Below are 131,511 nucleotides of genomic sequence, written 5' to 3' on the forward strand. Positions count from 1 at the left end.
GGGATTGGAATTGATTTATCCTGACCATGAGTTGGGTGCCTTGGAGAACTGTGGGATGGGACTGAAGTGGGAAGAGGCATGTACAGGTCCTGGGATGGGAAGGTGGCTCTTTTGTGAGAAGCTTTTTTAAAACTGCCTCCCCTTCACATGGGTGTGTATGTGGCCCCTCTGGGGGAAGGAGCAAGACAAGGACAAAAGGGACAAAACGTTAAGCCAAGCCTTTACTTTCTGTGCTACTAAAGTGAATCCGTTAGTGAAGCATTTTGACTGAAGGTAATGCTAACACATGCTCCAGTTGCAGAACTGCCAGTTTACTTCCAAACCGTCTGTGATCAGAGAACATTGTCACCAGCCTGCTCTGCTGCCAAACAGGGTAGCAGGAGTGTGACAGGGTGGCTGACTAACTTCCAAATGTCGAGGTTTGTCTCTAACTCTCTTTTCCTCCAGTTTTACAAAGGCAGGCTGCCAGTTTGTGATGGCAGTGCCTTGGGTAAGAGGACTGTTATTGCTCTTGGGACGCTGGCTACCAATGCTGCACACTGCTCCTGAAGTCTCATCACATAGCAATCCATGAGGAATGCATCTTCATCTGTTTCCTCAGGGGCTGTTTTTTCTCAGTCTGTATAATATTGTGTGAGAAGCTGCTGCAAAGTCCTGTGCAAATGTCACTTGCACTTTTCTTGTCAACGAAGAGCTGAGCTCTTGTTACAGATCCTGGCTGTGTACCAGCATGTACCTGTTTATTCCTCTTACAGACAGATATGATACATTACAGTACATTGTGTACAAAACTCTCCAGAGAGCACGTGTATAGTTTAACAATAACACATCACCAAATGTATTCTCTCTCAGAGACACAAGAAGAAACAGTATTTCCCAAAATAAACACATACCCCAGCTATCCAATCCTTCCATATTTCTGCAGACAACGACCTGGGGAAAGAGATGGAATTGTAACCCTTCCCTGAAAGCCCCTCACAGTCCTTGCCTGACTATGACACAGCACAGCAAATGTCATCACTGGGAATGTTGCATAGCCATTGCACATTAGACATAAGCACATGGTTTGTAACCCCCCAACAGCTCTTAATGAAAGAACTGACTCCGTGGCAGTCAAAATTCAAATGCTGAGGTATATTCAGAAGCACACAAGTAACCCCTCCAACTGCTGAGAATCAGGGTGTCAGAAATGTCCATCACTTACTACCCATCAGATTGCTCACACTGCAAACCATCAGATGGTTTTGATAGCCGTGTTCTGCTGAGACTGTAACTTGTCTGGAAACTCTCAGGGGTGATGCAAAATTAGGTAACCCCATCCATAAGTCACATATACATGGGTAAACATAGAAAAGCTCCATGTAAAGGTGCAGAGAGATGTGAATGAAAAAATAAAAGCTCTTCACTACATACATTAACAGAAATTTGTGGAGAAATGGGGGAATCAGAATCTCCTCTCCCCTGAATGCATTTCAGGATAGCTGTTCTTGTTTTTCTCTTTCCTCCCTTCTTTTGGCTTCTCCCTTCTGCCTTGTTGATCATTTTAGTAGCTGTTGTAAGGGTGCTATTTTTCTCAGCACTGTTTCCAGCAAACTTTTCCTTCCTTTTGCCACATCTTTCTTTTCATATCTTTCTTTATAGTCTCACTGGTTACACACCTCACCCTACTGCTGGAGCAATATCCCCTAAACACACACTGCAAATTTGCTTATTCCTCCCCATTATCTTTGCTCCAGCCAAAGCCTCAGTGATCTCTGAACTCAGCTCCTTATTCCCTGCAGAGGTCTTAACTTCAAAAGAGGCTTTTCTTCTCTCTTTATTTTCTTATCATTTCATTGAGTCTTTTCAATGTCATTATCTCTCTTTTCCACCACCAGCACAACCATCTCAAAGCTACCCCTATGTTTCTCGTCTTCCAGCCTCTCCTGAGACTCTCCTCATTGAATTTCCCATGAGGATCCCTGCAAAGATCACAAGACCCATAGAAACCCCTGCCAGAGTGATGAAATATGCATCGGCTCTACCTGTGCTGATAGCGATAGCCTTTTTGAGCCTTCCATGTCAATCACAAACTCTGCTGTTCACATGGTATCCTGCAAAGACAATAAACTAAGCAGAGACTCCTGCAGAGAAAATAAAAGCCAGAAGGGCTCCCCTGGTGCTTCACATTACGCTGAAGCTTCAAAAAGGCAGGGATAAATACGTTCAACCTTTGCAAGACAAGGAAATGCAGCAAATTGTTGCAGAATGACTCATTTAAAAGATTTTCAGAAATGTGAAGGAAATACACAGTGCTGGGTTAAGACACAAGGGTGATGCGGAGCAGAGTGATATAGAACTTAAGAAACGGCATAGGGAAAAAGGGAGATTGGCAGGAGTTAGAGTCTGGAAATTCAATGTAAAGTTACCACAACTGCTACATATATAGGCACTCAGGACCAAGTTGACTTAGAAAGGCTTAAACCTCTCTCAGCACCTTGCTGCCTCAGGCTCTCTAATAGTCAGTGTTTGTCCCCAGACTATGAAGTACTTGACACCCTAAACCCTCTGTAGCTTTATCAGTTCTTTGGCCCATATTGCCATCATCCTAAACGAGGTCTAGCACAATTTAAGTTGCAGATGACACACATAAGGGAATATTCTTGCACACAGGGCTGCAGTCTTTTTGCAAATCATAAAAGCTTAAAGTAGTTAGCAATTTCCCAACCACTGACATCAATAAATTATATGAGGAAAGCAGGTTGGAAATTAACTGAATCTTTGGATGAAGTACAAGAAGAAAAGGAGGACAGGCATTGCTGCTGCCTTATCAGAGCAAGGACAGGCATAAAGTCTGGGATCTTCTCATGGTGCTTCAGGCAGGTTCTTAGGTACGGCCATGGCTCACCCTGGGGCAAGGGTGCTAAACAGACTTGAGCTCTTCCTCCTTCTAGCAGGAGGCAGCATGAACAAGCAGCACCTCCAGCCTGTTCATGGATGTGTCCTTCCTTCACTGACTAACTGACCTGGGGCTTTAAAATCCATGACACCAGTACTGACATTCATGTATGCAATTCATTTCACACTAGCAAATTTTGCAGGTGAAGCTTTTGCTCAAGACCAATGGATTCTGCTTCAACAGTCTTACAATGTAGCTTGTTTTCTCTAAAGGTGCAACAAAAAGGTCCATTAAAAAGATGCATTAAAGGTCTATTTAAACTAGATTTGTTGGGGGAGAGGGCCACAGATCCATCCCAATCCTACCAGTTGGATGTATGTAATGAATGCTCGGAGAGATACAGAGCTACTCCAGCTGCTCCAGCCACTGAGTCAGATTTATTTGGAGCTCGGCGCAGATGCCTGTACACAAACACAATTAGTATGGGAAATAAACAAGAGGAATTAGAGATGTGCGCATGTCTATGAGGATATGATATCATTTACATCACAGAAACATGGTGGGATGGCTCCTATGGCTGCAGTGTTGGAACGGAAGGTTATAGACTCTGTAGGAAAGACAGGGAGGGCGAGTTGCTATTTATGTCAGTGATAGGCTGAAGAGTATGGAACTCTGTCTGGGGACAGGTGATCAGTCAACAGAGAGCTTGTGGGTCAGGGTCAAAGGGAGAACTGTGATGGGGAACATTACTCTGGGGGTCTGATACAGGCCACCCTATGAGGAGGACTCTGTGGATGAAATCCTCTATAGGCAGATAGGAGCAGCCTCGCACTTGCAGGCCCTCGTCCTCATGGGGGACTTCAATCACCCTGATATCTGTCGGAGGGATAGTACAGCCCAGCACAAGCAATCCAGGAGGTTCCTTCATTGTGGTAGTTGTGGAATACAAGTACAAATGAAACAATGCATGATGATTGAGAAATATTACTATATGAGCCCTGTTTAAATGTATATAGTTGTACAGTGCTGTAAACTGGTAGGAGAGGAAGAGATGGGAGGAATAATCCTTTAGTCAGGCTAGGCTGCCTCTGTTATCTGAGAGGACAAAATTAAGACAGTAGGGCATTGCCAGGCTGCACTTCCCCTGCCATCTGAAAAGTGCCCAAGGGGAGTTGTGCTGTGCTAGCTCAAGCTCTTTTCCTTCCCATCTGCTCAAGTTGATTTAGGGAAGTGCATTATGCAATCTAACAGCTCTGCTGCAGTGCTGCTATGCTGAGGTTCAAATGGATGTGGAAGTGAACTTAACACACCTAGGAGAAGTTTCGAGGAAAAAGAGTGATTGTATCAAGCCAAGCTTTTCAGTCTGCAATGGTAAAGGTGTTGCTGTATGCCTATTAAAAAACTCCAATGAACCAACAAACCAATAAAAAAGAACAAAGAAAATACGAGAGGAAAGATGAAGATTAATACTAAGAAAGGCTAAGTACGATCAATTGTATCAACAAGAAAGAGCAATAGCATGAAAACCAGTCAGGACAAGACTTGAGGCACATTACCTGTACAGCTTGGGCGTGTGGCAGCAAAATAGTGATGTTATCATACACCAAAAATTCAGGGACCAGTCACTTGCATTCCTTCAGATTGTCTCATATCACTGTCAGCGTGGGAAGTAGCATTTGTAAATCACACATGTTAAGTGCTTGCCCTCAGTTAAAAAAAGGTTAAACATTTTACTGGCTATTTGTGAAACATGATAAAAGGTTTCTATTAATATTGAGTTTAATGAAGTCCTTCTTTAAATTTCCTACATTTTCTGTGATAAAACTATCTGATGGTGTCCTTCACACAGGCTAGTATTACAAATGATACCATCATTCTGGATCCTTGTTTATGTATTATGCACCTCCCAGCTCTTTTTGGTAAATCAGTGTTGCTCTAAGGACCTAGCTTCCCCAGGGAAAAGGGTGACAGCAAGTTTGTTCTTCAACTCTTTTCTAAAACATTCAACATTCAGACACCACAGACCTCAGCTGCTTTTTAAGAACAGGGAGAAGTGTTTGGTCACAGTGATCTGTGTGACAAACCATTTCCAGCTCAATCTACCCTTAGGACTATATGAAGCTATCTCAGGCTGTTATATCACAGGTTTGCACTAGTCCCAAAACCCCCAGTTTTCCCAAAGAACAGTCTGAGTTGTAGTTCAGAAAGGTTAACCCTCACCCTGAAGGCAGTTCAGGATGAAAAGCTAAAGAGGCCATACCTCCCTTGACAATACAGTTGCATCTGGTTCTGACTTCAAAAATCCCCCATATGCATTGATTTGGCTTTATTCTGTGCTGTGGTTGTATACTACAAACAGCTCTAAGTGTCATTGCTGCTGTTGGGATGCATTTGACAACCAGGCTGCCACCTACACTAAAAACTGACATAAGCTCACCTTTGAGGTTGAATATCACTTACTCAATGAGCAGGACATGCACAGGCCTTTGATACAGAGATTATTTCAGTCCTAGAACCTAACCCAATTCCCTCTGCAGCTGAAGTCATTGGACAGACTGTCACTGACTTCCATGAGATCTGGATCAGGCTTAGAAATGCCAGAGGTCTCCAGAACATATTAGGAAGCATCTTCCTATGAAAATGTCGGAAACTATCTTAAATTGCATGTAGTTTTAACTAGCTAGGGCTTTGCTGATATATCATTAAATGAATGAGAATTAGCAGTAATTAATTTTTGGAATCAAATCTAGAGCAGAGACAGCAAAGTGTTTAAGTTCTGAAATGGTTAAAAAATCATGGTATTTATAAGTTATTACTTTTTTATCTTCCAATCTGTGACTGTTCACCAAAGTGATATGAAATTATCATCTTACCTCTCTGTCTCTCTCTGCCTCAAAGCAATATCAGAGCAAAGAATGACTCAACAAGAATAAAGTTGCTAGATATAAATGGCTTCATCAAAAGAGCGAGTGCCACAGGACACAAGTAACCTGTTTTCAGAGCACTGACAGAATTATGTCGATTCTATTCTAAAAATTTTCATAATCATTGAAACATAAAAGAGCTGGTTCTTGTTATTTTTTGCTTACAGTTGAAAATTTACAAGAATTATAAGGTATCTTCAAGTTATTTCAGGTCACTGATACTCAAAAAAGTTTTGAAAACTCATAATTAATTAAAAAGCAATTGCACTCTGGAAACAGACCACTTAAAAATGGTAAGGTGAACTTGAAGCACGTATACCTTGCGCTCCAAATCTTATTTCTTACACTGTAGGGATTTGTGGTCTACATAAATTACATTTGGTTTACTCTGTCACAGTTTCTAAAACAAGAAGCTGAGAGAGTAAGGAGAGTGAGAAGGAACAAGTTCCTTTTGCCTGTCAGACCTGTAAGCTCAAGTGCTGCAAAAGATCTCCACCACTTCTGTCTCACTAGCACTCTTTAGGGATGCAAGTGGAAATCAAGTTATTGATGGGCCTTAAAACTGACTTTTAGGATGTATTTTTTACTTCTGCCTACATTTATACATCAGTGCAAAGTTGCTAGTTACTGATGCATGAAGCATACAGAAATAAACAGGAGCCTATGAAACGATGAGCTTGTACAATGTCACTTTACCAAAGTTCATTTTCATGGCATGTTGGACCAATGGCTCCTATTCGGGCAGTCTCTGTAGGCTTCCATCTCCCTTGGCCAATTCAGCAAAGACAGACAAAGAATCCTTTAGTTTGCTTTTGCCCAGGCAGAAGGACTCATATTTTTCCAGACTTGCTAAAAATACTTCAGAAATCCCTGTTTCCTTCTAATTCGTTTGCATTCCAGTTTGTTCCTGTCAGCAACTGATTATGGCTGCAGTGATCGGCTCGATCTGATCTCATTTCCAGCTGTTTAGTTTCTGCAGCTTCCTCTCTTTGTGGATATTTGTCGTCGCATTTCCCCCTGCAGGGGTTTTAGTCTCTTGTTTTGTTTTACTTTAGTTTTTGTTTCTTTTTGCAATCTTAACAGATACCGCAGGTTGCTTTTTGGTTTAGGCTTGCTCTGTACCATGCTTCAGACAGCACTGAGTTGTTAAATGGCAAAGAAATGACTGGATTATCGTATGGTTTGATCCTGCCACATGTGCAAGTTGTCTCCAACCATAAAACAGGTGCAAGGTATGCACAGGAATCATTGCACTCCAGCATAATTCCCATCTGGCAGCAATGGCTGTTGGAATTTACAGCTTTTACCCAACAGCTCTGCCAAGGGAGAACAACTCTGAAAAGCTGGAGGGACTTCAGGGAGGGAAGATGAACTGAGCCCTTGGATCCCCAGAGCTCTGCATGTGTTTCTCTCAGTCTACACATCTGTTTGGGACAACAATGTCTGGCTGCAAGAAACTGAGAAGCGTGATTGTGCTGTGAAGCACACAAAAGCTTAGCACGTGATGAGGGGAAGCCTCCTCCCTCTTGGCAGGCACAGCTTGGGTAGGACTAAGAGAAGCAACCACACAGTTTGCAGGACCTGAGACAGGCATTTCTAATAGAAAAGGAGAGAAAAGAAAAGAGGTGGATTGGCTTTGAGCTACTTGAAATTTGAACTGCTTTGATAGTCTTTCTCTGACAGGTTCACATCAGGTAAAAATCTGATATTTGAAGTACTTACATCAAGAAGTTATTTTCAAATTAGGTTTGCTGCATGGAATATATTTTATTTTTAAATACTGATGGTATTTTATTCTTTTGCCTATACCATTATAAAAGTTGATTGCCCATACTAAATAAGGCTCAGTCTTGTTGCTGTTTGGGCACCATATACTAAAATGCTGCAAGAAGTGATAATCATAGTTCAGCTAGTAGAACATCTGCCTCTGAACCAGTAATTACCGAGTGCCCATGCATTGAATTTAGGGGTCACTGGGCTGCTGAATGTGCTGTTCTTGTATGAAATATGAAACAAAAATTCTAATCACTTGTTGGCTATTAAATAACTGATGACAGCTTTCATCAGAGACTCACAATAGCTTTGCTCGTCTAACTATGCCAGGTAATTACATTCTCTCTACCTAAATGAACTTTCAATTACAGAGAGTACTTTTCTCCTCTAAACTGTTTAGAAATAATGTTATGCACTGTTAAATTATTGCCCTTGTCCCACCTCAGAGGAGGCTCAATTTCAGCACAAGACAAAGAGATCCAGGTACATACAAGGATGTTCCACACAAGCTTTGTCCCAGCCCTGATTCAGCTTCTGGATGCTGTGCTCCTGGGCATTGCTGCAGCCTCATCCATCCTGTGCAACCCCAGCTGCTGGAAGGAAGAGGCCCTACTGAAACCTTCTCATTGCTCTCCCCTTCTGAGAGCAGGCATAGCAGCACCGGCTCTTTGCACCACCAGGTAGTATGGGATAATGGCATTTGGCCCAGCTGAACTGAAGGATATGAATTGTTTTTTTTTTTATGGCCTCAGTTTTGCATTTTATTATTCAGCAATTCAGTTCAGGCACAAATCTGTCTATTTGCATTGTGGAAGGTCATTTTTCAAGAACACAGGTATGCCTGAATGTAAAATTATGCCCCCTTCCGCAGCAAGCATTATAGCCATTCACAGCTGAAGAGAAGGGTTTATCCGCTGAGCAGTGTAATCCACATCTATCTTATGGAAATATGTTGTCCAACAGATTTACGCATTCAGCCTGGAAAAAGAAAAATCTCATATATACATTTACTAAGAGAGAACTCACAAGAAAGAAGCAAGAAATATGATCTCTTTATTAACATTAGCTGAACATAATAGTATATACAAACTCCCATGTTTGCTTACAGCTGACCATTTCTCAGAGAAATAATTATTTCTTTTAAAACAATGACTGACTACTATTCCTCACTCAATAATGCTTCAAGGCAGATATCAAATAGCTAGAAAATCTGCAATATTCTGTGCTCTGCAAGCACAAATCCTTCTTACTTCTGCACACCCGCAGCCATCCCTGCTCAGCAGCGCTTGCTTTCTGCCATGCAGTTTTGCCTGCAGATTTAGAACGTCTGTCATTGTTACCTCAAACGACCTCAGCCCAGCTTAGACAGCATCCTCCAGATTTGACCCTGATGCAGCTCTCACGAAAGGAAAGGGCCTGCTCAGTGTCACTAGGATAATAAGACAAATACCTTTAAAGCCTGTAGCTCTGATCCCCTGGCTATCTGCTTTCAGTAATCAGATTCTGGAAAGCTGTTACTGTAAGTCAAGTTGGTACTGTTAAGAGTGAGAAGCACAGTGTTGTGAGGCCAACAAACTGAACTAACTGCAGAGCACCAGTAATACATGTCCCCTCAAGCCACCTTTTTGAAGAGGCAAATGCTTATCAGAACTATATTGAACTCATAGGAAACGGGGGAAAATATCAAAAGGCACTTTGAAGTCCTCTTCTTTTGTACTTTTGACACAGTAAAAGGAGACGAAGAGATGATGTTCAGAGTCATTAAGAGCTGTGGGCATGAGGCTAGTTTATTACATAATTATCTCATAAAACTCTGCTGGGTTCTTTCATATCTATGAATTTTCACATAATACTGAAATTATTCATTCCTAGAGCCTACCATTGTTTCTCATTTCATTTGGGGTGACTTGTTTTTACCAGTTGATATGAAACACTAAAATGGCTTGCTTTCTTAATTGCAACAGAAATCCTGAAGACAAGGACACATCGCAGGAATATTAATTTGGTGTGGTCTAAACAACAACTCTTATTTTCTGCTAGAGTTCACATAATGGGGAAGAACCTATGAGTTGGGAAAGGTAGGGAAAAAAGACTGATATGGCTATATCTAATATAATAAAGCGAGAGGACAGAGTGAGGAAATTTTAAAACCAGTGTGGCAGAGCACTGAGTGATGTACTGTGGAGAAGATTCATAGTTTGATGCAAGTTTAAACAGAGATGTGAACAAGCCAGACCTTGGCATCACCAGAGAAATAAATGGTTGGTTACCTTAACTGTAAGTCCTGACAATTTACTATCAGATCAAGCCCTTATTTCTCCTGAGCATGATCCTTCCTATAATCCTGAACCAGAATTTCTGCTATAAAAGTACAGACTTTGATTCTTTTTTCCCCCTTCACAACACAAATCAGCAGCACTTTGTATCTGATTGCAATGTAAAAAAAAACCCAAAACCAAACCCAAAACAAAACAGTGAGAGATTGGAATTAGATCCTTCATCACTGCACAAATGCTTTATGCTAGGCATAAATTAGTTCAAAAATCCATAGCACCCTCATTGTGAAAAGGAGAGAAAGAACAGAGCTCTACTTTGAGTAGCTGCCACATGCAAACAAAAAGGGGGAAAAAATACCCTACATGCACATTATTGATGGCTGGAAGATGCCTTCAGTGGTGAAACAGATTCTCACACACTTACAGATCTCTACAGACCAGTCCCTCCAAGTAACCCCTGATTCCTGCTTCCTTCTGAATCTACTGCCCTTGCTCTGCCCAGTCCTAATCACCTTTCCCTATCTAGATCCCCAGATTCCCCTATTTCTGTGTTTCTAGCAGTTAGTTCTGGACTCCACAGACGAAGGCCAAGGTGTCCTTCTTGGCTACCCATGTGCTAGCAGACCTATAAAAAAGGTAACAACCCACTATTACTCCTGTTCACTCAGGTAGCTTAAATAGGAAGATCTCTGATCTAGATCTAAGGATACTGCTTTTCTAGGTACCTAGCTGGAAGCCACTGTGATATTGTGTTTATTAGAATTTACTTGAGTTTTCAGTTTTTAGGCATAGACATGGCAATATACCTGGAAAAAAAAAGTGTCAAAATTAGGACTCAACCATTTTTACTTAAAACCACTTCTCTGATGAAAAATGATGCCTAAGAATTGAATTACCTTTAGCCAAAAATCTAATTTCTTTTTGGATATGCCACTATGTGGCGTTGTATATCAAGTGCCAGTTACACCCAGCATCTTCTAAATTCTCCTTAGCCAAAGCACCAAGTTTCACATCATTCCCAGAGCACTACAGAACAGTGTAAGAAACACTGTATGTTCAGGCACTGACTACAGGGTTAAATGTAAGAGTGAAGCATGTGTCACTGATTATTAATTTGTCTTGCATACACCCAGTTTGTGACATGTGGATCCTGACCTGTCCTTGACAAGCAATCCTGACTGCAGGTGAACCCAATGAGAAACATCTTGCAAACACAAAACAGACTTAAAAAGGTCGCTGGCACTGATTGATGAGCTCTGGTGTATCTCGTTTAGCAGGTAAGTTTTACAATATCCCTGCTGCCCAGCAGACAAAATGTGACATTAGCCACATCACCATAAAAATCTGGAGTCTTACTTTAAATCTCTAATCAAAGTGGCTTTAAGCAATGATGCTGCTCTGCACAGGGGAGCTTGAAGCAGAGGCACACATCCTTCTGTCAGTTCTGTTGGGTGGAAAATCATCCCTAAGAATCACAAACCAGGCACTTAAAATTATTAGACTTTTTCACCATGACCTACCTTTAGCTCCCTGTGTCCTGGTTCCAGTGTGGATAACAGTACCACCTTCAGGCTTGTCATAAAGAAGAATTCATTAACAGTTGTGGATAAATCAGTTGTTAGAAAAGGCTGTAGGAAACAGCCTTAATATATCAATTCAAGATAAAGTATAATGCATACAGGTCACCACATTTGGAAAGAGGAATGCTAGTAAAAGATGTACAAATGATAAACATGCATTTTATATCCCCCTAATGAATGAGGAAAGGAAAAACCATTACGCATGAAGATGTAAATTAGAAATATATCATAATATATCCCTTGTGTAAGGAAATGGTACGAGACACCTCTCTTCCAGCACTTCCTAATTCTTTATGACACAAACTACATGTATTTCTAATGTGGGTTTTTTAAGTAACACCCTTAACAAAGGACAGTTTAGACAAGTAACATGTTTTTGTAGTTCAATTCTAGGAACCAACAAAGACCGAGAGGCTTATACAGCTAATGAAAGCTTACTCTGTAACTGAGACTCCAGCTTCCATTATCACCATGTTATAACTAGGTCAGACTAAATAAAGCAGTAGATTTAGATTTTAGAGGATAGTTATGAATTTAAGATGAATGAAGGCTAGATGAGGTTGCTAACTGAAAGGAGGGTCACTGACAACCCAGAAAGTAACTTTTTTTATTTTTCAGATGACAAAGTTGGGCAGTAAGCCAGCATAAAGATTTTTGCAACCATAAAGATATGGCAACAAGGGGCCTCAAGGACCCGAGCGTGATGAAAATACACTTAGAATCTAATGAGATCAGGCAAGCTGAAAAAAATAATTACGAGAAGCTGGTCTGGATAAAATAAGAATATTCACAAGCTTTTCCAAATAGCTGTCATCTGGGAAAAAAAGGGGGGTGGGTTGGAAGGAGAACAAATGCTAGTAAGCAGGAAGATAATAGTGCCTAGATCCTTAGCAAACAGGATCAATATTTTTGCTGTCGAGTACCCTTGGCCTGGAAGGGTACTTTTAATCTACAATAGGGATGGTTTTAAATGTCTTTAGCTCTCAGCACTATTTTACTTTCCACAATTGACTGGGGCAGAAGTGGCATCATGACAAACGGGAAAAAATATCTTCTTGATGCCAATGTACAAAGCATTAAAAAGTACGTCAGGTTGCCTGAAAATCAATCCCTAAAATAGCATGTAAACATGAATAAGATTGGCAAAAATCTTCCTCCACTGTTTTAAACTCTGTTGTTTTAAAACAATTGTCACAGAGTCTGATGACATTTAAACCATGGAAAAGCCATGCGAGTCTGGGAACAAAACTGAAACCAGTGTAGAGGCTTAACTCAAAATCACTGCATTTGGTTATTTGTTGAAGAGAAATCCCCACAAACAAAGCAGGGATGTGGCAACATGACTTCACCTTTAAACAATCTGGCTTTGCAATGACAGTGTGTTCCCGGAACTCCAGTTTTATTCCCTGCTTTGATTTGGATTTTGAATGATCCAAACCGTAATTTATTCAAGAGACTCCAGAGATACAAACATGTCAAGGAAAAAGGGGCAAAAACCTAAAGGCGTACATATGTACTCAGAGTTGACAGACCCAGGTTGTGTTCCTGTGATGCCAGAGCTGTGGCCACACTGGCAGCTTCAGGGACTCCCATGGCACAACCCCCTGCCCTAAAGCACCCCATCCTGCAGCATGCACCCTTCCCATCGCCTGCTCACACCAGTGCATGGGTGTACATACAAGGGTATGTAGTGACAAGGACAAGGGGGAATGGCTTTAAACCAAATGAGGGTAAATTTAGACAAGGTATTAAGAAGAAGTTCTTTGCTGTGAGGGTGGTGAGACACTGGCACAGGTTGCCCAGAGAAGCTGTGGCTGCCCCATCCCTGGCAGTGTTCAAGGCCAGGTTGGACGGGGCTTTGAGCAACATGGTCTAGTGAAAGGTGTCTATGCCTTGGCAGGGGGTTGGAACTCGATGAGCTTTAAGGTCCTTTCCAACCCAAACCATTCTGTGGTTCTACAATTTCTGTAAGCCAGAGCATAAACTGCTCTGTGAATAAACCTGGAACAAAAAGAGACCTGTCTCTCATATTGAGATAGCCAATTCACAGAGCAGATACACTGAAGTTTGTTTAGTTGCAAAGCTTGGAAATACAGACTTTTGACACAAAACTTGGCTGTGAAGATGCGAAGGGAAACACCTTGGGAAAGAGCAAGCACTTTGGTGTTACCAGGTGACTGAAATAACACCATCACCACGGAAGAACGGGCCACCCTCTGCATTTAAGCAGCTTTCATGGTTGCTTTCGCTGCATTTCACAGTCCCCTTACATCCCATCCCCGCAGCGGCCTTCCGCCTCCCCAGCCCCAGGGCACACGGCTGCCTCGGGGCGCTTCTCCGGGGCTAAGGCTGGAGGCAGGCCAGCCAGCCCTTTCCCGTAGGGACGCGACCACCGCGCTGCGCCTCGCCTCAGACAAAGCCGCCTTAGTGCGGCGGCCGGGCCCGCCCCCAGCGCGTCCCGCTCCCCGGCACCTGCGGCCCGGCCCCGCCGCCGCGGGCCCCCTCTCTCCGCCAGCCCCGCCGCCGGCTCCTCCGCCCCGCCCGCCGGGCCTCTCCCCCCCGCCCCGGCCCGTAGGCGGGGCGGACTGCGGGCGGCACCTCCCGCAGCGGGGCCGAGGCGGCTCTTTCCGTCGGTCGCCGCCGCAGCATGAGCGGGCCGGGGTTGCTGGGGCCCGGTGGCGGTGCGGGGCTGCCGCCGCTGCCCAAGAGCCTGAGCGGGCTGCTGAACTCCTCCTCCTCCGGCGGCGGCGGCCAGGGCGGGCGCTGGCGGGACCTGGAGCGGCTCTACGCGCAGAAGTCCCGCATCCAGGACGAGCTGAGCGGCGGCGGCCGGGGCTCGCCGCGCCCGCCCAAGCCTCCCAACCTGGACGCGGCGCTGGCCCTGCTCCGCAAGGAGATGGTGAGCGGGGCAGGCCGGGCCGGGCCTCCGCGGCGGCGGCAGACGTGGCGGGCCGCGGCGGGGGGCGCTGCCGCCGCCCAATGGCCTCCCGGGGCCGGAAGGGCGCCCGGTCCGTGCGGGCCCGGTCCGGTGCGGCTCCGCGTAACGCGGCCCGGGTGCTGCGCGTGCGGAGCCCCTGACACGCACCGGTAACGGCGTCGGGGGGCAGCGCTGCTTGGCTCGGTAATGGTGGGGCTCCTCCGCCTGCGGGCTGAGCGGCATCCCTCTGAAACTGACACCCATCTGACAAGGCTGTCGTTAAAACAAATAAGCGCCGGCACTGATTCATTCAGTTCAAGCGAAGTGCAGCTAAACATAGTTTTCTGCAGGACTTTGTTTTGGTTCTGCGGTGCGGCGTTGCTGGTGAAATCCCTCGGGGCGACCCGGCGCACCTTCAGGTTAAATACTAATTTGGGTGTTGGTGCTTTGCTGGTGTCAGCTGCAGTTGTAATGAGTAATAATAAGCTAAGCGTTGTGCACTCGGTATTCTGAAACATAGAATGTGATCTGGCTGAAAGTCTGCCTGGTTTAAGGCTGGTTTTCTCATGGTAAAAAGGTGTTTGAGCACAAGAAACTCTGTTGAAAGACTTTTCTGTGGATTTGGAAGGACAGTGTAGCGTGCTGAAATCTTAGTCTGCGCCGGTGTTTCAACAAGTAGTTCAAATATAGTTTGAGGTAGTATTAAAACTCTGTATTAGAACTGCCAGTTTGCATTGAAGCACATGTGGCTATCAACCGCTGGGGCTTTTTTCAACAGCGCTCAAAGAGGAAACAAGGATATGATCTTAGCTGTCTTAATCCTTTCCAAAAAAGCAAAGATATCTTGTTAGAAAAGTCTAATCTATTTTTCCTAATGGAAAAATCAAGTGAGATGCTTGTTAAGACGTTTGATAACTAGACTTCTCCTTTAATACTTTTTTATCCTTGGTGATAATTTGCTAAAACTCTTCTGAAGACAAAAGTAACCTCTGAACACATCAAAGACTTTCAGGCTGCAGTCTTGTCGGTTCCAGGTGTACTTTTTTGTGGGCTGTACAAATTAGAGAGACTCTTGCGTACTAATAGACTGCCTTTCATCAAGTAGATAATAGCACTTTATTATTGAGCACACTTTATTGCAGGAGTCAGAGACAGCATTTCTATTGAGCTTGCTTTAGATTTCAGTAAGAGAGTAAGGAAGAAATGCATAGCCACATCTTTCCCTGCATGATCAAGCAAGGTACTATGTATGTAAGTTTTTAAAGATGAGAAGATGATGGATTTAGGTGCTTTGGAGGGGGAGGGAAGAAAGGAGAGGTCACTTCAGAACTGTGATCCTGAGCAACAGAGTCGATTGCATGGGGCTGTGCATTACAGGTTGTCTTGTAGGTGCTGTAGTAAAACTCTAGACTCAAATGCAGGCTGGGTGGGATTAAAAACTTCATGATTGTGCTAGCAGGCTTGGATGTATCTTCAGGATTTTGCTGCCTTGGGGATCATACTCAAAAGTCGTGAAGAGCTAGAGGCTGCATTTTTCTCAATAGACTTACTTTTCTTGTTCAGTTGACACTGGTGGCAGCTACAGAAAAACAATACATTAAATGTAACTATTTGATCTTAAGGCCTGCTAAGTAATTCTACTGAGCAATTTCTATCTTGGAGGTTGTGCTTGGCATAGAACTGATCTTCACAGAAAACACTGGTGTACTTTATGGAGCTGAAACATGAGAGCTGCTGGTAAAAATGCTCCCTCTTCCCTCAGGAGACAAAGAACCGGTCATCTGTCTCCAGGTTGAGTTTTCTGGCTCAACTCACTCCTAATTGCTCTTTGAACAGTTCTTCACCACTGTCTTGTCCCTCAGACATTTAGCTCTGATGCAAGTCTGCCTGGTGGGTCTCACGTTCACGTCATAGCATTAAGTTCAGCTTCACAGCATCCTTTCTTACCTGAGGCGAGCAGTTTGTTTAGGTGGGGCAAGCCAAACTTCATCAACTGCCACCTCCAAAGGTTGATGTTAAGACTTAATTCTTGGGCAGATAAACAGTCATTAGCTCAACAAGTCTGAAGAAATTACTTCAGCACAGCTGGATGGAGCGGACTGGATATGGTACCAATACTTCCCTTTTATTTTTCCTCCTGCAGGCTCGGGTGGTTTGTTGGCTTTTGTTTTACAGATTTTTGCAGAAAGAGATTTGCACAAGTGCTTGTTTCCTCTTACAGAATAGAGAGCACGAAAGAGTAGCATATGCTTCCTGCAGAGTTCATGCTTAAGTGACAAGGGGAGAAAAAGTTGTGTGTTTGTTACAGAGGAAAATGGAAATGGGCGAAAAAGGCAGCATAGATCCAAAAGGCTTGTTGGTAACCTCCTGGCAACTAGTGCAGAGTTCCACGTCTTGTTCCATGTCTTGTCCTAAAGTCCTCAGGTTCGGTCTGTATGTGACATTATGTCTCGGCTTTGTGACCTCACCAAGTAATTTGTGTTGGTGCTGAAAGACAACATACCCTATTTTTCTGAGTCGAAGGGCATTGTGGTGTATGGTACTTCTTTTTTTTTCCTCTCCTCCTTGCGTCTTCAGAAAAAGGAGCTGGTAGGATAGTTCAGTAATGCCAGAGGAAGATCTTCATGCTGGCTTCTTGTGGTTTTCTTGTGTGCTGAGTCTGTCTGTCCTTAGAAATCAGACATGTAAGGAGAGATTTTTGGGGTAAGAATTCTCTATAGCCTAATGTTCAGGCTGCAATAAAGGCTACTAACGTTGTAGCAAAAACTTTTATTTGATGAAACTGCAGCTCACAAGTAACAGCCCGTTGGCTTAACACTGATTTGAAAATTGAGGCAGAAATGGCTGTTTCTTGAAAATGTTGAATTGAGCAGTGGTTTTACTGCAAGACAGAACCTAGATTTAATTTGATCTGACTTGGATAGGTAACAATATCAAATGAACAATACCCTCTTTGTTGATAGAGAGGGAATGACTAGCTTTATTTTGCTTTGTGGTGCGACATACCTGACATGAAGATGCAGGCTGCAAGGTAACCTTTTCTGAATGTTGCTCCAAATCTTTAATTAGCTCTGGATGTAATATTTTAGAAGTTTGGAGACCAAATTAACAGCTGCTTCATTATAAATCAAACCTATGCTTGAGTAGCATGTGAAAATATTCTGAAGATTTTCAGGCTACAGTGCAGGCTCTTCATCTTACTTCTGCTTTACTTTTGCTGCCTTCAAGTAGCATGCTGTATTGTGCTAGACATACCTAGCAGTGTCAGATGTCTATGTATGTCAATACAGAAAAGAAAATTCTAGTAGAAGATACTTAGCCAGGAAGTGGAAAACCAGCCAGAGCTCCATTTGCAGCTTTTAATCCAGGCTGTTTTAAACAAAACCAGAGAGCCTATGATACTGTGTGGGAAAGATGTGTGAAAGACACACAGCGTTACTAGAAATTTATGTCCTCTCATAATGAGGAAAATAATTTACGAATTCATCTCTAATGCTTCAGATATGAGTGAACTGCTTATTGGAAGTTAAGCAGGGTATGTAATACAGCAAAATCCTGAAGAACACTTTGATCATGTTTTGCTGTGTCACATCATGTTGTTCCTTGTGCTTTTGTCCAGTTTATCCCATGGGGAGTCTGTCACCTTAGGAAATGAATTATACTTTTATATTTCATAACTGTTCCAGGTGGAAAGAACCTTGATTCTCTTGTTAACAATGAAAGATATGGAGCATTGTACTACCAGTAAACTCATAATTGTAATACCGCTTGTTTGAATTCTTCCCCCCATAGGTTGGCCTTCGGCAGCTAGATATGTCACTGCTGTGTCAGCTGTACTCCCTGTATGAATCCATTCAAGAATACAAAGGTGCTTGCCAAGCTGACTCTAATGCAGACTGCACGTATGCTATGGAAAATGGTTTTTTTGATGAAGAAGAGGAATACTTCTAGAAGCAGGAAGATTCACCTCCAGGCTGACCGAGGTTCTTTGGTCCTTTTCTCCCTGTAACACACCTTGGCAAGAACGACTGGAGTCTGTATGGATCCCTCTTCCTGAAGAGGAGCACCCAGCTACCCCGAGTTGTGTTAAATTCGCTTATTTTAACAGGCTGTCAGTACAAGTTACTCATGCAAATACCTCTTGAGGAAAGTGCTGTACTCTTAACTTTTGAAGAGTCCTCAGACATGCTTGACAAGAGTTTTCAATTTAATTTGCAAGGTGGGTGTTTTCAACTTCAAACCTTGGTAGCTTATAACTGGAATTTTAATAGTAGAAGGCAGCAGCGACTTCCTGAGTTGTAATAACTTTGTAAGGGGGGAGGGAAGCCTCCGCTGTGGTGTAAATAGCTATAGGTGATTTTTGTTTGGTCAGCAGTATTAATAAATGCATTTTGAACAGGCATCTGGATGCACGCACATCCTCAGCTCTACTAAGCTAGTTCTGCTCTTACCAGCTATATCCAGTTTTGTACTGGGTAGATTGTTTACACAGTTTAAATTTTTTTTCTCCTTAAGCTAATTTTTACTTTACCTTATTTCTAGCTTACAAGTTGTACATGTTATCAGCAGGGTTCTTTTCTGTTGATCTAATTCATGTTCTTGGTACTGCCACTTGGCATTAACTTTTATACTGTTGTCTGGATTTCTCGCATCAACATAGCTCTTTGACCTGCTAAACTCTGTTCTGAAATGGTTTGCTTAGCTTTTACTGCACTGCATAGTAAAAGCACAGATTCAAACATAGTCTGTCTGCCACTGTGTGGCTTGGAATAACATTGAACTCTTGTGCAAGTGTTCTCGATCATATGAAGAATAAGGAAAACTCTCATATGACACAATGGGACAAATTGCAATATTTTATACTGGGTGAACTTTGTTTCTGTAAGGTAGACTACAGCTCTTTATAAAAATGCAAAATAAGTATTTTGAGCACATACTTTGCATATGTTAAAACTTTTTATACTAACTTGTTCTTTGAAGTATAACTTATTTTTGTTTTCAGAAGTTGCTAAAGCACTCGGTTAAGTTTTTATTATTTCATAGTGTGTAGATGTAATGCTTAATCAGCTTAGAAAATTAGACTTGCCAGCTACTTGAGTCTTCACCCTTCTCTTTTTTTAAGTAAAATCGGCTCCCAATGCAATTTTCATTCCTTAGCTTTAATTCTAAAGATTGCTGTAAAGCACAGTGCCTGAATCTTGACACAAGCTAATAATTAAGGGCTTAAATCTCAAAGGGTTTTTGCATGGTTCATGTCTGGCATGCGTACAGTTTACAGAAAGAATTGGAGATCACATTCTGGGGTAGCGCCTCTCTTAGTTTTTAGCAAAGGCTAGGATATTGCAGTGATAAAAGCCAAGAGACTTTCAGGGTGGAGTTTTTGTGCATTCCCTCTAAACCTGGCTTATTTTAGTGTAATTTAAGGGCCACAAGAGACTGTGCTGTAATTGTGTATGTGTATAAGTTCTTAATCTAGTCCGTGGCAATGGTTGGAAGTTTTTTTTAATGTTAATTCTGGTCTAATTACTTCACTCACCCAAAACTAGAATAAGGCAAACAGAGATAATCCAAATGGCTACATCTAAATTTAAAAAGTTGTGTGTATATATACACACATGTGTACATACAACTTTGACTTAAGAATGTATCAGCTTTGGCTATAATTTGCTGTGCTTTTTGTGTTTAGATGAGGCTTTCTCTAGCCTGTTGAAGTACTGATATTTTCTTGCTCTTTCCCCCAAAATAAAAAGCATGATGTTTAGCATAACTTTATGTTGTGTGTATTTTAATTTACCATCTCAGTGAATCAAAACCCTCCCCCCTTCTCAGCCTCCCCCTCAAAAACCAAGGACTAGTCTTCACCCCTGCATTGAAGCAAGCGTTTTAAATTACAGTTGAAAAGGTTCTACCTGCCTATATTTGGAATAGTAATTTCCTGTTTCTTTGTCTTAATTGGATTTTAGTTGATTTTTAATTCAACAGAGAAAATCCTGTCTGTAGTAGAATTAAGGATTCTATTTTACAAATCCTTACACAGTGCCATTCATTAATAGTCCCACTGGTGAGAATGGACTTGAGCAAAATTCACAGTACCTCTCTTACATAAATGAAACTTAAGAACATAAATCATTTTGCCTTTTAATTTTAATGCAGCATGCTTGTGAGTTGGGGAATATGGAATGTTTGGCTGGTATTTGCTGTACCAAGAGAAGTTTAAAAGGCATCACTCCACAACATTATCTGCACTGGAAAAAAGGATGGATTATTAGGAATTCCTAAGTTTTTAGCACCTTGTCCCATTTAATAATACCTTCTTGCATGGGAGAGAAGTTATTGTCTATATTCCTAAGGCAAATTCAAACACTGTGAAGGTTGGCTAGCTAGAGAAAGGTTTTAAAACCAGTAAATTTGTTAGTAAGTCACTAAGCTCGTGTTCCAAAGGCAGATTTCTGTGCCTGGTGTTTTAGTTGTGAGCTGTATCTCTTTACCACATTATAACCGCATGAAGTAGGGAAATTGCTTTGAAAGAGAGGTGCTTAGTGAAAAAGTATAACTTAAATACTGAGTAATTGTTACGTGCAGCTTCAAGTCAGAGTTTGGTTGTGTGCATGACGGAACAAGCTGTATTACTACAAAAGCTTGCTACCCTTGGTCCAGACCACATACCAGCATACCTTTCCCATTTTTACTCCATAACCCCAATTTGAATTACACATAACCTTTTAAGGATACCTTTTAAGGGTATAACAAAAGAACCTCTTGCAAACTTTCCTACCCAGTGAATACCGCACAGTTCTTTCAGTCCCACAGCCAGCTTAGTACTGAGCGGATGCAGGAAAAAATGGGCTTACAAGGAGTCAGGCTCCTGCTGCTCAGAGACAGAAAACTGAGTACACAAGTTCAGAAGGCAGTCTTCCACGGGTAACTCTTCACTGGCCTTTCTCCAGAGGGCCTACAAATGTGGTAAAGCGGTTAGAAATAAAGAATTACTGGGTCTGTGCTAGCTATATTTGAAGATTTTTTTTTTTTTTTTAACAACATTCCACCCTCATTTTATTGCTATGACAACTGCAGTCATACAGTCATAATTGCATTACAGTCTAGTCCCTTGGAAATGATCCGTAGTCTACAAAAAGAGCAGATTCTGGAAGAAGTGCTCCACTCTGGAGGAAGTGGGTGTCATAAAAAATGGGTGGCTGATGCTCTGGCAGCTATAAGAGATGAGCATTTAGGTTTAACTTCAGCTCCTGCTGGGTTTGCTGCCAGCCCTATTGATTGCAAAGGGGATGGACTTCGAAGCAGGGATCTTTTTCCTGAAATTGGAACTGCTGCTTGGATTCTTATTTCCAAGATTGTGGAAGAGCTGCATGGTATCTATACAAAGATACAAGAGGTATTCAAATGCACGCTACAAATCTTTTCAAAGTACTACTTCATAATGCAGTGAAACACAGGAGGTAATTGTTTAAAAAGATGTGAAAAAGATCAGTGTTGCTTCAAACAAAGAGTTTTCCACTAAAGGTGGGGCAAAATTACACTTTATGGGTAGCTTGGATTTGGATGCTCACTAGAGTTGAGTTTTACTGATGAGTTTAAAGTTGAGTTGTTTTACTAAAGTAATGCAAACTTTAGTGTAGTCATATGAAATTGGAAGGTTAGGAGAACTACTATGCAAAAATCATTATAATATTTATAATTAATTTAGATCCTAATCATAGGTAACAATAATTTTGTGTGAACTTCTAAACTAAGAATTTTCTAGAAATTATGTTGACATTTTTTTGCAAATAATGTAGTTTGCAAAATTTTAAATGCAATGAAGAAAGTAGTGAAGGCCTGAGCATCTTTATAAAAAAATTGATCCACTTAGTACCTATTTACAAACCTAAGGTTTTGCCTCCTATTTAGTCCAGTTCCTAAGGAGACAAGCTTATGCAGTGACTCTGCATGCATTTTCTGTCAGTCTGTTTGCTATAAACCACACCTGATAGGATAGAAGTTGGAAAGTTGCTCTGTTCTTAAAAACGCTGGAGGAGGAGAGAGGGTTAGTGCTGCTTCTGCAGACAGGATACATCTCACCTTTTCATTGCTGTCTGGCCACCCAGCAGCCAGAAAGCAAAGCCGGGTGGTCACCCAGCTTCTGGCAGCTCTGCAGCAGCTGGGGCATGTGCCGTATCTCCTCTGGTGCTGGGTGAATGGGTGAGAGTCTTCAGCACATCTTTTAGTGAGTGAGAGTGGAAATGGGATACAGCAGAGAGCTCATGGAAAACCCCACGTGTTACCTTCGGGGCTAAATGGGATGATGGAAGAGGTGAGTTGTGGCAGGAGATCTCATTTTTTGGAGCTTGGAGCTTCATGCAGTTTGGAAGGAGATGCTGAGGTCCTTTGATGCAAGTTAAAGATCTTATGTTTCACTCATTCTGCTGCTGATGGCTTAGGGGATTTTTCATGTCCTTTTTCAGCCTGTTTTAGAGTCTCTGTATGTGCTACTTGGTATGTATTTTTAATGTTACAGTCATTTGTTGCAGGTACAGAGTTTTGCTTAACTGAAAAGAACACGTTTTATTTGCCTTGCTGCTTAGCTAATACCATTCATTTTGCTTGAGGGATTAGGTTGCTCTGAGGGCCAGGGGAACTAATTCCCCCACTCTGTCATTCAGCTGACCGCTGGGGAGGAATGTGAAATGGGAGCATTAATCGGGTATGTGTCAAAGGGAACCCTATGAACGGGTCTTTTCTTCTCCAGTGTGCAGCTTTGTGTCCTGCAGCCACTTCGAAAGAATTCACTCCTGTTTGCATGATGCCTGCCTGTAGAGGATACATTACCACAGCAGTTTGAGGTTCATATTCCGTTTCATATACTACATGCATTTTCTCAGAAAACAACTCCTCAGAAATACATTTTTTCCATCCATTGTTATCTTTGGTTTATTTGAAGCTACTAGATTTAACTCTAGACAATGCGCATGACTTGAGGAAATAACTTGTTTGTTTTCTTAGCAAACTAGTTAAAAGCTCTGTCTTATTTGCAAAAGCATCTTATATTGATTTTATTATGTTCTGGAAGTTTCAAAGCTCCCTGAACTACATGCTAAAGCTTCCTAAGTGGCTGTTCTATGATCCTGGCAACTCCCAACTCCACAACTAGCTTCGCAAACACCCAGGATTTGCTGTGAGGATGAGCTTCTGCCCAGGCACCTCAGGGCCTGTGTGGATGCGGTCTGTGCACCGTGACAAACTCTCCTGAGCTCAGGTTATCTGGGGGAGCAAAGGTGGCCCTGCAGAATCCTCATGTGCTCCAGGGCAGATGTGATGGATTAAACTGTAGGTGATGCTCCATGTGTGCTGGACTGGTGCCTGCAGCTTGTGGGGCAGTTGCGCTTTGTAAGGAAGCAGTAGGGTTAGCAAGGGGTTCTCGCTCCAGATGAACAGCAGTGAATTTGGCCATTTGCTTTTAAATGACAGAGGAACTTGGGAGGGGATGAATATTCACTGCAGAAATCTGTTTCCCTTACTTTTCTGGCTCCCTTTCAGCCTTTCTATTCAGGAAAATTCATTACATGAATGTTGGAAACAACCAGGCCTGAGTAATGAAGCCCACATCTGATTTCAGAGGAATGCGCTTTTAGCAGTAGAATTTACATTTTTCAGATAAGGTTGGTATGCAATCTACAGAGACAAATCCATTTGCGATTGAAATACACAGGCTTGGGACTGTTTCAGCTCTTTGCTGAACTGTTGTCATGAGGCTTAAGTGCATTCATGCTAAGACGTTATTAAGAACATATCAAGAGAATGTAATCTTTGAGAATTCCTCAATTTAAAAGGAGAGGAGAAATCCCATGCAAATCATGGATTTGTTGGAATTTAAAAAAATGTGACCGGAGCAGACTGTTCAGAATTGTTAGTGCATAGAGAGTTCAGTCCTGTGTCAAACCACTGCCTAAAATTCATGTTAGCAGTTCAATCTTCCTCACAGTTCTTACTACTCTCTTTCAGAAATCACAAGCATTTCTTCCATGGGTCAGAAACATCCCTGTGATTATCTGGCTAGACATACGAGTAAGAGATTTAGAGCTCATTTTGGCTAAGGATACCAGGCACTGTCACAAACAATAAAATTGCCTGAGTCCTACCAGCCCTTGTTTAGACTCTTCTGACTCATCAAACAGCAGAACCTTCTAAATCATTACAAAAAGGCAACATAATAAGGTCCTTACTTCAGTTATAAAAGCACCTGGGCTACAGGGACAGTGCATTTCATTATTTTTCCTCTCAGCCTTTTACAGTGTCTTCAGTTTAACTGAATCTGGAGTTTAACAAAAACCTGTAGCGCTAATTACTTGTATTGAAAGCCCTCACGGCCTACAATTTCATTAGGGTTGCTTAAGATGATGGGAAGTTCACACAGGTCATGCAGAGGCAAATTAACAAGGAGTGATGCAAAGTTCTGAACAGGTAAGCACAAGTTTAAACAGGACCACATTTCTAACTTGTTCCATTACTACTAAATAACATCACAAGCTGTTCATGTCATGGAATAAAATTATTTTTTACATGCTACATTACACAAAAGGGTAAACTACTGAAATATTAAAATAGTAGTTTGGTATAGGGGAAGGACATTTTCTCAGAATCAGATGACAGAAAAACAATATATCAAATCACAGTGAAAATTAACTTCTCATTGCACTAGAATATCAAAGTCCTCTTGCCATTTGGTTTTTATCCTATATGAACACAGCATGTCTATATTCTCTGTAAGAGTCTCAATATTCCTTTTTCTTCTCTTTACTATTGTAGTAATTGTACACAATCTTGGCTTGTATCTTTGGATTACACTTGCTCTTTCTGAGTAATACTTAGTCACATTGCTCAAATTACAGAAGCATTTCCTTAAATATATTGCATCATACAGTATAACCTGTAGAGAGAAATGGCATACATAGCACCTATTTGCTATATAATTTATACCCCTGTTTGTGTGCATTTTCAGAAGAGGAAAGACATTTGTGAACAAAGCTCTAGTGTATTTAGGGGACCAGCATTGCACAGTCATTGTGGTTGCATAAAGGCCTGAAATTTAATGATAAATGAGAGAGGTGGAAATTTGTGTTAATCTCTGGGGGGAAGAAGGAATTCTGGTTTATGCCTTTCTTTTATCCTGTCTGGTGTCCTTTTCTGTAGGATTTGCTTGAGGTCTGAGTTTTCATACGTAAATAGATTTGGTTTGTCTCCAGTGCTTTATGTGGTTAAACAATAGGACTTTCTTCTACTTATCCCTAGCCAGTCATTCAAAAAGTCCTTTCTGTTTCTGTTGCAAATGTAGGACTGTTCTAGGCTTTCAATGTCACTTCTCACAGAGAATAAACCTCTTTTCTATGCTTTCAAATGCAGGTGTGTATGGACAGAATACATCAATCAGTATTAGAGAAGCCAAGCACATCTCACTATTACCACAGACATTAATTTGTGTCTGCTTTAAAAGTGTGCCGAATATGGAAATTTACACTATAATTTCTTCTGCAAATTAGAAGGGATTTTGTACAGATGTGTTTATTCTCCAGGAACAGAGATCTCAATTCACCGTGCCCATTCTCTCATTCTCTGAATTAAATTATTTCATTTGTAGGCAGTGATCTTATTTTTGTTTCAACTTAATTCTGTGTAACCCAGTGTGTAAATCTTTATAAGAAGCCTGTAGTAGATCTGAAGAGGTACAGGCTGCCTTATTTATTTAAAAGTCTTAAATGCTTTGCAGCCCTACAGTCAAGGAATCTGTCTAATGGATTTTCATGTTGCTGGCTTAGCAAGGCTGTTGCAGGGGGTAGCAGAGAATTGGAAGTGTGCAACCTGGAGAATAAAAGTGAGGACACAAACTTACTAGATCTTAACAATGGATTCCTCAAGTAAAATCTTGTATTTTCACAAAACTGTATTGCTTGAATAAATGGTCATAGCTGAAAAACAACTGGGCATCAAACTTCCACTGCACACAGTAAGAGCTGGCAGGTCTCCTAATTTAGGAAAGGTGTTTAGCTGTGGTCTCTCAGAGCCAGGATCTCTGCCTGCCAGTGAGAACATCTGTCAAGAGTGCCCGTCCAGCCTGACGGCTGGAGGAAGGACCAGATGACCTCTGCGTTCGCTTCTAGCCCCATCCGATCCTGTGAAAACAAAGCTGTTCCCATGGGCGGTGGCAAAGGCAGCTGCCTGCTCGGGACAAAGAGCTGAGCCTTCAGGAGCAGCTGCTGCGAGGAGCTTAGAGGAGCCAGCGCTTTTTGGTGTAATGGCATGAAATTACAGATGGCACCTTCCACCCTGCCATTTATAGTGAGGAAGGATCTGCATGCGAGGGCTTCCTGTTTTGCCACCCTCTAGCAGGACATATTGTAGAGGATTAAAAACACCTCTCTGAACATTCTATCAAAGCACTCCTGCAGCTGAATTAGATTAGCATCACCATGCTGGTGTTTTTTTTAAATGAAAGCAGATGAGTAACAATGAGGGAAGGCAGACATGATCTGTACATGGTTTTGATGCCGTTTGATCAGAGACATGACTTTTTTAAACTGATACAATCTTGTCCTTTTGCACAATAGTCAAACTATTGTGGGGATAAGGCGTCTTTCTCCTAGGTGGCTTTTTCTTTCAGTGTAGGACCTTTATAGGGTCAGAAGGTGCACAATTTCATGCACAGATAAGGCAGAAAATGCACAGGCTGTAAGAATAGGATTGACCTTCTCTTGCTTTCCATATATACACCTCCCACCACCACCCATTTAAATAAATTGCCCAATTGATCAGGAAAGATTTTAGGGGAAATCTGCTTAAAATGAAACAAGAGTAAAATAAAGTTTGAAAATATGTGAGCTTTAATACAAATCAAGTCTTGTCATGTGGTTATGTAAAAAGCCAAATACCTACCATTGTGTTCATCCACAGCAGTTAATTTGCTTTTCCAAAGGAAAGGTTTTGAATAATCTGTCCACCCTTGCTGATTCACTGATCAGCACTGTTCTATTTTCATTTTGCTCTCTCCCAGGATGGAATGAGTAAGAGCTGGATTGTGTTTTCCTTGCTGTGCAACCCACCTGCCATTTCCACGCTACTGAGTAGGAGAAATATCCTCATAGGGAAACAGATTTGTGTTGCTGAAAAAATGGATGAGGAGTATGCTGAAAGCGATACATTCACTTTTGCTCCCTATCCTGTAAAGTCCAAGCCATTTTTTCTGGTGCTGTCATATGGCACTTCGTTATTCAGTGGATGCTGTAGATGAAGAATGTTTTCTTCCTAGTTATCATTACACTTTTGTTGGCTTTTGATTTCTGGTGATCAAAAGAACGCTGTAGTCCTACTGAGAGAAAGAGATGCTATCTCTGCTGTAGCCAAGACATGATACATCAATGGCTTTGAAGGTTAGAACCAAAGCTTCATACTGGAAGTGAAGTGAGACACCAAAAAAGGAATCAAAGTTTAGGAGTGATGCATGTACAACAGCACTGATGGGCTACAGCATGCATGGCAGGGAATCACTGTAAAGGTAACACCCACAGATGATTAGAGAGTGAATTAGCAGTTCTGAGAAGAGAATGCAAGGTGAGTAGGAGTGTGTTGATGAGATTTTGTTTTCTTGTTTAAATTTGTGCAATGTTACTTGATTCATTTACAAAGATACCAATGGTTTGTCATTTATTTTTTTTTTAAGATAATTTTTACACAAGACCTACCTGTGCTTTCTACCTCAAAGCCTCAAATTGCAAAATAAGATACCTTAATTTTCCTTTCAGATAGCTGAAAGATCAGTTAATGTGCCAGCTCCCTCCCCTCTGAGTTTTTAAACTAATTTCAGATTTATTTGAACACACAGCAGCTACAGTGACTTGAAATTCAAGATAAGGGATTCATGATTTGCTGTAAATACCCCTAAAATTTTCAGATATGTATGTTACAGAACTGTATGCCAGCAAGGCTCAGAATTAAAGCTTCTCAACATAACAAAGACTTTAAACATGTCACCTTAAATACTCACATTTTCTGGCTCCTGGCATGTCTGTTTCAATATCATTCATGGTGTTCACTGACTCCCAACAACCTGCAGCTGAGAGGACTTAATGCTTTTCACCTTTTTAAGCAGACATGAGCAAATTTATCCTGTGATGATGGAGGTACAATCATTTTATGGAGCTACATGTATGACTTGCTCAAGGTTGCAGCAGTAGTCGGTCTTATAGCCAGCATTAGGATTCAGGTCTTAATTCAGGTCTCTACTCCTCTGCTCAGGTAGCTATGGCAGGGACTTCCATGCAGCTTGTGGACAACAGTTCTTTTGCCTAAAATGTACTCAGAATTACAGTTAGAGATTAGAAGAAATTATGAGGGTCATCTGGATTTGTTTCTGCAGCAGTCGGCACTTGTACTATATGAGTTCACAGTCTTATAGTATTCTATAAAGGAATGTAAACTACATTTTTACCCAGAAAAAGACCCCAAAACAAACCTGAACAGTATCTATTATCCTAATGAATAGAAATTGAAACAACATTGGCAATTTTTCCTAGCTGCTTTGCAGACCTCCTGTTTATCTATACAGGGCTCAAAAGAGCTTTACAAATTCAGGACAGCAGGTCATGTTTAGGAAAAAGATTTTACAAAGCTCCTCATGTTCAGCTCTTCTTTCTAGCCACCTCAGTAATATAGTAAGCATTACTGGAAAGACTAAGAAGGTCAGAACAGCATTATAAGAGGCAGGAGAGAAAATGAGAATCTTGTTATGCACCTTCCTGCAAGTTTTAACTGCACCAGCCTGGGTTTCAAAGTAATTCAGCAACAAAATTCCTGTTGATTTTTAGCAGCAGAGGAATGCATTCACTCTGTCTTTTGCCATATGAATTTTCTCTGAGCTCAGTGAGGCTACTTAGAATAATCCCAATTTACAGGACTGTTTGCCTTAAACAAAGAGATGCCACGCTAAAATAATTAGCATTTTATAGCTTTCATGGTGCATATATTGAACTGACCCTGATACCAAGTCACCAAAACAAGTATCGTGGCCTGTTTTCATCAGTAACTTCACTCGAGCATTTCTCCAAACTGAAAATGAATGTTAGGTTTAAAAGCTTGAATTTTGCAAAACAAAAATTAATCAAAGAATACGTATTTACAGTGCTTTTATGTTCCTTCGTTTTGGAAACAACAGTGCTTCCCCTTCCATCTCCAGATGGCACTGTGGTGCTTAACACTACGCAGCTGGGGGAGAGCTGATAGAGTCCAAAAGCACGTGAGCTCCTGAAAAACAAGAGCTTTCTTGTTTTATGAGAAATCAGCTGCTAATGGCTTTCCAGTGCAGATGTCCTATTTTACTTTCAGTTCAGAGAAGACTGGGCTAACAAATGGCGGTTTATATGCCTGAGATACAGCTTGTCATGGAAGAAAGGACTCGCTTGTCTGTACGTGCACAAGGTCACAAGGGTGGTAGCCCTTGCCTCCACTAGCAAAACGTAATGCAACACACACTACTGCAGAATGCAGGGAGCAGCTCTGCTGTTGTACAGCTCCACCTAGTCACATGATGAAGTCTTATCTCTGCAGTTGCTTATAAAAGTGTATTTTCAAGGATCGAGTGCAAACCACTGAAGTAATGAGGTTATAAGCAACTTTTCTAGGGAAAACCATAGACTTTACTGTTTGGAAGACATCCTTTGCCATTTCATATTGTCACTTAGACAATCGTAAAAATGTCTACTTATTCTTCCTTCATGTTCATCCTTTGAAAACTTAGGAGTAGGACTTAGGGGTAGAACATTCATGTATTTGCTTAATCATTCATTCATACTCATGACTTAAATATTTTCTCTATTCCCTTAGTTTTTAGTCTTCTCAACTTTTAAATTTTGTGAAAGTGTGCCCGACACCTACATTCTCTTTTAAGCCCCCTCCTAGCTTATACTCTAATTATCCAATTTTGTGTAATTTCTGAATACTTGGGATCTGCCCTATGGACCCAGTTAAAATTCCCAGCTCCCACTGTGTAATCACTAAACTATTGCTCAACCCAATTCTGAATAACATCTTCCGTGCATTTCATCCGACAGAACTCCATAGGCTCACAAATTTCCTATAGGTCATGATACCCCCTTTGATTCCAACCAAATCTTGAAAGAGTTTACATGGGTTCATTTGCAGGCTGTTATATTTTTAACCCAAGTAAATCCTTTCCCATAAGTTAATGAAGCAACTGAACATATATATATCTATATATATATAGATATCTAAAGGGCAAGCTATTTGTCATACATCTTCCATCACAGATGACTATTTCATTACAAAGAGTTTGTGAAAGAGGAGGAGCTGGAAGTATAAAAAGGAATAAAAGCAAGAGAGAGATGACTGTTTTAAACAGGCAGTACCTTAAAATAGTCTCGGTTTTCTCTGAAGCACCATATGGAACACTTTTCCAAAGGCATCAAAAATGCACACGCACCTGCCCCCACACACAGAGGCATTCTTGAGTTCCCCCAAGATTTATCAAATTTTAATGTATTTGTCATGCTAGTTCTGGTAAATAAGTAGCCCTAAAACCACACAAGGCAGAATGTCCGATATCACTAGACAACAATGATGCCTCTGAAGACTGAAAACCTGTACAACACCAGTTTTTGTTTCACGGCTCTGTAGCTATTAATTTTCTCCTCCATCCTCAAAGTTGCATAAAGACAGTGGTAGCTCCTGATAGCATTACAGAGCGCATAACTGATGTGTTACTGGCATATGTGACACAATAGATAAGCACTTCATCTCTCGGAATGTGTTCATGTCTCTTATGGGTCTTCTGAATAAAACTCACAAAATGCCCTGAAATAATTTCTTTTAAATTCAAAATAAACTTTAAGAAAGCTGTCTCCAAACAAAATTTATACACATTGTATTTACAATTTTGCTGCTGACTAGGTAATACTTACATTACATCTAATGCAAAACCTTCCCCTTGCATTAATCATACTTAATGTGCTCCACTCAGCCTTTAGACTGAAACCAGTGCCAGAGCAGACAAGGGAGAAATTTCAGGAAAAAATTAAGTCTTTTGTGTATAACCATGACACACATGATTAATAAGAAAAAATAATCTAACCTAAAAGGAACAAACTAAGGCACTGTTGGTAAATCATTACAAAACCAAAACTGGCAGTAGAAGGAATGTGTATTTTCCAAAGAGGGACATACAGAGTTGCGGTGGGGTTGACCCTGGCTGGATGCCACCTCCCCACCAAAGTCGCTCTATCATTCCCCTCCTCAGCTGGACAGGGGAGAGAAAATAGAACAAAACACTTGTGGGTTGAGATAAGGAGAGGGAGAGATCACTCACCAGTTACTGTCATGGGCAAAACAGAGTTGACTCAGGGAAATTAATTTATTACCAATCAAGTCAGTGTAGAATAATGAGAAATAAAACCAAATCTTAAAAATACTTTCCTCCCACCTCTCCCTTCTACCTGGGCTTGACTTTACTCCTGAGTTGTGTACCTCCTTCCCCACCCCAGCAGCACAGGGGGACAGGGAATGGGGGTTGCGGTCAGTTCATCACACATCTCTGCTGCTGTTTCCTCCTCAGAGGAGGACTCCTCACACCCTTCTCCTGCTCCAGTGTGGAGTTCCTCCCATGGGAAACAGTCCTCCACAAACTTCTTCTACATGAGTCCTTCCCACAGGCTGCAGTTCTTCAGAAACTCCAGTGTGGGTCCCTTTCATGGGCACAGTTCTTCAGGAAGAGACTGCTCCAGCGTGGGTCCACCACGGGGTCACAGGCCTGCCAAGCAAACCTGCTCCAGCATGGGCTCCTCTCTCCATGGGGCCACAGGGCCTGCCAGGAGGACCTGCTCCAGCACGGGCTTCCCTCTAACTCAAGGTGAAGGAGGAAAATAAAAGTAGTCCATACCAGCATCCCTGAAGCTTTTCTTAAAGATCTACTGCTCATTCCCTTCACACCTTCTCCACCTGCAGCCTCTGTCGCAACACTGTGTGCTGGTGGTGTGGGAGGAAAATGTGCACTACTTGCAGCACCTTTGGCAACATGCCGTTTTTAAAAAAAGCTTTTTGGGGAGGAATATCTCCCCAGATCTAATTATGTAAAGCAAAGCATGTTCTAGGTACCATGTTGCCAAAGCTGCTGCTCAGCCAGTGAGCCAACTACACACCTACACTCAAATTACCTGGCCACTGATTCACTAGCAAGGTGGATCCCTCATAAACCTTCAAAACTATGTGCTTGCTGGAGCAATTGTGGTGTTAAACTGTCCCATGGACTTAAAGAGTTTGCAATTTGTTGGGGGTTTTTTTGCCTTCTCTACATGCTCAGAAAGATGTGAAGTGTAACACAAATGGCACAGGACTGGTGTCAGCCTCTGACCTATTAAAACAGAATCAGCAACCATTTGCTTTTCTGACCAAATAACTTACCATGACATGGGCAGTTGCACCAGATAAACATGCCCGATGCCTTCTGTGCTCATATTCCAGACTTACTCTAAACCTGTTTGGAATTAACTTGAAGATGTTGCAAAACAGAGATAGGAGACTGCATCTGAGGAAAATGAAGAATGAAGTACTACCTATAGATAGTGCAGCCTTCCAGAACTGAAGCAGGAAACTTAAATATTGGATGGAACATAATGGAAACTGGTGTGCACAAAAGGTTTGTGCCCTTTCTTTGGCTGCTGGGTAAAAAGGTGCAGAACTTCAGTGTTTCTTCACTAATTCAGGCCTAAACACCTGAATTGGTTGGTTGGTTTGTTTAACAAGTACTACTCTATTCCTGAGCAGCCTCATACTTCATTTTTTGCTTCCACTAAAACTGCTGCCAGATGAGGGCTGGGTGCAGGCAATATGGCTTAATATTAAATGTAATATCCCAAACAACCACATATACTGGGGATCAGAGTCCTTTCACTCTTTTCAGCTTCACGAACAAAGCAGAAGCATTTATGAGATCACATAAAATTTCATGCCAGTTAAAACTATAATTCCTGAAGATTACTCTAGAACTGGTTATTTTGTTATTTTGGATTATGATATAAACATGCGAGAGAATGCAACTTAGTTTTCCCACTGTAGCATTACTCTGCAATACTTGCCTTTTCTCTAATAACCTGTTTGCACGTGTTTACTTTTCTCTTTGAAAAATCTGCTTCTGCGGAAATATAAATTTGGGCTTTTACGTTTTTCCACTGACTCTCTTCCTTCCCCATAAGGGAACAATTCATCCTCCTCCTTCTGCCAAAATGAAGTGATTGGTAGCAGTGCTGATTTTTTTTAGTGTACCTTTTTTGTTACAGCCATAGCTACGTGGCCAGATTCATAAAGCTATTAGGACAGTGACGCATTCATATTTTTTAATGAGAAAATAAACAAGCTAAGGCTTGTTGGCAACATGGACAGTGGGATTAAGTGCACCCTCAGCAAGTTTGCTGATGACAACAAGCTGGGCTGGGGCAATCCCAGGCACAGCTACAGGTTGGGGGGAGAAGAGATTCAGAGCAGCCCTGCGGAGAAGAAGTTGGGGATGTTGATCGACAAGAAGCTGAACATAAGCCATCAGTGTGCACTCACAGCCCAGAAAGCCAACTGTGTGCTGGGCTGCATCAAAAGCAGCATGACCAGCAGGTCGAAGGAGGTGATCTTGCCCCTTTACTCTGCACTCCTGAGACCCCACTTGGAGTATTGTGTACAGTTCCGGTGTCCTCAACATTAAGCTGTTGGAGCAAGTCCAGAGGAGGCCACGAGGATTATGAGGGGGCTGGAGCACCTCCCGTATGAAGACAGGCTGAGAGAGTTGGGGCTGTTCAGCCTGGAGAAGAGAAGGCTGCGTGGAGACCTCATAACAGCCTTCCAGTATCTGAAGGGGGCCTACAAGGATGCTGGGGAGGGACTCTTCACCAGGGACTGCAGCAATAGGACAAGGGGTAATGGGTTTAAACTTCAACAGGGGAAGTTTAGATTAGATATAAGGAAGAAGTTCTTTACAGTGAGGGTGGTGAGGCACTGGAATGGGTTGCCCAAGGAAGCTGTGAATGCTCCATCCCTGGCAGTGTTCAAGGCCAGGTTGGACAGAGCCTTGGGTGACATGGTTTAGTGTGAGGTGTCCCTGCCCATGGCAGGGGGGGTTGGAACTAGATGATCTTAAGGTCCTTTCCAGCCCTAACCATTCTGTGATTCTATGAAGTTTTATGGCTCACCACATTATATAGCCAAACTTCTGAGGTTTCTCAGTTTAACTCATCCTAAAACTGTCTACACTTACCACTAATGCAAGTTTTTGTTATTTATCACCTTCTTTATCATGATGAAAATAGTGTCTTTGAAGCCTGCTGGCAGAGATCATTCTTAGAAAATGATTATAATGTTGTTGGTATTTCTTCAGATCTGGGCTGATGTCTCAAACATCCCATCTCAATTTCTGGACCAAGCAGACTACACCATTTTCCAGAATTAATCCAAAGAAGATGGCCAACCAAGGGAGAATTCGGTTCAAGTTCAATGTAACTGCAAAAGAAACCAGGACAAATTTATCACCATTGAAGAAGATCATGGAAGCCATGTGAGATTTCATATTTATTTGTATGTATAAGAAATTACACAAATATGTTAAAAGTCTGCATTCCAAAGCCATGCATAAAATTAACATGAAATTTTCATTTTCCAGACACACAACAAATTCTATTTTATGTTTCAATGATCCATGATGAGTTGTTTCAAATTTTAACTGATGGATCTGATGCATATACTACAGCATATAAAAAGGGATGATGGTGAGATGAGGTGATTTTTCTTATTTTAATAAAGTATTTTTTTTCATTCCCTTTCTATTAAAGTCTAAAAAACAGTTATAAGGTAGAGCTATTTCAGTCACATTTCTGATACTGATTAAAAATATAACAATAATAATTATTTCGTTAACAGCTGCATATTCTCACACATTCTATACAAATAATGTAGGAATAAAAAAGCAAAAACATACCTCTAATTGCCTGAGAGTTTGATATCAAGACAAACACTTTTATAAATGCAAGGCACAAAGGTGTGTAGTCATGTTCCCAGATAACAGCTGGAATTAGCAAAAGCTTTCCATAGCTAGACAACAGCAGTGCTTTGAGAAGTAAAATTAAGTCAGACTTTGTTTTCAGCATCTCAGGTCTCATCCACCATAAGGTAATAAAAATGCCAACCAAAAATGAAGTTTGTTCTAAGAGGAAATAAGAGGAGTTGGAAAGAGAGAATGAAGTGCCAAAATCAAGTCCTTTTTTGGATGAATTTCAGTGAAATGATGTGTCCCAAATGCAACTTAGCCACTGCTATTTAAAACACATATGCAAATACGAACATCTTCCATCTTCTGTGTTCACTTTAACAGAGGAATATTACTTTTACTTACTTAAACTAATTCTGTATAATGACATTGAGAATAATTCATGACATTCAGAATAGGACTGTCATACTCAATTTCTGACACCATACAGCACAGGAAGTTTACAGTTATTTTCCCTTTTTAACAAAAGGAGAGGGATCTTTTTCCAACTATCTGTTGGCCTATAAAACATAATCGGTACTTGTCGTCTTTGCAAAGGTCACCAGCAATGAACTCTTTCCGTCCAGCATAAGAACACTAAGGTGAAAATATCACTGAGCTATTAGACTTTTTTTTGACGCTGTGTCCCTGTGTAACACTAGAATTAATGCGGATGTCAAAGCAACTCTCATGACAACTGTAATAGATGAATTACTACTGAGAAATGAGTTCCAACATTTTTACTGATGTGTTATGAAAACCTACTTAGAGCAACATCAGATGATAAATGACTTAAGTTAAACTCTGAATGTCTAAGGGGAATACTAATTTTAGTCTATGGCCTTGATTTAAACACTATTAACAGAAAAATTATTAGAATAAAGTATTAACCAAAATAAAAGAAAAACACTCCCCTGCCTTCAACGTAGTCTTAAAGCATGTAAGTATTTATTCCACTCTGCATTTTTGTGTACTCATTTAAAAAACCCCAAACAATAAGATACAGCTTTTCCCAATTATTTACTTCTGTAAGGATCATCCTATTGTTGCATCACCTTAATGAATAAACCTTGAAGTCAACATGAAATATGGAATAAAGCTGAGCTCTACATTGGTCTTCAAACTGTGTAAATGGATTGAGGCAAAGATTTCTGAAGATTGCCACTTTTCAGTGTTTTAATATCTAGTGCTGATCATATCTGTCTGAACTGTAATCAGGATCAAAATATGCACCTGCATTAAATGGAGACAAATTAGAGAGTATGGTGTAACCATACTGGGTTGGACATAACATCTGTTTCGTGTTAATTTTTGCAATACAGACTTGTTGAAAAACTCATGAAGTTATTAAATGCTTAAGGAGTAGATAGTGACATGAACTAATCATTGACCTTACCTAAAGAAGCTATACCAAACATTCTATAAAAATCCCATTCCTTGGCATATCTGATTAAGTCGTCAGGATCTGTATTTTGGCTTGAATCCTGTAGTTGCAACCACCTGAGATAAGCTTCACAGAGCAAACAAAATATGCAGAGCTTCCCATGAATCTGGTAAATGAAAGAATAATAAAAACATTAGTATTAAATCAGTATAAATTAAAGCATTAGTATGGAATTGGTATTTAAAATACATTTCAACATCTCTACACAAACAAGCTCTGTAGCTTTTTTATTTTTGTTTAGAAATAATAGCAAATTACTTCTGTTGAGCCACTAGTTCAGCACATCATCCATTTAACATCAGTTCACATGATAGGCAAATTAGAGGGTATAGAAAACTGCATGAACAGTTCCATACAGAAGAAGGTATGAATGGGGTTTCTAAAGCCTGTTTTATATTTTTTTTTAAATTGTGAAGGCTGTTTCAGTTAGGAATATAAAACTGAAATTGTTCTGTAGAATTATACTCGTAGAATTACAGTATCAAAAATTGTTAGTATTAGTAGAATTATACTATCAAAAATTAAAGGTTAAGGACAACTACTTCATTCAGTGAACTGGTTTAAATAGCCTTGTTTCTCTTTTTCCCTGGAACAATCTCCTGAGGAAAAAACTGTTAGTGTAGTTGTACCAAAAATGTTTTTTAGTTCAGATAAGGGTGAAGGACCAAAAATAAAGGGAGCAATATAACCAAACAGAACTTAAAAATATCCTCTGAAGTGACTGCAAAAATGTTATCATGAGGGCCCATAGTTAGCATGTTTCCATATTAAACAGTCTGTAAGACAGTGTATATGTGCAGTTAAATCTGGTTTTATACAGATTTAAATAAACCAGTGTAATTTCCCTGCATGGATTCTACTTTTTCCATTAGAGACTAGTTATGCCAATTGCACATACATGCATAGTTTAAAATTCAACTCAATTTATTTGAATAGATTAAATTTCCGCAGATGGAATAGTTCTTTCAGAAGCCTCACAGAAAATCATCATGACCAGTCTCCAAAAGCACTGATTAATTAAAAATCTTTAGTCAGATTTATGCTTGAAAAACAAAGTGAGTATATTTATCTGCATTGTTAAACACTGGACTGGCCAAGAGGTATCAACATGAACACAGCATACGCTTATGCTTGGATAGTTTCTTCTAAATGAGCTTCCCTCTCCTGGGAAATTAATCCTTAAAGTAAAAATACATGATTCTGTCAGAAAAGCTACACTTCTACACTCCAGCCTGGCCAGCACAACTAAGTTAACTACATAACTCTGCATCAACAATGCTTCATGTGAAAGCCTCTATATTTTGCTGTAGTTTCAAGGGCATGGTTATCTACACAGGAAGAAAATAATGAGGATTGGTAGAGTAGGTTAAATTAACATAGTAGTATTAATATGGTATGTTATGCTACTATAGCTCATTTCAGAAAGAATTGTTTCCAAGAGAAATTTAGTTTGGAAATTAATTTGAAATTAGATCTTTCCCTTGCAATGTAATTTAGCACATCAGCCTTTTAACATCAATCAACATGATAGACAAATTAGAGCATGTAGGAAACTGCAAGAGCAGTTCCATACAGTTCCTTCTCTTCCCTTTACATTTAAATTGACTGTTGTATTTGCTGGTATTGTGGCATCACAACTGTGGAGACAGTAACTTTCACTGCTGGAGTCTGAGATTTCATGTGTTCTATTCCTGATATAACTGGTTCAGCTTGCTGGAACCAGTGGAAGGGCAGGAGCAGAAGAGACTCTAAAATTTTACAACTATTACAATCAACTTGCCAAATCTAAATACACCTTTAATTAAAAAGTCACAGGGTGGGGGCATAGCAACTTACATTTATCTTCGTATTGAAAAGAATGTGTCTGTATGCTTGTGCTTTACATAAAACAGCATTAATCAAAATGATAACAGGATCATACTCAATGTATTTGTCCACTGGTTTCTGGCAGGATTTCTGAAAGTCACAAAATAACAAAAATTAGGAAAAAAAAAGGCAAGAGTTTATGAAATTGGTTCCTCCAATCTTAGCAGAACTACATAAATCCAAATAGCTATTAAATTCTTATTAGTCTTTCCTTAATGTAATCTTCATTTTCAATCGGTTTTTAATCCATTCAGAAAAATTGCTTCCCCACCATCAACACTACAGTTGACACAGACTTTCCTTATAAAGCAAAGGTACATTATTGATTTTTACAGGCTTCAGATTAACACAGATAACTAAGTACATCCTTGCAGAATTTATTATTATTTTGTGCCCTACAGATGGAAAAAAACCCCAAACTACCTCCCCAAGACTCAAGAAACACACCGGTATCTTGTTAAAGGTTAACTGGTCATAGCTCATCTACTGGGTATTTTGGTGGGGGTTTTGGTATGGCAGGGGGGGGAATGGGGAATTAGTTTCTTCTATCACTTCTTTTCGGAGATGCTTTATCCACCTTTTTCTTCATTACAAGAAGAGAGTAATTGTTTTTTGCTGTTGCACTGTTCTTCCATACTGGAAAATAGCCCAGATATTTCAACTGATTTTTCATTATTGAACAAACACCAATATATTCAGGATATTGATAATGTAGTTTTCACAACACAGATAGAGCCAGAGTCAGAAGTTTCTACTGAACAGTGGTAACATTAGACCATTACTTCTCCAATACATCTGCTGTTTCCCACTGTGCTTACTAAAGGGGTTATTTCACCTAGACCACTGAGAACTGCTTGTCAATCCCCTTCAGATTTATTGATTTATCCGCATGGCTAAATACTTCTTGACTTGAGTTAAATGAGAAGGGCTAACAAAAGACTATTACACTAACTGTGAACAGGACGCTTAAATAACAGTCTTACAAAAGGCTCACCTAGCAGACCTCAGGGAGAAATAACTTCTAGCAGAGAGCTAAGGTGCAGCAGCAGTTGATCATAGCAATCACTTCAGCTCAAACAAGTGCACTCACAGAAAGATGCTCGCCTGCAGGTCCGTTTCTCCTCCAACCTGTCCTCAGCTAATCCTGCTCCCCTGGGCCTTCACATTAGCTGCCATCCTCAGGGTACAACAGTCACAGAAACGATCTCTATTTCCATTTTAATGAGTGCATGGCTGTGCATTGCCAGAAGAGAAATCCATGCACAGAGCTTTCCGAAATGGTGTAGCAGTCAAAAATGCAGCATTAGACAGCACATACCTACAGACAAACTCCCAGAAAAGAACAAAAAGGTTTCGTTCAATTTTATAGAGATTCCTTATATTCAAAATTAAGTTTGCCTTGCTATTTACCAGAATTATTATTGGAGAATTTGAGGCTGCAAAATTTCATTAACAAATTGACTCAAAAGTCCATCATCCACATCAACATCCAAACGTGTAAATTCAATAGTGTTTAAGGAATGTTGCTACCACTAACCAGTATTTCTTGGTCCAGCTCAAGAAAAAACCTAACAAAGTCATTTGGATTAGACAAGAAAATACTGTGTATGACAGTACATAATTTAGAAGTAATGAATTCAAAAACTGACTCAATTAACCAACAGTTTGATAGGTCTAAAATTATACTGAGCGAGATGGAAGAAAGGACATAATTAACAGAAGACCACAGCTACAGGAGTTAATAGAGTCAAAAAGAAATTGCAACTATAATTAAAGACAGTGCCTTGCTTCATTTATTTCTACAGGGAAATCATGAACAGATATCCTTATGGGTGGTAATTTACATATATCAAATCTCTAGGTTGACGTAGCACAGAAAATCTCTTTTTTTTTTTATAGGCTTATTCACACAAACGCTAGAGAAGAACATACAAAAGAAGATTATCCTTGAATACAATAGGTGTCATAAAGGTAAGATGAAGGATATCCTACATACCCCAGGATTTATTATGCTATCAAATTTTCCTACAACGGAACATTTTTTGACCAGGGTCAAAAGTCTTTCTGAGAAGAGGAAAGAATGATCTTTTCAAGTGGAGGGTGCCAACCAAACACCAATCAAAACCCTTGCAGTTAAGAGGTACTGAAAATTTTCACTGATAGCTGACATGAATTGTAGACATTTAAATTTTATCAGACCAACCCTCCAGGCAAAACCAATGATACAGAAATTCTACCGCAGATATATCAGGAGACTGCTACAAATGAATACACAAATAGTGGTGTTACCCATAAAATGGGTCTTCTGCTCCACATCTGAGAGAATGACATTTAATTCAATATTTCAGCATACCACCACCAAACACTTAAGAATCCTATTTCTCTTGTGTTACTTCAACAGGAAAAGGAAACCTGCTGTATCACAAAAAAGCAGCTATCTTCAAGGACTTTTCACCCACAGACACACGCACATTCATGTCTGCCTATCTTCTACAGGTAGATGAGAGCTCTATTCTTAATGTACTTTATTTCTATTTGAGTCTCAACTGTATGAAGGAAAAGTCCCCTGTGCTTATCCAGGCTGAGACCTAGCCAGCGTGAGTTCATTCAGGGACTTGTGAGACCCACAAACCACTTTACTGCAAAGACTCGCGTGTGCTGCCATAGAATAATTGGACAAAATGAAGATGATGCTATACCATGAGAACATCACAGAATTAACAGACCCGTTAGGGTGAATTTTTCTCCATACCTGGCTTTTCTGTTACTTTTTTTCCCAGCTGTACTACTAAAACATTTGACATTAACCTTAAATGCCTCAGAAGGAACCCTGTGACTAGAGCCTGACTTCAGCAAAATCAGTGCAAGGAAGAGTTAATGCACACATAGGTTTAACCAGGTAGCTTTGTCTAGTTAAAGTAATGGAACTGTATGGGCATTGATAATCCTTACACTTTTAGAGGAGATCAGTATAAGCAGCTCAGCCATGGAGAACTGCTTGCATATTTACTTTTAACATTTCAGTCAGGCACTTTAGAGTGAACGACAATACTCGTGCTCACATCTCATTTCCAATTGCAGTTCTGCACAGCTGTATTCAATGGCCAGTTCAGTATGAGAGAAGGCACATCTTTTAATCAAAACAGAGCTTTTTTGGTCTTTGCATTTTGTCAAAGAAATGCCTCAGTTATCATAACCAGGTCTAAAACCATCTAAAGAAATAACTGGATTTCTATGGGGTTTTTTTACCAGTTTTTAATTTCTTCTTTAGCTATGTAACTGACATCAAAACCAGGAAATAACTGGTATATTTCTTTGAAAAAACAGACATTAATTTGATTAAAAGGTTCTTTCAGATTATGCTGCAGAAGAGAAAGGTCAAGCTTGACACCATAAATTCTATTTACATATCTTCTTCTAAATTGGTAAATTTAAGGAAAATTATGAATATTTGATACTGACACAGAAGTCCAGTAGATACTGTGCTCCCCTAAAAAGGGTGTTGAATGTATTCAATATTCTAATGAATTTAAATGGGTATTAGTTTAGGAATTGTTTGACTAATCAAATATTTAGGAATATTTGACTATGCTTGTCTGTTGTTAAAACAAACAAAGCCTAAACCACCTTCCATTTTCATGAGCAAATGCAGCTTTAAAGAAAAAAGAAATCTTCCAGAGCCAGTACAACCACGCTCTTCATAGTGTAGTATCAGATTCTTTCTGATCAAAGCAATCCAAAACACTTACGGAAAGTAACATATGTTTTAACATTTCAGTGGTATTAAATAAGACAAAAGAAGCACTGAAATGTTATTTCTGACTTCACGTTTATCAGCCTTTTATAAAACACTACTCAAAAGATATACCTCTTTGTTCACCACAGATACTCAACTGTAAACACAGTTCACAAACGTATGCCAAATACAATACAGTGTACTAATATTTGAGGAAGTACCTACTGTCACTGAAGGGCAAAGTTCCTAAATATATGAACATGACTTTTAGAGTCCTCTCTCCAACATTAAAACATAGCTGAATTTTTAAGGTATTTTGGGATGAGGGTGGTTGAAGGGAAAAATGTTCTTGAAGAGGAAGCCATAGGACACAACTGAAAATAAAAATATACACTGAATAACCAAGCTTCATCCTCAACTATTAACAGCATGAAAACCACACCAGGAATACATTTGGAAATCTCTGGACATTGGAAACACCAGTGAAACAGTCTCATTTTAGTATTTCTTTCTCCAGGATTTGGCATTTGTGAAAATTAAGCTACACTATTTTGCTGGACTACATATATAGCAAAATTTAACAACATTTACATAGCTTCAACATGAACATAGGTCCATTTACATAAATTCATAGCGGAAACTAACTCTGACCCATCATCTTGTGAGAGTGCCCTTAATCCCAGTTGCACCCGTAAACAATAAAATGTAATTAGCTGTGCTGCTTTCAGGAATGAGTTCTTTATTATGGATGTGGCTAAGTGTCAGAATCGGCTGAAAAACAAGACAGCCCAGTTTCAGATGCATTCAATTTCAGAAAACTGAAATTAAAAACACTGTTTTTCATTTTTCCTATGTTTTCCAGTAGCAAGTTATGTTAATATGAAAAAAATATACATCATTTCCCAGAATGATCTTTGTACCTTTGACAGATTCTTTACCTAACCACACAAATGCTTTGCATTCAAAGCATTTACAGTCTCTGCCTTACTGCAATAAAAGAGGTTTTCAATTATTTTTCAATTGCAGAAAAGCTAAATGAAGTGTGCACTGCTCAGGCAATTCAGCTTTCTTATTACAATGCACAAGGGGAATCCTGACTGAGCTCTACATATTACATTGAGTAATTTCTCTCCCTTTGTTAGGGTCTGGAACTATTAACATTTTTTAAACATAACAACATATATGTAGTTTAAAACCAAATTTAAAAAAAAAAAAAAGCATGTTTTTCGTTCTATTTTTGAATAAGCCAAGTTTGCTAATTTCCTTTTATATGCATTGCACTGAGACTGCAGAATTTATTCCAAGTTAGCCAAATGTGTTTCTCCCCCCACCCCCATAGTATTAATACCAATAATGGTGCAGTATCTGAACAGTATTTTTTGCTATTATTGTTAATGGCTGATTCATAATATATTCAGTGAAGATTTGCTGTACTATTTACAGATTATTTAAGTTTTAAGAATCAAAAAATATCCTTAAAATCTCCTTTATAAAGGACCATCTAGGCTTGCTTTCACCATCACTTCTAGTTCGGAATAGGGAAAACATCAGCGTGTTCACAGCGCAGTACTAGAACAAGATCCATGAGTTGCAAAGTGACCACCAGCAGTCACCTTTGTTGGAAGCAATATTGACATGCCTGTGCACCCCCACCCCACCACCCCAGTTATAACGCTGAAGAAAATGCACATAGAACAGGTCTCCCTGAGGAGGTGAGCTTCCTCAGAATTTTATTATCTGTTTTTAAGTACCTTTAAGTTCTTTTTAAAGAGCAATATTTCACCTGTCTCTTGTAATAGCACTTCCAGAGCGAAATATATGCAGAATCAGAAAAAGGTATGTTCACTAAAAGCAAAGGAATGCACAATACCAGATGTCTGGACTATGCTTCTGCTGAAACTGCCCTTGATTAAAGAAAACAGATTTTAAAAAAAAGTTACAGAACTTGAAGAATTTGTGGCAGCTCTTAACAAAAGATATGACCTTCCCATCGCAGTTTCATGGTGCCCCACAGACTTATATGCTTGATAGATGAAGGTTCCTTTAGTTTCCTCATTATCCATTGCAAATTTATGTCCAGGGTGGATAGTAACTTTTGTGAGGTCTTTAATGCTTGCCTGCATTAAGATTACAATATGGAACTCAAATAAACTTTGAATTATCTTAAGAGCAATAAAAATGCTGCAGGAACTGAACTGAAGCAGCACCATGAATATTAGGCTGAATTTCCAAAACTGTACTCTAATATTGTGGGCTGGAAACAGATGTTCCCTAATGGAAGCTTTTAGTATTTGCCTCTGGAAAAACAATGAATAATTTTCTTCAACAGATTAAGAACAGAATACAAAATCATGGTATTTCACTTAGACATTGAAATCTTCCACCTGAAAATCACACCCAGATCAGGTTAAACACATCCTAAAAATAAATGTAGGTCTAGACAGAAGATGCTGTCAGGAGAACTTGGCTTCTTCACCCTCAAGATGACGTTCCAAAAGGTGTTGAATGACAGGAACATCCTGAGAATCTGCATCTTAGACTTATTAATTTATCAAGGATAATTTTAAACTAGGATTGGGAGAAGTCTGTAGGTCAGTACAAAACAGTGATGATCTTGGCAATGTTCTGCTTGTTCCCAATTTTTTTGGGCCGTTTATGTTACATGTCATATGGAACACATGGGTTGTTAGTTTTGGTTTTTTTTCCCTTAATGTGTCAGTATTTTAATGTACTACTTAAAAATGGGAAACACAAGTATCTCAAAGCCTTTTAACAAAAAAACCCCAACTATCTAGACGATGTCCATTGGCTGAGTATCATTATACAACATTTCCATATTCTTTCCACTTTTTCTCTCTTAAGCTATAATGGAGTAGCAGTACTCAATGCGCTAATTCCACAAAGACAGATGAAAGCTGTTCTCAGAGTGGGTGATCACACCTTCTAATCTCACCTCAGACCTCCAATTTTTCTTAAATACCTCCAGCTTTTTGTAAGATGTTAGAGCCCTACACTCTTAGGTTTTATAAATACCTGATGTAAATAATGTTTCACACTGGTAAGTGGGATCTTCATAGTTTCTGAAGTGGAGAAGACTTCTAAGCTATTCTTACCGTCAGGTTAGGATGGTTCATAACACTGACAAACTCATACTGCTCATGGAAGTTTGAGAAGGGTATCAAATGACATTCTGTACTCAACTATTTTTTGTTATCACTAGTGTGATGCTGACCAACTTTTCATGTCTCTGGCCAGAGCGCAGCATTCCCTGCATGGAGTAGAATGCCTGCAGAGGGTTAGAGCAGTCCTTCCAGATTAAAAGGAAAAAGTAAAACAAGAATTGCCCTATGAGAAACCATAAGGTCTTGGTAGCAGGAGACAACAGCAGTGCTTTCCTGCACTACACAGATAAAGCTGAATTCAGACCAGTTCAATTGAAGGAATCTTTTGATCCTGGCAATCTTCTAACATTCTCACATTCACTTTATAAACCATGAGCTAATGTGTTTCTTACTAACGTCCTTTCAATTGCTTGTTCCTTGTGTGGACCAACCCTACTATCAGCACTTCCTGGGTGTCCAGAAATGGAGAGAAAGGCTTAGAGATGATGACACTGTTGTGGTTTAACCCCAGTGGGCAACTAAGCACCAAACAGCCACTCCCTTGCTCCCTCCCTCCCCACAGCAGGATGGGGAAGAGAATTGTTACACTAAAAGTGAGAAAACTCATGGGTTGAAATAAATACAGTTTAATAGGTAAAGCAAAAGCCATGCACACAAGCAAAGCTAAACAAGGAATTAATTTGCTGCTTCCCATCGGCAGGCATTCAGCCATCCCCAAGACAGCAGAGTTCCATCACGTGTAACGGTTACTTGGGAAGACAAACGCCATCACCCTGAATGTCTCCACTTCCTTCTTATTCCCCCAGCTTTATGTGCTGAGTATGACACCATATGGTCTGCAATATCCGTTGGGTGAGTTGGGGTCAGCTGTCCCAGCTCTGTCCCCTCCCAACTTCTTGTGCACTCTTGGCCTCCGCACTGGTGGGGAGGTGTGAAAAGAAAAGGCCTTGACTCCGTGTAAGCTGCTCAGCAGTAACATCCCTTAATTATCAACAGTGTTTCCAGCACAAATCTAAAGCATAGCCCCATACCAGCTACTATGAAGAAAATTAACTCTATCCTAGCCAAAACCAGCATAGGCATGCACCACGTAACAGCCACTAGGTCTAAGACGGAGATTGAACGGTGACACCCACAACATAGACAGAGGAAACAGACGGGTAGGAGCAAGTGAAAAATGGTACCTGCATGAAGAAGGGTGGACTTGCGATTTGCTAGGAGCACGTGATTATCTGCACTTTCTTTTACTCTTTTTGTAAGAGTTTAGTGCTTGTGATGAACACAGCAACTGGGACCCAAGTCTGATTCTACATGGGAGACCACAGCTCCAGAAAACCAGGCTCTTTGGTCCACCAGTGGTTAAATGATAAGAGGAACGAGTGCCATCTACTTGTTCCCAGTTTGCCTCAGAGATTATCATAGCCAAATTAATAAAAGTAATTGATGACTTGGGTTTACAAGATGTGCTAAGTCTTATGTGATGTGGCTGCAGGCATAAGCTTTAAACTTGTCCTTTTGTATCCAACTTGTCCTTGATTTCAAAGACAAGTTTCAAGTTCCACATGAGCTCCAAAGAAAACCATTCGCATTTTCATCATGTACCAATAACAAATTTTGACTGCATGATCTGACCACCAACGATCTGATGTAATTTATATCCACTACTAAACATGATGCATTATACTAACATAAAAAAGCAACTAAAAATCAATTTCTCCTTGCAGTGTGCGTATCTGAAGCCTGCAGAAATCAATCTCTGTTACTTTGGCTTTTACCTAAGAAAACCGCTGATCTCTCCAGTTTTTGAAACATCTGCAGAGATTTTTGTGTATATTTTTAGTGGGTTTATGCTCTACAGCAACAAGCCATTTCAACTGCCTGCTGGGCTGGGAAAAAGAGAAGGATGTGAATCAGCTCTTTCTACTCTTATCAGTAATTTGTACACATCTTGTTTTCACAGCCTCTTGTTGATAACAGAAGCTGAGACCTAACACGTACATCTTTCAGCTTGAGCTAACCACTATTTCCCCAGATATAAACTGGCCACAGACTTCTGTGATCTGGCTGCCCTTGATCTCTATTTTTGATCTAGGAAATGTTTGAATAACTCAAAGTTATAAAGGAATTCACCACAGGTTTCATACAAAGCTTTCTTGCCATCCGTTATGTTTATAGCTTCATGATTAGTAAATAAACCCATCTCCTATCAGCATTCTCAAAATGCCAAGGGCTACAAAACTGGGGGAAACCACCCAAAACGAAATTGAATGATAAACAACTAATTCCTTACAAGCAAATAATTGAACAACTGATTCAAGCGCAGGATTTCCCCAATTTTATAAGGGGCAGAGAGGATGTTATGAAACACAGTCACAGATAAAATAAAAGGCTTAGTCAAGATGTATTTGCAGATCCTTCCATTCCAAAATTCTTTTTCCCCCACACTGAAATAGAGGGTGTTAAGTCAAAACCAAGCACTGGAGACAAGATTCCGTAAACCCTATAAAAAATTTAAAACAATAATTTAGAAATAGTTGAAAGCACTGCTTAAAATAGCAAATGTTGTTTTGTTGGTCGTTTTTGTTTTCTTTTCCTGTGGCTGCGAGATCGCCAAGAAAACATAGCAGACACTAAAAGAGAAGAGTTATTTTAATATTATGAAAACACTGTGGAAAATAATGAACTCTGTGAGAGGCAGAGTAAGAAAGAAAAGCAGTGAACAGCCTAAAAAGTGCTGGAACCATTTTGGGAAGTACAACCACCGTAGCTGGTCAGCAGTACAGAGCTCCTCACCTGTTGAATAATCATCAGTCATAGAATCAAAGAATGGTTAGGGTTGGAAGGGACCCTAAAGATCATCTATTCCAACCCCCCTTCCAACACTTTCCACTAGACCAGGTTGCTTAAAGCCCCATCCAGCCTGGCCTTGAACACTGCCAGGGATGGAGCAGCCACAGCTTCTCTGGGCAACCTGTGCCAGTGTCTTAGCACCCTATAATGAAGACCTTCTTCCTAATATCTAATCTAAATGTACCTTCTATCAGCTTAAAGCCATTCCTCCTTGTCCTGTCACTACCTGGCCTTGTAAAAAGTCCATCTCCAGCTCTCTTGAAGGCCTCTTTAGGCATCAGTCAAACCCCGAAGCTCAGGTTCAGCTGTTTCCTGCTGCGCTGAAGCTGTCTAACCATTAAGCCGGGCTCAGGTCTGCAGTCGGTGAGTGAGACACAGAGCACGATGACAGCCCCACCGTGGTGCCCTGCACGGGAGTGCCCAGGCCACTGGGGCAATACTATTGCGCAGGTGCCCTGGAAGAACCGGGGGGAAATGGTGTTGGGAAGCTCAACAAACAGAAAACCTGGATCCAGGGAAGGCGGCCATCCGCCGGCCTCTGAGCCGCCAAGAAACGCTCCCCGCGGGCCCAGGCCGAGACAGGGCCCCGCAGCACCACGTGCGACCGCCTGCTGCTGCTGACATCGAAGCCTCCCACTTATCCCCCTCCTCTGTCCTCCAGCCTCCCTCGCCCACTGCCCGGCCACCCCGACTCACGCAGATGGAGATGCGGAGCACCCCACGCTGGTAGTCCCTGTACAGCTCCGCCGCCTCCCTGCTGCACTCGATGCAGCGGTAGGCGCCAAGCGCCGCCATGGTGGGCGAGAGCACGCCCCGGCCTGTCAGCGCTTCAAACCGCCTCGCTTCCGCGTTCGGGGGCGGAGCCGGGCCGGGCGCGCACCGCCGGGCATTCTGGGAATTGTAGTTTTCTTCTACGGCCGCCGGCCGGGCAGTGCCGGCTTGGGACTCCATGTCCCAGGGGGCAGCGCGGCGGCGCCCGCCTCCCTGCCGGTTCTGGGGTGGGGGGCGCCCTCTGTCCCCGGGCTAGGCGGAAGCGGTGCGCATGCGCTCTGGGAAGATGGCACCTGCCGGCGGCTGCGGGGCGGTGAGATGGCTGTGGGTGCCGCTGGCTGTGCTGGCCATGGTCCGCGCTGCACCCGCCTTGTCCCTGCTAAACCAGGAGCTGCACCGGCACCGCCAGGGCCCGGCGGGAGGCTGCGCCTCGGCTGGGGAGTGGGCAGAGCAGTACTCGGCCGAGTGCGGTGAGTGGGGGGCGTTGCCGTGGTGACTGCCGCCGGCCCCGGGGCGGGGTGACGCGGTCGTGAGCCCGGCGGCACCGCGGAGCCCTGCGGCTGGGGGGTGGGTGCCCTCTCCCTTCGCCTCCCCCCGCCTTGCCCCTGGGGAGGGTGGCGGGACCAGAGGAAAGCGTGGCCGGGCCTCGCCCCACCCCACCTTGAGGCGCCGAGGGGACGCCGGCGCGGTGCTGTGCGGCGCGGTACAGTGCGGTGCGGGGTCCCGCGGGCGGGCGGGCGGCCCGGCTGTACGCGTTACTGCTGTTCAGCTGACTCATACTGAGGCATCTTCTGTGTGAGCTGCTGCCCCGAGTAGCGTTGTGCCGTCCGGAGCGGAGGTGAGACCGCTGCCGTGGCGCTGAGCGAGGGGAAAAGCTCTCGCCCCTGGAACGGGAAAGCCGTAGGGCCTGTAGTATCTATCACACAGCCTCGAGAATTCCTGCTGTCCCAGTTGCCAACCTGCCAAGTCTAACTGCTGTGCTCTGCGTGCTCTTTAAACCCGGCACTCGGTAGTATATAGACATGCCAGCTCCTTGTGCTCGTATTATTGCGTTGAATACGGCTTGATTAGTTTTCAACTACAGTTATATATATTTTGCTGTTCAACTGGATGCTTTTCTTTACAAGGGCCCCAAGTTCAGGTAGCAAATCTTCTGGCCTTTTTCAAGTTCATAGAATCATGGAATGGTTAGAGTTGGAAGTTAATTGATAGCTTGTAATACAGGCACAGTTAAAACTATTTTTTATGTGTTTAAATATCTGTTGCATCAGGACCATGTGACTTAAGCAATGTTATGATCATGATCTTTGATCATGAGCATAGTGTGTGCTATAAAAAATAGCAGTCTGAACCACAATGTTTCCATAATACAGATGACGAAAAAGGTTTTATCAATTCGATGCAATATAGGCACTCACTGTTTATAGGAGAATAACTAGCGATGTGTCATAACTGCTTAGCTGTCCTCAGGGGGTTATTTTTTCCCCTTTTTTCGTAAAGTCTGTGCTCATATCAACAATTGCTGTGGTCCCTGAGGACAATATACAGTTAGTGTAATCCACTCAAAATTATAAGCTTTCTAGAAATACCTTGTTAGGAGTTTCCTACATCTGCTTCCCCCCCCCCCCCCCATATGTGTGCTTTTTCATCACAGTATGTAAACACTAAATCAGATTGAGAAAGTTATCTCAGATGACCGTTGCTCCAAGTCATTCAAGCTTAAGCATAAAATCAGAAAGACTTTCACCCAGTGTTGAGAAAACAGCTGTATACCATACAAGTTAATAAATGGCAAAGCATTAGATTACATTTCTTCTGTTACTAGGACATGAATGATTGACTCGGGATACTCCTTCAGAGGTGTATTTGGAAGATTAGGTTTTGATTTAATGGTGGATGTTGTTTCAAAGAGACCAGTGTAACAGATTGATACAAGGAATTCTGCTTAAATCATGAGGTACCTCAGGTACTTTGCATATGCTGATAGTAAGATAGCCCTTAGTAACAGAACAGCATACTTACCCTGAAATAGCTGTATACCAGTTCGCTCCTTTCTGTTGCTAAATAACTTGCCAGTTAAAAGATTACCTTAAGCTCTCGATCTTTGTTTTAGTGCAACTTCCCCAGAAGCTGAGAATCTCTGTATCTCAAATAGTTTCTCTTGTAGCCTACCACAAAGTCCAGGGTGATTTCTTCGGTTGGTGTTTCTACTTTTACAATGAAGCAGTGTGGTATGGGTTTGACCATATCTAACTTGCAGACAAAGGCAGATCCATCTTCCCTATGGGTAAAGCAGTCTGTTGCCCCAAGAATTGCAAGGTTTGAAGGGTCCTTTTTCCCCATATAACTTGTAACAGGCTTTTCTTACTCCCTACCACCTTATTAAAAAGTTCCTTCACTAAATTCTTGCTGTTACACAGAAGATTATTCTGGAGGTTGTCTGTGCCTGCACCTCTTTGTTTTGTTAAGCAGAAGTTGTTCAGTGAGTCCACAGCAATGGCTCTTAACTGTCACTGACTTATGAGCACCAACACAGAACAAGTAATGTGTTAATAATGCTGCTGTAGCACAGGAGGGTTTGGCCAACAGGAAGAACAAAGGGCTGTGTTGAAACCTCTTACTGGCATCGCTTTTGCTGGAAATCTATGGGGGTCAGCCACTGGACTTTCTGACTTTCAACTGCTTTTCACCACTCTGGCTTCTGTTGTAAACTTCTCCCACCAGTTATCGTTTATGGCTCAACTTGGTTCCAAGTTGCTATTTACAGGGCATGATTTTAGATGCTGTTTTGGCTTCTCTTTACAAGATGACCATTTCTTTTTCTCTTTTAGCACTGTACTTGTGAGAAATGGGGAGTTAGCTAATTGCAACCCTTATGTAATCAAAATATAAGTATAGCACTGCCTGTAAAAGTGAATTAGAAACACACACTGCCCCCAGCCTTTCCAATTTAGCATGAGATTATATTTACAAACATTAGGGCAGATGGTAAAATTTGGTATTTGCACAATGGAATCTAAGAGATAATACTGTTTATTTGCCTTTTCTTGCTTATTCTTTAAGTATTTCAAGTAAATAGAGGCTTTAAGATCTGAACATTTAAAAGCTAACAATTCTGTTGGAATAGCAGTTAAAGCACCCTGTAACTGAAGTAGTGACTTCTGTAGTCTGTCAGTCTGGGGGGTTCTGTTGATTATTTTTGTTTCTTGTTTGTTTCATTTGTTAAACTTTTTCTCTGCTATGCCAACAAGCTGCATTTGGCTTTTCATAGATTTGAATCAATCTTATACTTTTTGTAATGGCCTTCTTAGTAATATACCTGCGAGGACCTTTGTAGATGTTCAGTCAATTATGGTTTACTATTCTGTCTGCTTTATATCGTTTTTATACCTGTTTCCTGGACCTCCACTAGCAGCTCCTCTTTCCCTACCTCTGTGTGGTCAATTCTGTTTATTTTCCTCTCTGGGATTGGAATGATAATTTTGTCTTTAATTTCTTGGGCCAGAGAATGGAATCATAATGCGAAATGGGGATGTGTCTACACCAAAATTTTCTTATTTGCTTCCAGCTTTCTCGTTTGTTATCCCCTCCCCCCTTTTTTTTAATTATTATTATTTTTATATTTTTAGCCAAAAGCATAAGCAGAAGTAGTGAGAAAACAAATTATATAAAAGCAGTGATGGCAACTATTACTTCCCTGGCTGTGTGGATGTAGTGCTGTGGGCAGAAAGCAGCACTTCGTGAAAGGTCTGCCCTGCAGGGTGCCCAGTGGGGAAGCTGTTCAGATGAACATGAGGAAATGTGAGATGTGATAACGGAATATAAGTATAACTCTTCCAGTTACTAAATGTATTTTATCTCTTTTCCCTCAGATTCATCCTTTTTGCACTTCCATGAATCGGATTGTGACATAGGAGGGTCTTCATCTTGTGAATCTGTGCTTTCTCTCAACACAGAAAAAATTCTGGTATGCTATCAAGAATATAATGTACAAACCAATTTTTGATAGATTGTTGAAGTCACAGATCACTTTAGCTGCATAACCAGTTAGAATGAAGTTCATGCAAATAACTACAAATAGAATCTATTAGTCAGTAGGCATAGGTCCCTAAAAGGCTTACATATGAATGAACTCAAGCTGCTCATGAAAGTAGTACTGCATCATGAGTCTGTAGGGCTATCAGCAGCTTCAACTAATTGAAGCTGATGTCTCCACTGAAGGCCAATCTTCACCTGGATTAGTCTACTAATGAATATTTTATTTTTAGGGCTGCTGAAAAAGGGAAAGGTGTTAGTTTTTATCCAGATTAAACCTAGGAGGCTTACCACAAAATGCATGTGTAGGAGTGACAACTTGCGATCGCTATAGAAATAATGTGCACAGACAGTAGAGTTAGAGGCTTCAGATCATGTTTCATCATGTAATAACAGCATCATATGTGGAGAATATTCTAACAAAAAGAGAGTTGTCTCTTGGTAGAGACATTTTAAGAGGATTATTTTGGAATTTGTTTTTTCTTGCAACACTACTGTTAATCTATTGATCCTGAACAAATATAATCTTCAGTCTACACGAGAACACACGTTTGATGTTACTTCTTCAGTCCAGTATAGTCACAGACATTGAAAATCTTCAAATAATTCCCATGTGAATATACAAAGAAGCCTTGGTAAATTTGCAGCTTATATTGGCTATGGGAAGCATGGAAACAATGTTCTAATTTGAAACAACTTCTACAGAGGTGGCGTTTGGAAATAAAACTACTCTGCTGCAAATCCACCAAGTCAGTTATTTAACTTGAATATTCTCCTTCATCCAGATACTGGTCAGATTTCTGTAATTCAGTACCAGTAATTCTTCCTAAAGCAGTAAAATGTAAATTAGTTTGTAAGAAATTTCCCTGTTTCAAAAAGGTTTTGAAGAGAGCAACAATTCAACCTATTGGGAATTGGTGCTGTGAAAAAATTCTTCTCATTTCTGGAAGGCAGAATGACTCCCAATGTTTGCATGTAGAACTGCAGGATGTGTAACCTATAACTATTCAAAATTTGTTGAAGAAGTATGAATCCCCTTCCTGTGCCACCCCAAGAACCAAATACTGTTCTGTTATTCTATGATAAAAAAACAGATGAGGGCAGGGGAAACTCTGTGATGCTTCTTGTGCCGAGTGTCTAATGCAGCTCTGCAATTGATAGAATATTCATGTAATGCCAGATTTTTTTGGTTGTAGCTTATTTTTCAATACCCAGTGTGAAATTTTTCTGTATCTTACCTTTTGTCCACATACCAAGAAGTATAGGCTTTTTTTGTTAATCCACCAAGATGGAAGTTGTACTTTAGTAAGAATTAAGTTTTTTCTAACACTAAGACAATTATAGAATAATAATGTTTTGCAGAGTTAGGCATTGAAGATTGTTTTCTGAAGTAAGTTTTCTGGAAATTACCTGAAGGCAGCTGATGAAATAAAAAGGTTGTTTCTGGAGGTGTGTGATTTTTATGGTCTGCAATGTAGATTTAGTTTTCTAACTGGTATAGCTGCTGAACCCTGGTCATTGTTGTGATGGTTTTAGTGACTTTTTTCCTATGAGGAAAAGAACTTTTCCATTCTGATACTGTAGGTGCAACAGCAGGTGAAGTAGCAATTCTCAGGCCATTACAGTGTAATCATACATGATCTCTAATTGCAGTAAAAACAAAGTTCGTAAAATCTGATTTGCGAATCAGTCATACCCTCCAAAATGCTCAAGTTTTTAGATCAGACCAAACTTTCTTCTCATTCCTAAGATTATTAGGTGAACAGGGCAGAAAATGTGCAAAGGCATTTGTCAGTTACTTTTGTGCTTTGTAGATCATTGAAATGTCTGTGTTATAGACATAAGTAAAGAGGCTACTTTTAAACAATCAAAAAAGAGTGGAAGAGAGGAAGACCAAGTGCAGTCCTTTCAGTAGAGGAAATGAGTTAAATATGTTCTCTGAAGTTTAAGGTGTTTAACTGTCTTCTCTGAAGTTAAAGATGAAGTTAAAGTACTGCTTAGCGGAAGCAAAAGAAGAGAACTGAGCAGTGAGAGGAGTTATTTTTTCCGTTTCTTACTTCTTAAAACCGTTTGGAAAGCCTATCACTTAAATGAGCATTTTGTTCTTTTCTAACGTAAATTGCTCTTGTAGGCTTACAGCTGTCTATGGAAAATACTTGTGAAAATGAATAGAGTATTCTCTGTTCTGTATTTCGGAGGGATTGTCTTTGGCAGAATTAGTTTCTGCAGGAACATCATTTGGGGAACAGTCATCTTGGATGAGACTACAATTGGGTGAACAAAGTCTATAACAGATAGAAGGTCATTATTAAAAGGGCAGCCTTTTTTACTCTAGTACGGCACAATTAAGTTGAACTTGTCTAGATTGCTGGAGCGATTTTCTTCCCAGTGTTTCATTTTCAGTATTTTGCTCTTCTGTAGTATCCTTCCCTATGTGGAGATAAAGGAATAATTAATGGGGTAAAGAGTATAAACTTTCATCTGAAACAGCATGTGTCTTAGTCTTCCAAAACTTCATGTTAAGAAGATGTAATAAAGAAACATCAGCCACTGGTAAAATGGTGACAATGGTCTTTCATCGGAAAGGTTTGGTTAGCCTTATGTTAGAGAAGAAAACAGTAGCACCTCACTCAAGGGCAGTTTTTCTTCCTGTGTAAGGCTAGGGATGAATTTGTTTTCATTTACCTTGAGCAATCACATTAGTCTTAACTTTTTGATTTAAGGCATTCTGTGAAGGATTTAAGACACAGGTTTTCTGTTAAATTCTGCACTGCTGTTTGCTGAACACTTAAAAACCATGATGTTTTACAGAGTCAAGCGAAGTTGCTTGCAGAGCAGAAACGATTTCCATTTGCTACTGATAATGACAACACAAACGAAGAATTGGGTAAGATGCCTTATATAAGGTTTGTGCAGGTGAATTACGTGCTAATTATTAGCACTGAATATTTTGAAACTAAACTGATGATTCCTCAGTGGTGCTTTAAATTAAAGTAATCTTAATACGCCTGAAAATACAGTGAGTTTTCTCTGGTCATATAAAGAAAATGTGTATCTCATCCTAAAAATCTTTTCTGCTTCGTTCTCTAGAATTCTTCACCATGTCTGCTTAAGCAAGTGTTCAAAAAGCATTTTGATTTAATCCTGTTAAACAGTCTCAGCTGCTTCCTGCTTCCTTTTCTCTGTAATTATTGATGACTAAAACTATTCAAGCATCCAGAAATTTTTACCAATGGAATATGCTTTCTGTCAAGCATAGATCTAGTATTCGTCTTCCCCCTTCCACACACTCTTCCTGTCAATGCTTATAGGCTTTCTGAATTATGTCCTTATGCAAGCTGATGTTTTTTCAAAGCACATTCAGCACAGAAAATGAAGGCATTTCAAATAGAACAGGAAATACTTTTCTCAAAGGACTTGAGGAAGGACTTACTTGCACTACTTCTCCTAACTGATGTCCTCTATAGGAAGCAAAGGTATTATGAGGCAGCAAAGAGATGGTTGAGGGTGAATGCTAAAGAAGGCAGCAGACTCACATGTAAGAGCAAAGGGAGACTTTACTCATAAGTTGTCTAATGAAATTAAAACAATTTAGTAGTCTTTTGTTGATGTAATTCCTGCCTTCACAGGCAAATTTGGGGGCTTAATCTTTTTTGATATTCCTCGCATACCTAACTATGTTCATAGAACCCTGCAGGGAATACTAAAGTCCAGCCGAAAATATTTTATGCTTTTAGAATGTGCTCTGTAGACTTGGAAGACTATGCCAGAAGATCCCTATTCTCATGTTTGGCATGTAGACTGGCACCTACCTACCCACTTTATTTCAAGTATGTCATCGTGTGAGGAGCCTGGATCTTTCTTGTTTGTGCGTGATGCTTGTAACTGTTCTGAGGGAAAGTAGTGTGAAATGTATGGGGCATCCTGAAGCAAAGTCGGTACCTAAATACTAGGGCTAATGGACCACTGTTAACCCTAGATTTTTTCATAATAGAGTACGTGTATTTTTGTAGTATTTCATTAAAGATGAAAGATTAATCAAAGAAGTAAAATTTAAGAAGCTAATACTGTATCAGCTACTAGCTGCTGATCACTTGCCATAGTTCTACAGACCTAGTCTATGACATCCTGTGTTTAACCAGGAGTCTTGGATAAACAAAATAAACTCATTATCAGCAAGACAATGAGTCTTCATTATGTTGCTTCCTCCACTTTTTTGATTAATACTGGCATGGTTGACTTAATTTTATTTTACATGCCAACTGTTCTGTGTTCTGGGATTGGAACTGTAAAGATGATAACAAGAACTATGTAGTCTTGGAGAAGAATGAAATGAGGAAAATTCAACAACTCTTCAACCTGTCTTTTACTCTGCCAATTTTCTTTCCTTTTTTGACAATGCTATGTCTCTGTACCAAGTGAAGCTTTTTATGTATTGAGGAAAAAGCTTATATTGCACACAATTACTGCCTTCCGCATAATAGAAAGGCTCCAAGAATGAGTCAAGCTTTGGATTAATAAATTTCTTTCTTCTCTTTCATTTAACTTTGTTCTTCCTTCAATGAACAGTGCTTAGTGACACTGCCAAAGTAATGTGGCTTTGCCTGCATGAAAGATAAGTGCCTGTGTCCTATTAAAAATACCCTTGTTCCAACTGGCTTATTTGTCAATTCTCATGTTTGAGTAAATAATTAAGCTGATAGATGACTCTTCTGCCCTGTCTGTATGACAGAGTATGGGAAAGGTGAATTCCAGCTCTTAGTTCCATCGTCAGCTGCTCATGTGAACTGCCTGGGGAGAAGTTGTACTTCAATAGCTCTAGTCCTCAAGATACTTGTTTTTTGTGGGCAGTGTAGACAGATCTTAGTCCAGAGTTAAGAACTCTGAGAGATTAAAACATGCAACATGAAACAGTCTTGAGATATTCAGCTGTCAGAACTGAACTTCAGTCATGCAAGCACAACCACAGCTTTCCAGTCTTGTGACTTGACTGTATTTTTATATCTTGTGGAGATTACAGGAATATGTTTCTAAAACAGTGGTCTGTTTCTTTTTCAAACACTTGGCTTCTATTCCAAAGCTGGGGGGATATGCAAAAACTTTAAAGCTTTTCATAATTTTAATATGGGTAAAGATTCTGTAGTTTATGTATTAAAATGTATTTAAAAAGTATAATCAGATGGTTTTTGCTGTTTTATTTACATTTGTAATGTTTTGTTAGCAATTGCTTACGTTTTGATTGGCAACGGCTTGTATGATGAAGCCATACGACACTTTTCAACAATGCTGCAGGTAAGTTTTCTGTTTCGTCCCCTAAAAATCACTTTATGAAGTTATCCATTACAACATATGGCTTTACTAAAACAATAATTCAGTTACGGATTTTAAAATGAGAGTAATTATTTTATAATCCCCCCCCCCCCCCCCGCCCTCCAGTAAGAATACTGCTTAAAATCAGGTGATTCAGTGTCTTGGTTATTTGCTGAGTATTTTTCTCATCTGTAGGAATAATCATTTTTTGGCACTGACAAAAAAAGAAAGCATCTTCAAAAACCTGGCTTGTGCAAAACTGAAGTGCGTTTAATCACCCTCTTAATGTGTAGGCTGAGATATTTTAATGTGGACTTTTTTGGGTGACAGCATGTTGCCAGTAACATCAGAAAAAACCTGACAGATCACTTATGATAGTGGCAAGTACTACATTGCTGTAATGATGATAAAAGATTTTGTATGCTGGATTTATCCTTCAGTGGTATTTGATGAGTGTAATATATAAGTAAAACATAACAAGTACTTCAACATAATTTGTTTTTCTGACCAAGGTAAAGAATTCAGAATCTTCTGCTGTGAAGTAGAAGGTAACCACTCTTCTCTTAAAAAAAAAAAAAAAAAAAAAAAAAAAAGGCAACCCAAACAGTTTAAAAGCTCCAACTAAGGCTGTTTTCAAAATACTGTGTTTTTGTAGCTGAGAACCTGAGACTACCAGAAGCATGGACCTACTTTTTGATCTAAACTGCTTGTAGTACACAAATACAAGCGGAAAGTAATACTGCAAATACTAGCATGTTTGGAGATTTTGCTTGTTTTTAACTCAAATGTCATATGGCTTGTACTTCAATTGAGTTAAAGCATGGGAATTTAATGGAATTTAATGGACCAGAATGTTTTTGTTGTTTTGTTTATTTTAGTTGTTTTGTGATCTCTGATTTTTGTTTTAATGTGAGGACTTCCCCCCCCCCCCCCCCCCAATGAGAACTCCTGCTTCAAAAACCACTGGACTTATAAAGAGGAGGCATTATATTAAGAAGGAAAGAAACATTACATTAGGAAGGAAGCATAATATAAGTGAAGATAAGCAAGATACAGTGACTAGAAAGATGGGAGAAGTGTGTATGTAATAGAATACCTCTGCAATGCACACATCTGAGTTGAAACGAATATCATGCTTATTCTATGCCTGAAAGGCTGTGAAATGGTTATGATTGTTCACTCTGTCTTCCATAAGGCATATGAAGTGAATATTAAAAGATTTAACAGAATAAAACAGCCTTGCTTAGCCACTGTGTTAAAAGTAAGGAAGTTACCTGAAGTTGACATTGGCAAGTGTACACTCGGAATCAGCTCAAGTCTGGCAAGGTGCTGGCATTGGTGTACCACATATGTGTTGTTTTGTCAATGAAATAATTTGCTTCTTGGCAGTTGTCCCAGTTAGATGAGAGCAGGCCTATGCTACAAACGCTTGTAGCACAGCTGTGTTGGTTGCAGGCGTGAAGATGGCGTGATTCCTGACTTTTTCAGGGAAACTAACTGCATTGGCATTGTTGTTCCAAGAAAAACAGTTTTGCTGTTGTAGTTCTTCAGATTTGAATAGAAAACCATGTGTGGTGTAAATAACATTGCACAAGTATGTTCACTATGTAAGATGCATCCCCTTAAGTACCCCAGTTGGAAAGCCACAGGCTTAAATCTAACCCAAGGAAGGTTTGTTTGAATTTTGCAAAACTATTTTGGCAGGATACCTGCCTGAATACGAATTTCATTAGGATGTCACAATTTCCTGCTTCCTAATTTTAAATCTCAAATTTAAATTACAAACAAAAAGACCTTTGAATGGCTGAATTCTATGTTTATTATCACTTCAGTGATACTAGAAATCAGATAAATATCAATAAGGTTTCAAATAATGAAGTTTGGACAACAGACTATACTAATGTGTGCATAGCTTCTGATAGGTGGTCACTGACACCTGTAACTGCACTCTGTTTAGCTCATTTTCCAGACAAATACTCCAGAACAATTCCAGTAAATTGAATTGGAAGTTGTAAGTATATGAAATTATGGTCCGTAATACAATCAATTTCTTTGCCTGACAACTGTGATTGTTCATTCCTTACTACTTAAGATCAGCAAAAAATAAATAGATATTGAAGAAAGATACCTTAAAAAAAACCCGAACCAAAAAGCCAGCCCAAACCCCAAACAAATGCAAGCCACAACTGATTATTGTGTTCATGTTTAATCTTAACAGGAAGAACCAGAGCTGGTTAGTGCAATTTACGGACGAGGGATAGCATATGGAAAAAAAGGACTACATGTGAGTAGATAATTATTTAAATTAATATCTGCCTGAATTATTTGAATCCAAACTATAGGAAGGCCTGTAACAGGAGGAACCGGTCTTGATAGGTACATCCCAAAGTCTTTGTGCCCTCCCTACTATAATGATGCATCCATCCCTTGGTAGGTGCTCCATAGGGGGAATCTGGTGGATCATACTGCTTAAGCCGTGGGCATATTTGCTTTGTTTTACTATGGAAGTGAAGCAGGGGTGCCAAAGGAGAATATAGGCACGATTGTGTGTGGTGGATAGTAACACTGGGAGCCACAGCCACTTGAAAGAGTTTTCTAATGAGATTGTTATATCACTGGTTTGGAATTTTTATTTTTATTTTTCAAATAAAGTAACTGCTTCCAACCTACAATTTACTGAGGACAATATAAAAATTAGGATAGGCAAGATGCTGGTGGTGTCAACCCATTTGCCAGTACTACTTGGTGTAAGTTACAGACAGCACTATACACTCGCTAGGGGGTGAGGGTGTGCGTGTTGGAGTTCACATGAGAACTTGAGCCAGCTGTGCTGCCAGGAACGGTACCTATGGAGCCGTAAACCTCATGTTTATTCACAGAGTTTTATGAATAAAGCTAGAGGTACAGCACAAAGATGATGTGTACAAGCAAAGTTTATTTTTCTTGTTTATAGCAGATAGGTGGTGGGGGGTTTCCAACTATTTGTAGAATACCACATCTTAATGTTATTAGCAAAGGTGTGGAGGGTTTTTAATGTAAACTGGTAACTTTCAGAAACTTAGGCAATCTATTTGTTGTTGTCCTTCAGTCTTCAGGAGTATATTACTTTAAATATGCACAGTTGTTTACCTTGTTTATTTTTCTCCTTTTCAGGATATGAAAAATGCTGAACTTGCTCTGTTTGAGCTCAGTAGGGTGATTAGTCTAGAACCAGATCATCCCGAAGTATATGAACAGCGAGCAGAAGTGAGTATTTTTTGTGTCTTCAGATTTTTTGAGAAGTTGCAATTATACAGTGTTTTCAATTATTTCTTCACTGACTTAATGACTAAAGCTCTTATCTGTGTTTTTCTGTGAACATTCCTCCTTTAAAAATATACTTTGCTCTCACACAAAAATATATTCGCTCTCGCACAGTGTAATTTGTGGAATGTTTATTTTGAAAATGAATCACCATATGGAGTTACTATAACCAACAGAATAGCCTGTATTGTGTCTAAGTGTTTAGTTTTTGACATACTATACAGGAAGATTGTGTGGGTTTTAGTGTTTGGTTGTTTGGGGTTTTTTTTATATTATGAATCAAAATATCACTTGAACCTTACCTGTTTGCGCTTAGTGTCACCTTAGTAAATTTATTGTTAGGGTGAGTTGCTAAATTCCGAACTTGTAAAGAATGAATTTTTAGTCAAATAGTTTGGGTTCATATTTGTGCATATAAGTTAAATATAACTCAGATACGCAGATATTTTTAATTTTGAAAATCCGGTTTTGTTTTGTCGATTACGGAATATAAATTTTAAGCAGCATCTTTGTAGACAAATCAAAAGCATGAACATTTATTAAATATTATATTATTCTTTATTATTATTATAATTATTGATAATGATATTAAATATTATTATATTACACAGCATACCATGTAATGTTAATTGCCATAATACGAAATTGCAATTCACAAGTTTTGTGGGTTTAATGAATTGTTAATACGTTTGCTAATAATCTTGATCTAAAAATGCGAAAGGCATGCAAATAATTGGAAAATAGACCATTTTCCTTTGGGGGCAGTATTTTTAAAAAAATAAAAAGGTTTGTGAGAGTACTTCCATTCCATTTTCAGTTGAATGTGTTGAAATAACTTGAAATAGAGTATTTTGCTTTGGCTGATTTGTTTTTATTTGGAATATTAGGTTTCTGCAAATGTTATTGGTGATATTCAGGCATACTGAATGCAGTTTTCTCCAAAAAAATATCAGATTTTCCCTTTGACTTAAAAGCAATAAGTACTGAAATTTATAGTAGAACTTTCCAGCAAGTATACTTACTCGGTTTCAGCTGAATCTGGAAAAGAATAATCTTCATATTTCGAAACCAAATCTATTCAGCCTGTTTGCTGTAAACTGGTTTTGTTTTATACTTTCAGATATTGTCCCCACTAGGACGAATCAGTGAAGCATTGTCTGATCTCACCAAAGCTATTCAGCTACAACCATCAGCCCGGCTCTACAGACACAGAGGTACCCTTTACTTCATATCTGAGGTTAGTAGGTTTGGGGGGTTCTGTTTGGTTTGAATTGTATGGATGTTGATGAGTGTTTTGTTGTTGTTGTTTGTACCAGTTGTTACTTTTTTTTGAGAGCTTCTTTCCTATTTAAAACAAAATAATGACAAAACCCCTGAGTTCCCTGTTGACTTTGACAGTTCAGAGGTATTCTTCAAGTGTTTCATCTGCATATCTATTTCATAGAGGGAATCAGAGGACAAATACCTTGTATGCACATCTCGGATTGTTTTGTGTGTTTGAGGAGTAGGATATGGATAAAAAATTTGACTTGATTTATAACCTACAGCTGTATTTAAGAAGTATTGTTAAATACGAGTCTAAAAGGAAAACAGTTAGGGCCAAGGCAGTGACTGCGACATACACTTAAAAAAGCCCAAACAAACCCACATCACGCAACAAACAAACCAACCCTGCAAAAATAACATCCCATTTTGCTATGTAATACGTGTGGTGTTCTTACACTTGAAGGTAAAACAAGTACCTTTATTTTCAAAGATTGTGTAAATACTAAATAGCAGATTTCCTACTTTATTCTTCTGATTTCACTCTACTTCCAGCTATTCTTTCCCTTATTTTACTAAGTTTTATATAGCACTTGCTGTGAAAGCTGAAAGTGTATTGTGCATTCCTTATTCTTTGATATTCTAACTGGCAGTTGACAATCATTGCTGCTTAGCTCTGAGACTAACTTCATACGTTAGACAAAATTGTGTAGTTTACTTTTATGAAAACAAAAGTTTGTATTCCTCTTTATTTGTATGGAGTTTCGTCTGTCATCGAAAATCTTTTTTCCTGCAGGATTATGCAACAGCCCATGAAGATTTTCAGCACTCGCTGGAACTGAACAAGCATCAGCCTATAGCTATGCTTTATAAAGGGTTAACCTTTTTTCACAGAGGACTTTTGAAGGTAAAGCTATGTTAAGTAATAGTTTTTGTAGAACAGTACCATCTATTTGAAATTACTTCTGTAAAATAGTAGAAATATCATAGGTGTTGATATACATATTTTCTCTCACATGAGGAAGAATTTTTAAGGCAAAAGAGTGCAAGCAAAATGAAAACGTGTAATACCTCATGGCATGACATGTAAATACTGCTGGTCTTGCTGGACTTTCGTAAATCAGTGATAACTGACATGTTTATGGAGAACTTTGGAAGGTGTTTGTGTGCGGCACCTCTGCTGATATCTGTATGGTTATATTCAAAATTTCTTTCCATGAAATAGACTCCTTTGGTTTTGTGAAGGGGAAAGAGATGAAGAGGAAGGTAATTTTAAATTCTTCTTCAAGTGAGCTAAAAAGTAATCAAGGAAACTGCTGATAGTGTCCTGCATCTGTGCATGTGTTTTTCAGTTATATGTAGATTCTGAAATGCTCATATCTAAATTGAGGGAACATAGTTGCTCAGTCAGATTTTAAAATCAGCAGGGAAGTTCTTCCCATGCTTTCTTTAATGTTTCACCATTTCCTGACTCAAAACTTCTCTGTGTTTTAGGTGTAGTAATATTGCACCTGTTTCTTGCTTGTGAAGTATTTAGAGATACTGCTGCACTTTTCCCAAGTGGAGGGTAATTAGATAAGTTTTTATAGTGGAAGCTTTTTCCTTTTGGTTCGGTTTTACGGGTTTTTTGTTGTTTAACCTCTGCTAACAGTTTGGGATTCGTTAAGAGTTGTATGAAGAAATCCTGAAAGAACCTGGAGACAATCCAGGACTCCTGAATTTCAGCCCAGTGTCTTTCGTGGGCAATCACTGCACGTTTTGGGATTGTGTGGTTTTTTTGTGATGGTGGTTGTTTTTTGGGTTTTGGGGTTTTTCAGGTTTTGTATTTGTGGTTTTTTTGGTTTTTTGTTTTTTTGGGTTTTTTTGTGTGTGTGTGTGTGTGTGTGTGTGTGGTTTTGGGTTTTTTGTTTTGGTTTTTTGGGTTGTTTTTTTGTGTTTTTGTTTTTTTAGCAAATAGGCTACTTTTCTATTTTCTTAGTACCCAAGCTGGTAATTTTTTTTCCATATTGTCAGTGTATGCTGTGAGAACTTCAGGCTCTCATTGAATTTACTGTTTGTATCTTATTGCAGCCAAATGAGACACTTGCAAATAATAGTCTGATTGAATTTCTGATATTTGGTGTAGGCAGCAGAGAGCCCAGAAAGTGATGGTAGAAATATAACTGACAAGGGTAAATAACATCTCAATTTGCTAAATAAAAGTAATGTTTTCTTCTTTCTGATATGGACATAAACACATTTCTGTACCACCACCTCCTTTCCTCCAATTTCTTTTCTCAAAGGAAGTGTCTTCCCTCTTTATTGTTCAGGTTCTGAGAAACTGTGACTTAGTGGGCTTTCATTCCCAGGTCTGCCTTAGCTTCCAGTCAGGTTCAGACCTTCTTTTAAAGGAAGGCTATACATGTCATCTACTAGGTTTTACTAGGCTTGCTCAAAACCAGGATTTAGGGTGAGGTGGCAGAGTCTTCATTTTGAGTGAAAAGAGATCGTTGCTTTTGGGTCATTGTTTTTGGGAATAATCTTCTTGGTTTTAAAACTTATCTAGAGGACATAAGCCTATCAGTAATGGTAGATGATTAACTTATATTTGTTACATTTTGTTCAGTAGATGATTTTTGTGCATGTTGTAGTGCTCAGAATATATTTGATAGTTTTTCTGAATAAGAATCTCTAAATTGACTGAAGGTACTCATGATTTTTTCCTTACGGCATTTAATTTCTTGCACTGTATACTTCAAATACTTTTCAGTCATTCCTTCATAGTACAAAGTAGTTAATTATTACATCCTTAATTCTAACTCTTTGTACTGCATTTGCTGATTTATACAGCCAGTCCAGCTGAAAAACCTGAGTTCTTAAACAAATCCTTTGAAGAGGAAGATTTGTTTGAACGTATGCATATAATTATTTTTAGCTATTTTATTTTTATTACATTTTATTCGCAGCAGCAGTACATGCTATTGTGTGAAGATGATCACTTACTGATAATCTCTAATCCCTCAAGAGAGTGTTTGCTAACTGTGCAATTAACTCAGAATGCAATAAATGCAATGAAAGGCAGAGTACAGATTTGAAAGGAGTCTTTTGGGCTGAAAAAACTAAGAAGTGTATTATGAATGAAGAAGGAAGACTATAGGGAGAGACTGCTTTGCCTTAGGGAACAGACTGAGCTTTGAAAACAAACCCTGGAGGGGTTTAATCTGTATTCTATTAAAATGCTAAAAAAAAAATCACTCCTATAGCAAATTAGACAAAGGAATTCCAACTAAACCTGTCATTACAGTAAAGAGTGTTGCAATATTTCATTTGTTATATGATGATTATTGCTTTATAGATTTTGTAATAAATCCATGCTTTGTTTGTTCCTTCCAAAGGTTTTGATGCATAACTTTAAATCCATGGCTAGTAACTACTGAGGATGCTAAAACTAAATGAATGCAGTGACAAATTTTTCTGTTGGTGTCTTTCTGTAGGAAGCCATTGAATCATTCAAAGAAGCTCTGAAGCAGAAAGCAGACTTCATAGATGCATATAAAAGTCTGGGACAAGCCTATAGGTAATTGCATTTAGAAATAATTTTAAAGTCAGTTTTCAATCCGATTGTGTTCTTTAAAATGCACTCTTTAAGATTTACATGTTTATTACAAAACTGTGCATAATCATATGTGTATTTGATAGCTCCTGAAGCCAATAGGGCTATGTAAGGGTATGTTCAATATAAATAATTTCTAGGTTTGCTTTATATTTTTAATTCAGTCTCCAGCAGTGTTCCAGACTCAAACGTTAGGTAAAGAGCAGTTTTCAGTAAGATGTGTTTTAGGTATGCTAAATGATTTTTAAATGATGGGAATGTTTAATACAGAGTGTTAGTTCCCATCTGAGATTGTGCTACTTAAATTTATGAAGAACTCATTGCATAGTGTATATTGTTTATAGACTGCTAGATCCTATATCAACTAATTTCTCACCAAAGGCATTTACAGTTCTGAGAATGTAGCTAATTTCCTCTTTGCGTTATTCTTAATACAGACATGTAGTTTCTTAGTTATTAATCAAATAATTAAAAAAAAAAAAGTCAAACCCTATTTAGTAGGTAACTAGTCACTTTTTTCTTCTTTTACATAAAGATAAAATAATTTATAGTTGAATAAAGTGTATCACTTTAAAGGAGGTGTGCAGATAACCCCTAAGGAGAAAAGTACATATAGCTTGTATATAACGACAAGAACATAACATAGTCAGCAACTGGATATCTCCGCCCTTTGTAGGTTTTTTTTTTTCCCAACCTCCTGTGTCTTGTCAGCTTTTTAATTCTTGTTTTACATTTTTAGTTTTGGAAAGCACTGAACTACAGCATAGATACTGCTGCAACATAAATGGCTTTTGTGTAGCAAAGGTTAAGTTGAATAGGGTTAGTGTGCAAGCACTGCATGATCATGTGCTCTCTTTCTTCAGGCTTAATGTTTCCTCAGCATATTCACTGAAGGCAGTATCAATTAATTATTTTTTTAAATTTATTTTTCTTGCTTTGTGGACTTCACAGTATCTAAATTCTGAACTCAATGTAGAATCACTAATTTCTTCATGAGTTTTTCTATGATACTTGTTATTGTGGCATTTAAGTACTTTCAAGGTGCTAAATTATAGTCAGTAATTTAGCCTGGAAGATGGGCAGTTGCCGTACATTTCCAATAAATGCATACATGCTTTAATTTTTTTGTTTTGTGATTGGATGTGGGACTGCCTCTCTAACTGATCAGCTGTTCTACCCTGTGCTCAAGAAGCTTTAAGCTGAATAAGCTTTATTTCGAAGGAGAGAAAAAAGCAAGCCTTAAAATGTCTAATTCTGCATTGCATTGTTGTTTTACGGAGCAAAAGTCACATAGCCAGCGCATTACTAATCAGCTTAAATGTGTTGCTTTTATTCCCTCTCACTGTCCCTTGCCTCCAGAAGTTTGCTGATCCTCAGGAAGTAATAGGGGAAGGAATGCAAAGAAATCCACCTCTTTTTTAGGCACTTAATTTGCAAAGCACAATTACTGTTGACTCTTCTAAATGCTCAGCAGTTAGAGGAGGCTAGAAGCTGAACAGAATATTGCTTAATAACTGAGGACACTGTAACTAGTGACCAACTGTGATAAGTCTGAATTACTTTTCCATGAACACTCAGGTCTTAAAACAAGCAGAAATAATAATCTCATTTCTCCAGGGCACTGTTAACTTCAGCTGTCAAATTCTTCCTTCTTTCTAAAATCGTGTATTTTAAGTTCATGCTTGCTTGCTTGCTTTCTTCTGCATCAAATAAGTTTCAAATACAATGCTTAAAAATACCCTTTAAAGAATTCTTTTTATAGTGGAAGTTGACAATTCTTAGTCTGATTTGTTCTTCTGTACAACATGAGTTATAGCATTTTACTTCTTAATTCCTGCTTCAAATCTAGTGACTTCAGTGTTTGTGCATTTATTTGAAACTAAAGAGCTGTGGCTAATTGCTATTTTGTCTAAAAATTCTTTTTGGCAAATGTATTTATAACTAGTAAATCTTATTTGTTTTTTCTAGCATTGCTCTTGTTTGGATTTATTTAATTTGATGTGGAAAGAATTTCAGGATCTTAAACTTAAAAACCACTGTACTAGATTAAAAAAAAATGAAGAAAATTTTGTGTACTATTTCCATTTTTTTTTCCTTGTAGTTTCTCTGTGACTATTTTTAATGAAATCTGTCCTGCACATGCAGTAATTCCAGTCAATACATTTTTAGTTAATTTCAGCTTTCAAGTACCATATGCTTTCTTCTTATTCAGCATTGAAATAGTTAGTATATTTTTAAAAACATGTTTATATTTGTAGGTTCAAAGGACCTGTCACAAATAATGTTTTCCAAGAACTTCCACTTCTGTGGAAGTTTTGTTTCTTTTAGTTTCTGAATAAATACCATCGGTATGTGTTTTTATGTTTTTTGTCTGCTGAGGTTTGTGGTCTTGTGGGGTTGTATTTCGGAGTACACATTTCTGGGAGTGAAAAACTGTGCAACTGTCTGTTATTACCACTGAAGAACAGTTGCAGAATTAATGCTTTTGTTAAAGAAATTTCCCATTAGTACTGTCTTCCTCTTTAATGATATCCCCTCTGGATGCGTGAAACCAACTTTTAACAAGTAATTTCATTGTCACTGTTGCCTTCTATATTCTTCATTTTCCACTTTATGGAATCGCCTAGAGAACTTGGCAACTTCGATGCTGCTACAGAGAGCTTCCAGAAGGCTTTGCTGCTAAATCAAAATCATGTTCAGACGTTACAGCTCAAAGGAATGATGCTTTATCATCACGGTAGCTTAGATGAAGCACTAAAGAATTTTAAGGTAAGCAGCCCTAAGTAAATACAAAATTAAAATGTTTTAACAAGGACCAGTATTCGACAAGTGCAATAAAAGATATAAATTCAAAGTTTTTCATTCTGAATGCAGGGGGGTTGGAACTAGATGATCTTCAAAGTCTCTTCCAGCCCTTAACCATTCTAGGATTCTATAAGCATTTGAACTAAAATAATTTTTTTGTGAAGTCTGTCTTAAAAGATTTATAAAAACTTTTAGTTTTTAATTAAAAATGGACTTTTCCTGAAACTAAGATACTTCCTCTAACTGTTTTATGAGTTTCTACAACCAAGCTCTGTTTGAAATGTTTTATCTGTGTTTTGTTGTTTGTTTGGGTTTGGTTTTGCTTGTGTTAAACTGGTAATTGTGTTTTTGCTAATATTTTATATTGAGTTGAAATATAAAGCTTTTTTCCATATCTGATGGAAGAAGGAATGTAGTCTTCGTAATTTTAAGCTTAAAGTAAGCATACAAAGTTCCACTATTTATCTAATTTTTCAGAGGTATTTTCTTTGTTTTGAAAAACTCAGAATATGTTGTGGTTCATTGAGCTTGTAAAAATGTTGCCATAGGTATGTTTTAATAGGTAAACAAAATTTGGCCTCTCTCCTTTGGCATTAAATAACCGCCTCGTTTTGTAGATAGATCAATAAAGACCTGTGTTAATCATGTGTCCATCATTAGAGCAAGGAATGAAATAAGATGTGGAAATCATTACATCCCTTTCTGAATGAGCATGTGCTTATCCCAAGGAGAATGCTTTATGTGCATTATTACGTATTCACCTTCTGTAGCACAGTTTATAGGTACTGGTGTAATTGAAAAGATATTTCAACTTTTAAGCTTGAGGTGCAATTCTAAAGACATGTAATTGCTAGAAGAATCAGAGCGTTAATTTTTGAATGATAAATATGAATTTGCTATGTGTTTAACAGGGTAAATAGTTGACTAACATATGCACGAACTCATGAAGATATGGGTGGAAGAAATGGCACAATATATATGTTGAACCATCCAAAAATTACTTGTTACTATTATTGGCAGGAGTATGCTTATTCAACTAATGTGAGAACTTTTGTAGTGCTAATATTGTTAGAGCAAACGTGATCTATTTTCATACAGAATCGTAGAATAGTTAGGGTTGGAAAGGACCTTAAGGTCATCTAGTGATCAAAAGCATAGTTGCACTGGCAGTTCCCTGCCACCTTCCCCTCCTCCCCCGTCCTTTTAATGAAGCTGCAAATATTTTCTTTTTCTTACATTTGCTAGCAATTTAAGTGCTCAGTGTCATTTGAAAGAAAACTGTGATGGAAATAGATCTTAGTAATCAGTAAATATTTTCATGCAGTCTTCTGGCCAAACAGTTTAGTTTATTTGAGGATACTCATTCTCTCTCTTGATTTATGTGTTTTGTTCCTTTAATCTCCTAGAGATGTCTACAGCTAGAACCATACAATGAAGTGTGCCAGTATATGAAAGGTCTCAGCCATGTTGCAATGGGACAGTTTTATGAAGGCATAAAAGCTCAGACTAAAGTTATGTTAAATGATCCACTACCAGGTCAGAAGGCCAGCCCAGAATATCTGAAAGTGAAATACCTCCGAGGTAAGTTGGAATTGTTTTTCTTTTAATTTTTTTTCTTTAATTTTCCGAAATCCATCAAGAACCCTAAAAGTGCAAGCATGCTTGTAGTTATGGCATTTTAAGGAAACCATTGTATGTTTTCATGAGCATTGTTAAGTATGTCTCTTTAAAAAAATGTATATTGATTCTTTTTTGTTCACGCAGTTAAAAACTAGGACCACAAATGGAAAAGAAATAGACTTATTTCTATCTTGGAAATTAGCTAATAGCAAAATTAAATTATCCAAAAGTAATGACTTATTAAAGTCATGTTGGGTAACTGTCAAACATATAATCTGGTTTTTGTTTTTATGAAAGTACGTAAGTAGGCTTATTATGCAGACAGTATTTAATTTTATTTCTTTCCTACAGAGTATTCTAGATACTTGCATGCGCATTTGGATACCCCTCTTTCAGAGTATAATACTGATATAGATCTTCCTGGAAATTTCAAGGACCACTGGGCTAAAAATCTTCCTTTTCTCATAGAAAATTATGAAGAACAGCCAGGCTTACAGCCACATATAAAGTGAGTTTTGTTTTGGGTTTTTTAAAGCCTGCTCCAAATGTTTTTTTCAGTTTGACTTTTAAAAGTGCTATTCTGAGGCATTATAACTGCGTAAATGTTTAATGCTATATGAAAGTGTAATTCCACTCAGTGTGTAAATCCTTCTCAAAATCATAGGGATTTGAGTTGGTTTAGCTCATAAACAAGGAAGAATGAAATTTAGGATGATTTTCTTCATTTCTGTCTTCACATAATCAATAATATCCACATAATGTTTCATATTTTGTGACCTTACTGAGTAAATACTCTATTTCTTTCTTGCAATTAGTGTTAAGGAATTGACAAGTTTGAGATGCTCAGTGTAGCTTTACATAGCACCTTTATTACAGTTTCTTGTTGTGTGTTACATTTTTATTTTGTTATAGGTGTGATTACCCAAATACTTAATAGATTTATTTTTTTTTTTTTAATCGTAGGTGCATTTCATTAGGAAAAAATATTCTCTAGAGTAATTTAAGATAACCAGTATTTTAGAAGGAGGGTGATTTCAGTCAGCAAAGAGGGGATTTAGGCTTCAAAAATATGTAGCTAAAGGAAAGATAGCAATTTCTCCTGCTGTAGTCTAGTTTCTAGATATATTTTAATGTATCCACTCTATTTGTGTAAAAAAAAATTGCCAAGTGAAAAATTTTATGGCTTTTGCGTATATGGAATAGAATCCACCTTTTTAGCACAAGAAGCTTTTACAGAATTACAGGAGAAGTTACAGAATAAGGGCTCTTGGTTTCTGTGCATACTCTTTTTTTACTTAGCGTTGAAGTTCCTCAGGGTGAGTGCAACATTGAAGGTTAATGTATTATCTGTGAACTTTATTTAGTATCACTTATAATGAGCAAGTCTGAAGGTGAAATACTGGTTGTGACAGTGTCCTGGGTTCAGACAGTAGAAAGATCTGCTATTGAATTCAGTAAGACCAGAATTTCAGTTGAGATATTGAATGTAACTGCCATGTGCTGTGTAGGTTCAGTGGGGTGGGAGGAGGAATGAGTGTTCTTTATACTGCTTTTAAATATTTCTCACACAAATGGTGTTGATTATTAGACAAACAAATCTGTGTTTTACAACTTTCAAGATATTTGTTGCCAAGTTGTGTCTGATGCATATTTTTCTCCTCTATAAGAGATGTGTTATTTCAGAATTTTGAAAGCTATAAGCCTGATGTGCAAGAACTCATCTGTGTAGCTGATCATCTGGGTTCCATGATGCAGTATGAGACACCAGGATTTCTTCCAAATAAAAGAATACATAGAGGTATATTGGAAAAAAAACAACCCCAAAACAATGTGGTGATAATTTAATGTTATACCTTTGCTATCTGCATATTAGTTTTATGCTCTGTTCTTTTCAAATAAGATAAAAAGTTTAAAATGAAAATAAGCAGTTTCTTGTCCTAATTGGTGACTGGAAATCATGATCTCCCAGATTCTATTGATGTTGGCAATTTTTTTCCTGATGTAAATACATCACTTTCCTGTTTCAATTTTCATATCTGTAGAAAAACAAGTGTTTGGCTATAACTGGTTTTCTGTTGTTGTTTGTCCCTCTCTCTTCCTTCCCCACCTCCAGCAATGGGATTGGCCACTCTAGAAGTAATGCAAGCTGTGCAGCGGACTTGGGCAAACTCAAAAGTTCGGATGAATGGGAAAACCAGACTGATGCAGTGGAGAGATATGTTTGATATTGCTGTGAAATGGAGAAGGTAATGGGGGGAAAAAGAGAGAACAAGCCTTATGTTAGTTGTAATACTGGTGTATGCTTCAGTTAACCAAAGGGCTGAACTCACAGAGGAGAAAATGCTTGCTACCACTCTAACTAGAGAGTGTTCTGATAAAGGAGAAGGATGATTTAAATACAGAAGTGCCCTTCTGAAAATACTCAATTTTTCTTCCTTTAAAAAAGAGGAAAAGACTTGGGAATAGCATTTTCGGGTTGAGGCAAAGCTGTGAAAGACCGTAGGATACATTACATCTTAGGCTAACAAATACTAATAGTTTCAAACTCCAGGAAGATAAAATGCTTATGAGTTGTTACTTTTCTCATTAAAATAGTTCATATGTTTCAATAAAATGTTCTTTTTCGTGATCACTGAATTCTAGCTTTTTCCTAAAATTAGTCTGTGTGTGAACAAAGCTTGATTAAAAATACTACATGGAGTGAAATGTGTGCAAATATTCATGTCCGTTGTCTTTGTAGGATAGCTGACCCTGACCAGCCTGTGCTTTGGTTGGACCAAATGCCTGCCCGAAGCCTTAGCAGAGGTTTCAATAATCACATAAACTTAATCAGGTAGGAGAGTTTTACCAAACAGCTTTTGCCGGCTGTTCACGATACAGCATATTACAGTATCAGATGTATATGTGCTTATTGTTTTGCTTTAATATTTATTTTAGATTTTCTAATGGAACATTTGGGTTTTGTGCACCTCAAATTTTCCCTTATGACATTTCTCCTTTTTCATGAATTACAGTTGTACAACTGAGTTATAACAAGACGTAACTAGGATCCAAAAGATGTGTAATTTTACGTGCTGTTTTTAATTCCCAAATTACCTGTAAAAATTAGATTAAGTTCATCATAGTTGTAATGTTTCAAATGTGTTTCTCAAAGATGGTGGCAGCAATAATGAAACAGTGCTGTTCTACTGGCTTCAATACTAATTTATAGTAGAAAGGAAAAGCATAGTTTCCTTTAGTTGTTTTCAAAGCAGGCCAAAGTAAAAGCAAAAAAGACAAAACAAGTAACCTGTGAAAGGTTACAGTTGCACTTTCAAACAAAGGTAAAATTTAAGAGATTCAATCATTGTTGTACGTTCCATCTTCTCCCATGCTGCAAGACTCAATATTGCAGTCATGACAGTGCTACCTCCCATGAAGTGGTAGAAGTATGAGAGATTCAATGTGGCAACATCACTGTCAATCACAGGAGCAGAGTGTGCTTTGTGTAAGTAAATATGTAGTCAGGATTCATCTTATTTCCCTCCCTCACATCCTCCGTTGGGAATTATTAAATCTTTGATCTGTCCTTCTGCTTTTATATCTATTTCTTTCTTTCTTTCTTTGAGAAGCTGTGGGGAAAAAAGAGGATAAAGGAAGAAAAGCTTTCGTAAGAATTATTTCAGGCCTAGAAAAACAGTGATATTTTGATGTTCACATACAGAGGCTAATACTTTGTCCATGCTCTTGCTTCCACTCTGCTGGACCCTAGCAGCATCCACTTTAGGGAGTGGGTACAATGTAGCATTAAGCTCCAATGCAGATCAGCAGTTGCTTTGCAGGATGTGCTGCTTCTTGAACAGTCCTGTGGTCAGGCTTTTGTCATCCCCCAACCCAACTGTTAAATTTGGGCTCCAAGCCGTGTCCATCTTTGGGGTTGCTGCATGTTTTCACACGTATGATGCAGCACAAACCACAACTATCTATACTTTGAGATGAGAATGCATTCTATACTTCATCTGTTTCTTCCTGGTTTTATTTTAAATGGAAGAGTAAAAGCTTAATTTCTGGGTATCTGTGTTGGCAGAAAGGCATTCAAGTAACAACATCTGATTGCTGTGCTGAAAATAACATCTGGGGACATATGTCCCTGTATAGGATCTCTCTTGTCAGCAACTCTGTTTTTCACTGGCCGAAGTACTTCACTTGTTTTCTTCTCATCAGAGAATGCTAACAAAACTCATGATTTACTATTTCAGATGTTTTGGTGATTTCATAGAAATCTGAAACAATCTTCACAAACATTCAGAATCGTAGGCCCACAGTGAATCCAATTCTAACCTTTTTTGGTTTTGGCTCAGCCTTGACTTTCGGGGCTCTCATCAGCATTTTGGTTGCACTTTTTTGATAGCTAGGTAGAGGTTCTCTGAAAATTACTTTTTTTTTTTTTTTTTTTTTTTTTTTTTAAGGAATGGTAGATTTGGAGCAGCCTAAATCAAGTCAACTCCACTGCCTTAGGAGTTGATCACAGTTTAGGACTGGATGGTGTTTGCATCCTCTTTGGTTCTGGAAACCTATACTTGTTTGATCATTCTGCATCCCAAGTAATAGCTGCTTTCATTGGTCAGCTTTCTGTAGTGATTCGTTTCTGCTTTTGGATTCCCTCACGATGATTTCGGATGGGGCAAGGGGTAAAAGAAATAATATATTAAGTAGTAGTAGCTTTGTTTGTGTTTGGTTTCTTTTTAATTACTTTTGAAACATGTTCTAGTCCATTATGATTTCTAAGTGACAGTTTACTCTTAATGGATTGTACAGATCTGTATAATCTTCTTCATTACTCAACAGTAAAATGGCTGCTGATTGGAGATATTAATAGACTACAGAGCTAACACCTGTTTCTTGACAATTTAGATCACTTTATGGTCTTTTGACTGTTTTTCAGGAAGACATACATTGCTTTATATTTGGCTTGTGATTTGAAAGTTATTCTCATAACTGTATGACTAAGGCTGAATTCTTTCTATAGAATGGCTACCTGAAAATCAGGTGTAATAATAGATTATTTAGACTGAAAAATGGAAGCCTTCATGGTTATTAAATATACAAAGATATAAGCTGTTCAGCCAAATAAGAAGTGTAAAAATAGCAGTTGGGTGTTTTTAGTGTTTGTAACGGATCAAGTCATGCTGAGCTCAGGCTGTCTGTAGGTTTTGTTTGGTCTAAATTGTACACCAGTATTTCCTGTGTGCAAAAAATTTGGATTAGATATCTGTTAACCTTTTTCTTTACTCAGAATTCTTTGCATTTGAAACCCATTAGTGTTCAGTGATTCTTGTCAAATGAGTCTTGGCATGGGGGCACTAGCATTCAGTGACTGTTGAATTAAAGATTCTTTTCCAGAGTGGCAAAATGTTTAGAGAGCATCAGAAAACAAAAACTTTTTTTTGTTTGTTTTGAGTCAATTTGGGGGCCTTTTGTTAAAGGTGTGTAAAAAAACATCTTGCACTTCACAATGTTTGATAGGCTTCCAGATCATAACATTCTGAAGATGCAGGTGTATGTATCAGCTGTCACTACTTCTTCATTTGTCTATAGACAAGTGTTATTTTGGGATATCTCCTTTCTGGCTTAAATGATCAAAGCTACCAAGTTTCATTTAAAGTAGAGAAAATATTTTTGAAAGCTTAAGTTATTTCATAGGCAAAACAAGGTTCGTGATCAGCTAAACGTTAGTGATATACTCAATATCCTTATAAAAAAATGAAGACACTCTCTGGAACTCTGCTACTTTTGAATTTGTGGTGGTAGTGTTTATTAAACAAGGAGAAAGAGTAGGAATAAACACAGATCACTTCTGACCACCCACCTAAAGTCTTTTCTTAGTACTACTGTTTCTAGATGGCCTTACAGAATGATAGGTCTGGTTTGGACGTGTTTTTCAAAGATGCTGGGAAAATCCAGCTCTTTATACTGACACACTTCTGCCTGTTGTACAGATATACAGATACAGATGGAAAATGATGGGACGTACAACAAGGGCAAATTAGGTATACAGATTTGTCTTCATCCTTCCACTTTCCCTACCTCCCTTTCTGATGTGCAGATATGTATACGTGTTCTATTTCTGTTCATTTTTTAAAGACTGATTCTGCTATTACTCAGAGACTAGGCCTATTGAATTGTGAGACGTGAGACAGGGACTTAAGCTGCCAAAAATCACTTAGAGTGGGGGAAAAAAAGATAAGTGTACACGCTTCCCTGTGATTGACAGTGGTTTTGCTTCCTCAGAGAGCGATAACGTTTGCTTTATAAAATCTTGTTTTGTAGACTGGGAGAAGAGGAAGGACTCCTACAAATGCAATAATGGTATGTAATTTTTCCTCTGAGTGGTTATAATCCTAGCAGGTTTCTACCAAGTTTTCAATGTTTTGTTTTTTTTTTTTCCTTAGTAGTCCAAGGGAAAACACAACACCTTTTTGATGTTTTTGTTTAACAGTTACTGCTTGTAACTGTTAGGCGTCAAAGCAAAATTACCTCAATATAGAGGGATGCAGGTGAATAAAATAAAATGTGTGGGCTGTCAGAGCAGGTCAGCATATATATTGGCAAATATGTAAATTAGAGTGTGTTGGTTCTCAAAGTAAATTCATGGGCAGATAAAGAATTCTCTCCTTGTTATGCAGTACCTACGAGTGTAAATAATTGTTTGAAAAAGGTTGTATCCTTGTACAAGTTGATAATTATCATACATATTTAGTGGACAAAGGCACACTGAAGATGGGAAAATATCTATGGAATGTAGTTTATCAGAGAACAATGACACTAATCATACATGAGCTTTAGCTGAAGTTTGCTATGGATTCTATATTCAAAATGGGGGATGGACAATTCACCACTTCAGACGAAACTCTAGTTCATTCCTTTAATTTACAAAGCATTTGTGGATAAAATTCTGTCAAATATTAGTGAGAAATATTTGTGTCTTAGCCCTGGAATGTTGGGTTGAAAAACAAGACTTTAAAAAACCTTTTATTTTCCTTGTAGGGGACAGGTCATTAACATGCGGTACCTGGAGTATTTTGAGAAAATTCTTCATTTTATCAAAGATAGGATCCTTGTTTATCATGGGTAAATTACTGATATTTTCTTCCTGCTTCACTCCCCTGGTAATACTGATTTGAAATTGACATAATATTCCTTTCAGAAAGTCTGAGGGATATGTTCTTAATTTTAGTAAGTTCTATTTTTCTTGGTATCTGTAATTATCTTATTTCCTATTGGAAATGCAAAATCCTATTCACAGCTGCATAAAGTAACTTAAACTAATAGGAAAAAACATTGTGAATTACAGTATACCTAGAAACTAATAATGGTGTTGAATTTGTACCCACAGTTCTAGCGTGACTGGGTCTCAATTCTTTCTAAAAGTATGATTTATTAAAGATACTGGATTTGCATTTGGTAGAATAGAGTACAATTTCTCTGCATATTGAATTAACTTATTAAATGAGAAAAAAGAGAAAAGAAAATACGGGAAGTAATTTTAATGGAAACTGGTGTCTGACAAGTGGTTTTAAAGGAACAGAGAATCTTTGCTACCTGTTATGTAAATAGGTTGGTAGACTTTGTCCTGAAACACAAGACAATTTTAGAATTTTGAATTAAAGAATTTGACTAAAGGTAACCTGAAAATTGATGTTAATGTCTGTTTCAAACTTTAGTTAGTTTTTTTATGAGTAAAATGTTTTTTCCACCTGTGGTTCATTTGTAGCAACAGTGTTCTGGTAACCTTAAAAATTAAGAAACTCGTTTTAGCTTTAAATTCATTTTTCTTTGGTCTGGTAACTTTTATTAAATATTGAGTTCTGTTTTTCAATCTCATTATGCTACTTGAATGTCAAAAAATGACAGTACAGAAAATCTTCATAACAATTGAAAACATTTAAGTTTTATAAAATTTATGATAGTTGCTAAAGATAGTAAGTTCTGTGCTACTGGGAAGTCTGTTGGCTGTTGGCAGAAAATCTGTTCATATTGAGCCAGCAGCATTTGACCTTAAAGTTAGGTAGATTTTCAGAAATGCTACATGTGTTCAACCATTGTCATTCTATATTTAATTTTTTTTCCAGTGCTAATAATCCGAAAGGACTATTAGAGGTTCGAGAAGCTTTGGAAAAAGTACATAAAGTAGAAGATCTTCTTCCCATAATGAAGGTAAGTTAAAGTAAAACTTCAAAATGTGGAAAAAAATAACAGAAGTGTGTTCTGGGAGATCTCCAGTTCCTCAGAATACAACCATTGTTTATAAACTTAGAATGAATAACTGGAAACACAAACTCAGTTATTTCAAATCAGCATGTGTGGAGTATGATCTTCCCTTTTGGTATATGCAGATGTGTGATGTGTATTTGAAAGGCTTGGCCTAACTGTGAATTGGTAAAGAAATGATGGGAAGACCAAATGTTGAATGTAATTCTTTGAAGCCAACCTTATCAACTGTAAGAGTTTGTGGCGAGATCCACCATAATGGTCTCACAGTATGCCTGTACAGTGTGAAGGAAAAAGATGAAGATGTGTGAAAGATTAGGAATATGGAAGCTCTCCTTACCTTAGGTTTATTGGTGCAGGTCACTGCGTGGTGGGGCTAGCAGGGGAGCGGTTGCCCTTGGTGACCGATAGCTAATCTGAAATGAAATCTTGATTTATGTTCTTGTGCTTTGGAGGCCTGTCAGAGAAGGAGCAGGGAAATGTGCAGGTTTTCTTCTTTATTTGTATTCTTATCTCAAGTAATAAGGCTTGAGCTGGGTTTAAGTAAAAGGTGTTTCCCCACCCCCCCACATTAAACTGGAATGAGTAGTGTATAAGTATTTGGGTTTGGGGAAACCTGTTACAAAGTATTTCTTTTTAAAGGATTGGACAGGAGTTTGGTTAGAATAGGATAACATTTGGGAAGAAACATGTCTAAATAGAGACAAACTCATTGCTTTCTTATGGGGTGTGTCCACATTGTATTTTCATATCTAAGCAAAGCTGACAAATTGCCATAGAACAGACCTCTCTGAAGATACATGACTGCTACTACTAATAGACTGTCTGGGTTTGGATTTGTTCATGATAGTAGTGCTCACTCACTTGTGCACTATAAACATCTTTACAGCAGCTACATGACTCAAGCACTATATTTTTATATGAGAGGTTTTTTAGTATATATTACAAATATAAGTGTCTTCAAAGAACATACCATAATTTTGGAGGTAATTCTTACATTATAGTCTTGTTCTTTGCCTGGAAAGATGAAGGCAAGTGGATACTAACTGAACCCAAGCAAAACCTTATGATGCAGAGATAATAGATGTTGGGATGGATAGACAATTAAATGTTCCCTACCGACACACAGGGCCTGGAAAGCGCCTAATATGGCTACTGTTGAATTGTAGGTCAGAAAAAATGCACTACTGGAGGTAAAAATACAGGTTGCTCCAAGAGAATGATGAAAATGTATAAACAGAGTGGACTATACGTGACTTAATTCAAAATAAATGTCTCAGCTGGCAGCAAATACTCTTCCTGGTTTTCATAACCTGTACGTTTTGCTCTGGTTTGAATCTCCTGTATCGCATTCCGAATTGTATTGAGGTGGAATGCTGTCTCTCATTAGAGGCTTTTAGTTTTGTTTCTTTAAAATAAATGCAGATTCTCTCTAAACAAAACAAGTTCTAACTTAAAATAAATAATTGCCCCCATAATTCATTCAACACTATTGCATTATAGTCATTAATAATGCCTGTATAAAATGAATGTCTGCTAATATTGATGTAGTTGGGTTATTCGGGTAGCTGGGGAATGTTGTATGTCAAAAGCTGGGCTTTTGGCTTTACTTAAATACAGTTTTGTCTGGTTTATACAACTCTTTGGCTACAGTATTACACTTAGATAATGTAGCTTTGTGAAATTCTTCAACTTTGTGATATTTTTCCTTCTAATGAGGAAGGAACATTAATTGAAACTGGATCATACTTAAGAAATTGTTGCAGAGAGCTGTGTTCTGGAATCCACACTTAGACTAATGCTGCTACTTCTTAGTGTAAACATAAAACAGGCTGTCAAATTCCTGCTTTTGCATTTACATTGTTACACCAAAAGGTTACTGTCAACATGCAACTTGAGGAGGAATCTGTACAACTCAAACTGCTTTGCATAGTTGCTTTTCATAAACAGTGCTGCTTTATATTGCTATATAGTTATAAAGTTGAATGTCAATATGCCTCATTTAATATTTATGATTTCATTCAGTAGGAAATAAAGGATAAACGAAATAACATAGTTGACAGTAACTCTTTATCCTGTTCCCTCAGTTTGTCCATTTTCATTTCTGCTCCATTTTAAGTGTTGCAGAGCAATAGCTGGGCAGTCTGTCTTTCTTCACTCTAATATTACTTTTTTTCTTTTGAAAGCAGTTTAACAGTAAAACAAGAGATGGGTTTACTGTGAACACAAAAGTCCCTAGCCTCAAGGATCAAGGGAAAGAATATGATGGATTCACAATTACAATAACAGGAGATAAGTATGTTTGGTATTTTCAAGGGTTCAGGTACATTAAGTAATGATGAAGCATTAGCAATTACTCTTCTCAAACGCCATTTTTACCTGCATAAAGTAGGGTTTGTTTTTCACTAGTGGCATTTCTGTAAATAAATAGAAAAATTTGTTCATTTGAGGAGTTCTGATTCCTGTTGTGTTCCCTAACAAAGAGGAAATATGAGTAACATTGGTGGAGTAGGCCTTGTTGAGATGATTCTCTAACTTACAGCACAAAAGTGGAAGGAGACCTTGTTATTCATCTTAAACTATAAAATACCGAAAGAGGAAAAATCTCAAAAGTCTAAGTCTTTATTCATATCGAAATACATTTCTTTTTGTGAGACCTTATCCATTTTAGCGACTGCAAAGTCCTGAATGGAATGGGAATTTCTACGATCTAAGAATGGAAGAGACAGACTCTCTTCTATTTCAATAGTACCTGTATGTACGAGGATACCAACAGGGGGCTTTCGGACACTCTTTGGGTGAGATAGTAAATTTCTCACTTCATAGATCCTGGCTCCTTCCTGAAGAATGAGCATTAATCTGAAGCTCAGAAGCTCTGTCCTACTACTAACTAAAACCTTCGGTTTATGTGATTTAAAATTCTATGTATTGGAATTTTTCCCAAAACTTGTGTGCTTCCAATGAGTTGCACGGAAGCCAAACTTCTCTCTAAAATGTTAACATGTCTCTTGGTTTTTAATTTTATATTCTGAATCATATGCCTATATGCAGTGAAATGGCGTTAAATATATGGCCTCAAAGTTTGGGGGAAAATATTTTGGTGTCAGTAAAACTGTTTAACTGTGTTCTGCACAAACTTTGTTCTGTAGCAGTGAGTCGGTTTTGATCCATAGTTTGTAACTATGCTTTTATGCAAAACCAATTTCATTTTGGTAATTTAAAAGTTAACAAAACTACACATTACATTCTATACAAAAGGCCATGAAGATACTTTAAAATTTTATATTTCTTCTTTTTACCTACACTTTAAGTGAAACACTAATGCTTATCAGGTATTCTTCAATGGAAATACTTCATCTGTGATTATACAGCAATCTTTATTTATTCTTTCAGACAACCTACAATGTCACAAAATGTTTGTAATTCAGTGATTTTTTTAATTTTTTTTTCTTTAAAAAGGGGGATAATGCACATAATCTTCTTGAGGAGAAATGATAGGAAAAAGTTTATGATGTGGTATTTAACTGTAGTAAGTTTGTAACTTACCCTGGATATCAGATTATGCATCTGTTAAAAAAAATTCTTACCTCCTTTTTTGTTTCATCTACTTGATAGAGTGGGGAACATATTATTTTCGGTAGAAACTCAAACAACAGAAGAGAGAACACAGCTGTATCATGCAGAAATAGATGCGCTATATAAGGATCTAACGGCTAAAGGAAAAGTTCTAATTCTGTCTGCAGAGCTAGGGGTAAGGCTCTTTAAATGGAAACGATGAATTCCCTGATAAAATTCTGGTATGTTTTTATGCCTTCTCTTTAACAGTCGCTGTTCTAATTATTTTTGACAGAATTCTCAAGCAGTAAAATCAACTGCTTGCTTAAATCCAATTATGACAAATAGCTTAAGAAGTTGTCATAATTCTGTTACTTTAAAATTTGCGATACTTTGCTGCAGTAGGAGTCCAGATAAGGTCTCAATATCACAGTGTATTCCTTCCCCCTTATTTTCTTTGTTTTCCTGTGCGTTCACTGTTTCATCGTCCTTATAAGCACTGCTTAGTATTTGGCTCCATGTGGCTACATGTAAGATGAGAAGTAACACAAATTCATGAGAAACACTGGAATTGTGTTTGTGTTGATTTGTATTGCAGTAATGATCTGACTGTATTTGGGCTTGTGCTTTCCATTTTTCATCCTTTAATACTGCATAGATGAACTGTATTTCACCTAAATTTTAAAGATCTAACAAAATAATTTTCCTAAACATATGTTAATCAGATTTCAACTTCCCAGCTTGATATTTTTCACATTTGAAATGGTTTTTAAAAAGTAATCACAGTACTGTAAGACTTTCCAATATGTGTTCCTTTATATGATGCTATCTGGATATTAAATTATCTTTAATTCACATATTTTTTTCTGTTGCTTAGGAAGTAGATGCTGTTTGCAACTTGATCCTGTCATTAGTTTACTACTTCTATAATTTAATGCCACTTTCAAGAGGATCTAGGTTAGTGATTGTCTTTATCATGTCTGTTATCTTGGATACATGCTGTCAAATGTCCATGTGTTGCAGTATCTTTATTGATATTTAAAAAATATATTAAGCTAAAAGAGCCTGGATTGAGCGATGTGTCCCGCACAGTCTCTCATTTTGTACTGCCATGACAGTGGGTACTTAGTACCGTTTTAAAAGCTAGTTTGTAATTGCTGATGGTAATTATTCATAGTTGCATGTATATTTAAAATGATGGGTAGTCTGTACTTATAGACTTCTGCTCACAGAATGAAAAGTGTCATTTTTAAATTCTAATGCTTGGGTTCCTAATCTGTATTATGTTACTCCACTGTAATTTCACTCAAGAAGCTTTACCAAAACATGTATTTAAGATGAAATATACTTTGTGATAACTTATTTTAATAAAATACTCTAAAATATTATTTTAGTAATTTTTTGCAGCTGTTAGGGTCTCCAAATGAAACCCTAGAATAAAGTCCCATGTGTCACAGATAAACCTGGCTATATCTAAGACTGTTATGAATCTGTTCCACAAAGCACTTAAGACCTTTAAGCTCATTATTAAACACAGTTCATTAGAAAATAAAATTTTAAAAATCCAGAGACTTCATTTTTATAATCAGGCTTTGCCTTTCTCTTGAGGAATGTAAAAAATTAAATACTGAATTTCACAATTAAAAAAATATAAGTTAAATTAAAAAAAGTTAAGTATCTGAAGAGCTTTACAGGGCCTCTGTCTCTGTTGTAGTAGGGTTCATAAACTCTTCTGGGCTACAGCTAAGCTTCTTGGGAAGAGGAGTTTGCTTTGTTTTCAGCTCTATGGAGTCTTAAAAGCTTGTAAGGCTGAAATTATGATTCTGACTACTGTAGAAACAGTGCTCTTCAGTAGTTAAACTTCATAGGATCATAACTTCATTCCAGTGGTATTGGAAAGTAACAGTGATTTCACTTTTTAAGTGTTTCATGCTTGGTTTTACATGTAAAGTAACTAGCACAGTAATTTTTACTAGCCTTCTATGAAACAGTACTATATTCCATTTGTTTTGTAGTCTAAAATAGCATTATGGAAAGACTTTTACTGTTTTGTTTTGTGGCATTGTTGTTTTGGTTTTTTTTTTAGTGTGATAGCTTATTCAGTGATCATGGGAGCACTGATGGCAAGTGGAAAAGAAGTATCAGGAAAAATCCCTAAAGGAAAGGCAAGTATTGAAATACACTGGTTCAGCCTGTAGAGAGGAAGTGATATTGTAAATATGAGGAAGGAGCTGTAAGAATGAACAGGAGTTGCACACTTGTTTACTGCAGATGGGCGAGCTGCATGCTGTGGTGTCTTGCAGCCTGAGAGAGTTTTGAAAATCTCATTGCTGTTCTGACAGCGAGTGAGATTTAAAGATAGCATGTGCATAATTCTCGTTAGTCAAATGGTAACACTTTGTATCCTGCAGTAAATACGTATTTGTAACTGAAGCATTTCTAGTGTGCTGAGCTGCTCTTTGAGAAGGGTTCTGAGACTACCTGGGCAGAATTAGTGACTCTTCTGGCACACAGCAGAAATTTTCTGTCTTTGCACTCAGTGTGTTCCAGAACATTCAGGGCTTGCTAAGGAGAAATGTGTTTGCAAGTTCTCTTGATTTCTTGTATTCTGCTTAATTGAAAATAAGTCCTAGCTTTTAAGTTACTACTCTTGAATATTATACCATCTTGCTCAATAAAGGGTTTCTTTTATTCAACTATTGGTCTGTTAGCTGTGTTACCTTTTCAGCATGAAAGGAGTAAAAGCATGTCTGTCATTTTAATGTATTGTAAAAAGAAATTTCAGTGAGAATCAAAGTTGTTTAAGAAAATATCCTGCACGGATAATTGAAGAAAAAGCAACTTTCCCTTTTGTTCTACAAAGTCCTGAAAACAATGAAGTTTGTCCTTTCAGTACAATGAAGTTCTAGTAACTCTTAAGAGCAAACTGCACTTGCTTAGTAGCAAGAAAGATTCCTTTCCAGTATGCCATTAAAGTAAGGTAAAAGACTTATGTGGCTTTTCTAAGGCATCTTCTCAGGACTTCATAGGGTAGTGTATTTTGCTGACTGATTTTATGCAGGCAAGCAGAGCTTCAGGATTACTAAAAATCAGGATTTCTGACTTACAGGAAGCTTTAGGAACATTTTTCATTTGAGGGTTTTTCCTGAAACAGAGTGCCTTAATTGGAACAAACCCATTTTTTAGAAAAGTTTTCATTTGCTGGAAGAAATTGTTTTCCCCAGTTGAATGAAACTGGGATATATAGATGTAAGGGTTTTTTTGGGGGGAAGGAGGCTAGATTCCTTAGAAGGGTATTTCTGGTCCCAAGCTTATGACAGCATGCATTATCACACTGCTCTGAAGACACAGATGCCCAGTAGTCAAGAGCCCTGTTATTGCCTGGCAGGTCAGTGAGTAGCCATGGTCAGTGTAGCTTCCAGTGTTGGTTGTGCAAGCCCGCAGAGAGTTTTAGTGCCTGACATGCATGCTGACTTCCAAACTAGTGAGTGATGAGGGGCAAAGTAGTCTGGGCACAGACTAGTTAGTAAGCTTACTCCTATCTTACCAAGAATGTAGTTAGCTTGAATTCAGCCAATTCACTAACCCACAAATGTATCTGCTTAAATGTTATAGGACTAAGGAACCGATGCTTTTGACTAAACATTGTTTTACTGAAAACTTATTTTCAGCTGTAGATACGAAGTTGCACAGAGTTCTTAGCTATATGTAGTTAAGCTTGTCTGAAAACCCACTGTGGAAACAAGTAATACAGAATGCCTGTAAAGTCCAGTATCAATATACCAATCATGTGATACAATAACTTGCATAATATAGTATGTAGAAATTGGAAATTTCCCCATTTCATTTGGACATTGTAATAAAGGGCAATATTTTCTGGCACTGACTCATTGGTATAAACATCTTGTTAGAGATTTAAAAATAATTGTATTTTGTCATAAAAGGAAGGAAATGTTTTTAAAGTAGAATTTTGTATGTTAAGAATATTTGAGATTAACTTCCTGGAATTTGAGAATTTAGAAATTAGATATTAATTTCTTTGTATCTATTTTATTGCATTTTCAGCTGGTTGATTTTGAAGCAATGACAGCACCAGGCTCTGAAGCTTTCAGCAAAATAGCAAGGAGCTGGATGAATCTAAAAAGGTAAATCTTTCTGTTCAGACGGGGGGTGAGGAAATACGAAATACTTTATATGTTCAATTTAAAATGAACTAAAAGATGTTACTTAGAAATTATGAGCTTAGTAAATGATTCAGTGTATTTTTTTTAACTGTTTAGGAATTGGTAAGACAGGATTTGAACTTACACACAGTAGTGTATTTCTAGACTACTAATATAGTGGTTAGTAGTCTAGACGTTCAGTTATGTGTTATCCTCTGAGAAAATTTAATATTTTCATTTCATCCGGTGGTCAAATTTGCTTTTTTATTATTATTTTTTATTCTTAGTAAATCAGGTGAGTGAGTGAACAAAGCAAGGGAAAATATTAACTCCCCCCCCCATACATCTCTTCAAACTATATATCAAAAGTAATTTATTTATCCTTTAGTGCTACTTTAATGTAGAGAATTAAGTATTTTCAAATTAGATGGAAGTTCTGAATATACAGAATTTCATTACTTAGTATAACTGCATGACTTTTGTGTAATGCTTTCAAACTTTGATTTTCATATTACTTTATTTTTCAATACTGAACACATTAATTCCTTGTCAGTGTTATGAATCTGGCGTGTTTGATTTGTCTCATATGAAATCTAAAAATACAGCCAGAGACAAAACCAGTTTTGATATCCTTGAAGTCAGGCTCAAGACACTTAAAGGCTGTTGAGAGAACTTGCTGATGTCCTTACAGGGCTGTCTATAATCTCTGAAAGATTATGCACATCAGGGGACATTTGTAGTGACTGTAGGAAAGGAAATCTTGCATCCGTCTTCAAGAAGTCTAGAAGGATGACCAAGGGAAACTATAGGCTGGTCAGTTTGGTCCCTGGGAAAGTCACGAAGTTAGTCCTGTAGGGAAGTATTTCAGGGTATATGAAGGTATATGAAGTCTGTGGGACTGTTGAGTGTCCTAATTGACGTTTATTTTTACTTCAGCAAGGACTCCCACAGTGGTCTCATACCAAGACAGCACATTATGGTCTGGACGAATGGTCAGCTAGATGGGTAAAAAGCTGTTTGGATAATGAGATTCAGAGGGTACTCAGCACTTCAGACCACACCTAGGATACTGCATCCGGTTTGGGGGCAGTGCAGTAAAGACTGATAAACTGGAGCAAATTCAGAAAAGAGCCGCCAAGGTGGTTAGGGGGCTGGAGTGCAAGTCTTAACTGGTGTGGGTTGGGCTTGTTCAGCCTGGAGAAGGCTTTGGCCTAACAGCAGCTTTGCAGTACCTGTGTTGAGAAAATGAAGCTGGGCAGTGCTTAGTGGAACGACAAAAGGCAAAATGCATGAGTTGAAATGAGGTTCAGGCTGAGCATAATCTTTTCATCCTGAGGGTAACCAACAGAGTAGAGAGGCTGTGCAGTCTCCATCCTTTTAGAATTTCAAGACCTGACAGGATAAAGCCCTGACACCCTGGTCTGAATTTGCTGTTGGCCTTGCTTGGAGCAGTATGTTAGATCACAGACCTCCTGAGGTCTGGTCCAACCTGAGTTGTTCTGAGAGCCTAAGGAACTCTGCAGCTGCTGTTAGTGCCGAATATCTCACACTGATTAGTGTTGTTTAACTTCATATCAGTGGTTCTCAGCCTGGTGAATTTCACTAGACTATAAAATCCCTTCCTAAATGAAGAAAGCTATTATGAAGACTCAAGGACATCTTTGTCAAACTCAGGCCAAAAATCTACATGTAAATGCAGTCAGATTCAGCATTATTAAGGAGTAACATTTTTAAACTACAGCGTAGCAAGTTGTGGTTTTTATTAAAAGTAGTCTGTGCAAATATTGTGACTTGTTCATCTTGGAAATATAAAATATTTATGGTTCCCACAATTTTTTTTACTGTAAATCTCCCAATTTATATATTCAGCTTCTTTCTTAATCCTCTGTTCATGGGTGGGTTTTTTTGTTTACTTGTTTGTTTGAAGACATATCTTTACCAAAGGGGAACTTCTCTCTTGGGAGCAAAGTCAGTTTAAGCCATTTCAACCGTACCTATGTGTATCTGACCCCCTCAGTTGTACTGCTAAAATTTGTGGGAATCCATAGCAAACCAGATCAGGAAACTGATTTGTGTTAAAAATAGCTGTGCCAAAACCAAAATTTATTTTTAAGTGAGACCATTTCATAGCATAGTTCCACCGATAGTATTGCTGGCTCAAATGAGAGATGTGAAATGGCTGAGGAATGAGCCAGAGTGGAGAAAATGCCGAAGTTGGGGTGGCTGGATGCTGAGAAAAATATCTGTAGAACCATAGCCCAAAGGATTTCAATTAATAATAGGAAGGTGATTAACCTGAGCAGCTGATTTATCTATGGTAGAAGAGTAATAGTGGTTAGTAACTTAGGCTTGAAGACTTAAAGCAGTAAAATTTTACTTCTGCCGCTTCCAAAGGCTTTTTTATGTAGTCATTATTTTCATTCTGTATAGGGAGTGAGGAGTTAGGAGAAGCAAGAGCTGGTTGTGGGCAACAGATTCTTGATTTCAGGTCCCAAATTTGTTAGAGAAGGCCATGAAGAGAAATATAAGCTAATGTGTTAACTTCCAGGTAAATCTCACCAAAAAACTCACCAAAAGATAAATAATTTTCTCTTTTTTCCTTCTCTTTCAGTATTTCACCTTCTTACAAGAGCCTACCATCAGTATCAGAGACTTTTCCAACCCTGAGAACGATGATTGAAGTACTAAATACAGACTCATCTCATTGTATAAAAAAAACTATAGTTGTTGTATAATTTATACAAATAAAAGGCCAAGAGGTACTGCTTCATAAATTATTTTGAAGGGGAAATTATGGTCAAAATAGTTTTGTGGGTTTTGCGGTTTTTTTTTTTTTTTTTTTTGGTTTGTTTTTAGTAGATTAAACTTACTTGACTGGTTATGACTAGAACAAAAGGCATCTTTCTATGACCAATAATATGAAAAAGGAAAAAAAATAGTAGAACAATTGATTCCCTGTATTGAGACATACTCTAACAATAAATACAGTTGTTCAGGGACCAAACAAAAAAGCACTAAGAAACATGATCATAGTTATGATCTGAACATACTGCAGGTGAATTTTTGTTTTTAATTTTTTTTTAAAGATAAAAGTAATCTGCATTGGAAATACCACTGTACTGCTTCCCATTTGGTTTTTTGGGTTGGGGGGGGTGTTTGTTTATTGTTTTGTTTGGTTGGGTTTTTTCCCCAAAACCTCTATCTTCTGCATGGAAAACTTTGAGCTGTACATGTGTAATTGGTAAATACACAGGCATTTCATGTAATGCAGGCCAGTGAAGGACCAGATGTCAGCTGAAAAGAATGGGTTTCAGGAAAATATCATTTGGAAACCAAAACAAACAAATGACATATTTGGAGTTAAGCTCTTGGTGAGTAAATGTCAGAAACGCAGCAACTGTACGTCAGCCTCCCATTCCACGTACCCACTGGTGGTGGTGGTTGGCAGAAGATACCAAAGGATTGACAACACACTGGGAGAGCTATACGGCGCCTTGAGTTGTTTTTGTTGGAAGGGCCTGGCAGCATTCTGGAAAAGCAGGCTTCCCTGTAGGGCAGGGCTAATTCAGTTCAAACAACATGGACAGTATCATGAACCAGTGTCTGACTGTAATAATGAGGATATTGTTTCTGGTGAGTCCTAACTGAATTATACTCATTTTAGCTTGAGCTTTGTGACTTTAGAACTGTTTATCAGGTTAAGTGATTTCAGAAACAGCAAGCAATGGTGGGGCAAAATACCTGGTTTCCTCAGTGGCTTTAAACAACTTTTTTTTTTTTTTTTTTAATCCCTGCCTGAATATTCAGCATTTCAGAAAATCTACAAAACTGTTCTGTTTCAGACATAGCTTTCAAGTCGTTTAATATTGATGGTCTAAACTGTGATTCTGTTGCTGTTAGCTTTTACACAAATATTCTATTCTTTATTTTGCTTGCTTCCAATTTTCCAGAGGTTAGGGCTTTGTTGGCCAATTGCAAATATCTGGCCTAATTATGTAATATGAGAGATGCTAAAGAATAAGTTATTTACCAAGGGAGAGGAGAAAACATCTTGCATACCCCAAAGTGTACCACTAGAAGTGGTTTTCTGGCTACAGCACATGGCAATCTCAATCCCCTCTTTAATAAAGAAAGAAATGCAGCAAAGCATCGAGAATGTTGTTATAGGTGACATACTTTTATAGTGGTACTGAAAGTAGGGTGGATTTATTGAATGGAGGGTCTTTTATTGATTATTCCACACAAGTATTTATCAGATTCAAGTTAGAAACCTTTGTGAATCCTGACATCCAATTATAAGAAAAGCCCTGATGGTTTATATTTCACTATTTATTACCTTGATCACTGGCAGAATAGGGCACCTATGGATTGCTACAGACCTGAGTGTTTACATGTATGAAGGATTTTCATAGAGATGAAAATGAATCCCGAAAAGCGGATGCATAATATGTCTACATTAGCAAGCAGGGCATCCTACCCAGTATGAATAGCTCACTTCTCACATTATGTGCATTTCAGAGGTTTTACTTCTGCCTGCTTGTCTAGTTTATGAACTGGCTGCTCACTGCATTTGGAGTGCATGTCAGCAATGCATCTTCCAAACTGGATGTCTCTTGGATGAAATGACATGTATTCTGAAACCTCTCTGCGCTGAGAACCAAAAGGTGCTAAGTGCAGAAGATGAGGAGACTCGCTTCAAAAGTGTGCTCCCAACTCAAATTAAACCAGTGGTACATATATACCCCTGGAACGTTTTTTCATAAACTCTTATATTCAGATTGTATGTTGAAAATACAAGGGTGGGGAAAGCATGTGCTTTCCTTCCATTTAACAACTTCTATCACCTACTGCTGAGGCAAATGTTGCTGTCTGTGTAGTAAGGCAAATTTGACCACTTGTCTGGCTGAAGCTAATTAAGATGCATTTTAAATTTTCTTGATCAGAATCGAGTTTTCATTGAAGAATCAGGCTGCTGTCCAGTTGTGACAAAAGGTATTTTCTCACATTTCTTGTGTCCAGGTACCTTCCCCTACCCCACTAGAAATAAGCACTCTTTGCTTCTATGGCATCTCCTATTCAAAGGTCTAAAAGTTTCAGAAACCTCTACTAGATTTCATTATGGAGGAAAGGGGTTGTCTTTTTCTGCCTACCTTATGCAGAAACAGGTACAGTAGCAAGGAAGAAATGCCTAGCTTTATGCCTTGATTGTATTCTAATAGCATGATCTTTCCTTTAGGCCTCTAAGTTTTCTTATACCTTGTATTACTCATTGAGAAAGGTGAAATCTTCATAGGCATTGACCAGACAGTTCTTGGAACAGTAGAGTAAGAGTTTACTTGTTTTAGGGATCATACCAGAGGGGTGGTGGGGAAAAGGAAAATGCCCTGGACAAACAAACCACGTACAGTTGTCCAGGTTTCCTTCTCCTCATTTCTCTTACTCCTGTGACCAGCTTCATTCTTACCCCCACTCTAGCAGACAAAAAGATGGTATTATGGGGAGATCAAGGAAGGGTAGGTGCAGTATGCATTACACCTCTATGAGTGTGTGTGTGTGCATACGTGTTTCAAAGGCTTGTTTCTCTGGGCGTGATACTGATGACTAAGAAAGAAAGCGAGCTCAAGTCAAATGCACCCAAACAAGTTTAACAAACAAAACAGGATTATATAACTGGGCTGGTATGTGATGACTTGGAGAACTGTAATTATCTCCTAAGAACCAGATACATGGGGAAACCTAATTATCATTTTCCATCCTCTTCTGTGTCATCTTAGGCAGCTGGTCTAGCGATGTCGTTTGAACTTGTAAATGGGAACACTAATGTATTGCAGCCCCAACCATTTATCTATTAAGAATAAAGAGAGTGAGGAAAAAAAAATAGGCTAAGCAATGAAAACCCATTAATCTGAACCTCAATATGTGTGCAACTTTAATGCATTTTGAAGATAATAAAAATTCCCATGCAACTACCTAGGACAAAAGGCAAAATAGATTTAGTCTCAGATAAATCTTGTGACATAGTTACCACTCTTTGGTAAGCCTGCTTTGGTTTTGTGTCCCTCCAGAGACGTTGGGGGTCTTTTGGGAATTTGGCAGAGCATTTGCTGAGGTACCACACACAAAGTTAGGACTTGAGACAGGAAAAGAGAGCATTTGTACAGTGAGTGAGGAGCTGTTGGGAAGGGAGAAGCAAGGTGGTGGGCTGCCAGGCAAGCTAAGGTTAGTGCAGTTTCCCAATGAAATCTGCAGGTTCTGGAATGTCTGGGTGTGTTAATGAGGTTCAGAATAGCAAGTAGGGAGAAGTCAGCATTTGAAAGTACCTGAAATTATTTTATTGAATACAGTTTCATCTCAAGTATTTTATAATTTCCAAATACCAAGTTCCAAGTTTGGGTAATACAAGTTGAAACTAATATAATCTGCTTTTTTATCTGGGTGGCTGGGGAAAAGGCACATGGAAACTTTTGCATGTGCCAGGAAAGAGAGTCAATAATTTTTTACGCTGTTACAGAGCACTGATGGGCTGCCTTCTTCACTACAGGTATAATAGGAAGTACTGGTGGACAACTCCAGCCATGCGTAGTCGGTAAAGATGACTTCATACAGCAAGCATGGAGAAGGGCCAGCGGAGCGTGCAGGGTGCTGGAGCTAAGGTTGATTTAACACAGCATCTCCCTGTAACGCATTAGTTGGGAAAAACAGACTCAGAGAAAAGAGTTAAGGCTAAACAGATCCCGCTTTTGACACAAGTTGGTCATAATGCTGGCAACTGCATTTTAGGAAGTTGGAAGAGTTCGGCAACAAAACAATCTTTTAACATGTTGGTATTGTGCCGTAATTATTCTTCACCAACTGCTTTCTACCTCCCATTCTCCTAATTCATTGAACAGTTGGAAGAAAGCATTCTTCCTCTTCCAAGACCAAATAACATATTTCAGCCTGTAAAAAATCTGCTTTACCGATACAATTGATGCCTGCTGCATGGGCTTGTTAGGCTTGGGCTACAACTTTTTTTTATGTAACAAAATAATACAGAGGCTTTGGACAGACTTGCTGCTCAACCTGTTGAGTTGGATGAAATAACCCATCCCCCATATGATGGCTCTTCTTAATGGCTTTGAACTATAAGAAGATAGATTTAGATTAGATATTAGGAAGGAATTCCTTCCTGTGAGGGTGGTGAGGCACTGGCACAGGATGCCCAGAGAAACTGTGGCTGCCTCATCCCTGGCAGTGTTCAAGGCCAGGTTGGACACAGGGGCTTTGAGCAACCTGCTCTAGTGGAAGGTGTCCCTGTCCATAGCAGGGGGTTGGAACTGGATGATCTTCAAACTCCCTTCCAACCCCAACTATTCTGTGATTCTGACAGGAGCTGCTGGACCTTCTATCACGCTAAGAAACAAGTAAGACTTATTTACGAGTTGGGAAAGGCAAGTTCTCAGCTCCCGCGCTGCGCTGCCGGCTGAGACAAGTCATTTCCCAGTGCTCCTGGCCCCGGCAGCGTGGGAATACAGCTGCTTGCCTCCTGCGGGGGCAGGGGCACCGAGGGCTCAGCCCTGTGCTACCGCCGGCAGGGACACCGCAGCCAGCTCGGGAGGCGGCCTCTCTCCCCTCCGCCGCCAGCTGGGAGGCACAGAGGCCTCGCCCGGGAGTGCCGGGCGGCCGGCGCCGCGGAGGAGGCCGGCAGGGACTGCCGCCGGCGCTGGGCGTGCGGGAGGCGGGGTGTGCGGGGCGGTGGCTGGCCTTCATAGGGAGCGAGGGGAGGCGGCGTCTGCAGCAGGGGAGCGGGGCAGGGAAGGAGAGGGAGAAGGCGGATCCTATTCCCATTCCTATTCCTATTCCCGCCGTGCGAGCGCGCCCGGCTCGGTGCGTGCGGGGCTGGCGGCGGCGGGGTGGCTATGGCCTCCATGGCGGCGGCGATCGCCGCCTCCCGCACGGCCGTGATGAACGGCAACCGGCCGCTGGACGAGCGGGAGCGCAAGCGGTTCAGCTACTTCTCCTCGCTGAGCCCCATGGCGCGCAAGATCATGGCGGAGAAGGAGCGGATCCGCGAGCGCTACGGGCCCGAGTGGGAGCGGCTGCCGCCCCGCCAGCAGGACGAGATCATCGACAAGTGCCTGGTGGAGCCGCACATCCAGGCCCGCTACGCCGCGCACCGCGGGGCCGCCCGGCCCGCCGCGCAGCCCGCCTCCTACCCCAGCCTCCGCCTCAGCACGGGCCAGAAGGTGGTGCACTTCGGCGACGAGGTACCGCCGCGGCCGGGGGAAGGGGCGCCGGGGCCCGCCCCTCTCGCCTCAGTGCTCGGGCGGGGGCAGCCGGCACTACCCGGGCGCGGCCAGGAGCAGGGACGGCCATGGCGGGGCCCGGGGGCGAGGGGCGCTCCCCAGCCGCAGCCCCGGCGCCGCCGCACGGGCGGGGGGGCGGTGGCCCGTAGCCGTCCCCCGGCTTCGCGGCTGGTTCTGCTCGCGTGTGCCGCCGCCGAGCCCGCGGCCGGCTGAGAGGGGGGACAGGGCGAGGGAGAGGGCGTTTGTAGGCTCTGGCACCGGGGGGAGCTGCTTGGTGATGGGGCTGATTTCTTTTCCCCGCTCCACGGCGATGCAGGAGGGTGGGATGTTAACACCGTGAGAGAGGGGACTTGGTCAGACCAGACCGTGAAAGCAGGGAAGGCACCAAATCGGAGGAGTTTGTCTGTTATAAGCAGAAGTGACTCTGAAGTGGGTTTTGTGAAACGCAGACTTACCAGCTCCCCCCAAAAGCAGGGCACGGCCATGGCTAGGTCTGGGAATAGTGCCTTGCTGAAAATGGGCTGTAGGGAATGTTTACATTGAATTAACTCTCTTCCTTTTTGTTTCTAATTTTAGAGACAGTTAAAAATATAACACTGAAAACATTCCAGCTCTTGGTATTTTTGACACCTTAAAAAAAATGTAGCCTGTTCCATGTCACATGCCAGGAAAAACAAGGGTGTGGAAAGAGAGATGGCAAAAAGTATGGATTTTGAAGGTTCTGAGAGCCGTCTATCAAATGGCAAAGCATGGCAGCCCTTCTAGAAATGCGTAGGAATAAGGGTACCTCGTCCAGAGCAGTGGGTCATGTTAGCGAGTGTGATCCCTTGAAGGGGAAGGTCTAACAATGCTTGCAAAGACCTGATGGTGCTGTTCAGATACTGTCTCTCTTATTGTGCATATGAGATTTCCTTTGTTTTCTGTACTTTTACATCTTGGTATATTGCAGCGCCAGCATCTTTCACTATGCTCATATAATATCTGAAAGTGACCTACTGTTGATTAACTTATGTGGCTTCTACCAGAAAAGACAAATATCTGCTTCTGCGTTTGTAATCAATCCAATTTAAAAAGAACAGTGCTGCTTTTAGTCTCCTCGTCAATATCTTTTGCAATGGGATTTGCAAGAAGCATTTGAAGCCCATGGATACTCGGCATCCTGGTTCCAACCAGCTTTGTGCTACAAGACTGCTGCCTGTGTTTCACCTGTCAGGAAGGTGTGACGGTGTGCAACGCACACATCGCGCCTAGAGTTAGAGAACAATATGGTCAAGCTCAGTTTTGTTTACTCCGTGAAACCAGAAATTCTGGGTAAATATTTGCTAGTAATGGACCATAACTCCAGGTGAAAAAGAGGTATAGAAGGACGCAAGACAGTAAATGTTGTTGTGCAAGCAGTCTTTGAAGGGAAACTTAAACATTAAGTGTAGTTGTGAAAGAATTTAAGTTAGTGACTGTGGAAAGTAAGTATGGTCAGCTTTCCCAGTCTCAGACAGCTCTGCTGTGCTTTCTGCTTTGAATTATGTGCATCTCAAAGGAAAGTAAGCATGTTGTAGGTTTTTGCGCTGCGCTGTATGGAAATAGTAATTTCCTGCTTGACAAAACAGCTAGAGATCCCATCTGAAATTTGGCAAGTTGTTTTCTTTCCCTTCTTCCCCCGAAATACAGCTATGATACAGGTGATGTTGATGTTAGCATTTGTGTAGCCATTAAGCAAAGAAAGCATGGTTCATCAAAACGCTTGATGCAAAGTGTTTAATTTTGGAAGCATCTGCCTCAACTGACTTCCTCCTTAACTTCCAAGCTGAAGTTAATTTAAATCGTGTTTCTGAAGAAAAGAGATTCCCCTCGTTTTGGCATCCTCCGTTTCCATTTTAGTTCTTCCAACTGCACTGTTGAGCCTTGGAGCCTTTCCTGGCTCCTCATCTGATAGCTTCCTCTCCCCCCGCTCCCTTGCTGGCATTCAACCTGATTCTTGGACATTTGCCCTGGCTCACTAATTGTTTCTCCTTGTCCTGCTGTTACAGAGCCACTGCAGCCGCTCTCTTGCCATTTCAGTTCAGCTTTCCAGGCTTGCAAATGCTTCGCCTACAGAGCTTTATGATCTTGTGTCTTCTGGTCTGACAGCTTACTGAGCTGTTCTGCTGCTGTCTTGTGAGACATAACAGCTGCTCACACCACAGTCACACAGCCCTCGCTCAGGGCAACTAGGTTGGTCCTGGCTGCTGTCCCTGTCTCATGGTGAACGGTGTCCTGAGGCAAGGAGATGGAGAGTCGTCTGCATACCTCAGAATCACTTGTTGATGTTGCAGTGCTTTCAGTGCGTGTGTATTGGTCTGATGATGTTCTTGCTGACACCTGCTCCAAAAGCTTCATGTTTCCAGCCACAGCTCATCTTCCCTGTTAACTGATGTTGAAATCTGTAGTGATCTACCTGTGCTTGCTTAAGCATGGAAAGTTGATATCTTTCACCTGTGTTCTCTGGAGGACTTGGCAGAAAACAAAACAAGAGTGAATGCTGAAGATACTGATTTACCCATCCATGATTCTCACCATTTCAGTCCCACTTTCATGCATGTGACCACTTTGATAAGGTGGTCCAGAGGATATATATAGTGGTCTTCTACCTCTGGACAATTGGCTTCCTCTTTCTCACCCCCACCATTTCCCATATGTCTTTTCTAACACCAAGCTCATCTCCTGAACTTGTAAACCAGGACTGTAAGTTCTCAAAGTGTAGGCATCTCTTACATTTTCAAAACACCTTTCAGTATGTTGGCTGTGTGGGAAGGCGGTGATGGAAAATTAGATGTGCAGTAACAGGACCATGGCATCCTGTAGCCATAATCCCGTCATTTCATTATGATTGAGCACTGCAGCACCATGCATGACTCTTAGCAAATGCCTGGAGTCAGCTGAGTGCCTCTGCTTCTTCTCTTCCATTATCTTATCTTCACTGCAGCATTGCTAGACATGGAGTTAGTAATTTAAGCTGTACGTGCACTGCGAATGCAGTTCAGAAAGAGGATCAGTACCAGAACACCAGGGCTGCTTTTTCAGTCTCCTATCTTGCTGTCAAAAAACTGAAGATAATTAAAAAAGTCTTAAAAAGCATGATGAAAGAAGTGGAGGTACAGGAATGGGGCTCCCTGATTCCTCAGATGACACTTCTCTCTCAAACACAGAGTTAGGTGGCACCCAGTTCACTTGGCATCTACCTGTGTGCACCACGCTGTCAATAGTGAGGTAGCATGCAAGAGCTAACACCATCCATTATGTGTCCACTGTTGGCCACACAGTGTCAAGTTAAAACCTTTATATATCTAATATAAATGGGCTATTTTTGGAATACACCATAAATCATGAGCCATCATGAAAGGAATAGGTGGAAAACCAGCAGTGTGTGAGAGGCTACCACCTTTTGTAGTGGTCAGCTTATGTTAAGCATCTGATTTGATATTACTCGATGCCACTGGATCCTCCTTGTTTAGTTGAGTGAAAGGTGGTTTAGACAAGTTCTCACTCTTCTCTTAATACTGTCCCTTTATTCAGAAGTGTGTGGCATACACATGGATTTAAGGTCTGATTTTCCCTTTATTTTTGAAGGGATATTGAGTATTTAAGTGGTATTCAGCAGCTCAAAGAATTTGACTTGAAATGACTACGCTTATACATGAAGAAAATGCCACATGCATTAGTAAGTAGTAAACATGTGGAGGAAAGAGAGTTTGGTTAGCTTCATTCATCATCTTTTGACAGGGAAGCTTGACTTACCTACCCGAAGGCAGATAGGGTATTTGTTTTGCTTAGCTTTAAGAACTTTGGCACCACCCCAAAAGATCAACCCTTTTATCTCCTACTTAAAAGTGCTTTAAAGCAACATTCAATATAGCAATAAGGTTTATGTTGCGACTGTTACAGATTTGTGCTTTTAAAAAAACTCAGAAAATGAAGGGCAGCTTTTTGAGCACAGTTAAACCCCAATAACCAGCAAGTCTTGTTCTGATAACACCTCTAAAATGCATTCGTTGGCAAGTTTGTCACTGCCTGGTTACTGTCCCCTGCTTTGAGCAATGCTCATGTCAGATACAATGGCACGTTTCTACCAGTGTCTTCCATTTTAAAATGCAGATGATCTTTTGCAACAAACTGCCTACATATAGCAAGTGTAATTTGTGTTTCTTTTTTAGATATTCTGCAGCTGGTTATTGAAGTCAAGTGTATGACCGGATTTTTGCCTCTCTTTCTCTCTCTCCTTTCGTCTTACAGCTGTGAAATATGTTGCGTGAGGCCCGGTTTCTTACAAATAAATTCTTTAATGCTGGTGAACAGAAGTTTGTTTATTTGCCTTCTTTCTGGAAGAAGGCTTCGTTGTGTGCTGAAACAAAAGCTGACCAGATATGGATCTCTTCTAATCTCTGTCGATGAGAAATGGCCTTGAAGCTTTTTTCTCTAAAATTTCCACTCGTAATTTACTTTTGTGAATATTGAAATAGTTGATGCCTTTGCTCCCATTTTCTTCAAGCATTTGAGAGCCTGTTTATTCAACAGAAAGCAAAGTTATTTCTCAGATTTTTTTGGTGATAAATATGAATCAGGCACATCAGACAGGAAACTGTTGAACTGTGTTCTCCTGCTTCTCATTTGGTTCTCTGCATGTCCTGTGTGTGAGAGCACAAGAGATGGAAGCCACAAACTTCCTTCCCTTCCCTAACAATGGACAGAATCTGACAACTGTCTCCATCCTAGCTTCAAATATATTTCAAATAACCACAGACATCAACTCCTTGAAGCTTTGTATCCTCAAACCATATCTTATCCTGTTTTATCCTATCCTTTACTAGATCCTGTGGAAGATCTCTTGAATGTGGGCAAAGCTCCTCTGGCTTACTGGCTCTGAGGTGTGCTGTGCTGTGCAGGCTGAGATACAATGAGACATCTTTTAACAAGTAAAATCTATGGTCCTTTTCTTTCAGGGAACTGCTCCTGCCTAACAAGTGTCTACTACTTCCCTCTTTTGAAATAATCATGAAAGTCTTAGATTTTTGTCTCTGACAAAAACTTTTTAACAACTGATACCAAAATACCATTAATTCATTTCAAGAGCTTTTTGTCTGGCTAAGCTGGAGGTTGAGGTTACAAGTTGAGGTGCCATGGGGTTGAGAAGACATCAGATTCTATGAAGTGGGAAGCTGACTTGCTTCGTCCTGTAGGGAGTGACGTATCCTCGTGCATGACAACCTCAGACCTTCTCTCTGCTTTCCCCATGCTGATTTTCTGCCCCTCTGAGGGCAGCCTTTTGTCAGCAGGGCTTGCTCGCAGCAGTGTTGTCACTGAGTTGACGCTGTGCAGGGAGAGTTGAGGGAGGAGGTGTCCCTCCTAGTGCTGTCTACACTTGCCTCAAATACAGGAAAATAAAGAACTGCCTGTCTCAGATCTAGGATGAGGATTGTCTTGGCTTGCTCCCAAATTTAAAACTGGTCCACAGCTGGCTTGCATGTCCTGTAAATGGCAGGAAGTCAGAGTTTCCTTTAAACTCCTTAGGTAAAACCCACTGACAGCTTATGCATACATGACTGGATCTTTAAGGTGCTTTGGCAGCATGTAGGATTATTATACTGCTTGCTGGGCTTCATTTCTGTGTGTGGTTGAAGTCAAGTACCGATTTGCCCAGACCCCATATGGACAGAAGGGTTGCGGTCCTACCTTGTGTGTGACTCAATCCAGTGGCTGGGCACTCCGTTCTCTCTTCCCTCCTGGACTGTGATTACTGTCATGTGTGCTTCAGAAATAAAGAGCCAGCTCCACCATTTTCAGAGGCAAAGGATGCAGTCCTAAAATGATTTTGAAATAATTTGATGCTCACGTGCTGCAAGGCACCGCACCTAAGCGGCGTGGTGTTCCCATGTGGTCAGTAGCACTCCACAGTGCAAATACTGATAGAACACATACTAAAAAGCAGACTTTTATTCCCTTTGTTTCCCTGAAATGTTAATAAATATGAGTATCTATTTCCTGGAATGAAGAGAACCTGGCGTTACACTTGTGTTCTTGACAAAAATTTCCTGTACCAGATTTCCTTTTTGGCCAGAATGTGTGGTCCAGCAGAGCCCAGGCCTTTCCTTTTAGATGGTCTCTATCAGCCCAGTTTTTTCTCAGAGCATGGGATCACCCTCCTATATACCCCAGATACTTTGATGCTAGAAACTCTGTTTCACAGATGAGTAATAGTTGGAGAATGACACATTTTTGTGTTCAGGAGGTGGTTTCAGACACTTCTAACTGTGATTTCATCGCCCTTGGCCAGCAAAATCTGTCAAGGTGGTGAAGTAAGAGATGACAGATCAGGAGAATGCTATCAGATGTGTGAGAAATGTGTTTCTATAAAGGCAGAGGTCAGAAATAAGAGAAGGACAGTCTGGTAAGATGTGGGATTCCTGTGTTAGCTTAAAACATGGTGTAGTTCTGTTATTCTCTGAACAGCAGGAGTGTGAAACAAGCACTGCAGGTCTTGTCCTGTCCTCTCCATCCCTGTGCACGGTTACTTCTAGCCTTTCTCTTTTCCATTTGCTGTTCTGACTCCTGTTCTTCCCTAAAGTACTGGGATGTCCAAGCAGCGGTATGGAGGGGGCAACTCATTACCTCTGCCAGCGTGAACATCCAATGTACAGATGAGTCTTACCCACCACTAGGAATAGAAATGTGATCATTTTGTTGCAAATCTTGAACAAATGTGAACAACATTTAGTTAGTTTTTGATTTTTCGCCCCTTCTTTTTTCAGTGTGGATCACGTGTATTTCTGGAAGGCACGCTGTGTATGAAGAGATTGTTGAAATTTCTCAAATTGATTATTTTCAGAAAAAAATAGCTTCTTAAAAGAAGCTATTTCAGATTGGGATTTTAGTCTGGACATGGTGTGGTTCTTTCAACAGCACTGAATACTTCAGACGGATTGTCATCGAAGTGGTGTAATGATGTGTCTTGTCAGGGCTGGATCCAGCTGTGGTGTGTCCTGATGGACGCACAGCTGTTTCACTGCCACGTGACTGCCTGGTTGCACACGTGTTTTGGTTTGTGAAGGGAAGGAAATGGGACTTTATTTCCCTAAGGCCCCTGCTGCTCTTATTATTTCTGTCCCCATGTGTTGCCAGTGGCTACCAAAGAAAATGCCTAGTAGAAAACTGGAAATACAGTACATTTTAAAGCTATTAGTAGAGAAGCTGTTTCAAGAGGTTTAGACTTCTTTCTAAGACATTAAACTTTCATATATTTTGTAGGTTAAGTCAGTATATACTAATTGATAATCTTCCCTTCAGAGAACTTGCTTTCAGTCAGTCTTAAAATGCAGTCAGTGCTCTCTATAAGTAATGCTTCTGCCTTTTAGCCAGTTCTGTGGTAATGGTTGGTATGCTTCCAGCGGTGCAAGGTAATGTCATTTGTATGATGCTCCTGAGCAGGTAAAGCTGCTCTTCTAATTTTTAGTCATTCTTGAATTTTATTTCAGGACATAACTTGGCAAGATGAACACTCAGCTCCATTCTCCTGGGAAACAAAGGTAAATATGCAGCAATTTGATTTTTCATATTGGTTTGTCATTTTGTGCTGCTCCTTCTGCACTCATACTGTCTTTGTTTTGAGACTTGATAGAATAATGTCACCTTTATTCTGTGAGAGCTGTGTAAAGTGACCATCCTGCAAATGAAACGGGACTGGTGTCTTTGATTTGCATCAACAGAAACACAAAATGTACTTCATGAACCAGTATTGTGGCTTCAAGTGCAAGTGTAATACTGATTCATTACAAATTACTTGGTTTTTCATTGTGAACTTTTTTAAACAACTTTCAATGTTTAGCAACACCAGTGTCTCATATTCTATAAACATAACTGCGTTTCAATTCTGACATCAGGAGTAAAGTAGCTAGGAAATGGGGTGAGAAAGGTACAGATAACTAATAACTTCATTGCATTCTTTGTTAAAGCCTTGTCTTCAGCTTTTTGTTGTGTGCTAGAATGTAATAAAACTTGTTAAGCCTGGGGCTATGCTAGAAGAATTGTGTTATTTCTTCTCCAAAAAACAATGAAATAAAGTATTTTTCTGTGGTGGGTTAGTTTTGGGTTTCATTCCCCCTCCTCCCCCCTGTACCTCTGGTGTTTTGTTAAACCATTATTTATGATGGGATTCTCATAAGGCTAACACAGAGCCAGAGTTCTCCATCTTTCTGAACCTGCAGTATGAGGAAATACAATTGCACCATGTTTGTGGTTTGAAATCAAGTTTAATTCTTCTTGAAGAAAATCTGGGAGCGAAACCACAGCTCATTGCCCTTCTAAACTGGATATGGTGGGCATGATAAGTTTAATCTCATTTTAAACTGTGTGTTTTCTGGCTTTATCTGCCAGAGAAAGCTGCTTCTCCCCTGTTTCTTCCAATTTTTGCCCTTGAACTATGTAGATAATCATGTCTGACTTTACAAATATAATCTTAGCCTAATGCAGAGTAATTATTTGGAAATGCCAGTGAATATTAAATTAATCCGGTTTACCCTAGAGGACTTGTCAGCCTTCCCTACTCAAGGTCACAGCTGCTAGCTAGTACCCCGTCCCTGCTTTGCAGGTACAGATTAACCTGCAACTTGATGTGACAGTGGGGTCCCTGCAGCCTACGGTGCTGTAGTTTCAGAGAAACCGTTGCCAGTCTTCACTTACCTTAAAACCCCCTTACGAGCTGGGGTGGTTCAGGAACCAGTGGAGTATTTCCTGCAGCGCAAGTCTGGTAGGTCAAGCAAGCCCTCCTGTCTTTCAGGACCCTTAGAAGAAGCAGCCACTGGCTTTTAGTGTAATACTAAAGAGGCTTTTAGCATGGGTGAAGCTGTCAAGAAAAGTAATGAGAAGAGTGTAGACCTCATTGACAATAAGGTGAAATAAATCATATGTTGGAGACAGCAGTGTTGTCTCTCCATTACTTTTTGGTGCAAATGCTAAAGCTCAGTTTTGGGAATATGGTAGCTGTAATCAGACTTCTAGGCTCTGTCTGGATGGAATTTTTAAAGTTCTGAATGTGTGAACTTCCTGGAGCTAGTGCTTTGTGTAATGCACTGACCAGTGATCTATGATGAGGTGCATCTGCACTCAAATGGATTTTCTCATTAATTGATAGTTGTCTTTTCTTTTAAATACTTGTATGTGTAGTGAAGTGTTTTTCAACCAAGCCTGTGGTTTATCCCATGCTGATCAAAATTATTTTTACTTTTTCCTGGTGTCTCAAAATGAGGGACTGAAATGGATAGATGCTCTAGTTTCATGCTTCTCTGTAATGAATGGAGGATCACAGAATGATGTGAGGACATTCATGTGACTGATGAGAAAAGCAAGGTGGGAGGAGGTTGCTTTAGAAATAATTGTCTCAGCTAATAAAGCTGTGCTTCCCTCTTTTTCTCTGCTCCCTCCTTGCTGACCAAACATAAAAGCTGTGCCTCAGCTATAGGTTGAGAAGTTGCATGAGTTTTTCCTCTAGCAAAAGTCAAGAGAACCCGTTTTGTCTGGCTTTACAGGGTGTGTGTTGGTTGGATTGTGTGGGCTCTTCCTTTTGTTTTTCCCTCAGTGCCTCGTATTGTGTCAGCCTTTTAGCCAAATCCTTCTACTGCTGAGTCTTCCATTTCTAAAGGTGGAGATCTTGCTTTGTGCTTACTCTTTGATCTCTTCCCTAACAGAGTACTTTAATGAGGTCATAGCGGAAGGCAATTTTTCCATGAGGTACTGGCTGAGGAAAAAGTATCCTTGCCCAATTGGTCCAGCGTGGGGAAACAGTGAAGAAACCTGAATGAGCTGTTTAATAAGGTTGACATGTTGTAATGCACGTTCAGTGCCTTGTGAGCCAGATCTGGTCCCACTGTTACTTCAGGCTGTTAGGCTCTTTCTGTTCCATGAGCTCTATTCTGTGATGGGTTATTCTTTCTGTAATATTCTTTTCCCTGATCTCCCTTTAATGCAGAGTTTTTGGTTTTGTTATTGTCGTGATGATGAAATTCCTTCGTTCTTTTGCAGCTTTGCATGAATGTGCTCTGGCTTACCCAAGGAAGGGAATGTGGTCTTTGCTTTCTGCTTTTGAAGAGAAGGAGCAAGTAGAGAAGTAAATCAGTAAAACCAATAGGCACTTTTTTGTTTGCTTGTTTGTTTGTTTTGACATTGAGACATTTAAAATACTAGTATTTTTAGCAGAAAACTGCAGCACTTCTCAGAAGGAAAACTACTTGGGAAGCAACGAGTTCGCATGGCATTGCAAATAAGCTGACATTTTAAAACTAGAGATTGAATTGGGAGTGATTTGGTTTGTGGGTGGAGCCCTTATGGACATAACATGTCTTGAAATGTGGGTTACATTTTTAACTGGAGCTAAAGCCAGGTTTATGAACTTAGGGCATTCTATTTATGGCTTCAGGTTTAAGTGAGATGAAAGCTGCCATTTTGGCTGAGTATAGCCTTTGAGGTTTCTTGGTTTGTTTGAAGTAAAGTCAGTGAAACTCGGCACAGACCCCAAGATGTAAATGGAAAACAAGACTCATGCCTGGGTTTGGAAATAAAACTTCTTTGCAACTCTTCCCGAACTCAGAACTTGCTGGTTTTGATGTGTTAAAAAAAAAAATAAATTAGTAGTGGGCGGAAAATATAATTTCAGTCTGCCACCTCAGCTGATGTATTGAATGCACAGAGCAGCATGGGAACAAGTTGGAGTCTATTCATAATTCATGCTATTAACTTAAAGAGGGTTTATTCCAAATGCTTAAAACTGACACATTGCACATCTATGAATTTTGGTCTTCATACAAGTAGAATAGTTGTGAAGGCAACTTTAGAGAGTCCTTTTTGTACTTCTTTTTAACTTCTGGCTTTTCCTCCTTCGGCTCTCCTACTTTCAAAAGGCCCTCAAATATTTGTTGAAAAGAGAAGCCTTTGAGATATGTTTAAAAACAAACAAACAAAGGAAACACAAAAAGAGAAAGTGTCGAACTTCGAACTTCGGTCCCTTCAATAATCTGGTTGTTGCCTCCTTGTCTAAATTCCCTAATTATATTGCTGTGGAAGTGATCTAATGCCAGTGATCATTTAGAAAGAAAAAAGTTATGTTGCACTTAGAAAAATTGTGTTTTGCAAACTGTTTCTTTTATCTAAAAGACTAAATATTATTCTTTGTACAAGTCCTGGTTGGTTTTGGGGTTTTGTTTGCTGTTGCTTTTTAAATACGAAGAAAGTGACAGAAAGAATTTATCCCCTCCTTCCTTAGCAGCCTGATATTAGAATAGTTTGTTACAAACCATACTTCGGTGTGATTATTTTAATCAAGCTGGCACAAATGGCAGTGCTTCCTTGGAAGGAAAGAGGAGTGATGCGTGAGGTTTTGGGGGTTTCCTTCACTTTTTGATCTAGACTACAGATGTTTAAAATCGTGCTCTGAGGTTACTGTTGGCTATTAGTTCTTGAGCAAAAAGCCCCCCAACTTGTGGTAGTTGTAGCTGTGTTCAGGGTTTAATCTTCGTTGCCAGGTGTTCTCAGCTAAGGATTCAGTTACCTGCATCAGTCTTTAGGCAGTTTATGAGCATAAAACCATGCATGTATCTGGTACTATCAGCCTGAGTTTGCTCAGGCTAGCCAGTGACAGTGGCAGACTAGGCTGCTGTTCATATCACCAAAGAGCAGATGATTAAATTCCCTCCGAAGCGCCGTGCTATACATCTTTGGTATTGTCTTCCTGTATGGATGAAAATTGCTTAGATGATTGGTTTTGAGTGCTTTGCTCTGGTTTTGCCCCTGCAATTGGTCTCTGCTGACATAAGGATTTCTTTCTGACTCTCAGGAGATCCTGAAAACACCCACAGTGTGCACAAGAAACAACGCAAAAACTGCAACTGCTTTGGGTCCCATATTTATTTTGGTTTTGTCCATTCAGCAAAGCAAAATCATCTTCTAAATCATTTTAAACTTGGCTTTCTTACCTCTGCATATCAGGCTGTGCTTAAAACAAGTTGCTTTTGACAGCATTTCTGCAGTCTTTGTCTGAACAGTTTAAATTTTTCAGGCTGCCAAGCAAAACAATTTGTTTTGGCTGTGTTTGCTTGACTGTTTAGTAAAATGCTACACATTCCTGAGAAGTGAATAAGATGCTTAAAAAAAATACCAACAAAACCCGAAAAAGCAAGCTCCTGGGTTCTTTGTGGTCATTTTGTTTTTAATATAGACTTATGAACTGAGTCCTGATTTTATACAGTATTATTAAATCATTTTGTTCTTGGTGTGTGGTGCTTCTCTTTTAGACTACATGGTTTCCCATGAGTATATACAGCCAATATTATGATTTGGTAGATTATCCCTGCCTTGAGACTGAAGCTATGTCTAAATTTTTTAATCCAATAAATAGAATTCCTAAATACCTTAATATTATCTTTTTAAGGAAAGATGGACACAGAACTTCCTAAAACCCACAATTTGTAATATTACTTACATTTGTTGGACAGAAAGATGATCCAGGACCTAGGCATCCTTTATTTTAACCCTTGGAGTGGTTTGGGACCAGAGAGATAAGACTGAAAACAACAGACTTCCAGGTTTGCCCCCCTCCCTCCCTTAATGTGTTGAGAAGGACTTTCTCATGCAATATCTTGAAAATACAGCTGCTGTTAATAGCTTTTATTTGAATTCTGATAACTTCGAGAAAGTGCAGTTGAGACTGTACTGGCCTGTACGTAAACCCTCAAGACTTTCTGGGCTGAACAGTTCCCAGAAATACAAATGGTAGGAAAAAAAGTATTTTTATTTAATTCCTTAGATGGGAAATTCAAAGTACAGAAACTGCAGCTCATTCAAAGTCAGTGAAAGCAGCTGGGGACTGAAACCCTATCTCTAGAATCCCAAACTGTGCCTGAATGACAATTCACTTTTGACCATCAAATCTTACCACAGTGTGCAGCGTTTGCCTTCCCCAGGGTGGCAGCTGGTAGGGTGCCACAAGGGCAGTTCTGCTGCAGAATGCTCAAGTGCACAACACAGCTCGCAGCAGTCCTGCCTCAGCCTGAGCAAAGCAAACATGTGGTACTGCCACCATAAGTTTGATGGGGGCCAGGAGAGATGTGCGTGAAGATATCCTCATGGCTGGCTGGCTAAGGGAAAAGGAAATGTTTGGGGGGGGGTGGGGGGGTAACTGTCTTTTAAATGTCATTTCCTTCCCACTCCTGCTGACGCACTCAATAGTCAATTTGCAATCCAATGTAAGAAACTGAAAGCAGAACACTAATTAAACTCAGATTTCTAATGTCTAGTGACTCATTAGAATGTACAGTACTACTCATGACTTAGATGTCAGCCTGGGGTGTTTCACCTGTGGGTCTTCTCCATCTCTACGTGAAATTGTCTCCCTACTTGCACTGCTGCTCAGTTGTTGGGTTTTTTTGGTTGGGTTCTGGTTTTTTGGGGGCTATTTATAGTATTTTGTTGCTAATTTTGTGACTTGAAAGATACTGCATGTTAATTTTCTTCCATCAGCTACATTTCATAGGGGTTCAGACATCTTAAGTAACCTTGAATGTAGACTAGAAGCAGTATATATTTCAAGGAAAACATAATAACTTGTGACTGGTCCACAGAAGTTCTTGGCTTCTTTAGCTAAATGCTAGAAGCAGAATTATATACTGACCTCTCGGGGCTGTATTTACATCATGCTGAGATGCAGTGCTTTCAGAACCTGTTGGGGTGGTCTTATCTTTCTTGCTTTACTTTGGGGAGAAGGCAAACTCCTGAGGAATTATTTTCATTCCAGTTGTTCCATGTCAGGTTATGACCTGTTTGATCTCCAAAGCATACTGTGACAAAAATATGCAATCATAAATGTTGGGTTGTCCTGTTTTCTGAAATGGAAAGGTGTACATCCCATTGTCTCCTTTCTAAAAGGGCAAAGAAGGGATCCTCTCCAGAACATACCCACGAGTGGGTTGGAAAGGGTACAACTGCCTGAAGTCATGCTGCAGTGCCACACTCTACACTAGAAGCAGTCTGCCACTTCCAAACCAGATCTCTGAGTTGATATTTGGACCCATACATCACATAAAACATGACCACAGGCAGTGGATTTTGCTCCACAGCATAAGAACTTCCCAGGAAGCTTGACTTTGCTTGACTGTCTTGCTGCCATTTCTAATTTTTGTTCTAACAGACCCCTGCTTCCTTTCTATCAGTATTTTTCCTGGATCTTATTTCCAGCACTGTTCTGCTGGATCAGGGGCTGTAATGGCCCCTCTGCCCCCTGGGCTCTGACCTTCCCTTTCTCTTGGGCTGGAGGGCAAAGGAATCATTTTAGTGAAACTGACTGCTGGTGTAGTGGCCTTTAGCTACTGTCATCTCTAATGTGAGTCCTGGGGCAGGCAGCTCAGAAGGAAGACTGTTGAAGGATGGAAAGCAGCACTGTTTTAATTCCTACATGACAAGGTACAAGTCTTCCAAGATGGATTCCCCACCTCCTCCCTTGGATATTGGGGAAGTACAGATTTATTTTATATTGTTGCCTTTTTTTTTTTTTTTTTTTTTTAAGCTGGGATTTTATCAGTTCTGAAGTCTTAAAGCATCTTAACTTCAGGATGGTAAATCTCTATTTGGTAGTATTGCCAAATAAGCTTAGGGAAATAAATCCCTATATTTTAATATAGGGAATGGCAGTCACTGTAAATAATCCTCAACATCATTGCACCCATAGTTTGTTTACCAGAATTTATTTAGGGAAAAATCTCCTGCTCTTAATTTTACGTCATGACTTTTGTTTAAAAAAAATGAAAGCGGAAGCACTCAGGTTCTTCCTCTTAGTTTTTTGCAGGCAGGGTGGGGGGTTGAGCTGTCTGGTAAGAGTTGCACGTATCCTTGCACTCACCTTAATTTAGCTGAGCTATAATTACTCATAGCTTGTTTATGTTCTGCATCTTTTGATAACAGAGCATATTGTTAATGAAAGCACGGAACTTGGTGCTTCCTTGCCTATAACCCTAGAAAAATATCTAAGGTATATAATTGTTTAAGAAGGTTGAGTGCTGGTCCCTGAATCAAATTCTGTGTCATCAGCTGCTGACTGATTAAAAAAATTGTTTGATAAATAATCAGTTGCTGAGTTAACATTTGCACTTTGATGAGAAGTTTCTGAATATTAAACACTAGGCATGTGACACCTGCTAGATCTAGAGTCCCTTTGAACTCAACATGCACTATAATGTAGGACTCAAGATCAAACACTTCTAGTGAAAATTATATGCAACTAGGACTTGTTTTAGACTCAGGCTCGTAGATGCTGTTGCGGTTTTATTCAGGAAAGGTCAGGTAATGAAGTAAAATGGGGGAAATATCACAAATCTGTGATGAACTTCAAAAGTATCTATTAACTGCTTGTTTGAAATGTCTTCTGATTTTTTTCCAAAACTAATCAGGTTTTGTTGTTGAATTTTTTTTTCATTATTTGTTCCATTTTACAAACAAAAGTCTAGACATCAGGTTGTTCTTTTCTGGCCTTTGCTAGGGTGCTGTGCTCCTAAATACAGTACCTCTTACGTGTTCCTCAGAGTGAAATAAGGTTTAACTTTGATTAGCCTAAAGAGTGTCCAGCTAGTTAACAATCAAGGTTACTGAAGTGGTGATAGGTGAAATGAACATTTTGAAGTACTGTTCAGTTCTGGGTGGCTTTTGCAAGATCCGTGTCGCACTTTAAGTGTGGTTGCTTGCTTCCTTGTCCCGGTGTTACCTCTCAGAAATGAGTACAGTTACCTGCACTACAAGTGAAAACAAAACAAGGCTCTGGAATAAGTGAAGAACTGGTCCTGCTGGAGTTGTTTCTTATCCTTCAGAGGGATATTAGAATTGTAAAAGCCACTTATCTGTGCATACCCATTACATCTAATCCTTTATCTTGGAAGTAGTTGGAGTCGTAACATGTTGCCAACTATTTCAAAGACTATGATGGAAGATTGCCTTTTAAACTACACTGTAAAGTGTTTTTGCTTTATATTTTCATGTAAAACATCTATGGCTTTCAAAACGCTATTCTAATGTTTTACTGCTATGCATGCTATGCACTGCTGTCTTGGATGGCATTGAGTAACTCAAATATGATTGCTTTCTCTGGCTCCTCTGAAGCAGGTCTAGGACTCTTGCAGTTCAGACTTTTAAGAAATACTGGGTTTATGTAGATACAAAGGTAGACATTTATGAAGAAAATATGTAGCTTTGCTGTGGTATCTACTGTCTGGGAGTTGCGTAGCTGTGGGCAAAGATGTTATCTATATGAATTGAGATCAGAAGTTCAAAACTATGTCATTGTGAAGGGCTTTGAAATACTGTATGTCTTTAACCCTGAACAGAGTCAGATGGAGTTCAGCATTGCATCTCTGTCCATACAAGAACAAGGTGGTGCCCAGTTGCAAAATGAACAGAGGCAGCCTGTTAAAGCAGCACCTGGTGTCCAAGTCCCTAAATCTTCTCAGGCCAGTAAGACCCCTGGCTCCGATGGGTTGATAGCATCCAGAAAAGAAGAGGAGTCCTCTTTCTGGAAGATAAATGCAGAGCGCTCAAAGTTTGAAGGACACAAGTCTGAGTTCCAGTCCCTGACTCCCAGCCAGATCAAGTCCATGGAGAAAGGAGAGAAGCCCCTTCCCTCTTTTTACAGACAAGAGTTTACTCCAAAGGAGACAGCAAAAGCTGAGAAGCCCAGCATAACTAAACCAGAGAAGTCTGTTGCCCCCAGCCTACCTTCTGTATCTCTCGAATGGGAGAAACCTCGACCCACTCAACTCCCTATTAGTCCTCTAGATGACATCTTTCTTCCTGACCCACCACAGGACCTGGCATCTTCTAGGGCGAACAAGGAAGATACTGATGGCACTATACTTACAGATCCACAAATGCCTGGACAGGTAAGGACTGCTATATCCACTGTGCTTAGATTTAAAATCTTTAAACCTAAGCATTACATTTTTAAAAAATTAAAAAGCACATGAAAATCTGACAAGGCTGCTCTAGAAGATTAGGGACTCCATAAAGCATTAAGCCATAGCTAAGCTTGTTGGCTTTTTATCCTGCAAATCCAAAGACGTCTATTTAACCAACATGTTAACTGCTGTTGTTTGTTTCAGTCAAGTATTCTTCAATCTAGTAAAGTGCGTAAGATAAAGGCATCATTTAAATGTAATGCCAGAAACACTGACATGGCATCCAGTGGCTAACTGACAGCAAGCTACCTAATGGTTTGGGGTAAAGAGCTTGCTATATCAACTAGAGAGTTTGGAGGTTTATTTGTTTGGTTGATTTTTTCTTAAAACAGCAAAACACTTCATGGAAAAAAGAAATTTTTTATCTTGAAAAGCAGATAAACTGGAGTCTAGGATACTTCACTGGTACACACAGCATAGGAGTGAATGGGAAACTAGTTTCTTAGCTGTTTTAAGTGGTAGCCCAACGGCCACTTCCCAGTGCTTTGTCCCAGGCAGCTGGGCTGCTTTCAAATGTGTTTTCTCTTAAAGTCCAAAATGGAAATGGAATGAGATTCCAAAATTAGCCTTCTTAATGTTTTGGTTGTGGGTTTATTTTGTTTTTGGTTTTGTTTGGTTTTTTTTTTAATTATTATTTTTAATAAAAAAACCCTCCAAACAACCCAACAACAAAAAATAACCTTAAGCAGCTCAATAGCCAGCTGAAGCTATTTAAAAAGCAGATGCTGATCTGTGAGAAAAGAAAGAGAACAACAGGGTATGAAATTATGAGGGAAAGGAAGAGATGTGAAGCCTGACAACTGTGAACTAGAGGAGTTGTTCTTCAGAGCTGTGCAGTTCTGTTTGGAACCTGTGGCATCACTCTGGCATAAGCCTGACATAGACCTTCAGCGTGTCACATAGCTTTTTCTCTCATATTTTCCCAACACTGATTGTTTAAATTCCAGACAAGATGATGTAAGGTCAGATAGATGCAGCATGAGGTAAATACTTGCAAGAGAAGTAAGTGGTAGCACTTAGGAGAGGACAATACGTTAGCCACTTCAACATTTGGAGCCCTATGTTGGGTTTGGTTTGGTTTTTTTTTTCTCTGAAGCCAAGAGACAAAGCTTCTTGAGCTGTTTTGCTACGAATTGTGACCATGGCAGTCCTTTTGTTTGGTTTTAGTTAAAGGCTTTGTCACGTTTTCCTGCAAATTAATGGTTTGTTACAGTTCTAATTCCTTTGTGAATTTTTTCTAGCTAAGTGAAATAGTTTGAAATGCCTGATTTTTATTTTTATTTTTTACCTCTGTTGAGAAACAATCCTTCCGTGTCAAAATGTGAACAGAGCAGCAGAGAAGATGGCATGATTGAGTTACTGAATTTTTTTCCTTTCTTTTTTCTGCATTATCTTCCCTATTTTTTGGAAGAGAATCCAGAGACTCAGCTGGGTCCCTGGAATAGTTTCCCTGAGCACTAAAATCACTTTAAATATCATGGCTAAAAGTGCAGCACTGCAGGAATGAGCATGTTCTTGACAGCCTAGTAAATAACTTGTCAACAAAGTTTAAAGGGTGTATAGTTCTCTGGAAACAGCTGGCTGTCATTCAGCAGGCAATCCATTGAATTAGTGATGCTTACATTCTGTGTTCCATTCTCTGCAATTCCCACTCTAGTCTAAATATTGAAACAACATTTTGCCTGCAGACGATTACAAGAATTTTGGGTTTTATCTGGAATTGCCTTTTTGGTCATTGTGGGTACTTTTCCATGTCTAGCATTTTCTGGTATAGGTTCTTAGGTATGCTAGAGCAAGGTAATGAAATATTGGCAGACAACATTTGAAACTTTGTTTTGTAGATAGGTAGTCATGTACTGAGTTTGTAATATTATAATTAACAACTACATCTTATTTCTTGTCTATCTTTTCTTTTTTCCTTTGCAGACTAGTACAAGCAATGTTATCTTGAAGACTGGCTTTGATTTTCTGGACAACTGGTAAAATACACTTCAAAATAGATCAAACCAATTTCGGGGAAGGAGTGGAATATCTTTCTCCTTGTATGTTAATTTACTAGCATTTGTGTCTTTTTCTAGAAGTAACTTTCAAACTCTTAAATGTTGCCTTTGTATAAACTTTTGTAATACTATATGCGGTTTTGTTTTTTTAAACAGTGATAGAAGTGTGGTTTCATTTGGGTATTTTTTTAATATCTGTTAAATTTTTTAGTAGCTACTGTATTGAGAGGATGGGAGAAGTTACCATACACATGTTAAAGAAAAACAAATGAGAGTCTCCATGTGCTACAAGTGGAACTGACAGGATCAGATTGTTGTTTTCAGTCGAAACCTTGCTGGCATGGCTTGTAAGAGATAGCGTAGCACGTGCAGTGGCTCCAAATAAGCAAGTAACTCCATACTTCAGAAAACTAGCAAAAACAGTATGAAAAATAAGCATACAGATGAATTGCATTGATTTCTATAGTTCATTTTGTTTGAAAGTAACTTTTGTACCACTTACTTGAAAACACTTTCCTTTTAAAGAGGGCAAAGGCATTGCCAAAATGATGGATCCAAAGAAGCACTGTGTTTGTACCCTACAAATCTGCTAAAATAATGTAAGCGTGTTAGAAAAATGACCTGGAGAAATGACAGCTATTTCTGGTCTTTGGATTAAAGACTTGGGAGTGAGTGGAGTCGAATGGGACAACACCTAATGAATGGGAGAAACTGTCTTCAGGGAACACAAGCCTAATTACTTCACTGCCTCCTTACTAGAGCATAACTCTTTGTGGTGGTAGTGCTGGAAGTACAGCACTGAGAATTGCTGGAGCATAGATTACCTTTGTGGCAGGCAACCACTATGTTTATGGGAGGTCATAGCAGTATAAGGCTTCTTTGTTTTTTAAGCAGCTTATCGTCTCAAGGACTCATCAACTTTGGTGCTTTTTCCTCCTTGTGGGTACATTCTCTTCAGTGTTTGAGATCTGGGTTACGTTTGTTCCTGAGGTGCAAAGGCATCTCAAGGTGGCCCTCAGCAGACTTGCCTCCAGTTCTGCTTTTGAATGATCTTTGGTGTTTTAAATGTAGAGAACAAGGCTAGCTGTCGTTTGAATCTGTCGTCTCTGAAATGCAGCATGATTTACACACTGACTCTCACTGTGTTTACCTCACCTTGAAGCCTTAATTCCCCCTACGCACAGCTAGTGACTGGTCTGCTCCAATGCCAAAGGTTTGACCTTTCCCTTTACCTCAGCAATAGTCCCATAGTATTTGTTTGGGGTAGAAGGCAAAACACAGGGATCTAATGGGTCTCATGGGTCCCAGCCAAGGCTATGAAGGTCACCATCTCCTAGACCATCATTGTGCTATGCTTCTCATGGATTAGCACTTGACATTTGGTTCAGTGCCAGGGGCAGTTAAATGTGCAGAATTGGATGCTGCAGGATTTTCTTCTGCCTGTTACAGGAAGCTTGAGATGTCCTGGAAAAATCCTTGCCTCTAAGTGGTGTGCTGCTTGTTCTGAACAAGAGGAGGATGCTGATAAGCATTAAAACTTACTTGTTGATCAAGGAAAATGCTGTAAGCTGCCCTTCCCCTCCTTTCCCCCTCCCACCGTCCAAAACAAAGAACCACCAAGCCCAAATCCCCAAGCTTTTCTAGTGTTTTCTTAAAAGGTTTCTTAGCTAATGAGGAAGATTGCCATAGAGTTAAGTGATTGGGTAGCCTCCTTATTTATAGATTTCTGAAAGCTTCTTTACGCACTTCCTGAGATGTACAAACTCCTGTAATTCGTGGATTTTGTCTCTGCATTCAGCAGTACAGAAAACACTTGCTGTTTCTGCCAGCCTGGACTTTGCTGCTGGCTTTTTCTTAGCTGACCTTTTTTAGCATTTGCTACAAGCATCCAGCATTAATCCAGCTTAGAACAACCTTAGCACAAATTCTTCAGGTGTGTAATTAGTGCTGACTTGCACCTTCTTTTCAAAGCTGACAGATGTTAACCCTGGGGCTTACAGTTACCAGTGAATCTAATTTTCTGTACATTCAGCTGCTGAAAAGTTGTAAATCGAAGGTGAAGATGCGCATTCTAATCTTGCTTTGATATGGGGAGATCCAAAACCAAAGTCTCCTACTGACATTTTAAACCTCTGCTAAATACCTTAAAGCTTCTTAGGGAAGAACCTGGTCTGCCTGTCAATTCCGTCGGCTAACTCGACCCTAATACACATTGGGACCAGCTGGTAGAACATGCTGCAGAACTTTTTACTTATCCTGGTAGGTTTTTCCTGTGCTTTGACAAGAGTTGATGCTCCTTCTTTCTTTAGTATGTTTTTATTAAACATTCTTACAAAAAAATTGTACTTGGTCACATTTTATATTAACGATGTTTTAATAAAGTCACTTTAAATAGAACATTCAAGGCTTTTGTGTTGCTTTGTGTATTGCCCTTTAAACTCTGCTTTCCTCAGTGCCATTCGAGTTGCTTGGGGCATCTTGAATCTGCCTGAGAGTCAGCCAGGAATGATCTGGTCTCGAATTTAGAAACTGAATTTTTCGGGTCAGGAAAAAGAAATCAATACAGCGCAGTTGTTTTTCAAGCTTTTAAGTGAGGCTCTTTGGGGAAGTGTCTTTGCTTTATCATCTTATCTGATGGCTGGGGACAGGTAAAGACTAAAATCTATTTGTACTTCACTGTAATAAACTTAAACCTAACACACACACACACACAATATCTTCCGCTTATCCAGAGCAGTATCTGGATTGAGATTGCAGGAGCAGTTTGAAAACTGTATGTCACGGTTTAGCCCCAGTTGGCAAGTGAACACCACGCAGCCACTCACTCACTTCCCCCAAGCAGGATGGGAGAGAGAATCAGAAGAGTAGAAGTGCAAAAATGTGTGGGTTGAGATAAAGACAGTTTAATGGGCAAAGCAAAAGCCACGAACACAGGCAAAGCAAAATAAGGAATTCGTTCACCACTTCCCATCGGCAGGCTCACTGCGCTCAGTGCAAATGACCAGAGCTGGCAATGACAATCTTTCAGGCAGTTTTCCCATCAGTTGATGGTTACATTACAGGTTTTAAAAGCATGTCACAACAAGGAAGATGCTAGCAGAGGCTGCTGGGTAGACTCACTTTCTGCCTTTTGCCTTATGCAGCAAGTTACCAAAGTGTAAGACTCAGATGTGCACCTACAAGGATAGTTTTTCCTCTGCATGCCCACATTCACTTCTTCCAGAAATATATTTTGAAAAACAACTCGATCTCTTTTATATTTGAGCTGAATTTCTACCAATGACTAAAAAGGCATTTGAAGAATTTGGTTTGGAGAGAATCAACACCCAATTAAAGGGGTGGTATTACAACTATATTTAGGATCTGGCCTGCACATAGTTTGCTTCAGTCTTGTTTAAGCTCCATCTTGAAAGTCCTTTCATAAAGGCATCTGGGTGCTGTCTCAGCACATGGAGTCAGCAGGCCTCATGACTGAGTGAAGACTTGCAGAGGCAGGATAACGAACAGGCTGTGACTGCCTGCCAAAACATAGCGATCGGTTTACTTATTGGTGACTTCATACATAGTTGCTGAGGTTCAAACAGCACAGAGGTGTCTTTGAGACCATGGGTATTGAAAATCGCTGTTACTGTCTCCTTTTCACACACAAGCTTTATACCTCAACACGTAATATAATCTGCTAGTTCACAAGGAGGCTCTACAGCTTCATCTGACCTCCCACTGTATCAGGAGCTTTGACAACACCCTCTAGAGTCAATGGATGTGGGACGGGAGATGATCACAAGATTGGTTTGCACCCCTAACCCATCAGTTCTGCACTGGTACTGAACTGCAACCAAAGGATGCTGATCTGAGACCCAGTTTATTCCACCCTAATGGAGCAGAGAAAGAAATCTAAATTCTCAAAATTCTTCTTCAACAGACCCTCTGTCCCATAAGATCATCTTCCCAGGGCATTGTTCCCTGTTCTCCTCTGTGCTTTTCACGGTGAAGATGCCAAGGGACAGGCAACAGCTCATCCTGCTCGTCACCAGCAGCTTGATTCTCCTGCCAGGACAAGTTCATGTGTTCAGCACAGCAAAGGTACCTTCTCTTGGGGAGCTGCTGGGGTGGACAGTCGCCTGTTACCCCTAAGCCAGGCCTGGCTGAAGCCTGGCAGCCGTGTCTCTACTCACCTTCAGCCCAACACATTACTTTTCATGCTTAGCATTTTTCATTAAGCATCGCTGTGGATTTTACTCTGAATGTCTTCTGGGGCAAAGGATTCCATTAGGCAACCTCTAAATCACAGCCTCTATCAGCTCTGCTGCCTAATGGATGTGAAACTTGGACCTCATACAGGACCAAGATACTGGGCTAAATGCCCTTGGCAGGTCAGGATTTTGCTGGGATGCCAACAAGTCAAAAAACATGTAGCTGTCCCAAAAATAGCTTACTGCAGTTTTCCTATAATGCTGCTTTCCAAAATGAACAAGGGAATGAAAGAAAAAAAGAGATGGGTGGGGGAGGGAGTCTTCTGTGTATTTTGGATGGTCCAATGATTTCAGTGACCAACCAGAAGTTTACACAAAGGCCAGACCTCAGCCTCAGCTTCCCTTCTTACCAAAAGTGGCAAGAGTGCTGGTGACCCTGAAATTCAGCTGGCAATTTGCCTCCTGGGCTTGTTCTCTGAAGTCCAATAACCAGAGTGAAGGCAGCGTTTGGAAATTTCCTGCTTGCAGCTAGATACAAAGTATGTTACAGGGATTGGTTTTTTGTTATGAAAAGATGCAGTGCCATGCAGCATTGCAGCGGAGACAGGAGAAGAAAGAAGGGTGGTGGGAGAAGGAATGAAGTTCAAATGGGATAAGACTCACCATGTGGGCCCTCTCCACCCTGACATTTCCTTGCTACGTGAGCTGAAGCACTGGCTCCAGCTAGCTTGGTGGCAGACTAGTAGGAAGCCCGGACTTTATGCAGCTGTTTGTTATTAAAGGGTTGACCGAACATCCTGCTCTTCTTGCCACATTTTTCAGAGCTTACATCTGCCAAGAAGGAAACTTCTGGTGTGTGCCTATAAGCTTATGTGTAAGAAAGCCTGCTCTGGCCTGCATGTTGTACCGGACCCTTTGGCTTCCACCTCTGTTTGGCTGGAGCACAGATGTTTGCCGGAGCAAATGTTTGTGGCCAGTAATTACAGCTTCTTTTTCACTTCTCCATCCTGGAGAAACCGAGCTGCTGCTGGTGATGGGAGCTCCCGCCAGGCTGGCAGCAGTGCCTGCAGCGATCGGTGACTGCTGGAGGGACTGAGCTGCCCGTAGCTGCTGCCCAGGGCTGTGCCATTGCCTCTCAGCCCTTCGGCACATCTCATGACCTGCAGTCTGAGACACACTGAGCTGGCTCCGGGAACTGAGTCTGGCCAAAGTCACAGCAGAGGTACCAATAGATGAGAGTTTCTTGGCCCACTGCCCTGCCAGCACAGGAGTACTGCTTCTTGCTTGTCCTCTGTTTTGTCCTCCCTGGCTCTCATCTCACCGAGAGAATGGTCTTCTTGTCACTGGAGGTCACACAGCATCTTATCAGCAAGAAGATGTAAAATTGCAAGACATTTTAATAATAGCTAGGTGTCAGGTGCTTCCTTGCACCGGGGCACACTCAGCATATTGAATTTCATGCATATCTTGGCTGTATTTCCTCCAGAAACCACTGAAAGGAGCTGAGAAAGGGGAAGAAAATCCCAGATCAAATAATTTTGAGTGCCCAACCTTTGGTCAAGTTCTTCCTTATCTCTACCACCAGCCTTGACCCAAGCTGTGGGTCAACCTGCTAATTTTGGTACCAACTCAACTGACTATGGAACTCCAGCAACAGCACCAGGGAAGCTCCTCACCACTCAGATTTCACCAGTAACATTGCAGAGGCAGAGATGACTAAGAACTAGCTTAGCAAAGAGCTAAGGACACTCCTGTATGGCCTTTCCGCCAGCTGGTCCTGTCTGGAAGCAAGCAAAGCTTGCTTTATGGCTTAGATGAACCAACTTCTGCCCTGTAGCCCTGTGTGGTCCCTTGTCACTGACGTGTCCGGCACCTCTCTGCCAGGAATAATGTTTGCTCCCTGGATTCCCAGCGCAGCAAGAACTTGCCCAAGCACCAGGCTAGGTCCCTCAAGCCTACAGCCATGCTCCAGACACTGAGACCTTGCCCAGGCAGCCATTTGTCTAGGTCACTTCTATCAGACATCTGCCTATTTTGGGTTATCCGGGCTCTCCAGGGCTCTAGGAAGAGGTTGGTGTTGGTGGGCAGAGCAGGAGCTGGGGCTGGCAAGGTGGCCACTGTATCATCTACCTCCCAGGCCAGCCTGCTCCAGCACTGGGCTTGCCCTTTTAAAGGAAGGTTTCCCAGCTCCCTCCCCAGCAGCATGGTTTGTTATTGCAGGAGCTTAGCAAAAGGCCCTGTGCCAGCATGAGACGCTTTCCCTTCGAGGCATTTAACTGTCAGTAGCATGTAAGCCAGGCACCAGACCGCATCGGCAGCCTCCTGGTGTGATCCTCATGACCCTCAGCGCAGAAAAACATTTCATCTTGAGCTGTTATCTGCTTCCCAACTTTCTGCCTTCCTGCCAAAGCCCCCATCCCTGCAGCAAGCACCTCGGTGGCCAGGCCACAGGAAGGCTTCACCAGGTACAGCAAAGTCTCCTAAAACACTCCGCTTAAAACTCCCTGTGCAAACTTCTCACACATGCCTGGAAAATGAGGCACAGAAGTATTTGCAAAGCACAGCCATGACGAGACCGCTGGATTTTTGTGGGCATTCTTTAAATAGGTTATTTTTGTCTCTCTCAACATCTTTTTTTTCCACCCGAAAGGGTGCAGAGCCCTGAGGCGATCAGGGCCAGCCCTCAGCCCGTCTGCTGGCATCAGCCCAGAGGTGGGCACTGGGGACCACAAGGTCACCAGCCTCCCACTGCCCTCTCCTCACATGGCAGCCCAGCTCTTTCTCACTCCAGCACCACTCCCTGAATACAAACGACTTTCTCCAGTGTAGAGCCAGCAAAGTAGATGGAAAAACTGGGTTGTGATGGAAAAATCCCGGTGAGGGAAGAAACAACAGAATCAGGGGTGGCTTCTGAATCTGGTCTCACAGGCTTTACCCAGCAGTTGGTGAACGCATTTACAGAGGACTTCAAATGACATGAAGAAAACCAAAATCCTGCCTCTTTTCAACTGTACAGATTCAGTTAAAATCCATAAAAGCAACAGTGTTGAGTCCTTCTTAGTCCATTTGCAATGAGCTCCCCAGGGCATTGCTTTTGCTAGAAATGCCATTAGCATTTACTGTTAAGTTCACTGGGAGGCACTTCTGGTTTTAATTATATAGCCTGTATAATGCTTCCTCTGGCACTCTCTTAGTATGGAAAAAATGAGCATAGGATGCAGACAGATAAAAAAGCTATTAATTCCAGGGCTAACAATGCCAGATCAGTATAGTTACAAACAGATTGGTCTCCGTAACCCAGCCCAAACAGCTGGCTTTCAATGTTCGGATAGGAATGTATCAAATATGACAAAAATGTCTATATCTGGGGAAGCTAATTTTAGGCATTATTTTTGGCCAGGCAGTAGAAGTACTTAGGGGAGAAATTATTAAACTTCCAATTTAAAAAGTGGGGGGTTTAGGGCACATTGCACCCAGCATTTCGGAAGTGCTCTCCCTGCTTTGTCCATCCCAGGGAGACTCTGAACACAGGGAGCTGCGTGTGCCAGCGGTTCCCACAAGGTTGGGAGAGGTGATTGCCAGCACTGGCAGCGTCTCAGCCGCCAGGGCAGCACCATGCCCACCCCACAGCCTCACCCACCCTAGGGACACAAGGCACTGTGGCCGGTGGGGGAGCGAACCAGGTTCCTATCCCACAAAAGGGGGAAATTCCAGAGCTTCCCACTGCCTCAAGACAGGGCTGAGGTATTTCACACAGCTTCAGCATCCTCAATTCCCTGCTCTGCTCACACAGCTGAGCTGCCAGTGCAGGGCTGGGCAGCTGCAAACCTGCCCTAGTGAGGGCAATCACTTTCCTGAAGTGGGGGAGAACCAGATCCGAGCTGCCAGATTGGCTCAAGAAGAGCGGGCAAGATGTGCAAGTGCATTCACCACACATAGCATTGTAAGCAGAGTAATTATAACCCAATTAAAGAGAGAGGAAAAGCACGTGGCACATAAACAAGTTGTTACTAGAGAGGTGCACTGAAAGATTTTTAATTGATCCAGAGCTCTGTTGTTTAAAAATTCATAGGCATCAAGTTACTTCTGCCACATTTAAAACAGTTCTTGAGTTCAACAGCCTCAGTGCTTGCAAGGACCTACCTGTTCAGTACATTCCTGTCCGAACATTGATAACAGTTCCAAAGCCCTTAGAATTGTAGAATTGTTTGGGCTGGAAAAGACCTTTAAGATCACCAAGTTCAACTGTTAGCCTAGCACTGGCAAATCTGCCACTAAATGATGTCCCTAGGCACCACATGTACACATATTTCAAGTACCCCCAGGGATGGTGACTCAACCACCTCCCTGGGCAGCCTGTTCCAATGCTTGACAACCATTTCGATGAAGAAATGCTTCCTAATATCGAATCTAAACCTCTCTTGATGCAACTTGAGGCCATTTCCTCTTGTTTTTTTCCTTGTTACATGGGAGAAGAGACCAACACCCACCTCACTACAACCTCCTTTCAGATGCTTGTAGAGAGTGATGAGATCTCCCCTGAGCCTCCTTTTCTCTAGACTAAACAACCCTGGTTCCTTCAGCTGCTTCTCATAAGACTAGTGCTCCAGACCCTTCACCAGCTTTGTTGCCCTCCTTTGGACATGATCCAGCACCTCAATTGTCTGTCTTGCAGTGAGGGGCCCCGAACTGAACACAGTATTATCACTGATGATGTCCCATTGAAGGTCAGTTTTGTGGCTTTCCAGTTGATATGTGGGGCAGACACTCTTGGGTCAGTGGGGCACTGCTGGGCTTTGGGATTCACCCCACTGCTGAGCATCTCGCCCTGGTGTGACAGCCGGCAGAGCCAGCAGGAGCAGAGGAGGGCACTGTGCGCCACCAATGCCAAAACATAGCTGGCACATCTGATTTCAGCCTCAGGAGCACTGAGAGCCCTCTTGAGTTGCAGCATATCTTGGTAAATCGCCTAAATCGATGCTGCTTGGCCTACAGAAGGCTTTCAGACCAGAAAAGCCAAGTGCTTAAGCACAATTTTAACTGCCTTCAGCATCTACCCAAGGCGTCTGAGGCTTGCCGAGACTGGAAATTAAGAGAGACATCAAGAAGGGGCAAAAAATGCCTGGTATACTTTTGTTTTGCTGTCTGATGCAAATTTGACTGAGAACAAAACTACGTGTGCAATGTACATGCAGGATGAAATCCAGAAGCACAGAAGTAAGCAGCAAATATCTGCAGGGTGCAAAGCACCCTTCAGGTCTATGGGTGGACATCAGGGACAGCTGGTTCCTTATTTTAACAAGACCAACCACACTGTAGAGGCTTCACCAACCTACATAGCAAAGGGACCAACTGGAAAAAAAGAGGTTTTTGCTGGGAGTTCTGCGTTTGCTATTGCCTGCTTGGCCCAGCCATTTGGCCAATATTTAGGGTTTTGAAGGTTGGCTCCCATTTAGAAGCAAAACAAGTGATGGAAGCTTGTTAGGGCCTTTGGCATGATGGGGTTTGTTGATGGAGAGCACCCACAACAGCCAGTTCCCTGCCCTCTGCAGGCATTGGCCTAGTGGGCTCTTCCTTACAGCCACCACATCCAGGTTCCCCATGTGGGCACACACACATGCTTATGTCTTTCCCTTCGGGTGTTCATAAAGCCCATGGGGTATTTCTGTTGGCTTTTCAAGCCAATGTGTTACTGAGTAACTGGAGAAACTGAATTTTCCCCTTGGGACAGATGTGGGTCTGTGACTACAGGCAATTGTCTGTGCAGACCAGGCTTGGGGCTTTGGTACCCTGTCCTGGTTAATGTGAAACTGGATAATCCATACATGGTGTATCAAAAGTTGGCTGTCAGTACCTTTATGGGACCACTGCCTCACTACTGGGAATTGTGATTGAAGCCTTGCACACAAGCTGTCCTACATGTGCATAAAATAGGAAATATATAGAAAAAATCATTATTTATAATACATATTTTATATAAAGCATATACACCTAACTTAATATATAAATATGCCTCTGAAGTACTGGTTCTCCATGTCTCCCTCCCTTGTTTGTGCATCTGAGAGATGCCCAAGAGCAGAGAGACTACCTGAAGAAAAGGTATACCATTTAGTTTAAAAATGCAGCACTAGAAAACTAATGTCAGGTCTTCAAATGTCTTTAAATCAGTAATTCCCACTCTTGTGGTAGTTTGGTGTTAATGTTTCTCAAGAGCTGGTTGTTAGTGATCAGGGAAACTACTAAATTAACAGCTCTGGAGACTTAATTGTCCGAACACTTTCAATCATTTATTAGGGAAGGAAATCCCTGCATGTAAACACAGCCAGTGTAGGGTTATTTTATGTCAGGAGCAGGAACAACACATCAAAGCATTCATAAGCCATGAGTTAGGGCCACTAAAATTATCAGCAGCATTTAGACTTAAAAAAAATAATAAATTGGGGTTGGTGTTTATTGGTACCCTGATTTCTGCACCTTTAAGGCCTGCTCAAATGCCATTTTATAGATATTCTCTGTAATTATAAAAGCTGAAACTTCCAGCAAAAAAGCTGGCAATGCACACTTTCTCAGAGGCTTCTGGAGAAGATGAAGTTGTGTGGCACTGACAGCACAACCGTGAAGGCTGCCAGCAAGTAAGGCACCTTTCTAATGCAGATTGACATCCTGAGCAGCAGTGGAGTGATTTCCACCCCACATGAGGCACAGAGCGTATTTTCAGTGAGCCCAAATCACAGACCATGTCTTTCTACCATAACCAGGGCAGAAGTACCTTGCCTGGTGCCTCATGGGCTGTCTTAGGTCCCAACCGTTGCATGTTAATGGCATCTTGCTGGAGAATATTGCTGTGGTCTGTGGAGGGAAATAAGGATGGGGCCACATTTGCCTTACACAGGCGTATTGTCCTGGTGCCTCGGGTGTTGTGGGTACATCCCTGCATCCGTCCACAGCAGAGGGGTCCAGCCGCTGCCCACCCAGCCCCTCACGCCATCCTCATGGGGGTATTTGGGGTGCAACATGGCTGGATCCTGGCAGCAAAGCTGCGCTGTGCACGCAGCTCTTCAAATGGCCTTTGACATGAGACCTTTTTTAACTCCCAAACTGGCATCTGTTTATAGGCAATGCAAAAGTTAGATAGCTGCCCTCTAAGATATGCCTGGAAGAGCATGAAGTCAGCTCATACACAATTGGGAAAGGTGCTTGACTGGTAAGGTTAAATGGTTTTAGCATAGGTCTTTATAGGCTAAAATAATGAAGACAAGTGCCCTATCCCCAGAAACTGCATACAGATGGCCTCCTTTTCCCAGAAGGACTTGCCCGTCCATCGTTCCTTGACATCAGTGGGCTCTGTGGGACCATCAGTCCCCCTGACAAACAGGTCTCTTCTCCTCAGGCCTTTTGGGGTTAGGATGGAGCCTTTGCTTCTGGTTCCCAAGGCTTAAACCCATGATGATTGCAGCTCTTTATGGCTCACACACTTTCATTGCACTGGCAGAAGGGAGCAGCACGTTTACTCCTTCGTGGGCAAGGCAGACTGGATTGCCACCCAGCTCAGCCAGACTTGCAACGAGATGTTTGCAGACCGCAGTGCGAGCTGCGGAGGGAGCCATCGCTCCCTGGCTCCTTGCAGGCTCACACTCAGCTCAGTGCTTATTTTCTTTCCCTCACATTGAGAACATGTCTTTCCCCCAGGGGTTATACAAACTGCACTGTGGCTCTTTTTTCAGCCATCCAGCCAGCCTTGCACCTGTTTTCGATCAAGATTTCTCTACTGTAGCTCTTTTTGGCTCAGAAAAGTGCTTTGACAAGCTTGAAATTTCCTGCCTCGGGAAGGAATAACATTTCCCTAAAAGAGTGCTGTGGGTTCTGTTGGAGAGGTAATACCCATGAGCTGCAAAGTTGGACTCACTAAAAGGATCAGAAACTGAAACAGCCCTTGTGGTAGTGGTACTAAAGATGTCCCAGAATTCCTGGCTCCATCGTAGGACACTGGGTCACTGCCTTTATGTCACCTTCATAAAGACATTTCTCAACATCTGTTTCTTGTGCTTAGATGTTTGGCAACCCCAGTTCAAGAAAATACTGCATATATGACATCCTTGTGAGGATTAAAGTCAGTCACTCCTCAGCTAAGCCTGGTGGGGCAGAAAGCTGACCTGAGGCTGCAGCTGACTGCCATTCATCCACTCCCCTTTCCCCAGTGACGCGAAGAAACCCTTCCTGAACTTTCCAATGAAAGGTTCCTTCCATTGAAACCTGCAACCTCACAGTAATGTCCCCCATTGCTCTTCTCCCTTTAACCCTGACCCACAAGCTCTCTGCTGTCTCTTCATCCGTCCCCAGGCAGAATTCCGTTCTCTCCAGCTCTCTCATGCGTGCTTTCATGCTGGCGAAGAAATCTGTGAGAATGGCAGTTCCTGTACAACAGCCCCTCAAGGTTTGTTTCCACTCTCCTTAACCTGTGTCCTGCTAAAACTTTCAGTAAGCTATTTATCAGGTAAATATGTAAACCAGCCATCGTCGTATCAACATACGGTGAAAGTGACGGAGAGCTACCCTATTAATTGCTGACCCCATTTCTATTTCAGTCACTTAGCACTCTAGGAAATGAATGGGATCAGTCATGATAAATCCATTCTCTGTGGCACCAGATAATCTGTTCTCAAGCTGGAGCAGATGCTGAGATGCCTGTTCTGGCAGCCTGCTGCTGGATGACCAAGGGTGTTGTAGTGCAATGTGGCTACATCCCTGAAAACTTGTGTTGGTGGCCCCTTGCACAATAAATGGTTTTGCTACCCAGTGTTGTGTCCCAAAAATGCCCTGCTGAGGTGTGACACATCCCGTTCTTGCATGCTGCATGGAAAGGATGCATCTTTCGAAAGGTCCCACAAATTAATTCCTGGGTAGCAGACAGCCTTTGTTACAGCTATTACACCGATGCAGAGAAAGGGTAAGTGTCTAACATGTAGTCAATGTAATTTGAATTGCTTGAGGGTTTTGGGCCTGGATCTCCTGTTTCTGCTCTAACCACTGGGATATGAGACACCATGGTGTGATGGTAGAGGGTCTTCTCAGCTCCCTGTGCTGGGGCTAATATGCTTTGCACTGAAACACAGTAGTCCTTTGACAGGTCAGAGGTGGTGGAGGCAGTATGCAAGTATTTAAAAGTATGATTTGGTGGTCCTGCTGGTCAGACAAGGAGAACACTTGCCATAATACACTTAACCATTGAGAGCAGCAGAAACTGCTGACACCCAGCAGTGGGTGCCCTGAGTCCTGGGCTGCAGAGCTGGACATGTCTTTGCTATCTGGCCCCGGCAGCGCTTAATGCTGCCCTGTGCAGACACGGCCATAGCTGGAGGGGCTGGAAGAGCTGGGTCTGTTCCCTTAGCCTTCTATGGGCAGGCGTGGGCTAACACCTCCTTGAGGAGACAGCTCAGCTTGGACCAGAGCCCCTTCCCAAAGCCTTGCATATGCAACGACCCTCGCTCTGGTACTGCGGCAGCCTCACAGAACTGTGTGCCTGAGAGAGGAGAGGAGAGGAGAGGCAGACACAGGTCTAAGGCAGGGATTGCCCTCCCAGAGCAGCCGTTTTCCCCTGGGGCAGCTTGTTTTCACTGTATTTGTGTCCCTGGGACCAGCTGCTTAGCAACTGGATAAAATTGTCACAAAATGTTGGCAGTGCCCTCCCTACCAGGGCAGAGGCTGGGCTGTGTCCCTTGGGGGGCTGTCTGCCAGTAGAGGTGGCCACATGGCGCTCATGGGGGGACCCCCATCCCTGTCCCTGTTCCCCTCTGTGGGTTGTCCCAAAGGAGCAAGGGAATTTGGCCCTCATGCATGGCAAATGCCGCACTGCAGGCAAGGTATGCACGCAGCTCCCCTCCTCCTGACTGCCTGCAGAGCTGCTGGTACCCCAGGGGCAGATGAAACATGGACGCTCTCGATCATAATGCCTTGTTCGATCTGAGTGGATAAATGCTTTTTCCTCTCTAAAAGACTAGGAAAAAGAGTACACTTGGAGTATTCTTGTCAAGTCACTGAAATGGAAAATATTCGCCATTCCTGGTCATATATTTGGGCGAGATGGGGATGAATACACTATCTTATTTTGGTTCAGGAAATTTTAAATAAAAAGAAAGAAAAAAATGGTAATTAAAAGTTATATATATAAAAAAATATATGTAATATATTACCTTACATATATATATATGTATAGTCTATTTTGGGCCAGAAAACAGGCCTGTGACTAGGGCCTGCTGCTGTCCTCACCCTGCTCGACTCCTCTGCCTCTGTGGATAATACTCAAAGAGGCATCCCAGAGGCCAAACCCTGCACAGCGGAGCTGACTTCCCTTGAAGGGCCAAGCAAAGGGCAAGGGATGAAAATTAATTAGGGTTTTTAGGAGATTAGTTTATAACACAGTTGCCCTTATAAGTGGCTGACGTGCAAAAGATAGTTGTTGGCAATTGCATTGCAGTTGTGTGTTTACCTCAATCAGCAAGTATTTGTAATTAATTTTTAAAATGTTGAAGTTCCAGCCTTACTGGGAACATTATAAACTTCCCTCAGCACTCTGATGTGCTTCCAAAACAGACGCGGCCACGAGGCAAAAAGCACAAAGACTCAAATATTTCAGGGGAGAGGCGGGAGAGAAGTGGGGACATGATGCAGTTGAAATGAAAATGACTTAGGTAACTCAGTATCTATTCACAAATATTTAGTTTTCATGACTGGAAGCAACTACAACTGTTATAAATGGGGTGAACCGCCACATCACTTCTAGCATCTCTCCTGCCTGGGAGCTTTTTGAAGCAGCATGGGATACTTCTGCTCATACTTGTCTCCAAAATGTTTACGGACAGTTTCTGTCTCTGGTTGCATGGAGAAATGGCAGAATGCTATTCCACTATTTTTCTGTTTCTTTACATCTTTATGGCAGTTCTTCATGGTAGTTTCCATTAACTATACCCCTCCTGGCCTCAGAAGCAGGTTGGGCAGGAAACCTTCTTCAAGACAGGAAAATGCCATTGCCAAATTTACCATCAGGGTGGTGGAGGTGATTGAGCTTGGGACAAACTCCAAATGAATCCCCTCTCAAAAGGCTTACACCTTGAGCTGGTGTTGTTCCTTTAAACTCGGATATGGGCCATGTCTCTGAGCACTGCCCAATATTTTGGGGAGCTGAGGATGCTGAGAGGATGCAGGAAGCAGAGGAGAGACTATCAGTACCAGGGCAGCAGACAGCCCCTGCTAGCATCTGGCTTGAAGCTTTAGCAGCAGGTTTTAGACAGATTTGTGGTTCTGTGAGGGAGTAGGAAAGCATGCTCAGATTGCAACCCTGTAGCTAAGTGATTTTTAGGTTTTTTCCAGTAGTATAATTATGAAAAATGCCTCTCATGTTCCCCTTTAATGGTGCTATTAGCAGACAGGCAGGGCTCCCAGCATGAACCAGCTCTTGCTAACAAGGTCTGTGTGTACCACATTAGGGAATGTACCACTCACACAGCTTTCAGAGCATCGTGATTTGTCTTTACTTCTGTAATGGTACAGAGCCAAACATATCTACATCTCATACCAGAGAAGGCAGCAAGGTCTAGCTTTAAATTCAAGATCCTTAATTAGAAGAAAAGACCACCAGCAAGCCCAAACCCCTGCTTCTGGGCACCGAGTTGGCCTCCTGCTCACACACCGGGTGGGTGCAGTGCTGACGAGGATTGTCATATCTGGATGGGGCTGTGAAGTCAAATGTCTCCCACTCACCCACTCACACGAGCAGTATAACAGCAGACCAAAAAAACCTCTTACCAGGGATTATATAATTCTCCATCTTCACTTTTGCCTTTTGAAGGTGGACCTTACTCCAATGCAGAAAGAAAAGTGCGGTCTGGTGTGTAAGACAAGGGGGAGCAGTTGCTGTTCTTCACCTTGACATAGCAAGGCTTTTCAGCGCAGGCACCATAATATCCTTATTGCCAAAGTGGTGAGATATGGACTGTGCTGCAACAGACTCTGGGTGGCCATGGTCCAGCCCATGTGCAGGTTTTCTTGTGCTTAACTCTGCTTACATGCACCTCTGCTGTGGCTATGGGATGTTGCGTAAACTCCAGGGTAGGACAGGGTTTACACAGTGAGCTGGCTGGCCAGGAAAGAGGCTTGACTTGTAGACTCAGATGTTTGCTTTCAAATTTCTTGTGGTACAGTCAGCAGGCAACTGCTCCAAGTGGGCAGAAAACACCTTGGGGTGTTTTTTTCTTAAATGCAGTAATTTTCTTTTAAATGAAGAAGAGACTTTTACTTGTGCTCCATTGCTCCCACCTCAATATTCATCACTGTCTTGTATCATCAACCCTGATTCCGCCAAGACATTCCCAGCTCTGTGTAGGAGAACCGAAAGCTACATTGGTGATGCCAGGCATTGAGACATCTGTTTTCTTCTGCATAGCTTGTGAATGATACTGTATTACAACAAATTTGTATCCATGTCTAAGCTTGCACAATGAACCAATTAAGGATCTATGATTTTTTGTTTCAAATATGTGGCTGAATGTTTGCAGAACAGTCTAGATTTTAATCCAAACTTTCACAAATTTAGACAGCTGCCTCCAGTGCTGTCAAAAGGGCATACAATCAGCACATCTGAAAATCAATATACCTCATGGGGCTGAGTACCTCAGTTAATCAAATACTGGAACCATTAGCTTTTGCTCAGCTTCCAGCCAGCTCCAGAGCATTTTCTGCGTAGTTACAAGATTATAATTGTTAGAAAAAAAGAAAGTGGTTATTTTAAACATCATGATCCCTATGTTTTTTCATTGTTTGAACTTCCCCTTTACTGCAGCTTGATCTTCCTTCCAGAATTGTTCATTAGGTCTAAATCTAGAGAAAACAAACCCCTGGCTGTCTCAGTGATTCTGGACAGTAGGGAATGCA

General features: G+C 40.3%; 4 protein-coding genes across 15 annotated transcripts; 3 read left to right on the plus strand and 1 right to left on the minus strand.

The window, feature by feature from the left end:
- Nucleotides 1–13,857: 13,857 nt before the first annotated feature.
- FAM89A (family with sequence similarity 89 member A) lies at nucleotides 13,858–46,296 on the plus strand. Of its 4 annotated transcripts, XR_003993416.1 has the most exons (5): nucleotides 13,858–14,330; nucleotides 18,141–18,567; nucleotides 34,765–34,941; nucleotides 40,619–40,690; nucleotides 46,278–46,296. XR_003993416.1 is itself a non-coding variant. In XM_030499046.1 (2 exons), the coding sequence occupies exons 1-2, from the start codon at nucleotides 14,079–14,081 to the stop codon at nucleotides 18,297–18,299; spliced, it is 411 nt and encodes a 136-aa protein (XP_030354906.1). In that variant the 5' UTR covers nucleotides 13,858–14,078; the 3' UTR covers nucleotides 18,300–20,115. The 4 variants fall into 4 exon arrangements, 1 of the variants encoding a protein (XP_030354906.1); XR_003993415.1 differs by lacking the exon at nucleotides 46,278–46,296 and having other exon boundaries at nucleotides 40,619–43,536; XR_003993414.1 differs by lacking the exons at nucleotides 40,619–40,690; nucleotides 46,278–46,296 and having other exon boundaries at nucleotides 34,765–37,761.
- ARV1 (ARV1 homolog, fatty acid homeostasis modulator) lies at nucleotides 25,695–49,271 on the minus strand. Of its 2 annotated transcripts, XR_003993413.1 has the most exons (6): nucleotides 49,124–49,271; nucleotides 38,690–38,809; nucleotides 36,806–36,959; nucleotides 35,362–35,586; nucleotides 28,381–34,886; nucleotides 25,695–27,786 (listed from the first exon to the last, which is right to left on the minus strand). XR_003993413.1 is itself a non-coding variant. In XM_030499045.1 (5 exons), exons 1-5 carry the CDS (start codon nucleotides 49,220–49,222, stop codon nucleotides 34,780–34,782), a joined length of 705 nt encoding a protein of 234 aa, XP_030354905.1. In that variant the 5' UTR covers nucleotides 49,223–49,271; the 3' UTR covers nucleotides 25,695–34,779. The 2 variants fall into 2 exon arrangements, 1 of the variants encoding a protein (XP_030354905.1); XM_030499045.1 differs by having other exon boundaries at nucleotides 25,695–34,886.
- A 166-nt stretch (nucleotides 49,272–49,437) lies between these two features.
- Nucleotides 49,438–89,856, plus strand: TTC13 (tetratricopeptide repeat domain 13). 8 transcript variants are annotated; one of them, XR_003993412.1, is made up of 23 exons: nucleotides 49,438–49,668; nucleotides 53,071–53,165; nucleotides 56,045–56,120; nucleotides 58,455–58,525; nucleotides 60,762–60,827; nucleotides 61,697–61,789; nucleotides 62,967–63,083; nucleotides 63,906–64,016; nucleotides 66,583–66,665; nucleotides 69,329–69,470; nucleotides 70,913–71,087; nucleotides 71,478–71,634; nucleotides 72,794–72,924; nucleotides 73,240–73,372; nucleotides 73,867–73,959; nucleotides 78,153–78,236; nucleotides 79,238–79,322; nucleotides 81,563–81,668; nucleotides 82,992–83,127; nucleotides 83,809–83,888; nucleotides 85,018–85,096; nucleotides 86,997–87,076; nucleotides 89,706–89,854. XR_003993412.1 is itself a non-coding variant. In XM_030499036.1 (23 exons), exons 1-23 carry the CDS (start codon nucleotides 49,470–49,472, stop codon nucleotides 89,827–89,829), a joined length of 2,547 nt encoding a protein of 848 aa, XP_030354896.1. In that variant the 5' UTR covers nucleotides 49,451–49,469; the 3' UTR covers nucleotides 89,830–89,856. The 8 variants fall into 8 exon arrangements, 7 of the variants coding, with proteins under 7 accessions (XP_030354896.1, XP_030354897.1, XP_030354903.1 ...); XM_030499036.1 differs by having other exon boundaries at nucleotides 49,451–49,668; nucleotides 81,563–81,699; nucleotides 89,706–89,856; XM_030499037.1 differs by having other exon boundaries at nucleotides 49,451–49,668; nucleotides 81,566–81,699; nucleotides 89,706–89,856.
- Nucleotides 89,857–94,882: 5,026 nt separating this feature from the next.
- C10H1orf198 (chromosome 10 C1orf198 homolog) lies at nucleotides 94,883–116,790 on the plus strand. Its single transcript, XM_030499573.1, has 4 exons — nucleotides 94,883–95,340; nucleotides 102,885–102,935; nucleotides 111,765–112,316; nucleotides 114,318–116,790. The coding sequence occupies exons 1-4, from the start codon at nucleotides 94,993–94,995 to the stop codon at nucleotides 114,372–114,374; spliced, it is 1,008 nt and encodes a 335-aa protein (XP_030355433.1). The 5' UTR covers nucleotides 94,883–94,992; the 3' UTR covers nucleotides 114,375–116,790.
- Nucleotides 116,791–131,511: the final 14,721 nt, after the last annotated feature.

This window comes from Strigops habroptila, chromosome 10 (genome assembly GCF_004027225.2).
Source record: "Strigops habroptila isolate Jane chromosome 10, bStrHab1.2.pri, whole genome shotgun sequence".
NCBI classification, from domain to species: domain Eukaryota; kingdom Metazoa; phylum Chordata; class Aves; order Psittaciformes; family Psittacidae; genus Strigops; species Strigops habroptila.

Excerpts from the sequence above, each read along its gene's own strand:
- ARV1 (XM_030499045.1), bottom strand. The coding sequence starts at position 49,222 with ATGGCGGCGCTTGGCGCCTACCGCTGCATCGAGTGCAGCAGGGAGGCG. Across the intron at positions 38,810-49,123 it reads TGCTCCGCATCTCCATCTGC|AAATCCTGCCAGAAACCAGT; the intron begins GTGAGTCGGGGT and ends TGTGACTTTCAG. Across the intron at positions 34,887-35,361 it reads AAACTCTCAGGCAATTAGAG|TTACATTGAACTTGAACCGA; the intron begins GTATGTTTTTGC and ends TTTCTTTTGCAG.
- TTC13 (XM_030499036.1), top strand. The coding sequence starts at position 49,470 with ATGCGCTCTGGGAAGATGGCACCTGCCGGCGGCTGCGGGGCGGTGAGA. Across the intron at positions 63,084-63,905 it reads CCCTTTACTTCATATCTGAG|GATTATGCAACAGCCCATGA; the intron begins GTTAGTAGGTTT and ends TTTTTCCTGCAG. Across the intron at positions 83,889-85,017 it reads CCACTTTCAAGAGGATCTAG|TGTGATAGCTTATTCAGTGA; the intron begins GTTAGTGATTGT and ends TTTTTTTTTTAG.
- FAM89A (XM_030499046.1), top strand. The coding sequence starts at position 14,079 with ATGAGCGGGCCGGGGTTGCTGGGGCCCGGTGGCGGTGCGGGGCTGCCG. Across the intron at positions 14,331-18,140 it reads CCCTGCTCCGCAAGGAGATG|GTTGGCCTTCGGCAGCTAGA; the intron begins GTGAGCGGGGCA and ends TTCCCCCCATAG.
- C10H1orf198 (XM_030499573.1), top strand. The coding sequence starts at position 94,993 with ATGGCCTCCATGGCGGCGGCGATCGCCGCCTCCCGCACGGCCGTGATG. Across the intron at positions 95,341-102,884 it reads TGGTGCACTTCGGCGACGAG|GACATAACTTGGCAAGATGA; the intron begins GTACCGCCGCGG and ends ATTTTATTTCAG. Across the intron at positions 102,936-111,764 it reads CATTCTCCTGGGAAACAAAG|AGTCAGATGGAGTTCAGCAT; the intron begins GTAAATATGCAG and ends AACCCTGAACAG.